At 48.9% G+C, this 139,452-nt stretch overlaps 6 protein-coding genes and 1 non-coding gene across 11 annotated transcripts; 5 read left to right on the top strand and 2 right to left on the bottom strand.

Moving 5' to 3' along the window:
- The first annotated feature begins 49,428 nt into the window (after positions 1 to 49,428).
- DDR1 (discoidin domain receptor tyrosine kinase 1) lies at positions 49,429 to 63,178 on the top strand. Of its 3 annotated transcripts, XM_068994046.1 has the most exons (18): positions 49,429 to 49,529; positions 52,320 to 52,446; positions 52,537 to 52,639; positions 52,857 to 53,085; positions 54,431 to 54,578; positions 54,841 to 54,949; positions 55,445 to 55,631; positions 55,843 to 56,089; positions 56,606 to 56,701; positions 56,824 to 56,975; positions 57,775 to 57,940; positions 58,698 to 58,808; positions 59,843 to 60,087; positions 60,260 to 60,387; positions 60,557 to 60,772; positions 61,221 to 61,455; positions 62,008 to 62,157; positions 62,270 to 63,178. In XM_068994046.1, the coding sequence occupies exons 2-18, from the start codon at positions 52,362 to 52,364 to the stop codon at positions 62,408 to 62,410; spliced, it is 2,748 nt and encodes a 915-aa protein (XP_068850147.1). In that variant the 5' UTR covers positions 49,429 to 49,529; positions 52,320 to 52,361; the 3' UTR covers positions 62,411 to 63,178. The 3 variants fall into 3 exon arrangements, with proteins under 3 accessions (XP_068850147.1, XP_068850148.1, XP_068850149.1); XM_068994047.1 differs by lacking the exon at positions 58,698 to 58,808; XM_068994048.1 differs by lacking the exons at positions 60,557 to 60,772; positions 61,221 to 61,455; positions 62,008 to 62,157; positions 62,270 to 63,178 and having other exon boundaries at positions 59,843 to 59,878; positions 59,953 to 60,087; positions 60,260 to 60,386.
- A 7,467-nt stretch (positions 63,179 to 70,645) lies between these two features.
- On the top strand, positions 70,646 to 78,069 carry GTF2H4 (general transcription factor IIH subunit 4). The gene is made up of 14 exons (XM_068960935.1): positions 70,646 to 70,767; positions 71,371 to 71,513; positions 71,779 to 71,883; positions 72,232 to 72,363; positions 72,625 to 72,721; positions 72,814 to 72,902; positions 73,334 to 73,445; positions 73,591 to 73,659; positions 73,860 to 73,943; positions 74,195 to 74,327; positions 74,519 to 74,649; positions 75,702 to 75,749; positions 75,926 to 76,004; positions 77,804 to 78,069. Exons 2-14 carry the CDS (start codon positions 71,374 to 71,376, stop codon positions 77,974 to 77,976), a joined length of 1,392 nt encoding a protein of 463 aa, XP_068817036.1. The 5' UTR covers positions 70,646 to 70,767; positions 71,371 to 71,373; the 3' UTR covers positions 77,977 to 78,069.
- A 245-nt stretch (positions 78,070 to 78,314) lies between these two features.
- Positions 78,315 to 91,456, top strand: VARS2 (valyl-tRNA synthetase 2, mitochondrial). Of its 3 annotated transcripts, XM_068960933.1 has the most exons (30): positions 78,315 to 78,410; positions 78,877 to 79,113; positions 79,248 to 79,329; positions 79,446 to 79,546; positions 79,816 to 79,937; positions 80,050 to 80,116; positions 80,204 to 80,301; positions 81,180 to 81,261; positions 81,430 to 81,549; positions 82,303 to 82,414; positions 83,177 to 83,265; positions 83,744 to 83,834; positions 84,049 to 84,176; positions 84,294 to 84,397; positions 84,582 to 84,663; positions 84,945 to 85,021; positions 85,128 to 85,203; positions 85,458 to 85,563; positions 85,748 to 85,818; positions 85,949 to 86,074; positions 86,290 to 86,394; positions 86,557 to 86,625; positions 86,739 to 86,817; positions 86,927 to 87,054; positions 87,188 to 87,340; positions 88,639 to 88,845; positions 89,536 to 89,647; positions 89,793 to 89,968; positions 90,139 to 90,267; positions 90,383 to 91,456. In XM_068960933.1, exons 2-30 carry the CDS (start codon positions 78,913 to 78,915, stop codon positions 90,485 to 90,487), a joined length of 3,198 nt encoding a protein of 1,065 aa, XP_068817034.1. In that variant the 5' UTR covers positions 78,315 to 78,410; positions 78,877 to 78,912; the 3' UTR covers positions 90,488 to 91,456. The 3 variants fall into 3 exon arrangements, 2 of the variants coding, with proteins under 2 accessions (XP_068817034.1, XP_068817035.1); XR_011144086.1 differs by lacking the exon at positions 89,793 to 89,968; XM_068960934.1 differs by lacking the exons at positions 89,536 to 89,647; positions 89,793 to 89,968.
- Positions 91,457 to 93,085: 1,629 nt separating this feature from the next.
- LOC138069839 (U6 spliceosomal RNA) lies at positions 93,086 to 93,192 on the bottom strand. The gene has a single exon (XR_011144107.1). It is a non-coding gene; the product is annotated as a U6 spliceosomal RNA (small nuclear RNA).
- A 904-nt stretch (positions 93,193 to 94,096) lies between these two features.
- SFTA2 (surfactant associated 2) lies at positions 94,097 to 94,763 on the bottom strand. The gene is made up of 3 exons (XM_068994042.1): positions 94,634 to 94,763; positions 94,322 to 94,410; positions 94,097 to 94,186 (listed from the first exon to the last, which is right to left on the bottom strand). Exons 1-3 carry the CDS (start codon positions 94,692 to 94,694, stop codon positions 94,097 to 94,099), a joined length of 240 nt encoding a protein of 79 aa, XP_068850143.1. The 5' UTR covers positions 94,695 to 94,763.
- A 9,345-nt stretch (positions 94,764 to 104,108) lies between these two features.
- On the top strand, positions 104,109 to 112,989 carry MUCL3 (mucin like 3). The gene is made up of 3 exons (XM_068994171.1): positions 104,109 to 104,190; positions 111,468 to 112,324; positions 112,843 to 112,989. The coding sequence occupies exons 1-3, from the start codon at positions 104,109 to 104,111 to the stop codon at positions 112,987 to 112,989; spliced, it is 1,086 nt and encodes a 361-aa protein (XP_068850272.1).
- A 10,575-nt stretch (positions 112,990 to 123,564) lies between these two features.
- MUC21 (mucin 21, cell surface associated) lies at positions 123,565 to 134,649 on the top strand. The gene is made up of 3 exons (XM_068994170.1): positions 123,565 to 123,701; positions 133,063 to 134,089; positions 134,461 to 134,649. The coding sequence occupies exons 1-3, from the start codon at positions 123,565 to 123,567 to the stop codon at positions 134,647 to 134,649; spliced, it is 1,353 nt and encodes a 450-aa protein (XP_068850271.1).
- The last annotated feature ends 4,803 nt before the right edge of the window (positions 134,650 to 139,452 follow it).

Here is a 139,452-nt window from a genome sequence, read left to right as displayed (position 1 = left end):
CAGGGCTGCAATAAATAACTTTATGCAAACACTTTTCTATATATTTGTCAGTGATTTTCTGGGATAGTTTCCAAAAGTGGTATAGATGGGCCAAAAAGGAAGCGTGTATAGTTACTGCCAACCAAATTCCCTTTGAGAGAGGTGGTCTCATTTTGCACTCTAACAGTGTACTTGTTCCCTAGAGGTTGGTCAACAAAGTGTGTTGACAAGCTTTTGGATTTTTGCCAATCTGAGAGGTAAAAAATTATGAACTTAGTACAGTTTTGATTTGTATTTTTCTTACTGGAAACAAGGTTGAATATCTTTTTACACAATATGGAGTCCTATTTCCTTTTGTAACTGTTCATGCCTCTTGCAATTGTTGAGTTTGTGGGAGTGGAAAAAAATTTCCTTTCTAGGTTCTTTAGCTGGTCTAATAGTTAACTTGACATAGACAGGTTAATAAGAGAAGAAAAGCCCCATAAAGATATAAGAGCCCCATAAAAATAAGAAACACAAAGGCAGTCATGCGACTGAGGCTTATATGCCATCCTGAGCTAAGGAATGAGATGGGGCCTGCGGCTTGAAGGGTAGATGGTCAATTCACAGGAGGATGGGAAGAGTAGATGTTTGGTGATTAGATGTTTGCCCTGCCAAGCAGGTAAGTCTTTCAGGTGAAAACTATCCCTGGTTTTAGCTCTCTCTCTGGTAGGCAGTTAAGGGGAAGGTAAAAACCTTTTCCTGAGTCTGCTGGGTCTTGATCACCTTCAGGTCAATGGTCCATATGCCACAGTTGCACATTTTGGAGTGGCCTATTTTTCTCCCCTTCAACTGGTTGGTTATTTTCCCTCTATTTTTGGAAGCTCTTTATATTTTAAGGATGTTAGCCCTTCATCTGTGAAATGTTTGTCATTTTACTTTGCTTATGATAATGTTTTCTCTTGCAAAATTTTTTGCTGTGACATTTTTATGTAGCCAAACGTATCAATCTTTTCCCTCAATAGCAGCTGGATTTTTAGTCCTAGTTATGTAAGTATTCTCCACTCCCAAATAATAGAGAAATTCACCCATTTCCCCCTCCACTATCCTGTACTTAAATGGTTTCACCTTAAAAAAAAAATTCTATATGGAATTTATCCTTTCATATGCTATGATAAATGAACCTTGACTTTTTTTCATATATAATCTCAAATTTGATCTTATTAGCTCCCTCCCCCAGTCACCCTTCAGCTTGCCTTTTCCTGGATGTTTTATTCTTTTTGAGATTGCCAAAACTGGACATGGATCAAAATAAACAATCTTTTCAGCTCTCTGCATTTGTTTTCATTTTACTGTCTGTTTTTCTTTCCTGGACTCTGTGATTTCTGCCCAGTGTTTTTCCAGCAATTCAAGGGATTTATGACTTTGGGGCTTCAGGAAGAAAGAGTAGACTAAAGACCTGTTCAGAGAGTGGTTCAAGCTGGAGAGGTTGTGCAGACGCCCAGGAAGGCAGGCTCTGCTTGGAGGTGGGGTAGAAAATGCTTCCGGGGTGGGGTGGGGGTGGAAAGGTGTGAAGCATTCAGTAACTCAGTTTTTGCTGATGATCCATGTTCCTTGTTTCTACCATCTTTGGTCTTTTCTTTTCCATCCCTCCGCTTCCTTACCTACTTTCAGATAGCTCCTTGCTTTTCCCCTACTTTTCTTTGCAACAGCTTCTTATCCCAACCATTCAGCAAGCTCAAGGGTGCCAACTGATGGCCTGCTGCCTGAATGTCTGTAGAAACATTCAATTTGCTAACAGCGTGTTTACAAAAAAACATTGAATGCATTCCCAACATTTAAAAGTGGGAGACTGCACATAAAAATCCAGATTTCTGGATTTTAAAAATTCAGGCTATCTGGCATGAAGGGGCCCACATTCATTGCTGGTAACAATGGAGCTCCCCATCTCAGGTCAGCAGAGTCTACTCGGTGTCCCCTGGCCTCCCTAACACTGAGGGAAAATGTCAGCTGGCATTTACCATTTAGCTTGAGCAGCTGTTTTCCTTCTAGCAGAAAAATTTCAGTCCTTACCCACTTGTTTACTCCCGAGTGGGAAAACAAAGAAACAGCAGGAGTCTTGTTTTTCTCAACCTGGGAATGCTTTGTCATCGTTTGCATTTCCTGCTTTGACCCTGAGGAGGCTGAGCTTGCAGCCTTTGCTGTAACAAAGACTCAGGCCTCCTGCTCGTTTCTCTCCCTCTCTCCCTTTTTCTTTCTCCATTGTACACTCTCCTCCCACCTTTTGTTCATGTGAAGATTAGTATTTAATGCATTGCTATGACATTGAATAACTTCAGGACCACTACTGAAACTGTTCTGATCTTCAGTCTTTAGAAACAGTCTTCAGAAATGGTTTTCAAAACCATTGTGTTTCTGCAATAGTTTCATGGGTGAAAGAAAATGAGAGCAGTCACTTTATCAAGAATCTAGCTGGCATAACACTGTAAATCAATTATACTTCAGTTTAAGAAAACATAAGAATTTATTTGTATCATCAGCTAACAAGCTATTCATATGGGTGAAATCTGAGAAACACCGAGCCAGGCCAAAGAGCCTTCTTTTAGGGTTATTATCAGCTGAGGGATGGCAATCGGAGGGTAGTAGCAGAAACCTGAAAAACAGTGACAAATTAAGGGTTCTATTTTTCTGCATTTAAAATAACTCTTGGGATTCCCCTGGTGGTCCAGTGGTTAAGAAGGCTTGCAACCCAGGGGATTTGGGTTGGAGGCCTAAGAACTAAGATACCACATGCTGCGAAGCAACTAAGCCCCCACACCACAACTAGAGAGCCCCGGCGCCTCACTGAAAGATCCCGCATGAAGCAACGAAGATCCCGCAACTAAGACGTGATGCAGCTAAATAAATATAATAAATATAATAAAAGTTTTAAATAACTTTCAAGGGGAGAACAGGTCTCCTACTAGGGACTTGGCTTCCTCTAGCTTCCTGAGCCACCATCTACAAGGCTGACTCTGTCCTATATTTAGTACCTCATTTCTTAACTTATTTTTCTTTTGACACTTACACATCCTGACTATTTGTTTACAATCTGTCTCCCCCACCAGACTGTAAGTTCACCGGGGGTCCAGACCGATGTCAGTTTTCTTCACTCTGAATCCCCAGCATGGAAAACAGTGAATGTTTGTTGAGTAAATGAATAAATGCTCTCAGCTTGGCTGTTGGAACTCAGATCACCCCCTGAGTCTGTGTTTCTGGAAGGAAGAAGTGGGAGAGTAAAGGGCAAAAAGGGACCAAAGCCTAGAGTGTCAGCTCCAGAAGAACTCTTCTGCAGGTCCATTTCGTGACTTAGACTAACACTCCCTTAGCCAGAAATGTCACACGGTCACTCCTGTTGAATGGCAGGTTGATAAAAAAATTTTTTTTGTTTATAGCACGGGAATATTAATAAGCAAAATAAAAGTAGGCTCTCTAGAAGGAGGAATGGGAGAATGGATCCCCTCTCTGAATGCTAGGAGCTCCAGAGACACGGGACTCTTCACCATGACCCTTGGCCCTAGACGTTCTACTTTATTTACTCTTATGAGTAACATCAGCTTCCTTGAACTTCACCACATGGTGATTCCTTAATTTTGTACTTACTGATTATTTGTTGAGTTTCTAAGATGTAATTACACAAAATTCCAGGAAGTATGAGTAGTAAGAACCCCCTCCCCCAAATCTTTCAGTTCTATTTTTAGGCACCATTGGCTCAGCTGGTAAAGAATCCCCCTGCAATTCCGGAGACCTGGGTTCCATCCCTGGGTTGGGAAGATCCCCTGGAGAAAGGAAAGGCTACCCACTCCAGTATTCTGGCCTGGAGAGTTATAAAGACTGTATAGTCCATGGGGTCATAAAGAGTCAGACCCGACTCAGAGACTTTCACTTTCACTTATTCTTTTTGAAACACTCAGCAGCTTAAGCCTACCCTACAGGTCCCTGACTGGGTATGTGCGTACAAGTGTGCATGTGTGAGTGCACAAACCTGTGTCCACACATCACAAAAAAGAGGAGGGTGTTAGTCTCTCCATTCTCCTTTCCTAGGGTGATGTTGTCAGGAACTGAAAGCTCTTTGCCATGCAGAAGGCAGGCTTGTTCACCCCAACAGGTAACTGGAGGTGTGCAGAGTTGGGGGTCCCAGCCTGTGAGCTCACAAAGGTAATGAGGAGGGCTGAATTCCAGCCTGTGCTCAGCTCTCTTGGTCTCTCACCCTGGCACAGGGCTTGGGCTGCTTGCCCAGAAGGGTCCCTTTTTCTGGTTTATGCAAAATGGCCCTTCATTGCCATGGGTGTATGCTTATCAGCTGCCTGTGCCCAGAGGAAGGGCCCTTTCCTATTAAATCACCAGCGGAAGAGTCTTTAAAATGTACCCGAAGTCTCCCTGTTGGCTGGCTGCAGCTTCCTCTCCTGTACCGAGGTCAGTAGATTTTGCCCCTGCTTGTTCTGAAGGCCAGAGAGATGGGTGAGTTGTCACTGTCCACCGCTTATCCCTTCTCTCCCTTCTTTCTTCCACCGAGTCAGTGTTGGACTACTGGATGTCGCCCCGTGTGCTGCCCCCAGCAAAATGCAGCCGAGCTCACGTGGGATGCCGCCTGTGCTGTGGAGGTCCACCCGAGGTCAAGGAATATCCCAGCCTAACTCACAGCTTGTTTTGAAATCGCCTTGCGGGTGTCTGACCTCAGCCTCCCTCATCTTAATTCTATTTTAGAGAGTGACACCTGCTGATGTTAGCTCCAAACTGGGATGAGCTGTTTCTGGAGCCCCGTGTGCACGGGCCACACCTTCCAACTTGGAGAACCTGTGAATGTAGGAAATAATCGGCTCTCAAAATGCTCAGTGAATAAGGAGAGTACAGAATATTAAGAGTTACGGAACAGACTTTTAAATGACAGATTAGCCTGTGTGTCAAATTAAATCTCAGAGAGAAGTTTTCTGTATAACAAAAATGTGAAGGGGGAGAGTCTGGGTGAGGAGGGCGAAGGAGAGGAGCCCTGCCCACGGTGTACCTGCCTAGATACTCATCAGAGCCCCTTCAGGCACCTCCCTGTCTCTCTAAGGGTCTGTGGAGCATGGTTTACGTGAGTGCAGGGCAGTGGAAAGAACCCAGGCTTGGAGCTGGGAAATGGCATGAGTTCTTGCTTTTCTACTAATTCTTTGAGAGGCCTGGGGCAAGTGAAACAATCTGTCTCTCATGTAGCCTCATGTCACCCACGGCGGCAATGCAGAACAAGTCATGCAGGTGCCTGGAGCTTAAATGGGGAATTACTCCAAAAGATCTCCTTCTCACCTACTCGGAATGTCCTTTTTCAGCAGCTTCCTCCATCTCTTCATTTGCCCATGGATCTTGATATACTCTGGGTTGGGGGGGAGCTGATGGCCTCTTCAAACTCCATTATCCTCCTATCCTTCTGCAATGGGGCCTCAATTTTACCTGGGTGTCAGTATGCTTAAAAACATTTCCTTAAAAAAAAAAAAAAAACCATTTCCTTAGACTCCCTTGCTTCTAGGGGTAGCCACATGGCTACTTGACTAATAAATCATTAGAAGTGTGCTTTCAGGAATTCAGTTGTTTCTCTGATTGACTTTTTTAAAAGGTAGGGAAAAAAATTTAAAAAGTAGATTCAGGTGTGACATACCTTTTGTCCTTTTCTCTTCCTTTCTGCCTGAAATGTGGAGGTGATGCCTGAGAGTGGAGCAGCCACCTTGCACCCACGAGGCAGAAAGATAGACAGAGGGATGTGTAGCAGGAGAATGGATTCTCGGTGACTTAAAAATTATTTACTTTAATTAAAGGCTAATTACTTTATAATATAGTGATTTTTGCCATACATTGACATGAATCAGCCGCGGGTGTACATGTGTCTCCCCGTCCTGAACCCCCTCTCACTCCCCTCCCCACCCCATGCCCCCTGGGTTGTCTCAGTGCACCAGTTCCATGCATCGCACTTGGACTGGTCGCCTATTTCACATATGGTAATATACACGTTTCAGTGCTAGTCTCTAATCATCCCACCCTCGCCTTTTCCCACAAAGGCCAAAAGTCTGTTCTTTACATCTGTGTCTCTTTCGCTGTCTTGCATATAGGGTCATCGTTACCATCTTTCTAAATTCTATATATATGCATTAATATACTGTATTTGCATTTTTCTCTTTTGTTTGTTTTTAATTAATTTATTTGTTTTAATTAGAGGCTAATTACTTTACAATGTTGTGGTGGTTTTTGCCATACATTGACATAAATCAGCCATGAATATTGCTGTTTTTCTTTCTGACGCACTTCACTCTGTATAATAGGCTCCAGTTTAATCCACCTCATTAGAACTGACTCAAATGTGTTCTTTTTTGTAACTGAGTAATATTCCACTGTGTATATGTACCATAAGTTTCTTATCCATTTGTCTGCCGATGGACATCTAGGTTGCTTCCATGTCCCAACTATTGTAAACAGTGCTGCAATGAACACTGGGGTATATGTGTCTCTTAATTCTGGTTTTCTCGGTGTGTATGCCCAGCAATAGGATTACTGGGTCGTATGGCAGTTCTATTTCCTGTTTTTTAAGGAATCTCCACAGTGTTCTCCATAGTGGCTGTACTAGTTTGCTTTCCCACCAACAGTGTAAGAGGGCTTCATTTTCTCCATACCCTCGACAGCATTTATTGTTTGTAGACTTTTTGATGGCAGCCATTCTGACTGGTGTGAGATGGTACCTTATTGTGGTTTTGATTTGCATTTCTCTGATAATGAGTGATTATCTAATAATGAATTTTCATTCCAATCCCAAAAAAAGGCAATGCCAAAGAATGCTCAAACTACCGCCCAATTGCACTCATCTCACACGCTAGCAAAGTAATGCTCAAAATTCTCCAAGCCAGGCTTCAACAGTAGGTGAACCGTGAACTTCCAGATGTTCAAGCTGGATTTAGAAAAGGCAGAGGAACTAGAGATCAAATTGCCAACATCCACTGGATCATCGAAAAAGCAAGAGAATTCCAGAAAAATATCTACTTCTGCTTTATTGACTATGTCAAAGCGTTTGACTGTGTGGATCACAGCAAACTGTGGAAAATTCTGAAAGAGATGAGAATACCAGACCACCTGACCTGCCTCTTGAGAAACCTATATGCAGGTCAGGAAGCAACAGCTAGAACTGGACATGGAACAACAGACTGGTTCCAAATCGGGAAAGGAGTACATCAAGGCTGTATATTGTCACCCTGCTTATTTAACTTATATGCAGAGTACATCATGCAAAATGCTGGGCTGGATGAAGCACAAGCTGGAATCAAGATTGCCAGGAGAAATATCAATAACCTCAGATATGCAGATGACACCACCCTTATGGCAGAAAGTGAAGAACGAAAGAGGCTCTTGATGAACGTAAAAGAGAAGAGTGAAGAGGTTGGTTTGAAACTCAACATTCAGGAAACTAAGATCATGGCATCTGGTCCCATCACTTCATGGCAAATAGATGGGGAAACAATGGAAACAGTGACAGACTTTACTTTTTTGGGCTCCAAAATCACTGTGGATGGTGACTACAGCCACGAAATGAAAAGACAGTTGCTTCTTGGAAGAAAAGTTATGACCAACATAGACAGCATATTAAAAGGCAGAGATATTACTTTGCCAACAAAGGTCCATCTACTTGAAGCCTTGGTTTTCCCATTGTCATGTATGGATGTGAGAGTTGGACTGTAAAGAAAGCTGAGTGCCGAAGAAGCACTGATGCTTTTGAACTGTGGTGCTGTAGAAGACTCTTGAGAGTCCCTTGGACTGCAAGGAGATCCAACCAGTCCATCCTAAAGGAAATCGGTCCTGAATATTCATTGGAAGGACTGATGCTGTAGCTGAAACTCCAATACTTTGGCCACTTGATGTGAAGAACCGACTCATTTGAAAAGACCCTGACACTGGGAAAGACTGAAGGCGGGAGGAGAAGGGGATGACAGAGAATGAGATGGTTGGATGGCATCACTGACTCAGTGGACATGAGTTTGAGTAAGCTCTGGGAGTTGGTGATGGACAGAAAAGCCTGGCGTACTGCAGTCCATGGGGTCGCAAAGAGACATGACTGAGCAACTGAACTGAACTGAACTGATAATGAGTGATGTTGAACATCTTTTCACATATTTGTTAGCCATCTGTATGTCTTCTTTGGAGAAATGTCTGTTTAGTTCTTTGGTCCATGTTTTGATTGGGTCATTTATTTTTCTCTTGGTAACTTCTTTGAGCAGCTGCATCAGCTTTGGACTGTCTGTTCCAGTCTGCTTGAACATTATGTAAGAAAAATAAACTCCTATTTGATTAAGCCAAATATAACTTTAACCAGGATACCCTCTCCCTATGTAGTTTTGTTTGGAGCTAGAGTAAACAGTGTCTGATGTGTTCTTGCCTTTCAGTGATGCTTCCCAGATGCAAAATCCATAAATATATTCAAGAGATGCCCAAGTTACCAACTCCCTCAGGAGCTGCCAAGGCTCCTGGGAAACCAGACTCAGCCTCTGCTTCTCTGTAGGGGGATAGGACATAGCATTAAAAAAAAATTGGCTTCTTTGGGTCTTCCTTGCCACACACTTTCCCTAGTTGTGGTGTAGGGCCTAAGATGCCCCATGGCGTATGCAATTTTTTCAAACCAGGGATTGAACCCATGCTCCCTGCATTGGCAAATGAATTCTTAATCACTGGACCACCAGGGAAGTCCTGGACATAGCATTTTAATGTTCCAGTTTTCTCCTCTATAAACTGAGGAATTGGTAATTACTTAACAGGCATAGTATGTTAAAAGCCCCAACCTTGTTAGCAATTATAACCATCAGTATTCCTCCCTCCTCTGCCGTTTTTTCAGAGTCTTTCCAAAGGGAGTTGGAAACATTTGCTGCCAAGTTCACCTTGGGAGGTCCCCAGGCCCAGATCATTCTTGCCTTCATGAAGTTTCATGTCCTTCATTTAAGATTAGAACTAGGGACTTCCCTGGTGGTCCAGGGGTTAAGAATCCACCTTGCAGTGCAGGGGACATGGGTTTGATCCCTGATTGGGGAACTTATATCCCATATGCCTAGGAGCAACTAATCCCCTGTGCCATAACTACTGAGCCCACGTGCTTTGGAGCTCACTTGCCGCAACTAAGACCCAACACAGCCAGATAGATTAAAAAAAAAGAGAACTAGAGTATTCTCACTGAGTTACACATGGAATAGGTGGGCCTGGGGCGGTACTACGGACAACGTTCTACCAAACCAGGAGAGATGGGGTGATACAGCAATGATCTCTTGCTGTCCTCCTTGGGGAGCTCGATGGAGGCGGAACCACTTACACTCATAAACCCATAACGGTGAGAAAGGGAAGTTCCAAAGAGGTTGGGCTGAGTGGGGACCTATGCAGGGTAATGGCAGTGGTTTTGCCTCTCCTGTTCACCTATTTTAATAACAATATTTTCATAATCGTCCTCCCATGACCTTGCCTCTCTCTATCTCCCCAGGGTATGTCTATCGTCTGTTTTTGGCCTTAGATATGAGACAGCTTGCTTCCCTGGTGGTTCAGTGGTGAAGAATCTGCCTGCCAATGCAGGAGACACTGGTTCAATCCCTGAGTCGGGAAGATCCCCTGGAGAAGGAAATGGCAACCCACTCCAGTATTCTTACTGGGAAAATCCCATGGACAGATAAGCCTAATGGGCTACAGTACATGCGGTTGCAAAACAGTCAGACACAACTTAGTGACTAAACTACAACATGAGACAAGTTGAGACAACTTCCTTACTATTGTTTATCTTGCAATTCTCCGAAGGTGTTCTTCTAATAGCCTTTTGCCATCTGTCACTGTTTTCTACCTATTCCTGGATGTCATCATTTTTTCTTGCTTATTTCTGTTATGTGCTCACTCCCGAAATGTGATCTATCCTTCAAGGTCTGTCTTGGATGCCTTTATGAGGCCACTTGGATAGAGACGCTTCCTTTCTCCGGAACCCCATAGCCCTTAGTTTCCATGGCTTCTGAGATCATCAGCAAACTGGCATGTGCTTGCATTAGACTTATTGCCTGCACCACCCTTCAGATTCCTTAAGGCAGGAATTGTCTTGTACAGAGGCCTGCCCTTGGCACAGTGTACTTGCTTGAGAAGTTTCACTAAATTCAGCCGGAAGTTCCAATTTGGGAAGAAAGGACAGACATACAGCAAGCATGATACACTGAAAGAAAGAAAAGACCATTTCCCACTTTTTCTTGAGAAAGGCCTCTGCCACACAAGTGTGTACATGCTCAGTAGCTCAGTCGTGTCCAACTCTTTGCCACCTCATGGACTATATAGTCTGCCAGGCTCCTGAGTCCATGCGATTCTCCAGGCAAGAATACTGGAGTGGGTTACCATTTCCTATTCCAGGGGATCTTCCTGACCCAGGGATTGAACCCATGTCTTTTGCGCCTCTTGCATTGGCAAGCAGATTCTTTCCACCTGGGAAACCCCTGCCACTCAGATATAGGACAGGAAATAAAAAGCTTGGCTAGAAATCACATGCTCAGAGAACTCTTTTCTTCAGGAGAAACACAAGCTATAAAATAAATCACTACCACCTCTCATTTCCTGTAATAAAGAAATTCTGAATAACTCTTTTCTGGGGACCTGTTGAGTCAGAGGTTCACACCTCATTAGGTAAGTCCTGGGTGTGGTCAGGGAAGAAGTGATGAATTTTTTTTTAGTTTCTACACCCAGCATCAGCTATTTATATATCAGTGATGCAAGTTTCCATATGTAGAATTCTTGATATTGTTCAAAGTAGTTCCATACACATGCCCAAACAGGACTGACCAAGGTTAGCTGTCTAGAAAAGGAATGTGATGGAGCAGGTTCAAAGGATCCCTCAGTCCTTGCACTGGAAAAAAGAGCTTTCTCCAGGGTGGGAACACAGTAGGAAAGGAGAAGCAGGACCTCCCTATTCTGACACTGTTAGCACTGAGATGGGACCAGGGGGAGAGAGACAACAAGCTGGAGAGTAGATTTCAGAGTCACTGGCATGTAAATGGGAATTAAAGAGCTGACAGTAGGCAAGGTCACCCTGGGAGGGTGAGAGGAGGAGGGTGGACTGAGGATGGAGTCCCAACACTCAGACGGTGAGAGGAGGACAAGACCCCTGAGGAGGCCAGGAAGGGACGGCAGAGCTGCTAAGAAGAAGTGAGGGCGGGAGTTATGGAAGTCAAGGGAGTGGAGACTGAGGAGGGAGGGAAAAAGAGAGAGAGAATCAGCCCCAGTGGATGCAGCACAGACTTCCTGCTGTAAGAATCAAGATGTGTCCATTGGATTTGGAGTGGACCAAAGGATGAGATGAGGGGAACCAAAGCGGAGACAGAAGGTGAATTTTCCAGGTGCCGAGAGGAATAAGAAATAAGGAGAGCGCGGCAGACATAGAGGTCACTAACTGTCTGCTCCTACAGTCTCCTTCCTCCAGCAGCCCCGCGTGGTGACTGAGCAGGGCCGAGGCGGAAAGGCCTGGCTGTTTCAGCCTATTTTGGTTTGCTCCGATTGGGAATACCTGCTCCAAGCACTCCACAGAGCTATCTGAGGAAGCATTGCCGGGACCGAAGCTTGGTTTCTCTCCTCCCTCTGCCCTGTTCTGCTTTCACTGGTGTTGTTCCTTAAATGACATCTTGCATCCCAAACTCCACTTTGGCTTCAGTTTCCAGAGAGTCCAACTGCCCACAGAGAGTGATGGAAACAAGGGAAGGTAAAAGAAGAGAGTAAAAGCAAAAATGAAGGTTTCTTTTTTCCCCTTTCTGTTCACTTGTCTTGAGTAGGAAGGATCCAGGGGAGAAGAATTGCATGAAGACACTGGCAAGAGGCAGGAGGGTTGACCGAGCAAGGCCTTGGGGAGAAGAGGGAGGGTGGACTTTAAGGCTAAAAAGTGATTGGCCCAGAATAAGACGGACATGTTGCCCGGTCCCTGAGACTGAGGCTGAGGACATGCTGATGGGTTGATGTTGAGCGTTTGGGAGTTGGTCGAGGCACACACTGCCAATGACTTTAGTTTCATCGCTGGGTGATGACTCTGTACTGGAGAGATGGAAGGAGGAATCCCTGAGGTTAAAGTGGATGAGATGCCTTCCCCCATAGTGAGAGAGGAGCTGGGGGAGGCAAATTTTAGCACAGCCGTAAACAGAGGAAAAACCTTGGGCAAAACTCATTAAACAAGAGAATGGGATCTGGGACAGAGAGGAAAGATCCACTTCATCCCATGAGAATCTGTTTGGCCTGTCCAGATGGATTTTGGGTACTGATTCTGAAGTCCAATGAGTTTTCTATGTCTTAAAACTCTGCTCCATCCACATATTTGCTAAACACACACTTGTGTGTTTATATAACACACAAGACATGACACAAATATTGAACAGGGCAGGACTGTGGTGAGAACCTTCCTGCACCTTAGGTAGTGCTGTGGGCTCAGTCATATCTGACTCTTTGCGACCCCATGGACTGTAGCCTTCTGGGTTCCTTTATCCAAGGAATTTTCCAGGCAAGAATACTGGGGTGGGTTGCCATTTCCTTCTCCAGGGGATCTTTCCGACACAGGGGTTAAACCCACATCTCTTCTGTCTCCTTCATTGGCAGGAAGGTTCTTTACCTTGGGTTACTGTCACTTAATCAGCTCCAGTTTCTCCTAACTGTACAATCACTTATTCCAGAAGGATGCGACGTGAGATGTCATGAGACACCTTATCAAATGCAGACCCTGGTCTATTATACTGCCCTCATTCTATTGGTCTATAATCCTGACGAGAGAATACGACGTGAGGAGAGTCTAGCGTCACCTGCCCTTGCTGAGCCCCTATGAAGCCTTAACAGCCACGTTTGCTTCTCCTAAAGGCTCACAAAATACCTTTTTGTATCTCATTTGAGGATTTTTCCTCAAATGACTCAAAGGTCATTTTCAAGGTCACTGATGAGTAGTTTTTAACATTCACCTTCTTTTCCATCTTAGGAAATCAGAGTTACCTTCTCTGTAACCTCTCTCTGCCTGTCTGTGGTTCCTCAGAGACTGCTGGCAGTGAGTTGGTGACACTCTGAGTTAATTGCTTTTTTTATTTTTTGAGAGCTCTGGAGTGGAATCCATCCAGACAAGCGAGTTTGAACACATTTAGAACAGCTATATTTTCTCTTACGTTCTTTCTTAGGTGTTTGTTTCTGAATCCTGCTTACCACATTTTTCTACCCTCTTCTATTCTAATGCCATTCTTCTAACTGAGAAGCTGGATGCACTAAAAAGATTCTGCTCTTCCTCCATCATCTGGAAACTTGACACATTTGGCCAGCAAAGGGACTAACTCCTAGCATGTCTTTTTTCCTTTTGTTGGAACCAGCTTCCCCTCCTACCAAGAGCAAAATTCCTTATCATTTCCTGCAGTGATCTGGACACCATCAAGTTGAACACCCTGCCATTTAACAGAGTGAATGATAATTCTAACGGGAATATGGGAGGGAAGTAAAAGACAAAAGGGAATTACTCGAAAACGACGCATGCATACTTTTTTTCCAGCAACTGCAAAGGCCGTGCCTTAGCTCACCAACTGTGTGATTTGGCCACCAGAGGGCAAACTGAGTGCATTTTTTTAAAGGAAGGGGGAAGACTGCCACCCCAAACAATCCCAACAAAACACTATGAGATAATCATTGCTGAAAATGCCCACAAGAAATCACATTCCAAGTGTCTGTTCTAAGTTTATATTTTGATATTGTTTCCTCTCCATGAAGACATCTTAACCTTAAAATTTCTAAGATGGGCCTCCTGAATTTTCTTCCCCTCCCGTGTGTGTGTGCATGTGCGTGCGTGTGTGTGTGTGTAGAAAGTCCCCTGAGAGCAAGAATGGGTTGCCTATACTCATCTGACATGTACCTCCGGTTGCTATAAACGCCTCGTTATTGACCCATTGAATCTCCAAGTGGGTGAAGAGATCAATGAGGAATTAGTGCTAATCTTAACATTATTGGACTAAAACATGAATCCCACCTGTGAAGAGAAGTGCTGAGTCCTATGGGAGTCTGAGGATGAGTGCAGTTGATCCCTGAGTGTTAGGCTGGTTGCCTCTGGGTATGACTTGGTGCTTGTGGGGTTTGGAGTCTGAGGTAAGGGGTGCCCGAGTCTGCTGTGGGTCTTTGAGGCTGAGGAGGTGGGAGGAGGAGGGGGCATGAGAGTGGTTATGGCAAGAGGGAACTGAGAAAGTAAAAACATGCAGGGTTTGTTTTGTGTTTCTGTACACTTTTGACCCTGGGGAATTTTAAAGGACTTTTTCTAATATTTATCTTAGATGGATGGAGTCATTAATTTGATACATATCCCAGGCACTATGTAGGGGTTGGGAATAAACAGTAAATGCTGCAGAGTTCCAGGCTTCAGGGAGCTTTTTTTTTTTTTTTTTTTTCAGGTTTGCTGTGCTGAGCAACATGTGGAATCTTAGTTCTCCAACCAGGGATTGAACCCTGGGCCCCAGCAGTAAAAGCACCTAGTCCTAACCACTGGACTGCCAGGGAATTTCCCTTCAAGGAGCTTCCGAAGTTTGTTTTTAGCCCCATAAGGACAACATGGAAATCTCAGGAGAGGTGCTATGACACCCCAGGAAACATCTAGGGTCCAGATGTGTGGATGGAGACACAGCTCCCAGCAAAAGCAGGTTTTCTTGAAAACTGCTAAATGCGAGGAATAAGCCAAAATGGCAAACCTTCAGGAAAATACCCTAAATCACCTCTTATATAAAGGAAAACATTGAGTGTTTGCTGAAGAAAGCAAGAGAAAGCAGCATAACCATGCTGCAAAAATGTAAATTGATCCCTGGTGATTGCTAAGATCTTGATGATCTAATAAAATGGCACATAAGGCAGAGCAAACACACCCTTGTGTTAAAGCCAGAAATTTCATCTACAGTGAAAGATATTACCAAAGACAATTGGAGGAAATCAAGTCTGTTACCGAGTATAAACAAGGTTCTACTGTACAGCACGGGAAGCTATAGTCAACAGCCTATGATAAACCATAACGGAAAAGAATATAGAAAAGAAGGTCTTAATAAACGAGAAGGTCATACTGTGTAGCACAGGGAACTCTATTCAATATCCTGTGATAAACCATAATGGAAATGAATATAAAAAAAAGTCTATATGTGTATAACTGAGTCACTTTGCTATACAACAGATATTGACACAACATTGTAAATCAACTATACTACAATTAAAAAAAAAGATCGTTACTGAGTCCAAGCTCCTATTGTTCACTACTCAACAGGCTAATACATCGCACTTTGCTGTGGGACCATCACCACCATCCTCTCCAGAACTCTTTTCATCTCATATGACAAGCTCTGTACCCGTGAAACAACTTCTCATTCTCCACTTCCTCTAGCCCCTGGCAACCACCATCTTACTTTCTGTCTCTACAAATTTGACTACTTCTTATAAGTGGAATCTTACAGTGTTTGTCTTTTCGTGGCTGGTTTATTTCACTGAAAGTAATATCCTCAAGGTTCATCCATGTTGTAGCATGTGTTAGAACTTCCATTTCTTTCTTCCTTTATTATTTTTAAGTATTTATTTAGGCTGTGACAGGTCTCCCTGCTACCCCCAGGGGCTTTCTCTAGTTGTATCCAGCGGGGTCTACTCTCTAGTTGCAGTGAATGGGCTTCTCATTGTGGTAGCTACTTTTGTTGCCAAGCATGGGCTCTAGAGCACAGGCTCAGTAGTTGTTTTCTTTTAAAGCTGAATAATATTCCATCATATGTGTAGACCATGTTTTGTTTACTTATTTATTCACTGATGGACACTTGGATTGCTTTCACCTTTCACCTTTTAGCTGTTGTGAATAGTGCGGCTATGAACGCGGGTATATAAATATCTCTTTGAAACTCTGCCTTTGGTTATTTTGGGTATATCCCCAGAAGTGGAATTGCTGGATCATATGGTAATTCTGTTTTTAATTTCTTAAGGAACCACTATGTTTTCCACAGCGGCTCCATGATTTTACATTCCTACCAACAGTGCATAAGCGTTTTAATTGGTTCATATCCTCACAAACACTTGTTATTTTCTATTTTGATAGTAGCCATCCTAATGGTGAGGTGGCGTAAAACCTCTTTAAACACAGGTTTTCTGATAATTTTGATCTCCCAAACTGCTAACTTTGCATAAAGTACTAAATTCCCTAATCACAATGTTTTTATCGAAGAATATTTTTAGGAAACGATACCCCCCATGGTTAGAGAAAGGATATTCTATGTCATTTGAACAGTCTTTACCAAATATAAAGGTAAAAATTTGAATTCTATTTTAATTTTCTTTCATTATGAATGAAGTTGAACTTTTCCCTGCAATTGTTAATTAGTTATGATTTCTCTGCTGTGAATTGGGTCTGAATTTCTTACATGGTACAATATAAAGCAGAAATAACTACTGAGTGTTTTCTGTGTGCCAGCTACTGTTCCAAGAATTTCGCATGTAGTAGCGCAGTTAATCCTGACCCACCATGAGGCAGGTGCAATGATTAATCTCATTTTTATGGAGGAGACAGAAGAATGGAGAGATCAGGGAACTTGTCCAAGGTCCTACCCAGGAAGCCTGGATTCAGAGTCTGTGCCCTTAGCTACAGAATGGCCAATATTTTCCCAACCTGCTTTTTTCTATTAACTATAAAATTAAAAAATAATTATCAGCCTATGCCTTTCTTTTGTTACCCCTTTTTTTGAGGGGCCATGCCCTTGCCAGTGAAAGCAGAGTCCTAACCACTGGACTGCCAGGGAATTCCCAGTACATTTCTTTTTCTTTCAGCCAGTCTAGAACATTCTGTCCTTTTCAGATAATAGAAAAAATTTTATATTAAATGTTTATATATGTATTAATATGCATTTTCTTTCCTTTCTTTTTCATTTTTTTGTGGACTATTATGTGAACCATTTTTAAAGTCTTTAATTTGTTACAATGTTGTTTCTGTTTTAAGTTTTGGTTCTTTTTTTGGCCTTGAAGCATGTGAGATCTCAGCTCCCCAACCAAGGTTCGAACTCCCACCCCCTGCACTGGAAGGAAAAGTCTTAACCGCTGGACTGCCGAGGAAGCCCCTGTATGTATTTTCCAAAGACTCTTCTCTCTGAAACCATTTATTGAATTATACTTTTCGTTCCATCGTTTCGTGATGGTACCTTTCTGCTGGTCTTTATCTCCTAATCGCTGTTTGTTTAATAAATGTTATACGTTCAGTCATCTCTTTGAGGATCCTGAAGTCTCCTTCTGGTCATTGTTTTTTTCACTTCATCTGGCGTGACTCTGCCTCTGGAGTATTGATGCTGCTGGTTGCTTTTCTTAGTTTTAGTTTCTGTGTATTGTGGAATTTTAGTTTCCAGGTCATTTCCGGGTTTTCCATCATTCATCTCCGGTTCCTCACTCCTTATCCAGCGACTGAGCAGTTGCCTCCCCAGTGTGAAGTCTTCTACGGCAGCCAGGGCTCCCGCCCTGGCCTGCCCTGCCAACGGCTCAGGTCCAGCCCCACGGCCGAAGGAGGCTGGGTTACAGGCGTGTGCAGCACTGGATGCTCTGTAGGCCACAGTCCCAGGCAATGTCAGTAGCAACTTATTTCAATCTATGTTTTTTTGCAGATGATGGGAAGAGACCAATCACAGCTCCTGAATTTTTGATATGAATTGACTATTCTGGTCCCCTAGCTCAAGTGGGCAATTCAATTCTTTATCATCACTTGACAGGACTTGAATTACCAGCTGCCTTTGACTGTATCCAGACTCCAAAAAGCTACAGCATCAGCCTTGTTCATCTTTTGTGCTTTTATATTCAGTTCTGGGAACACCCATGAGGATAATCTCCCCTGGTTAAAAATGGATTTTTTATTTTATCTTACAGTTTATCCACCATTGCTTTGTGGATTCTATCTATTCTATTGGGTTCTCTCTTCTATCTCACTCATGTGTCTGTTTCATTATGTACAAGCATTCATTGTTGCTTTCTCTCATTTTTTCATTGTAGCTCTCTGCTATGAGTTAAGGAGCCTGTCTCACAAGTTCCTCCAATCATGTCCTAGTCGTTTTCTCCAGTCTGGATCAGGTAGGAAGCTTTACAGCAGTAATCTGACATGAGAGAGGAAGAAATGGTGCTGTCCCCCACCCAATGTGAGGACACATCAGTGGAGCCCTGGGGTTGCTGTTCTGAAATAGCAGGAAGGTTTCTCCTTGGGAGTTCCATGCCAACATGTCACCAAGGGTCTCCAGCCAGGCTAGATCCAGCACCAGGGAGTACAGCAGAGTGAACATTGGTGGCTTGACATGGTTCCTAGATGGACAACCAGAAGTTTAGAATCTGAGGGATTCCTGCAGAAAATAATGGTGCATACAGCAGCCGGGATGTACCTGAGGCATTGTGCACCATGGCCTTAGGACCTCTTGAGTAAATTATCCAACATTCCACACTGGAGGCAGGGCACATCCATGGCCCCAGGTCCCTCCCCCTTTCCTGCTGCACCAGAATATTTCTCATGCCAATAGGCAAGGTGATTGAAACACAGAGCTGCAGGCAAAGTGGTGCCTCTTTTGCAGCATAAACAGAACCAGATCTTCAGCTTGAGGGCCCTCATGGCTATGAATTCAGGGGCAGGGAGCCACAGCCTCTGCCCCACCCAGAGGCCCTGGCTCCCTTTCTGCCACTGTCTCTTGAGATGCCTGTGCAAGTCTGCCCCAGAAACACGTTCTTCCTGGAACTGGGTGTCATCTCAGGACAGAGAATATCAGGAGTCATAACTTGGCCTTGCGGCAAGTGAAGTCGGCTAGTCCGGCCGGAGACTTCAGGTTGTTGGGCTTGGGCTTTGGCCCTGAGCCGGAACTTGCAGCGGGTAGCCTCTGGGAGGGCCACCAGGGGGAGCCCTTTCCCCATCTTAGATGTGCTGGTGTGCGCACACCTGAGTTTCTACATGATGACCGTATTGAATCGTGCCTCCATTTTCCTGATTTATGTAGTCAAGCTCGTCTCCTGCCATGGTTCAGGTTCTAACTTACTTCGATGTAGTTACGTAATGTTGAAATCACACATCACAGTGTGGGCTCGGAGAGAAACAAGAGGGGTTGCATGTGCCGTCACTCCCCAAATGCCGTCCCCAACCGTGCCCCCACAGGTCTACCTCATCCGGCAACCAAGGTCTTGAGATCATCCTGAAGCTATAGTGGCCCCAGCAGCAGGTGGAGAGGGACATCAATGTAAGGAGGGCGCCTAGATTTGCTGCACGGCCCTCCAGCAGGTACCTTTGCTAGGATGGAGAGCCCTGGCTGCCGGCAAATCCTTCCTGCTCTGTTTGGATGCTCTGGAGGCTGCAGGTGGGGCCACGAGTCGTTCAAGGAGGCTCAGGGAAGAATCTGCCTGGGTGAGAAGAGAGTGTGGCTGCATCTGAGGAGGGCAATGGCTGATCCAGCTTCAGGTGTATAGGAGGGTCACTGGGGAGGGAGTTGAAAAGAGGGGCTCCGCAGGGCAAGATGGAGCCAAGGGGACCTTTCCAACATGAACGTCACAATGGGACTCTGGCTCCCTTTAAAGCACCTCACGCTCTCTGGCTGGGTCACAACACTGAAGGGTGGTGCTGTTGGAAGCCATCGAGTAAATCTGAAGGAATTTCAGGGTCTTGGGGGCCTTATTATTCTCTGGTGCAGGCAGAGAAAAGGCCAGGCCCTTCTAGAAAAAGAACCATGTGCAAGATAGTCCTGCCCACGTTGTAGGTAAGAGATGGTAGGAGCGGGGAGAGATTGAGGAGGAGAGAGGAGGCAGAAGGTAGGGCCTGCTGATCCTCTCCGGCTCCTGTGTTTCAAACACTAGTCCCCCTGAGGGAAATGAATGGATTCAGGACAGAAGCCCGGCACTTAGAGACTAAGAGCCACCCCCGACTCCCAAAAGGAAGGGATTCCGTTGGAGTGAGACTGAGGGGATTCTATGAGGCTGTGGACATTGTGGGTCCTAGAGGATGAGGGTCTTTGGGCTGAGCCCTGGGAAAGGGGCAGAGATGGCAGAAAGGTCTGTAACAGCAGGGAGCCCTCGGTCTGGCTTCTTGGAGCCTGCAGTCACTGAGGAGGAAGCAGCATGTGGAGCTGCCCACAGGGCAGAACCTCAGCTGCCTCACAGCAGAGCCCTTGGCCCCAGCTAGAGGCAGGAGAGCTGCTCCCCACACAAAAGCGCCGTGTCCCCCAGGGAGCATGGGAAGGAAAGCTGTAGCAGATTTGTGCAGTGGATACTTCTCAGTGAAGACAACGTTATCATCCTATAGCCCCTTGCGACAAAGCAGTGAATCAGCAGTCAAAACGTCGAATGGAAGAAGCCAGATCCGAAAAGGCACATAGCGTATGATTCCATTTATAAAAAGCTCAAGTCTAGACAAAATTGTAGAGACCAGAAGAACAGTTACCCTCAGGGGAGGGGCGTGACTAAAAGGAGGCCTGAGGGAGGCCCCTGGCACTTGGGGAATGTTCCGTTCCTTAGTGTAGGTGCTGGTGGCATAGACGTGCTCACTCGGTGTGTGAAAGTTCACTGGGATTTGTGTGCCTTTTGATACAGATGTTATATTTGTGAAAACATTTTTTTTTTTTTTAATTTGAGTGCAAGAACATGAGACTCCAGAACGGAGTGAGGAGGTGGGAACACTTTTCTATTATTTCAGTACCCATTGTGCTCCAAGCCCTCCTCCTAGGATCTTTGCTCCCATCTTATCAAGAGGAGGGCAGGCAGGGCAGAATTTAAGTCATGAAGGACTTTTACTCTTCATTTTTGACATCTTCTGTGAATCAATATATATATATATATTTGACCAACTGTTTAATGGCATCCTGAATTGATCTCATGCATTTTTCAGCTCCTGCGAAAACTAAAATTGATAAAATGGGGTTTGTGTTATTGTGAGCCTACAATTTGCTTCCTCCTTCATAAAATACTAGCCGGACCTCCAGTATATGAGCATCAGCATCTGTAAATCCAGCAGCATGACTGGTGGGCTGCTCACATCAAGCAGGCAGACACTGTTGATTAAGCTGGAGGTCTCCTTGATATCATTTCCTGGTCTCCTGGTATCGTCTCCAACACCCCCAGTTTCATTGCAGCAGGCAAGTCTCAACTCACCTGGATTCACATGGAGGAAGAAGACTAATTCTATCCACTGCTTGCGATTAAAGATGGCCACAAATGCTTTTGGCCACTTCTCCCATTGAGAAATGGGGTCTTCTTGAATCTGAGAGGGTTCTGGGACTTTTTGATCAACAGAAGTTGGTGGAGGCGATGCTGAGCCACTTTCCAGACCTAGGCAACTGTTGGGGGCCAGCGTGAGGAACTCCGCCCATGGCAAAGGTCATGAGGAAGGAGGCTTGGCATACACAAAGGCATGATCAAGCCTCAGGAAACCCCCTGTTCCCGAGCATCTACCCCCAAAACCAGAGTACTTTACAGGGAGCTCTCCCCCATAACCATTTCTCTCAGAGAAGGAGTTAACTTGCAGCTCCAGTTAATAAAAATTCCTGGGCGTGATAAGAGTGTTTCAGCTTATGAACACTGAAGGTTCTCTGGCCTGCCTGATCAGGCTCGTCCGGCCGCATGTGATTGTTTACAGCCTCCCAACTGTGAGAGGCATGAGATGCTTTAAAACTTTCTAAATACAGACTCTTTTGAGAAGTTAGAAAATTATTAGTATAGTATAGTGGGTTGATTAGAAATTATATTGGTGAAGGGTTTTTTCTTCATTTGTCGTGCCAATAATTACTGCTAATTCCCTGCCCTGGGTGTGACAAGGATGTCTCAGGTCAAACCTCTCTGCTGACAGACTAGCTTGTGTGACAACCTCTCAACCATAAACAGCACAGAGAGTTTGGAGTATTAGCATAGGGCTTTTTTCATTGATGAGTCAATGATTGCCATCAGGCCTCCATATCCTTAGGCACCTGGGAATATATTAATCAATGTATTTAGAATATAGAAAAGGAAATATAGTAGTTTTTTGATGTTAGCAATACTAGACTTTTTGAGTTAATGAATTTTCTCTTTTGTTATAGATCACTGAACTTTGTTATAAATCACTGTGTCCTTGCTATGCAAAAATGTAACTTAATCACTACCTTAAGACAAAATAGATCTTAAGGGGAACATTGGTGAAGGGTTTACATTTGTTGAGCCAATATTTGCTGCTAAATCTCCATATTCCTGCCCTTATAATGAATATAACTAGCATATAGGAGAAATAAGTATTAACCTTTAAGATTAATCATGTTAAACCTTAGGTTAAGTAAATTCCTTTCTTGATTGTAACTCACTACACCCTCACCCTATAGGAATGCAACTGTATTTGGAGGGTGGCGCCTGATTTAAGAAAAAATTACCCCTGGAAAAATAAGTTTTCTGGTTAACTGACCGGTATCAGAAAGGGCCATAAAAGGTCAGCAGACCTTATGGCCAGAAGATGATGAAACTCATAAGACCTTTGTATAATTTTATATGAAGCACCTGATTGTGACAAGGGTCAGGTCTGCTGACCCCTGCGTGACTCTGTATTCATCCCTATGTATAACAAAAAGGTATATAAACAAACCTGAAAAATAAAGAAATCGGATCAGTTTCTGGAAAGACTGATTCCCCCGTGTCGTTTCTTTCTCGCTTTCCTGGCTGAATACCATCTGAAATGTGGGTACTCACCAAGCCTGCTAATTCTGCCTGGGCTTCTGAGATTGGACTGGGGAGGCCTCAGTGCCTCCTCTCCTTCGGGAGAATGGAAAGACGCCTGTGGCCTACGTAGGTGGTGATTGGTATTCCATGTAAACCAGTTATTCAGCCTCTTTTCTCCACTAATTCTCCTACTACACTATCTGTTTCTAATCTCCCTCTATACCTGTAATTAAATAAGTTTTTTCCAGGACGCCGACTCCGTCCCCACCTTCGAATCACCCTGGATCCACTGGGGCTGGACCCCGGCAGGCAACCTCCATTTCCAGTCTCTTGGAACACTCTCTGGGAGCCCAAACCACCATGCAGGAAGTCCAGACTCCCTGAGGCTGCATGCTGGAGCAGCCATGCCCAGCACTGTGGGCACACCAGAGGAGCCCAGTGGTCCCCCCAAGGAGACAGAAATGAGAGGGAAGCTGTCTTGAACACTTTGGACTTGAACACTCTCTGCCAACTGAGAGAGATCCCAGTCCACATTGATAGGAGTAGAACTGCTGAAATGACAGGTAAAATCATGAGCAAGGCTGTTTTAAGTCACTAGGTTTGGAGCAGTTATGCAAAAATAGGTAACTGAAACATCTAAATTGCTACCTGGACCGGAGCCTCCATGTCCTTGGTTCTGCAAGAATCCATCTCCTTGACTCACTTTGCCAATGCAGCTACTACAGAACTTGCCAAGTCTTCAGTCTATTAGAATTCTTTTTGTTGCCAGGCTTGTGGCAGAATAATTTATTGTGGAATTATGTTTTGTTCTGTTCTTATTGCGCTATTTATGTTTCCCCCACTGAGAAAGTTATGAAGCTTTTGCTCTCAATTCAGAGCTGCTGTTTTGGGTATAGAGAGAGTGGGTGGGTGTTGGCATTTGGATTATGTGCAAACACCTAGGCCGAGAGAGACAGAAGTGGGCTGTGGGTATGTGCTGAGCAGCAGAGGCTGAGAATCTCTGGGATCTGGAAGAGTGATGCCCTCCCCGAAATGAGTAGTGGAGTCCTAGATCCCTGATTGTGCCCAGAGCACATCCAGACTCGACGATAGCTGGGGAATGCTCAGAGAGGAAGAAATGGTTTCTCCCAGGCTGCAGCACATAGACCAGGGTCCCCAGGGGAGACTCTGCAGTCAGTAATATGGACATCTGTAAGGGGCAATGCTGGGCCTGACGCAGGGGGCTCCAGGGTTGACAGCAACCTCTGAAATCAGAGAGAACAGCAGAACCAATGGCTGCTGCTATGGACTGAATGTTTGTGTCATCCGCAGAGTCATGTGTTGAAGCCCTATCCCCAGTGCGATGGTATTGTAATGGGTGGGAAGTAATCAGGTCTAGATGAGGTCATGAGGGTGGAGCCCATATAAAAAGAGGAAGAGACCAGAGCATGCCTCCCCTCAACACCGTGCCATGTGAGGACACAGTGAGAAAGTGGCCATCTGCAAGCCAGGAAGAGAACTCTTACCAGACACTGAAGCTACCAGCACCCGGACTCCCCAGCCTCTAGAACTGTGAGAAAGAGACGCGTGTTGTTTAAGCCACCTTGTCTGTGGTATTTTGCTGCAGCAGCCTGAGCTGCCAGCTACCCTAGTTAGCAAGTCCAGGGACTTGCTCTCAGCTCTTCTGGCACTGCTTAAACCCCTGATGTTTTACAGTCTCCTGAAGGGAGGAGGGAGCCCCACTAATGACTAGGGTTGAATTTCCTTGCAGTCTGGCAGTTTGGGACACAGAGCAGATTCCATTTAATTGAGCAAAAATGAGGAATGTGATATTTCATGCACACTTTGTAACCAAAAATGATAAATGTAACATGCTTCTCAAGCCATCTGGAACATTTCATGGCTTTTTCTTTATTGCATTGAGGGCTCCTCTGGCCATTGAATTCTTGGTATTTTCCTTGGCAGGATTTTCGTGAAACGTCTCCAAGGTTTGGATTTATTTAATTATTTAAATAAAAAGGGCATGGAAACAGAGGAGGGGCTTGCTCAGAAAAGTAAAACCCAAATATTTTTGATACATGTCCTTTGTTTTTCACTTAGTGAACATCTGGTCTCTGGATTCTTTGATTTTAACAAATCGTGCATGGAGTTTTTAAATTTCCAATCTTCTTAAAGAGATTACATTTATGTAGTTTAAAATGAAACACATATCAAAAGGTACATGAGAAATATCACTCCCATTCAGGTCCTTCTCTCTGTTTTCTCTCACTTTGCCCCTGTAAGTAACCATTTTTAATATAATAGTGACTTTTTAATCCTTCCGAAGTTTCTTTGTGCAGATGTACTTTTTTTCTGTCCTTCTTTTTTAAAGTCCTTTCTTTTTTGTCTGTGCTGGGGCTTTGCTGCTGCACAGCCTTTTCTCTAGGGGCTACTCTAGTTGTGGTGTGGGCTTCTCATAGTGGCTTCTCTTGCTGTGGAGCACGGACTCTAGGGTGCGCAGGCTTCCATACTTGTGGCCAATGGGTTCAGCAGTTGTGGCTCACGGGCTCTAGAGCACAGGCTCCGAAGCACGTGGGATCCTCCCGGACCAGGGATCAAACCTGTGTCTCCTATACTGGCAGACAGAATCTTTACCACTGAGCCATCAAGGAAGCCCTGTTTTCTTCTTTCTTACACAAAAAAGCATATTATATATAGTCTGCTCCTTCTTTTTTAAAAATTTAACTACTTCCTCTGGGTATCTTTCCATGTCAGCGCACATAAAATTCTTCCTCTGGTTTTTGGACACTATTCCATTGGTGTCCCCAACCTTGGCTCAAACGGTAAAGAATCTGCCTGCAATGCAGGAGACCCCAGGTTCCATCCCTGGGTTGGGAAGATCCCCTGGAGAAGGGAGTGGCAACCCACTCCAGTACTCTTGCCTGGAGAATCCCACGGACAGAGTAGCCTGGTGGGCTACAGTAGTCCATGAGGTCGAAAAGAGTCGGATACAACTGAAGTGACTTAGCACACACATACGCTGTATAGTAATATAGTTGGCCCTCCATAACTTCAGTTTCTGCATCCGCAGATTCAACCAACTGTGGATCACATGATATGTTTACCCCCAGAGGTTGGTTGAATCTGTGGATGTGGAACTGGCAAATACAGAGAGCTGGCTACGGGACTTAAGCATCATCAGATTTTGGGACCCCTTGTGGGTACTAGAACCAACGCCCTGCAGCTACTGTGGTATGACTCCATTATAAAATAGAGATGAGAGATGCTGACATATTTTGAGAAGTCTATCACAAAAACTTGAGTGTTTAGCAAATGCATTATGAAAAGAAATCAACCAAGGGCAAGTGTCTTATCACAGAAGCATAGGATCCAAGCTTCCAGTTATTGTAGGAATTGAAACTGGATGTAATAAAGGTCCAGCCATTGTAAGGGAACTAGTATTCTAAAAGTTGAGGGAAGCTGAGGACTATGTCAAGATACAGACATGAAAGAGTGTCACAGTTTACTTATTCTTTGCCTTCTCTTAGGGATGGAACAAGATTAAAGATTAACCCAGGAAACATATAATACAGTTGGCTTCCTCCCTTATACAATTCCGCATTTTCATTTTCCGTGTTAACATTCATATGGAATTGATTTTGAGTATAGAGAGAAAATCCTAATCGTTAATGTATTTCATATGGTTAGAAACAAAATACCATTTATGTTATGTAATATAATAAAACTGTCTTTTCCCACTAGTTTGAAATGTATATTTTACCATATACCTGTTGACCTAAAACAAATAAACTGCCAGTTATTTCCCTAGCAAAGGTAAGTTTACTCTGGATCAGCAAAAAATTGCAATTCAGAGCCTGTAACCACAGCAAGCCGAATGCAAGTCCTTGAGCAGGAAGGAGAGGAAAACTCTTTTTAAAAGGTGAAAAGGAAGTTGGGGGGGCTGTAGTAAATAGAGAGTCCACTGGAGAAATTGAGAGTTCAGAGTATAGTGGCATGATATTGGCTGAGTTGTGACAGCCTCTCATTGGCTGAATTCTTGCCAGGAAGAAGAGGAAGTCTTTCTTCCTCCTGTTAAGACACTTGCACTTGGTTGAAATACATTGTCATGGGGTGTGAGAGCTCCCCCTTCTGGCCTCTTGACTATTTTAATTGAGGTTTCCGTTTATCAATTTTTATATATCAAATTCTATTTTTAAAAATTTTAATTAATTAATTTATTTATTGACTGCACTGTCTTCATTGCTGCACAGGCTTACTCTAGTTGCCATGAGTGGGGCCTACTCTCTAGTTGCGTTGTGCAGGCTTTTCACTGTGGTGACTTCTCTTGCTGGGAAGCACAGGCTCTAGGGTGTATAGGTTCAGTAGTTGTGTCTTGCTGGCTCTAGAGCACAGGCTCAGAAATTGCGGCATGTGGACTTAGTTGCCCTGCAGCATATAGGATCTTCCCAGACCAGGGATTGAACCCGTGTCCCCTGCATTGCAAGGTGGATTCTTAACCATTGGGCAACCAGGGAAGTCCCAATATACCAAATTTTTACATACAACTGAGATCTCTTTGTGGGCTTTAGTCAGATCTCTTTGTGGGCTTCATTGGTTAAGCAGTTTTAGTACCAGCAAGACTTGATTTTAACTATCAGGTCTTTCCAGTGTATTTTAACATCTAGTAGGTCTGACACACTTTCATTCCTTCTTTTTTTTTTCCATCAAAATCTCTTGAAAATTTATTACATTAAAAGTCCTCTTACTATTGTAGTTATCTTATATTCAAAGATAACTTGGGGAAAATTGATGTATTTACAATATTGAAGATTCACATTCAAGAACTTGGGGTATTCATATTAATGTTTATGGTCCTTCAAAAATGTTTAATCTTCTTTCTAGGGATGTGAATGGATGCATTTCTCTTGAGTGTTTCTTATGTTTTTCATATATCAATATTGTGAATAAGAGTTTTCTGAATTATATTTTTGAACAGGTTGTTGCTGATAAATAGAAAATCTATTGCTTTTATATATTATTTTGCAATTGTCCACAAATCTGCATTTAGTTTTACAGTTGATGCTCTGATTTTCTAGGAACATAATCAAGGCTGTAAGAATACTTTGATTTTTTTCATTTTTTCCTGTATATCCAGTATACATTCAAGCTCTTTAATTTTATATTATCTTATTGTTTTGGATATGTTTGCCTAGGAAATGTAAATAATAGCTAATGATAGTGGCTATAGTGGGAAATTTACATAATCATAGGAATGTTTCAGTATATATTATCTGGGTTGTTGATTCTTTAGCATGATTTTTTAAAATGTCTTTTTATTCCCAGGTTCTAAGAATTCTTTTTTTGTATATTTATAGTATTAATTGTTCAGTTTTATTAGCTATCACTAATCTTGATGATCCTGTGGTTTATCTCCTTTGGCTTACAGATATGATACATGTGTATACATTTTAAAATATTAAGCTATCTTTGCATTTTTGGTTAAAATATTTTATACTAAAATTTCATTTTCTGGATCGAGACTCTGGAAACCTTAAAATTTCTTCCAGAAATTCTATATATCCAGTCAGCTCCCAGAAAACCTCTTATGACTAACCTCTCAGAAAGAAGATATTTTTCCCCTTTGTCCTTCCTCCAATATCAAAGGAAATCTCCAAATTCTGGGTAGGTCAGGCTACTAATACAAATCAATTCTGATAAAATCCTCATACAATAAACAGCTGTTGCTCGCTGAGTGATTACTCGGTGCTAGGCACTGGATTAAGATAAATATTATTTTATCTAAGACTTAAAATTGCCCTTAGTTTCTCATCAAAAGTATACTGTAGTTGAGATAAGAGGGAAGGCGGCAGGGCACAACATTTAAAAGAATGCCATAGCCACTGAGGCTACAACAAAATCTGGTTAGAACCTGCTAGGACCAAGATGGCAGCAAGATTCAACTTCCAGCAGACCTTGAGCTTCATTACATGCTCATTGTAATACAGGGTTCTTCCCTACCCCAGCCCCCACCCCATGTCCTCAGTCTGCCTTTTGTTAAACTTTAGCCAAAGAATAAGTTTAATCAGAGGAGTAAGAAAGCAAAGCAAAGTAGTCAAACTGGACAAAGCAATAACAGTTTAGTCATTAAGCAAAGTCAAGGAGCTTTAGTTTCTCCTCGAGGACAGGCATCTGCCTGCCGCCTTCCCCCCTCCCTCTCCCCCCATTGCTGGCCTCCAAAATAAAGCAGACTTCCCACCAACCTTGCCCCTCTAGTGTTGTCTTCAGAGAGGCGAGCAGCCTGGCTGAAGCCTGCTTTCAGTAACACAATGACACCCACAGTTGCCATGACAGTTCCGAGGCTGATCATAAAAAGCCGAAAAGTGGGCTTGAGACTTCCTGTCTCTTCCCTTAAAATAGTTGAAATAATCCTTCCACTTGTTAGCCAATGAAATTATCCAGCCCATAAAAACTAACCACTCCATATTTAGAGGCCACGTGTACCTTCTGAGACGGACCACTCTCTATGGACTGTGCATCTCTGCTCTCACTTTTCTATGGCTCTGATCTTGAATTCTTTCTTGCTCGAAGCCAAGGACCCACACTTGATGGCCCATCCCAGGAACTCGCCGGAGACCTGGGACATGGCCATCCTCTTGCGCCCCATATTCCTGCAACCCCTTTATAAAAAAATATTACTAAATCTACTTGCCTATCATTTTGCCTCTCACTGGATTCCTTCTGTGCTGACATAAAGAACCTGAGCTTCATTAAGTCCTGAGACGAGCCATGTTAAAAAAAAAACAAAACAAAAACACTCTGCTTTTAATGATAATTTTCAAACCTATACGAAGATAGTAAGAGCACAATGAGTCTTGTATCCTTCCCAAAGCTTCAACAACTGTCAAAATTTGGTCATACTCACTTAATCTACCCATACTACTTCCCCTCGCCCCAACCCCACCCAGGGATCTTTTAAAACAAATTCCAAATGTCATAGCATTTCATCTATAAATTCTTCAGCATTATGCCCAACTTGTATTGCATCCCTTGAAGCTGACAGCATCATGCCAAACCAAAATTCATTATAAGAGATTCTGTTAAGGTTTGTAACAATGCAATCCAAATTCATAGCGCAATGAACGTCTGTAATTGCACAGTCCATAGAACTGGAGGGACTGTGTACTCTTTGAGGAACCCTACATGAATTTTGTTTCCCTTAACTGAGTTTTTGGTAAGAACTGGAGGGAGGGAGTGATATTCAAGGTTATATATATTCCAGCAAAAGCTTAACGATGCGCCACAACTACCGAGACCTCATGCCACAACTACTGAAGCCCGCATGCTCTAGAGCCCGTGCTCCGCAACAAGAGAAGCCACCACAATGAGAAGCAGGATGTTCTCAGTCCCTGGGAGTTGTTCATGGCATTGTTATACTTTGCCAGGGAAAGGCAAGCCTGACCGCAGCAGTAATTAGACAGTGGGTCCAGTGCTCCCCTAGTGGGCCTGGTGCCCCACTAGCAGTGGCGGCCTTTAAAGTCACTGCCTGGATGTCACTCTGAGGCATTGGGTCCTTGGCTTTACACTACAGCCCTGGCTCAAGTTCCTGGCCATTCTTGCAAATGTTTTAGGTTTCCTCTTTTCGTTCTCTCTTCTTTGGTGTCACTAATCATAGGAATGGGTCTTGCCCACTGTTCCTGATTTGAAGGGGTGAACCAGAACTGCCATCTTTTCATGGGTGGGTCCCTGTCTTTTTTCCTTTTTGGCTGTGCAGCTTGTAGAATCTCAGTTCTCTTGCCAGGGATTGAGCTTGGGCAAATGGCAGTAAAAGCCTGGAATCCTAATCACCAGGCCACCAGGGAACTTTCCAAGGGTTCCCTTTCCCCCTCTCTCTGTCAAGAGGTCTCTAACACCTACACGTGATATTCTCCTTCCATTCCAACATTTGCTGTGAAATTTACTGGCATGCTTCTGGAGCTATCCACAATTCTAAACCTTGTGTAGGTGCCACCCCAAGCACCCTGCCCCTGAGCCCACGGATACTGTTGGTGCAGCACCCATAAGCTTTGTACCAGTCCCCTTCTCTTTCTCCTATGACGCTGCTACTCCTCCAGTGTCTTAGAGGAAAGTTCTAGCCAGCATATTAAATGCTTTTTTCTCTAGACCTGGCATAGTACAATCAGAAATCATCTTTGGTCCGAAAGCTTTGGATTTTTGGTGACTCAAGATAACCATTTACATTGTTACAGCTATACACTAGGTAAGAAAAATCATGGGGCATAAAGGTGGAGACCATCAGCTACACAACAAACTCCTCTCTTCTTGGGGCACACAGACTACATTTCCCAGACACCCTTCCAAACAGGTTTGGTAAATGATCAAGATATCGCCAATGGAGACCAAGTTATCTCCAGTGGAATGTGAACAGAAGTGTACATACCAACCTCCAGGCCTGCTCTGTTAAAAAATCTCCCACCTTCTCCTCCTTTCTCTTCCCCTTTATGGCTGACTGGGAGCTTGACACCCAAGGTGACCTTGGAAGCCGTAAGTTGAAATTGGCAGAGCCACTATCAGTCCAAGCGCCTGACAGACCACAAGGAGGGCAGCTGCTCTTGGAATGCAAACCTTCTCAAGACTGTTATATAAGAAAAAACTTGTATTATATTAACTTCAAGTGCTTTTTTTTTTTTTTTTACTAACATAGCCTAGTCTACTCTAACTAATAGAAGGGAGGATGACAAACTATTTTATTTTCATTTTTCTTTGTCCCTTTAAACCCATTTGGTGGGACTCATTCTACTTCTGCTCCTTGATGGACATTTAAAACAGGTTCCAGGCTTCCTGGTGGTCTGGTGGTTAAGAATCTGCCTGTCAATGCAGGGGACATGATCCCTGGTCCAGGAAGATCCCACAGGCTGTGGAGTAACTAAGCCCATGAGCCACATCTACTGAAGCCTGAGTGCCTAGAGCTGTGCTTTCCATCAAGAGAAGCCACCACAGTGAGAAGCTGGCGCCTTTTAACTAGAGAGTAGCCCCTGCTTGCTGCAACTAGAGAAAGCCTGTGGACAGCAACAAACACCCAGCACAGCCAAAAAACAAAATCTTTAAAAAGAAACAAACAGATTCCACCTATGTAATCAAAGGTCACTTGGTTTAATTTCCCCCAAAAGCCAGTAACTAAATGGTCTGGTTTCATGTAATAGTAAAAACTTCAAACTTTGTTTAAATTCAAGGCTTCTTCCTCTCTTTGAGCCACAGACCAGCTGCTGTCACCTGGAACTGAAGTGTGTGGTGATCTCTCGTTTCCTGTTTCTTGCTTTGTGGCAGAAACTGCTATTGTCCCTTAATGTGCATTCACTTCTTTTTCCTTACTACTAAGACTCCCAAATTTTTGGTGGACTTGTAGCCACCCTGAATAAAGACTACATTTCCCAGCATTCTTTGAAGCTAGGTGTGACCATGTGATTAACTTCTGGGCAAAAGGGTCTGAGTAAAGTGAGTGATGGGAAGAACCCCTGGAGGAGGGCAACCCACTCCAGTATTCTTGCCTGGGGAATCCCCAAGGACAGAGGAGCCTGGCGGGCTACAGTGCATGGGGTCGCAGAGTCAGACACAGCTGAGTGACCAAGCACATAAGCACATAAAGTGCGTGAGGAACTTTTTGGCAATGCTTTGGACTGCGGTGGGGGTGGTGCTCCCCTTCCTCTTTCCCTCTTCCTGCTGGCTGGGTCAAGGACCCTGCAGATGTGGTGATGGGTCATTTCAACCTTTCAGGTGAGAACAGCATTTTAGCGAATGGCAGAACAGGCAGATAGAAGGATCCACTGTCCCCAGCCTGGTAGAATTAACATATGCAGCCCAGGAGTCCTTATGTCAGAAGCGTCGGCAAGTACTTCAACTGTTTCTTTTTAGCAGAAGCTTTTGCCCCCGGCAACTGCACTTGTATACTAACTATCCAGTTCATCCTGGAGGCATGCTTCTGTCTTTCCTGCATCATCTTGCTAGCTTACCTTGGACCCCAACAGGGCTGAGTGGTGAGAGGGAGAAGCTGAAACGGACCAGAAGAGGACTTATTTGGCTAGAACTCCAGTGAGATGGCCTAAGTTTTTAGGCAGAGCTGATCCTTCCTTTCATTAGGCAGTTCTGTGGATTCTCTCGGAGAAAACTTCCCGTTGCTAGGGTTTCTCACTCCCTGATCGTTCAATGTGGGCAAGTGCCCTGCTCAGGCTAGTAAACTATATCTCTTTCTCCAGTCTCTAGGAGTTGGGCAGGACTCCATCAGGCTCACCAAACCCCTCTGGGTAACGCTTTTGGACAGCATCTAACATCATACTGCATCAGGCTTCACATCTGGTCCATAGGAAACGTCATAAATTCAGTGCTGGAATCTGGGAAGGCTGGCAGCTTCTCAGCCCAGCAACCTCCCTTTTCCACCATCAGGGCAGCTAGCCAGCCTGTTTTTTATGATTTTCAGATTCAGCCAGCCACCAGTTCACCCTGTCTTCCACACTGCAGGGAACACACAGTAAACTCTCTGAAGGATACTATGAAGCCCCTTTCCCTGGGCTTGAAGGGAAGAAAAGGCCTGTCTCAGATTTCCTCAAGAGACTAAAGAGCTACCCTCTTTCTTCTCCCACCCATGGTCCCAGCTTTATGGAGACATTCCCGGCTCAGCACTGTAAAGGGGCTCTGGCCCCTTCCCCAAGATTCCCTTCTTATTGAGGAAGAGATTCAAATTTTTTTGTTTTGAAGCTCATTTGTCTTGAATAAGAGCTCATTTGTCTTGAATAAGAGCTCATTTGTCTTGTCTGTTTGCTTTCCAAACACCACCCCCACCCACTTACCTCTTATCTTCCAGGGCATCCTGGAGAAATGAACCTGTCCAGAAGCTCTAGTGAAACTGCATTCTGTTCTTCTGTTTGAACTTCCAGCCCACTTTACCCAAGGTCGCCTGCAGCAGGACTCCGCCACTGCCACTATCCCCAACAGAACAAGGGAATCTCTCACCCTAGTCTGTGGTGCAAGCAGTATTTCAAGGTTGAGCTAAAACATGTAGCCTGAGTTTCCCTGCGTCTCACTAGCCTATGGGTGGGGTGCGTGTTCAGTCACTTAGTCGTGTTTGACTCTTTGCGACCCCACGGACTATAGCCCACCAGGCTCCTCTGTCCATGTGATTGTCCAGGCAAGAATATTGGAGTGGGCTACCATTTCCTCATCCAGGGTATATTCCTGACCCAGGGACTGAACCCATGCCTCCTGCATTGGCAGATGGATTCTTTACCACTGAGCCACCTGGGATATGCAAATAGGGTCATCTGAAGATAATAAGCCAAATTTTAGCTTCTCTTGTCAACCCTTGCAAAGTCCCCTTCTCTAAGTATTTCTGGGGGTCTGAGTGAGGTGTCACAGGTCTCACAAATCTAGTCATCCAGTATAGGTAACTGTCTCCATCTCCCGCTGAGCATCACTCACTGAACTGGAGCTCTTAAGATGCCAAATCTGCAGGAGGTGGGGGTGTCTATCCCTAGAGGGGAGATGCTTTTCCTGTTGTGATCCACTTCATTAGTGCAGTGTCTCTGCAATGCCTGTAGGCTCTGGAATCTTGCAGAGCTTGTAGGACAACAGCTTCCAGGTTGCCCTTCAGCCTTCTTTCTGCCTGGGATGCATCCCTGGAGCAGGGATGCTGTCAAACATCCATTGACTCCAGAAATTTCCTGAATTCCTCGTCCCCGCTAGTCACATGGTGAACAAGATAAATGTGGTCTCTGAAACCAAGGAGCTTTCAGCCTGATGCAAAACTGAAAACCAAACACCCCCCACCCCTCAAAAAAAAGCACTTAAAATGTAACATTCGAGATTTTGTTATTATTGGGTCAAGTTCATTGTACTTGGCTGTTGCTTCTGCTTGGGTGAGTTCTGTGCATGAAGCCTGTCAACCCTCAAGCAAATAGACGCTGACAGCACCTTACCTAAGGCAGCAGCACTCCTCCTCACCGGCTGCCACAGGAATCCCCTGGGGCTCAGCGCTGGAGGTTAACCCTTACTGTGCTGTAAGTATCTGAAACTCTCCACTCCCTGCAGTAAAACTGCTTAAGAGACTGGCCAGGCCACTGTGATAACTTCAAAAATATAAAAGGAGGCCACAAATTTTCTAATCCTGGGGTAAGAGGGGTCAAGTCAGCGTAGACCAGGCACGGGAGGTGTAAGACCTTGAGAGAAGGTAAATGAAGGGGAATTTGTACAGAGAAAGGGGTCAGGTTGAAGAAGGAGGTATGGGAGAAACTGAGGGCAGTCTTGGAAGCCTATTTTCTGCTGGTCTAGGGAACCAGAGAAGGGAGAGAGAAAACCTGGAAATGAACTTATAAACGAAAATTCCAGAATACATGAAAACTCACACTGAGGAAGGCAGCCAGCAACATCAACACTCCAGAGACAGATTCATGCCAGATGAAAAGAGTAGAACAACCAGAAAGAGACTTCAGTATCCTCAAAGAAATGATTGAACATATAATGTTCATTTGAAAAAAAAACCACAGCAACTAGGAAATAAAGACTAGCAGAAAAGTACCATCACAAAACAATGGAAGAAAAAATATAATTCAATAACTATTTGGGGAGAAATGATTATCTGGGAAAATACATACATATGTGAAACATCTAATATACCAAAAATCCAAATATTTTCTATTATCTGAAAAGGAAGAGGATGTTCTAAGCTGGCTAAAAGGTTAAATGGTCCAGTTTTTTTTTAAAAAAAGGAGTATGGTGATAAATTAAGCCACAATTTTGTTTTTATTTTTATAGTTTATGGAAAAACATTGAAAACAAACAAATAACTTAAGAAAATACTGGCCATATTATAAGTAAGGACACAGTCTCTGAAGCCAGACTTCCTGGGTGGGACCTTGGGCAAGTTCATTGACCTCTCTGTGCTTCTGTTTCCTCCATTAAGTAATAATTGCACCTGCCTCATGGTGGGTCAGATTGACTGACCCAGTAACTACTCAGTTACTACATGTGAAGCTCTTAGAACAGAAGCTATCACATAGCATCCAATAGCTGTTTCCATTTTATTTTGTGCCATGTAAGAAATTCAGACACAAACAATTCACAACAGAGAAACCATAACTAACAATTTAGTGAAAAGTTCAACTTCACTGATAATGAAAGAAAATTAAAATAGAATTCAAATTTTACCTTTCTAGTTGATAAAGACTTTAAGATGACAATATAGTATTCCTTCTCTAACAGTGGGGGTTATGCTCCTAAAAATCTCCTTGAATGAAAACACTGTGATTAAAGAATTTAGGATTTTATGCAAAGTTGGGATAGGAGAGATCAAAATCTTTAGTAAACCTATGTCCTGAAAAGGTTTTATGCCACTTCACCATTAGGATGGCTACTTTTAAAACAGAAATAACAAGTGTTGATGAACATATGAAGCAATTAGAACCTTTGTGCACTGTTGGTGGGAATGTAAAATCATGGAGCCGCTGTGGAAAACAGAGTAGTGCTTCCTTAAGAAATTAAAACAGAATTATCGTATGATCCAGCAATTCCACTTCTGGGGACATACCCAAAATAATTGAAAGCAGAGTCTCAGAGAGATATTTACACACCTATATTCATAGCAGTATTATTCACAATAGCCAAAGATGAGAGCAGCCTTAGTCCATCAGTGAATGAATGAATAATCAGAATGTGGTCTGTACATAAAGCAGAATATTATTCAACCTTAAAAGGAAAGGAAGTTCTAACACACATGCTACAACATGGATGAACCTTGAGGATATTATGTTCAGTGAAATAAGCGTCTAAAAAAGACGAATACTTAAGATTCCACTTATAAGAAGTAGTCAAATTTGTAGAGACAGAAAGTAGGATGGTGGGTACTAGGGGAAGAGGGGAATGAGGGGTTGTTTCACGGGTACAGAACCTGTCATGAAAGATGAAAAGAGTTCTGGAGAAAGGTGTGATGATGGTCTACGCAATGTGAACAAACCGAACACTACATTTAAAAATGGTGAAGGTAGTAAATTTCATGTTATGTGTATTTTACCACAGTTAAAATTTTTTAAGATTTTATTATGTTTAGAAAGCATTCTTTATTTTTACTAAAATAAGCTCATAAAAGATTACAAATTTCACCAGAGTAATTGCTGACCAAACAACGATTGTCCATTAACCCTCTCTTACTGGAGGGCAGCCTCCAAAGTCCTCCCTCTCCTGCAGTTTCAATGAGATGTTTGCAAATTAATTCCAGTTTATTACCACTAATAGGCCTACAAAGAAGGATTTTGTTTGCATACAGTTCTTCATCCAAACACTCAGCGCCTTTCTAATTATCAGTAGGAACATGTAATGTATTGCAATCATGTATTGCAGTTATGAAACAGAGAGAGTGTGGTCCAGGCAGAATGCAGTTATCAAGGTCACAGCACTAGAAGAGAGGCTTGTGCACTGCCCTGGGATAGTCTGTGCTCCCAGCCCTGGGATTCCGATTTGCTGGAGGGGTGTGGAAAGAGGGCCCGGCTGGCTCTAAAGGGCACCTGCAGAAAGGGTGGGATCAGGGAAGGAGACCTGGCTTCCACTGGGACCCATCCCTCAACCTGCAGTTCAGCCATAGATGAGAGTTTCCATTTCCTGGGTTTTAATGTCCTCCTTTTGTTATAAAGTGGAAAAGTTGGACTGAAGTCAGGTCCTTATTCCATGACAAGACAACATGGTATATGAGGAAAGAACACGGGCCTTAGGTGTTCTCTATAATCCTCTTCCTCCATCTCCCCTACATAGGTCTTTCCTGCCTGGAAGTCTGTCTCCCATCTGTCCCCACCTGCCTTTGGCGGCTGTCTTTACTCAAGCGTTCAACACGGCTCACTGAGACAGTTTCAATAGCCTCTCAACTATTTTTCCAGACACCAGTCTTGATTTTCTCCAACCCACCCTGGCACTGCCTCTGGCATCTTTCACTGTGGATGAAATTTCCAGCTTTATCACAAGGGTGTGTTTGCTCTGCCTTTATACACCATTTTATCAGATCATCAAGATAGTAGCAATCACCGGGGAGCAATTTACATTTTTGCCACGTGGTTCCCATTGTGTTACTGTCTCCTTTCTTCAGCAAAAACTCAATGGTTTCCTTTGTATAAGAAGGGATCCAGTGGAAGTTTCCCGGTGGTTAGGATTCCGCACTTGTACTGCGGTGGCTGGGTTCAATCCCTGGTTGGGGAATTGAGATCCTGCAAGCTGTGCATCAAGGCAAAAATGAAATGAAAGAAAGAAGAAATAAATGAGTTAGGATGTTATCCTGCAGGTTTCCTATTTTGACTTACTGCTCACAATCAGCAGAGTTTTAAAGGAATTTTGCTTTGGCTGGAGCTGTGTCTCCATACACACATCTGGATGTTAGCTGGTCCCTGGAGCCTCAATGAAACCTCTTCTCCTGGGATTTCAATCTTGTCCTTGGGAGGCTAAAAAACAAACTTAGAAAACCCCTTGAAGGCTGGAGCTTCATCTCATTTACTGTTTATTCCCAACCCCTACACAGTGTTTGGGATATTCATTGAATGAGTGATTCCATCCATCTAAGATAAATATTAGAAAAAGTCCTTGAAGATTCCCCAGGGTCAAAAGTGTACAGAAGCACAAAACCAGCCCTGCCTGTTTTCACTTTCTCAGTTCCCTCTTGCCATAACCGCTCTCATGCCCCCTCCTCCTCCCACCTCCTCAGCCTCAAAGACCCACAGCACACTCGGGCACCCCTTACCTCGGACTCCAAACCCCACAAGCACCAAGTCATACCCGGATGCAACCAGCACGGACAGCCTAACACTCAGGGATCAACTGTATTTGTCCTCAGATTCCCGCACGACTCTCAGGAGTTCTCTTCACAGGTGGGATACACATTTTAGTCCAATAATGTTAAGATTAGCACGAATTTCTCATCGATCTCTTCACCCACTTGGAGATTCAATGACTCAATAGTGAGCAGTTCATAGCAAAGGGAAGTAAATGTCAGATGCAGGTATAGTCAACCCATTTCCAGTTCTTACTCCTGGAGCTTTCTACACAGGGAAGAAAAATCCAGGTCTAAATTAGGATTAGGAGGCCCATTTTAGGAATTTTAAGATGAAGAAAGGGATTTGGAAAAAAAGAAAGAAAGAGATTTGTCTGTATCTCGATGGTGAGAAAACCATAGAATATCATCTGTCACTTAGAACAGAGATAGCCCCAAGGCCTGGGCAGCGGGTGCGAACCCCAGAGACTTGGTACTGTTTGGATCTGGCCTTGAACACCTTCAGAACCATCCTTCCTCGGGGTTTTCTGTGAAGGTGAAGAGTCTCCTCAGCTCCCAAATGACACCTAAAGGAAATGTGTTCTTGCCCCACTTGCCCAGGTGAGGAAAGGACACCCCAGCAAGCATACAGCAAGACCCAGCCCCTTGCCTGTCTTTTATCCTGTCCTGGGCCTTCCCTACTGCTCAGCCCCCTCCAGCTGTGGATCCCAGAGACACCCAGCTGAGGTTCCGGCTCCATTTGAAGGTCATCCAGAGCCGAATACCAGCCCCGGAATTTAGCTTCCTGTCCAGGAAAACCAGCTACGTAAATTGTTTTTTTTTTTTTTTTTTTTTAACAATTAGAATTTCAGATTTTCATTTTCGTTTGCTTACTTTCTAATTGTTCTGTTGCTTGAAATACAGAAACTTTCAGTCCCTCCCTCTGTGAAGTGTCTAAGGATGTGAAAACACACAGTACGGAAACATTAAGAGAAGATACCGCTTAATGGGATCCCATGATTCTTTCATCAAGTGTGAGATTCTTTCACATTTTGAAAGTTTTCACTGTGTCAGCAAGTAGAATATTCTGGAACTGATGTTATAATGTCGATTCAATAAGTTAAAAGGCTGATTCCGTGATGGGGAGGAAAGATCGCTGCAGAAAAGTTTCTTCCTCCACCTCCCACCTCCAAACTCCTCAGACTGGGGTTTTCGGGAAGCCCAAGCCTCACTCCAGGTGGAAGCCTCGCTGAGGCTGGAGGAAGCCTCCAGAAGGTGACTAAGACACTGCCTCTGGCCGCCGATTGTAGGCAGTGGCAAGTGGACAGGCAAAGTTTGAATGCTATTTTCCGGAGCTCTGTGAACTTCAAGCCTCAGCTGATGGTCACGTGGTTGTGTGGTGGAGGCAGACTGTTTATCTGATGAACGGAGGGAGTCAGCCAGCCCAGAGGATGACATAGGCCACTTTGTCTATACCACTACTTGCCCTCCATTCAGGCAGGGCACAGGTCATTATGAAGCCCTTGCCAGTGGGTTCTCTGGAATCTTGGTGATAGGGGCATGAGATGCCCCTTGGACACTGCTTCCCCCACCCATGAATATGTCACAGATGGGAGTGTAGTTTATGACATGATGCTTAAAATTAGACAGTTCGGAGTCTCAGGGTATCACTTTTAGCACCCTCAATGGAACACAGTGGTCTGTTTCAGGAGCATAGTGGCACAATTTAGCACTTGTGTGAGCCTCCTCTGATTAAAACATTACAGGCTCCCTCCCACCCCAACCTCTGATTGACTCCACACACACAGGGTGGTTCTGGGTCCTAGTCAGGCACTGGGGGTCCGCTGTTCGTATTCAGCTTATCCTCTCCCATGGCTGAAGAGTTGTGAAGTTCACGGTGGAAGGTCTCCAACAGGGGAGTTTTTGCTGCCCTTGTGATCCAGAGGGCATGATGAGCTATCCACGCATCTGCCAGTTCTTGTTTCCTGGTATGTGTATAATGTAGAATTAGAAGCACATTAAAAAATAGCCTTATTACTAGCAACTCTGCCTCTAATTTCACTTTGCCTTTATTTTATTCTTTATGCATGCATGCTAAGTCGCTTTAGTCATATCTGACTCTTTTTGACTCTATGGATTGTAGCCTGCCCAGCTTCTCTGTCTTTAGGATTTCCCAGACAAGAATACTGGGGTGGGCTGCCATTTCCTTCTCCAGACCCAGGGATCGAAACTTCATCTCTTATATCGGCAGGCAAGTTCTTTACCAATTGCACCACCTGGGAAGTCCCTTTATTCTTTATAACATTATGCAATGGGGGCTTCTCAGCTGGTGCTAGTGGTCAAGAACCTGTGTGCCAATGCAGGAGACATGAGAGATACGAGTTCGATCCCTGGGTCAGAAAGATCCCCTGGAGGAGGGCATGGCAACCCACTCCAGTATTCTTGCCTGGAGAATCCCATGGACAGAGGAACTTGGTGGTCTACAGCTCATAGGGTCACAAAGAGTCAGACACAACTGAAGCAACTTATCATTATGCAAATCTGATCATGTCCAGACTCAACCCTTAAAAATGCTTTCCAGAACCTACTGGATAAGATCCAAATCTCTAGGTGTGGTGGGCAAGTCCTTTCAAGAAAGCCTGTCCAATCTCATGAACACGTTTTGCAGAGGACAATTTTGGCACTCACAAAACGGCCACCCTAATTTTTTGCTGGCAAACCTTTTAGAAATTTTATTTACTGGTTCAGCGTTGTCCTTTCATATATTCAGAGAAGGTGGTCTCTTCACAGCCGAAAGAGCTATATTACTATGATGGCTGTCCAGCCAAGCCATTCCTCTTGCCACAGGGGATTTAGGTGCAGGGTTCTGGACCCAGTGTGACATGGTGGGTATTCAGTAGGGAGTTGGCTCGGGCACTTCCAGGAAAGATTTTATGCCTCTGGACATTATTATTTTTTAAATTTTAATTGTTATTTTTTTTGGCTGTGCTAGGTCTTTGTTGCTGTAAGCAAGCTTTCTCTAGCTGCAGCAAGCTGGACTACGCTTCATTGAAGTGCATGGGTTTCTCACTGCAGTGCCTTCTCTTGTGGAGCACAGGCTCTAAGGAAGTGGGCTCAGTAGTTGCAACTCGAGGACTTAGTTGCTCCTCAGCATGTGGGATCTGCCCGGACCAGGGATTGAACCTGTGACCCCTGCATTGGCATGTGGATTCTTAACCATTGGACCACCAGGGAAGCCCTCTGGACACTGTTGAGGATGCAGTATCTACCATTGAGGTGGGCAACCAAAGTCTATGATGCTGAGTCTTGACACACTGAGGATGGGACCAGCTGGAAAAAAGCTGGTCCTTGATGATACTATAAAGCCACTATGTTAACTGAGAGCTCTTTTCTCTGGGAAACTTTTTAACTCAGAACCTTTTGTTTCTTTTGTTTTTTTGTTTACCCAGCATCATCTTTTATGATTCACCTTTCCTTCTACTTAAAGCCTGTGGTGGTCTCTCTCACACCTTCATGTTCTCCTGTCAATTCTCAGAAGTCCAGAGGTCCCAGGCTCTAACTTCCCTGCTCTGGATCTTCAGGGGAGGGGAGGGTTTGGATTTTAACAGAGATTCCAAAGCTATAGCTTTCTTTTGGAGACTCCTGAAGGGCCAGGTCAAGTTTAGCCCTGCTCTGAGGGACCTTTTGGGAAGAAATATAATTCTCATGAACTTACGTTATTTTTATTACAATTATGTGCAAATGCAGCTAACTATGAACCCTCATGCTTCAGGACTTAAACAGTCATAAACCCAAAACTAAGCTGCAATAAATACAAACACAAGTAGAAAGATAAATTAAAATAAAAGTAATTTGATGTGATGGGGGCTTCCCTGGTAGCTCAGATGGTAAAGAATCCACGTGCAATGCAAGAGACCCTGGTTCAGTTCCTGGGTTGGGAAGATCCCCTGGAGACGGGAACAGCTACCCACTCCAGTATCTTGCCTGGAGAATTCCATGGGCAGAGGAGCCTGGTGGACTACAGCCTATGGGGTTGCAAAGAGTCAGAAGCGACTGAGCGACTAAGCACAGCATAGAAATATGATGTGATGAACGGTGTTTTTCTGAAATGAAGTTGCTGTTGGCAACATGAACACGTACAGGTACTGCCTAACTGGTTCTTTTGCAGCTGACATGATATTCCACTGTGTGCCCAGCATGACTCAGTTCTCCCCCGACTTGTGTATATTCAAATAACTAAGAAATTTTTTGTCAGTACATGCCCCCTGGACTTCACTTGGTACAAACGCAACCCAGACGATTAAAGAAATGCTAACTTGACCATCAGCAGGTAAACACACAACAGGAATGCAGGTACTAGCACGCAGGGCCCTAGATCAGTTACGTAGTATCCAGAACATGCTTAAACACTTTCCCCAAAATTACCAATGAGACGAAAACATGGGATTTAATAATCTTCACAGACAATTCATGGGATCTGTTTGAGAAACACTATCCTACAGCTGACCTTGACTTCCAGTATGACCTTGAGCAAATTGTTAGCCATTGTTCAATCTCTGCACGCTGTTTGTGCACAAACGAGAATAATTTGGGCCCCAAGAATAGAAACATTCTTGGGAGATGAAGAAAGTTATAGAGAAGTTAATGTCCCAGGGTCTTCAAGGGTGATAAAGGAAGGGGTGAGGGTTTATGACAGATCCCTATAGTTGAACCAATAATGATGGGTGATACACTCCAGTCCAATTTTGACTTTGCTGTCAGAAGCACTTGGGTTTGGGACTTCCCTGATGGTCCAGTGGTTAAGAATCTGCCTGCCAATGCAGGGGACACAGGTTCGATCCCTGGTCCTGGAAGATCCCATATGCCATGGGGCAGCTATATCCATACGCCACAACTACTGAGCCTGCACTCTAGAAGCTACGCTCACAACAAAAGCCACTGCAGTGAGAAGCTGCACGTAGAAACGAAGACCCAGTGCAGCCCAAAATAAATAGATAAAATTATTTAAAAAAAAAAAAAAAAGCACTTGGGTTTGAACTCTAGATCTGCCAGTTGCCATGTATATGTCTGTGGGCAAGTTCCTGACTTCTCTGATCCTGTTTCGGCCCCTGTAAAACGAAGTATCTCAAAATGCCACATCACAGAGCTGCAGTGAGGGCCACGAGAGATGATTCTGGCAGGTGCTGAAGGCAGAGCCTGGCACCTACCTAGCAAGGCTCAGGAATCAGCTCTTATCAGGAAGAGGCCAGGGGTTACTGAGAATGCCACAGGCTTTGGCAAAGGATGATAGTATAGAGAAAGATTCTAAGATTCTGTCTATAAATAACAATATTTCTGCTATGTGACTGTAAGGATATTTCGCCCTAATGAGCCCTGCAAGCTACTCTGAGCTTCGGCTCAGCCTTTGTCTTTTCTCCTCCTTGGCTGCCTCTCCAGAGCTCGGCCCCGCCGGGTTCCGCGCCGGGCTTGAAACTCCTTCCCTCCAGGCTTTCACAATTATTCTAGTGTTGGTCACCTGTGCGGCGAGCGCCCTCCCGTGGTTTTCCTGTTCATTGCTGGGACCGTGGGGTCCACAGAAGACTGAAGTAAGGTGCGGTTTCCAAGGCGGGCAGGACTCCAGCGGCTCCGGCCTTTGCCTAGCTTGGCCGCTCTGGGAGCCACTCGGCACCTCCCTCCTGGCCCCCGCCCCGGGCGCTCTCGGAAGAGAGAGGCGGAGGAATCTAGAAAGCCTGGGTGAGAAGCCGCACCTCACCACAGATCTAAGGCAAGTTACAACCTCTCCGGGCCTGGTTGCCTTTTTACGAAGCGCTCTGCCCCATGCACCTCAGAGGCCCCGAGGGGACTACCAAGTGATCGGTGAAGACGCAGGGAGAGTGCCTAGCATGTGTTTTTCTGTAGGATCTTACCATTTGCGCACGGCATTCCTGGCTGGGGGTCTGGTCGGGAGAGACCCCAAATGGAGGAGGACGAGAGAAAGGTGTTAACTCCTCCCTCCTCCTCTGCAGCCATTACTCCGCGCTGTGTATCCATGTTGCCGGAAACCACATACCTCGCATCCAATCATGCCATGCGGTGTTCCAGCTCAGAAGCCCAACGCCCTGCCTCCTCACCTTCAGAGTAAATCAAACTGCTTCTGAGATTACCCACCTCACTTCTACCCCTGGATTTACACGGGCAGATTCTGTCTTCCAGTCACAGCTGCATTTTCACATAACCCACTTTTACGTCTCTCTGCTACTGCTCCCTCAGCCTCTTTGGCCAGGGATGGCCTGGACTCGTCTCTGCAGATCTTTGCCTGATTTAAAACCCACTTCAAGCTCCAGCTCATCCATGATGTTGTCCTTGATCTTACCTCCTCCAGAACTCAGGAGGACTGGCCTGCCCCTCTCCTGGGTTCCCACAGCCCCTTCCAGCTCTGACTATAGCACGGGTCAGGGTGGCTTCTCTGATTCTGTACATATACAAGCACACACACATATACATATATAAATACATATTTTACACATGTATATACTTGCCTGGCTCCCCTTCTAGACTGTAAATGCTCAGAGGATGCAGAGGGGGTTGTATTCTTCAATGTATCCTTTGCAGTTCTTACTGTCAGAACCCTGCCCTGCACAAACCTTTCATAACTGTAAGATGAATTGGGAGGTGGGACTCAGGGACCCAAGTGACCCATAAGAAAAGACACAGATGGAGATTCTGTTAGTGGGGTTTTGATGGTTGTCTCCATCAGTGGAGCCTGTATGCCATCCCACATTATCATCTCAGCAGACCCCGGGAGCGGGTACTTAATGCCATCTTTCTGATGAGGAGACTGAGAGGCTGTAGGACTCAGCCAGAGGAGCTAGATGGCAGATGGCGGATGGCAGTTTCGATCCTTGCTTCTCAGCAGCAAAGCCTGGCTCTCTCTCCTTCCCTTTTGGTACTTTGCTTCCTCTCACGTGAGACCTGGTCACTGTTCCCTCCTGGCTCCGCTCCTTCCAGGCCTAATCGGGCCCCTTTGGCTTTGGGGAGCATATTTTACAGGTCAAGAATCAGAGTACATGTTGACTGACGTTGATGTTTATACTTCAAAGATGACTGGTCAGAATATCTGAAAGTGGGATTGTTCTTGAAAACTTGAGTGTGCCTATAGGGCCTGGGTGCTTCTTATGCTTTGGTGTAACTGGTGCGAGCCACTCACCGTATAATACTTTGGGGGTAGCCAACTAGGATGCTGGTATTCTTGTTCTCCCCAGAAGGGAAGAGAGAATTCCTGAGGGAAGGAAATGAATTGCTAGGGACCCAGAAGGAGGCCTCGGAAGGACCACTGTTAATCTCTTCTCCCACCTCCTGTCTGTCTGTCCTCCTGGATTCTCCCCCTCAGCAGGACCTAATGCCTGTTGCCTCTCAGCCTCAGGCTGCTGCCGCTGCTTTCTCCCTCGCTGCCTCGCGGCCTCCCTTCGCCTCCCTTTGTCTGGGGTCTTTGTCTGTGGTCCCTGCGGTCCACAGTCCTCGGCCTCCCCTCCCTTTCTCCCTGGCCTGGCTGCTCCCTCCCTCTCTGCGGGGGCTGGGAGGCTCGGCGAGGGGAGCGGGCTGCGTTGCCATGGTCACATCGAAGCCGGCCGCAGCTGGCCCAGGCAGCTGCTCCTGGGGCTCCGGATGGGCGGACAAAGCCAGGCGGCCTTGGCAGCCCCAGAGCCGGAACCCCAAAGCCCTGAGACGGGGGGGACTGCAACCCAGGAGAACCTTGAGCTGGAGGTGAGAGGGAGGAAGCCAGAGCCCAACCCGGAGGGCAGGAGTGGGGACTGCCGCTGGGCCCTCCCCTCTCAGGGAGGGACCGGGCGGTCCAGGCTGGAGGTGTGGTGGGAGGAGGGGAGTGCGGCCGAGCCCACGCGGTGGGGAGGAGGGAAAGGATGGGGAACAGAGTTGGGGCCGAGGTGTGGCAGATGGGCTAGGGCTAGGCTGTTTCCAAGGGGAGTTCTGGGACCCTCGTGCCCTGACACCCGGAGGCAGATTCGCTTCAACCTTTGGAATTGGGGCCCCTGTCCCCCTAGTCTGTCCCATTTCAGCCCCTTACTCTTCTCTTCTCCCAGGTCCCTTCCTTTCAATCCCTATGCTTCGGTCTTCCTCTTCTCCCATCTCTGGGTTCCAGCCGCCTCTTTTCCCCTTGGTGTATCTGCTCCCCTTTGAGGAGGAGATACTCTTTTCTCTGTCCTCCTCTCTGAGCATCTCTCCCACCCTTTCCTGCCTCCACTCCAGTTCTCTCGCTTGCCCAGCCCTTCTCCCCAAACTCCGGTCTTCCCGTCTTCTGCTAAGCGCCCTCTGTCTTCATTCTCCCTTCCTCTCTCCGATCCCCAGTTCCCCTCTACCGCAGCCTAGTTTATCCCCTGCTCTCAGAGTTCTCTCGCCACGGCCTCGTCTCTCTCCATCCCCCAGGCTGCCCACAGCTGAGCTCTGTCCCATCTTCCTCCCTGTGCTGCATCCTCTCTTCCTCCTCCTCTCAGGCCTCAGTTTCCCAAGTGGACTTGGTGGCATCAAGGCCTGTCTCACACTCGGGGCCTTCTCCACCCCCTCACCCTGCCCCCCCAGCCCCCAGAGGATTCTCTCCCCAGCTGCTGACCCAGCCTGCTTGTCCCAGAGGCAGCTGCCTTTCCCAGGAAGGGGACAGCAACTTGTGTGGAGGGCCCATCCTCTCTCTCACTGGTCCTGCTGGGCTTCCCTGTAGTGGCCCGGTGGTCTGCGGGCTGGAGCTGCTCTCTCCTACGTGCCTCGCCTCACATTTTCCCCAGCTGTTCCTCCTCTTTCCTGGGCAGCAGGAGGCCATTGGCTTGAAGGGGAGGGAAGCCCGGAATGGAAGGACATGGAGGGAGGAGGGGTAGAGGGTCCTCTGGGGGCTCAGGAGGACATGGGGGCCTACTGGAGTTGGGAGTGATTCGGGAGATGTGGGCGGGCTCTGGGGACCACCGACCGCTGTGTGGATACACTAGGTGTGTGGATACACTCGGTCCTGGGTACTACTCTGGGGGCCTGGATGGCAGGGACTTCCCTCTCTGGCCCCTGAGAGTCTCGGCTCAGAGCCTTGCATTCCAGCCGGCTCCAGCCCCCTCTCCGCTGTCACTTGACTCCACTGGGCCCCAGTCCTGCATCCCTCCCACTCCTCTAGCTCTGGGCTGGGATGAGGTGGGCATCACCAACTAGGAATGTCTCCTGGAGACAAGAGGGAGCAAGGGTTTCAGGAGTCTATGGTTTCTTTGACTCTCTGCAGTGGACTCCTCGGTCTGGCACCGCCATGCCACCTGGCCAGGGTCAGCGTGCGCCTGGGGTGTGGAATGTCCCACTGGGGTGTGAGGGGCTGTGACTCCTTCCCTGAGGGATCTGGCGGCAGCTCAGCCCGGCTGCCCGCCCGGGGCTTCCCGGGAGCAACAGCCCCGGGAAGGAGGGGCCGAGAGTCCACCCAGGTGAGGTTACTCGGGAAACCTTGGCCCCACCCCCGGCGGGCCCCACCCCCGGCCCGGCCTCTCCGGGCCCAGATTCCCCTGCGGCCGACTCTGGAGGGGGAAGGTACGCCGGGGAACCCTGGGGCTTTGGTGGGAGGGGACAGAGAGGCAATTCTACGGGGCTGTCTGTTAGTGAGTCCCTTAGCAGTTGGGGTTCCCGAAGGTTTGTGGGTTGACCCGGGGTTGGAGTACGTGCCCATGTGTGCCTTCACCTCTCCCAAGGGCCCGTCTCTTCCTGGTAGTGCCCTTGTGTACTTATCCAGGACATCGTGTTTCTTTCTTGGGACTGTTGTCTGGGTCTGCACGTAGGGTGAGTTTCTGTCTACTTGCTGTGAGGTGCAGTGGGGCAGAGATCTGCAGTGGCATGAGGCCCTACCCTACCCTGCAGGTGATTGGCAGGTGTGGGGGGGTGGAGAGAGGTGGTGGGCCCCCGGTAGCCCCTGAGCGGGGTGGAACACCTCCCCGCACAGCTCTTCTGTCCTGCCCACCTCACCCAGCAGCTCTCTGCTCTTTCTCTCACTGGATCTGTTTACTCAGTCTCTTGGCACGCAGCTTCTCGGTACCGCTCCTTTTTGACTGTGTGATTTTCTCTTTGCCTCCCTGTCCTCCTCCTCACCCCCGCTGCTCACCTGTCCAGGCCCGTCCTTGCCAGCGATCAGACCAGGGTCAGAGCTGCCTGGGCCTGAGGGGGCCCTATCCTGAGGAGGACGCTGAGGCTTTGAGCAGGTAGCCAGGGGAAACAGGGCCTCGGAGTCTGGACGCTAGGGTCCTTGAGAGAGACTGGGAAGGGCCTTGCTGACTTGTGGGGAGGAACTGGAAGGTGGAAGTCGAGGAAGGGGTTGGGAGAGGTGGAGCTGGCCCTCAGGCTGGGCTGGGGTGTAGGGGACCGGAGACTCAGAGCGGTCAGAGAGAAGCCGAGGCTGGTGATGTGAAAAGAGTAGGTCTAGGAGGCCAGGTTGGACAGGTGAGCCCCGCTCCCTTCCCCCATTCAAACTCCGGCGCAGCGCCGGGCCTGTGGGAACGCGCTCCTTCCCTGTGCCCTGGGGCTGCTCCCCTTCACCTCCCTCTCTAGGAACTGAGCCCAGAAAAGGGGGCTGGGTGGGTGGAAAGGGGGGGGCCATCCCGTCGTGGGGGCAGGGAGTGTGGGAGGCCCTGAGCGGTCCACAGCTGGCCCTCCTTGCGGCGATCCTCCTTTGTGGGGCTCCAGGGGCTGGGCCGTGGGCGGGTGGAGGGAGGTGGGCGCGCCGAGCTGGTTACCTGGGGGAGGCCGCGGCGCGCGGGGGAATGCGGGTGGGCGTGGCGGGGCGGAGGGGAGCGCGGGGCCGGGAGGGCGGCGCCGGGCGTGGGAGCGGCGGGCGGGGACTGTCCGGCCCGGGCGGGGGAAGGGAGGGCCGCGGCCCGGGCGCGCGGAGAGCCGGCGGAGCGGGGGAGCGGGGAGGGGGAGGCGGCGCCTGGGCTCGAGCCGCCCCAGTCCTGGCTCCTCTCCCCGGAACAGGCCCCCGACAGCTGCTCGCGGGAGCCGCCTCCCGACACCCGAGCCCCGCCGGCGCCTCGCGCTCCCGGCTCTTGGCTCCCTCTGCCTCCCCCTCCCCGCGCCCCGCCGCCGCCGCCGCCGAGGAGGCCCCGCTTCGGGGTTGGACGCCCGGGTCTGCGGCGAAGAGCGATGAGAGGTAGGGAGAGCGGCGGGAGGACCCCGGCGGGGTGGAGGGGCGAGGGCGGCGGCCCGGGACTCCGGGGGCGCGCGGTGGCCCAAGGATGAGGGCATGGCCGGGAAGCAGGACGTTCCCGGGCTGGACTTGGTCGTCCAGCGTTGCTAAGTCAGTCCCTGCCCGCCTCCCCAGCGCTCTGGCTTACTGCCTGAAAATGCGGGCAGGGGGGACACCCCTGACCTCCGAGAAAGTGTGTTCCAGTCTTGAGGAAGGACCCCCTAACTCAGTCTGGAAGGAACTGCACCCCAGGAAAACAGGTGTCCCCACCCCCACCCCCCCATCATCTCCAAGCTTTCTGGAGAAGTGGGCCTGTCCTCCCACTGGGCCAGTCTCTGCGGGCACCTACTCACTGTTAAGCCTGCTCACCCAGCCAGCTCCCAGTTGGGCAGCCTGGCCTCAGCCCAGCAGAGAGAGGGCCTGACACCATAACCTGCCAGCGACAGGCGCTCATTCACGCTGGATGGTCAGTTGGTTCTGCCAGGAGATACTGTCATTGCCCAGTGAGCACCATCCTCAGTGTCCCTCCCCTACTCTGGTCTCCTAAGTGGGGAGGGAAACCAGGGGTTAGCTCTGTGTCTGGCACACTCCCTCCTTTCCAGCCTTCACCCTACAGGTCCCCTGCTGGGTGGACATTCCTTTCCAGCACTTCCACCCCCAGCCAGACTCACTGTTGCTGATGGCACATAGGCGTGCCTGGAATTGAGTGGTACAGTGAAGACAGGTGAAAGCTGAGCCTATGGGAAAGTAGAGAAATGGCTTTTTCTTATTGTCACTCCAGCCACCCAAGTTTCCTTCTGTTCCCCAGTCTCTTGACTTCCTTATGGTCACCTTGAGTATTAGTGGGTAGGCTCCAGTTCTCTTGGGATCCTGTGCCCGAGGACCCAAGTGTGAGTGTCTCACACTGTCCTCTGATCATAGGAACGTGTCCATCATGTCAGGTTCACAGGGGTCGAAGGATGGCTAGTCACTAAGTGGACTTGTAAGATTGCAGAGGTGTGGATGGAGCTGATGTGTGCACAAGTGTCTGTGTTTGCCCTGGGGTTGGGGGGGATGTCTGTGTGTGTAATGGATTTATGAGACTGTCTCTGAAAGTCTATGAGACAGAGTTTTGTGTATGTGTGTGCGTGTACCCTACATCTAACCCCGGTGTTTACATCTGGCTCTATAAGTTTGAGTGACCACGTGTGTATATGTGTGTGTGTGTACAGAGCTCTGTGGGTATTGTCTGCAATGGGGGTTGGGAGAAGAGGGTGATGGGCTTGCAGCAGAGTGTTCCAGCCTTTGGCTTGTAATTGGTTGTGACGGGGTTGGGAAAGGTCTTCTGGGCCTGTCCTTGGTGCTTCTGACCCAGTGGAGAGAAGTGGGGTGACAGGGTGTCAGAGAACAGATTGCCCCAGACGCCTCTGTGCATTTCTCTGCTTGGCTCTGTGCCCTGCGCTTCGAAGCCTGCTCTGTTTACCTCTTGCTTTGTGTTTCTCGCCCTGTCTCCCCCTGCCTTCTTTCCTCTGTCTTTGTATCTATGCCCCAGGCTCCTCTTGCTTGCTCCGTCTGGCTGCGATGACTCATCTGGGGTAGGCATGAAGGTTACTCAGGGGAACAAGGGCCCCGCTGTTCCCTGGGGAGGTGGGGGGTGGAGAGCAGCACCCAGGAACGCCAGGCTGCCTGCCTGGGGCTGCGGCAGTCTGCTCTGGGTGTCGGCTCCCCGACCCCCAAGGGACCAGGTGTGATGCTTCTGGTTCCAGCTCTCCTTTGATAGCTGGGTCCCCCCACAACTCAGTAGCCCCTCAGCTGCTGCTGCAGCGGAGCTGTGGGGTCTCAGCTGCCTCTTACATTCCTGCCCTAGAGCATTGTGGGAGCAGCTGGAGGAGGACAAAGGGATGGGGGAGTGTCCCCCCACTCCTCCTACCTCCTGGGGTGACCTGGCTTCCCTGTCTTTAGAACCGCCCTCATCTCCAAGGCAACTCATCCTTTCCCTCTGCCCTGGGCTCTTCCTTCTGAGGCAGCCCTCTTCAGAAACTGGCAACTGGGGGAATAGGATGTCAAGATCTTAGGAAGGGAAAGCAGAGCAGGTAGAGGGGATAGGAGGCTTGGGGCCTGATGGCAGAGAGGGTAAAGGTCGGAGGGGTGGCGCTAGGAGTCCCAAAGAATTCCACAGCCTGGAGAACTGAGTGCTGACCTCTGCTGGGAAGAAGACAGGTCAAGATAGTTTGGTCTGGCTCTGGGCCTGGGACTGAGGCTGGGGAGGGTAGGTACCTGGGTTCATAAGGAGTTGTAGTTGAAATGGTTTTCAGGGGTGCGGTGGGACAAGCTGCCTGGGGCCCAGTGAGGAAGAGCCAGGATCCTTGAGCTGTAACAGGCACAGGTCACCTGGGGATTGCGTTAAAATGCAGATTCTGATTGTGTGGGTCTGAGAGTCTGCATTTCGCCCAAGCACCCAGATGTTGCTGAAGCTGCTGGGTCAGGGGTCAGCAGGGCTGTGGCGGGCACTGAGATTGGGAGATGCTGGGGTCCCCCACTTGTTTGAGAATTCTGGTCTCCTAAGTGGGGAGGGAAACCAGGGCTTAGCGCTGTGTCTGGCACACGGGGAGCATTCTAAAAATACCGCTGATGCTGTTAAACAGTGACTGTTGTGGTCATCTTGCTGCAGTTATCCCCAGAGCAGCCCATTCTGTGTCTCTCGGGTTGTTGGCCGTGAGCCAGTCTCCCTGATTGCCCTTACACTAACCTCTCCTCCGCTTATGTCTCTTGCAGAGATGCTGCCCCCGCCCCCATAGGCCCAAGGGATCTGGAGCAATGGCACCAGGGGCCCTTTCATTTCTACTGCTGCTGCTCTTGGTGGCAACTGGAGATGCTGACATGAAGGGACATTTTGACCCTGGTGAGGAGACTGGCTGTTGGGTCCCTGATGGATGGGGCTTGGGAGACTGAGTCGGTGGCCTTGACCCTCCATACGCCTGTGTTCACCCAGCCAAGTGCCGCTATGCGCTGGGCATGCAGGACCGGACCATCCCAGATGGTGACATCTCTGCCTCCAGCTCCTGGTCAGACTCCACCGCCGCTCGCCACAGCAGGTACCTGGCACACCTGGGGCTGTCCCAGAGGGAAACCCCTGGGGCTGCTGCTTGTGCTTCCAGCCCTCTGACCAAGTCAAGAGGCTTCTGAGAGGGCCAATGCCAATGGCAAACCACCCTCCCCGCCTAGTTTCAAGTGTCTGGGTGGGGATTAAATACTGGAGACAGAGGCAGACCTAGGGCCAGGCATCCCCTGTGACCTCCTGCCCCCTCCCAGGCTTGAAAGCAGCGACGGAGATGGCGCCTGGTGCCCTGCAGGGCCGGTGTTCCCCAAGGAGGAGGAGTATCTCCAGGTGGACCTGCGGCGGCTGCACCTTGTGGCGCTGGTGGGCACCCAGGGACGGCACGCGGGGGGCCTGGGCAAGGAGTTCTCTCCCAGCTACAGACTGCGTTACTCCCGGGACGGCCACCGCTGGATGGACTGGAGGGACCGCTGGGGCCAGGAGGTGAGGCTGGCGGGGATGGCTCTGGAAGGCTGGGTCCCCTCTGTGCCCCAGCTGTGCACTGTACACTAATGACTCTGCACTGTGTGCCCTCTCTAGCCTGGGCATCTCCCCTGAGCTCCATCAAGTGCTGCAAACCTGACCACTTCCCACCTAGATGTGTAATAGGCTTCTCAAACTTACCATAAACTTCTCAGGCTGAACTTGATCCCCATTCCCACCCCAAACCTGCCCCGCCCCCAGCATTCTCCAACTCAGGAAATGGTACCACTGTAAGCTAAGATGCTATCCCCGATTCCTCTTTTCTTCCCATCTCCTACTTTAAAGCATCAGCAAGGCAGGTTTGTTCTGCCTCCATGATATTTCCTGAAATCTACTCATTTCTTAGCACCTCCATCTCTACTGCCCCAGGCCAGGCCCCACCATCCCCTGCTTAGACGAATGCAGTAGTCTCCAAACAGCTCTCCTTGCTTCTTTCTCTCCTGAAGTCATTTTCACCTGGAGGCTACATCCAGGGTGCCTGAGAAAATGCCAAGCAGATGCCTCATGACTGGCTCCCTCCCTCTGCTGGCTTTCCTCCCCGCCAGCACAAAAGCTGAGCTCCCTCCTGGGTGCAGAAGCTCAGCCCAGGCTGGCACTTGTCCACACCCCTGAGTCCTCTCCCTGTTCATACAGGCCATGCTGGTTTTCTTGCTGTTCCTGGAACACTCTAGGGCTCACCCCACAGTCTCAAGACACCTTCACTTGCCAGTCTCTGTGCCTGGAAAGCTCTCCCTCCCCAGCTGTGCCCAGGCGTTCCTCCCTCCATTCAGTTCTCCCCCAAGATATCACCTCCTCAGAGCCTTTTTCAACTCCCCACTTCCTGCTGCCTCTTGCTTGTGTAGCTGTCTCTCTTCCTGGACTCTCAGTCCTACAGGGGAGGGATGGATGCTCACCACCGGAGGCTGTGCCTGGCTGGTGCAGAGTGAGCGCTCAGCCAGTGGCTGCTGAGTGAACAGAGGGATTGGGGTGAAGGAAGAGGGAAGCCAGAGCAGGGGTCCAGAGCTGCAAGGGCCTGGGTAGAATCCGGGCACCACAGGATGAGCGGAGCCAGGCAGGGAAGGGATGGGAGAGCTGACGCTGGAGGTCAGGACAGACCGTCAGGCTGGGAGGGGTGTCAGAGGGCTCTGCTGCAGCCCCTTGTCTTACTGAAGGCCCGGCTGTACTCCACTGCCCCAGATGCTCGGTCCCACCCTTTGTGGGTCTCTCTGTGGCCACTGTGGGCTGGGCCAGGAAACCGCTGGTGGCTGGGAAGTTAGATCTGATCTGGAGCCTCCTTCTCCCATCTATCCCATGTCCTGGCCCACAGGTGATCTTAGGTAATGAGGATCCTGGGGGAGTGGTGCTGAAGGACCTTGGGCCCCCCATGGTGGCCCGACTGGTTCGCTTCTATCCCCGGGCAGACCGGGTCATGAGCGTGTGTCTGCGGGTGGAGCTCTATGGCTGCCTCTGGAAGGGTGAGTGTTCAGACCCCGAGGATTCATTCCTGTCCTGGGGATGGGGGAGCGGGGATGGGGAAGCGAGGTGTCCAGGATCCTCTCTCCTGTTGGGAAGCTGTCCCTATGAGTGAGGAAGGGACAGGCAAGCATTGCCTCTGCCATGCCAGTGGCCTATGGCAGCGCTTGAGAGAGGGGTCTGAAACCCACCCAGGCCTGACACGGGTGGGGGAGGGAGGCTAGATGTTCTGTGCCCCTAACGCCCCTCCTACCCCCACCCCAGATGGACTCCTGTCTTACACGGCCCCTGTGGGGCAGACGATGTACTTATCTGAGGCCGTGCACCTCAATGACTCCACCTACGATGGATATACCACGCACACTGTTGGCGGGTGAAAGAAGCGGGCCCCGCAGGACACGGAGCCTGGGGTGGGAGGGTGGACGGGGTGGGTGGGGCAGGGGTTTGGTTAGCTGTCTGGGCAGGGAGAGGGCGGAACTGCAGAGAGGGATGGCTTGGGTGGGGCCTCCAGGGACAGGACCAGGATTGAGGGGTAGCAGGGTGACCACTAGCTCATGTGATACTTGGTGCAAATTAGGAAAAGGCGAAGACACTTAGCTCCATTGTAAATTGTCACAGTAAATACACACATCGTGGGCTGAGCGGTGTCCCTTAGAGGCAGAGCCTTCGTGTAGCATGTGACTGCAAGGTGCTCCACCCCGCCCTCCTCCCCGGGTGTGGAGAAGAGAGAGCTGTGTGAGCTTGGGACGGGGTCGGGGGTTGCTGGGCCAGGCTAGCCAGACCACTGGGAGGCAGGGTTGTAGAGCACTCAGACAGGTGACACTTTCTTCTCTTCCAATCTCTTCTTCCTCGGCCCCCTGCTTGCCAGGCTGCAGTACGGAGGGCTGGGCCAACTGGCAGATGGTGTGGTGGGGCTGGATGACTTTAGGAAAAGCCAGGAGCTACGAGTTTGGCCGGGCTACGACTATGTGGGCTGGAGCAACCACAGCTTCCCCAGTGGCTACGTGGAGATGGAGTTTGAGTTTGACCGGCTGAGGGCCTTCCAGGCCATGCAGGTGGGTGCAGCCAGCTCCCAGGGCAGGCTCTGAGACCACGCTGGGTTCCCTGGGGTGCCTGCTTGGGCTCTCCTTGCCTGAGGGCCTTCCAGGCCATGCAGGTGGGTGCAGCCAGCTCCTAGGAAGGGCTCTGAGACCAGGCTGGGTGCTCCGGGGTGCTCGCTCGGGCTCTCCTGGCCTTGACCTTGTGTCCCTCCTCCCTTTCCCCCAGGTCCACTGTAACAACATGCACACGCTGGGAGCCCGCCTGCCCGGTGGGGTGGAGTGTCGCTTCAAGAGGGGCCCGGCCATGGCCTGGGAGGGGGAGCCCGTGCGCCATGCTCTGGGGGGCAGCCTGGGGGATCCCAGAGCCCGGACTGTGTCAGTGCCCCTGGGCGGCCGCATGGGCCGCTTCCTGCAATGCCGCTTCCTCTTTGCGGGGCCCTGGCTACTCTTCAGCGAAATCTCCTTCATTTCCGGTAAGCCCCTGGTCTCTGCCCAGTTCCAGGCCCCTTGGATTGCTAACCTGTAGTGACCCCAAATAGTCATTCTTGGCACCAGCTTCTCCCCACAATCCACCAACTAAAAGGTTAACACCTACCACAGCCACAACCCTCCAGGATCCTATCCTACTCCCTTTCCCAGTGGGCTGCTGCTACACTGAGAATCAGCCCTGCAGCCTGTTTAGTTGTTCAGTCGTGTCTGACTCTTTTGAGACCCCGTGGACTGCAGCCCACCAGCCTCCTCCGTCCATGGGATTTCCCAGGCAAGAATACTGGAGTGGGTTGCCATTCCCTTCTCCAGTGGTTCTTCCTGACCCAGGGATCAAACCCTGGTCTCCTGCATGGCAGGCGGATTCTTTACTGCTGAGGCACCAGGGAAGCCCTGCTCCCGCTTCTAACCAAACAGCAGGTCATTCCTTGGCTCTCGTGCATGTGGGCCTCCCTTTGGTTGCCCCCTTATCTGACTCCCTCTTTTTTCTCCCTTCTCCCCAGATGTTGTGAATGACTCCTCCCTGGCTTTGGGCGGCACCTTCCCACCAGCCCCCTGGTGGCCACCCGGCCCCCCTCCCACAAACTTCAGCAGCTTGGGTGAGCCGCCCTCGGGCCCCCTTAAAGGCGTGTGGGTCCTGTGCCACCAGTCGTCCCTGGGGCCCCCGCAGCATGGGTGGGGGGTTCTCCGGTGGTCCTGACCCTTGTGCTCCCCCCGCCAGAGCTGGAGCCGAGGGGCCAGCAGCCTGTGGCCAAGGCCGAGGGGAGCCCGACCGCCATCCTCATCGGCTGCCTGGTGGCCATCATCCTGCTGCTGCTGCTCATCATTGCCCTCATGCTATGGCGGCTGCACTGGCGCCGGCTTCTCAGCAAGGTGGGCATTGAGGGGATAGGTGGGATGCGGGGGCAGATAGTGGGACTCCCGTGTTAGTTTGGGGTCCAGCAGGGACCACAGAGTGCAGTCGGATGAGAATAATTAGAGGGAGGCTTAGTAAGGAACCCACTTCGAGAGACATGGGCAGGGGGTATGTAAATCAGAAGTAGTGCAGTTCCTAGGGCCTGCTCACCACAGCGCTGCCTCCATCCCTGGGCCTGTGGGTGAGAGGAAGAGGCAGTGACCGGAACCCAGGAGGAATCTAGGAGGAGTGTGGAGAGGGCGCCTGAGACGGGCAACGGACATAGGTGCCAGGAGGCAGCTCACCTGGGTCCATCCCTTGGGGCGAGGCTGGGAGGCTAAACACCCTGACCTCACTTCCTGCCTATTCTCCAAACTCCTGCTGGGGCCCCTCTCTGGCCAACCCAGACCCGGCCCGCTGATGGGGCCCACACATCAACCTCTTGGGGCAGAAGCCCAGTGGGAAAAGGTGGCGAGTGGAGCTAGAGGGGCGACTGAAAGAAGTGGGGCACACCGCCACCCCTGCCCACATCTTCTGGGCGAGAGTCCAGTGGTGGTGATAACGTGTTAAAGTTGATAGTTGTGAACTGGTAGGATTTGGGTTGGAACCCCACTGTGGGACTTAAATGCACCAGAGCCTGTTTCTTGCTGGTGAGATGGAGTAATAGTAGACACGATACAGGCCTGTAGTGAGGACTGAAGGAGGGCACACGGGTAGCGCAATTAACAAACAGCTGAGCAGTGTCTGCGCTTAACGTTTCCTGTTCCCCACGACAAGGCCGAGCGTAGGGTATTAGAAGAGGAGCTGACGGTTCACCTCTCTGTCCCCGGGGATACCATCCTCATCAACAACCGCCCAGGCCCCCGCGAGCCACCCCCTTATCAGGAGCCGCGGCCTCGTGGGAATCCCCCCCACTCTGCTCCCGGTGTCCCCAACAGCTCTGGTAAGACCTGCCTTTCCCCAGTCCCACCTCCATCCTCTGCCTGTCTTCCTAGTGTATCCTTCCTCTCTCCTTTACCGTTCCTTTCTTTTCCTTTCCCAGTTTCAACTCATTTTCTTATTTCTGTGTCCTTGGTCCCAGACCTCTACGTTACTCATGTCCCTACCGTATAATTTCCCTCAGGAATTTCCCACAGTTCCCAGTGCTCTCATCCTGTTACTGTGTCCCCCACACACCCCAGTCTCTTCTCATTGTGTCTTTCTGGCTCCTCTCCTCTCCTCGACTCCCCATGTTCATCCTGTCCATCTATCTGTATTTATATATCCATTCTGTCATTTTTCCATCTGTTTGTCCATCCATCCATATATACTCATGCATCCATTCGTCCATCCATCATCCGTTCATTAACCATTCACCATCTGTTTGTTCTTTTATCATCTATCCATGCACTCACTCTCCATCCATCCACATATATTCATCCATCCATCTACCCATCCACCCATCACCTATCCGTCCATCCATCACCTATCCGTCCATCCATCACCTATCCGTCCAGTTATCCAGCACTCTCCAGATCCTTGTTTTACACCGTCTCTCTCAGTATATTCAGTCTCATCAGCCCTAGTCTTGCCCTGTTCTGTGTCTCCCTGTCTGTCTAGCCTTGAGTCTCATCCCTCCCCCTTGTCTCCCCCCGCCCGCCCTCTGTCTAGCCTTGAGTCTCACCCCTTCCCCGTGTTTCCCCCCCTCCTTCTCCCGACAGCGTTGCTGCTCTCCAATCCAGCCTACCGTCTCCTTCTGGCCACTTACGCCCGCCCCCCTCGAGGCCCGGGCCCCCCCACACCCGCTTGGGCCAAACCCACCAACACCCAGGGTAAGCCCCTCCACCCCTAGGCTCTGCCAGGCTCCTGGTACCTCTACTGGGGCAGGGAAAGTCCTCAGACCTTGCTCTCCCTCCTCTCCCGACTGTGGCCTCTTCTGCTCTCCTGAGCTCCCAAGGAGGAAGCTTTTATGCCCATAGCGCTCTTCTGCTGCTGCTTGCTCCTTTTTAAGGCCGCCCCCTTGAGCTGAGGAGTAGAAAGCTCCCTCGTTCTCAGCTCGGTTCCCTTCCTCCTGTCACACCCATCTCTTGAGCTCCCAGAGCCAGAGAGGAGGATGCGGCGGTGGCTCCAGGCTCTCTGTAACCCCTCCTTCACTCTGCCCTCTCTAGAGCTGCAAGGAGGCCCTCTCCCCGATGTGTCCTCTCTCTGCTCACACCCCCTCCCTTCCGTCTGCTCCTCCTCTCCCCTGTGTTGCCTTCTTGTCGCCCCTTCCCCAGGGCTAAGCGGGGACAGCTCTGCTTCCCCTCCTGTCTCTAGACTCCGTGTTGTGCAGGCTGGGAGGCACTGTTCTCTCCCTCCATGTGCCCCTGTCTCTCCTTGTCTCTGAGCTTGGTGTGTTGGGCCAGGGAGGGTTTGGGAGAGAGGATGAAAGGATGCAAGCAGGGGGTAGCCCAGCAACATGAACGGCAGTGGCCGGCAGTGAGTGGGACAAGGGTTTGGAAAATGGAGAGTCACCAGATGGCTGGGACCATCCTTCTAGTGGTGGGTAGAGGAATTCCATTTTCAGCCAAGACTTTTTCATGGTCCTGGACTGTGCTAGGATCCCTAGAGAACATGAGTTCATGACCTTCTTTGCTTATCCATTTCCACTGCCTTGAAAGCTCTGTAGCAGCTCTTATCCCATGCCAGCGCCTCCTCTGTTTTGAGGCTGCTGGGTGGAATACCAGGAAGTGGAGGGTAGACCCCGTCTCTCACCTACCTGGGAGGCAGGGGATGAGGCCTCTGGGCAGTGGGGGATGTGGAGAACCTTGCCTCTCAGGGGCCGCTTTTGATGCCTCTTTCTGTCTTCTTTCCCTCACCCCTCCAGCCTGCAGTGGGGACTATATGGAGCCTGAGAAGCCAGGTGCCCCGCTTCTGCCCCCACCTCCCCAGAACAGCGTCCCCCATTATGCCGAGGCTGACATTGTCACCCTGCAGGGCGTCACCGGGGGCAACACCTATGCTGTGCCCGCGCTGCCCCCAGGGGCGGCTGGGGATGGGCCCCCCAGAGTGGATTTCCCTCGGTCGAGGCTCCGCTTCAAGGAGAAGCTTGGCGAGGGCCAGTTTGGGGAGGTAAGTAGGATTCCTCTCCAGCTGTCTGCAGTGTCTGCCTCTCTCTGGGGCTGTATGCCACAGCCAGGCCTCCCCTTGGCCAGGAGCCTGTCCTCGGTGGCTGTGTTGTCCCAGTGGGCCCTGTCACCTTGGTGAACCTCGAGGCTCCTAGCAAATCGCCTTCTTCCTCTAGGTGCACCTGTGTGAGGTAGAGAGCCCTCAGGATCTAGTCAGTCTTGACTTCCCCCTCAATGTGCGCAAGGGACACCCTTTGTTGGTAGCGGTCAAGATCCTTCGGCCAGATGCCACCAAGAATGCCAGGTGAGGACCAGGGATGGCGTCTGGAAGGTGAAGAGTGAGAAGTGATCAAGAGGAAACCTGGAACAGTGAGGAGAGTGGCTGGGGGCTAGTGAGCAGGGGTGCAGGGTGCTAGTTTAGAAACTGCAGGGCAGCCCCTCGCTGTCCTGCCACCTTCTCCCTGCTTCTCCAGGAATGACTTCCTGAAGGAGGTGAAGATCATGTCGAGGCTGAAGGACCCAAACATCATCCGGCTGCTGGGCGTGTGTGTGCAGGACGACCCACTTTGCATGATAACCGATTACATGGAGAACGGCGACCTCAACCAGTTCCTCAGTGCCCACCAGCTAGAGGACAAGGCGACGGAGGGGGCCGGGGATGGGGAGGCGGCCCAGGGGCCCACCATCAGGTACACACACAAGGGGGTCTCATCTGCTCCCCTCGCCCCGGCTCAGCGGGAAAGGGGAAGCACAGGGTGGGCAGGCAGGTAAGGTTCCAGGAGGGGGCCTGGGATGAGACACACATGGCCGTGTTCATCTGGAACTTGAGGGGCAGGAAGGCGGGAGATGATGAGTGAGGGTGGTGCAGGTCAGGAACTGCCCTGTGCGCTCTCTCCCCCACTCTCTCTCTGCCCCTGAGTGCAGACTGGGGAGCATAATAAACATGGTGCCTCTTTGGGGTCGGGTGAGCGTAGAGAAAGGTTGAGTGGACCTCCACCTGGACTTTCCATCTCTGCCCCAGGAGGAGGGAGAACCCAATCCTGGGAAGCGGGCTCTCCTTCATCTCCCAGCAATCTGTGAGGTGGGCATGAGTCTAGGGCTGCCCCATGACCCTCTGTTGTCGGCTCCCGTACCCAGCTACCCGATGCTGCTGCACGTGGCAGCCCAGATCGCCTCGGGCATGCGCTATCTGGCCACACTCAACTTTGTGCATCGGGACTTGGCCACGAGGAACTGCCTGGTTGGGGAAAATTTCACCATCAAGATCGCCGACTTTGGCATGAGCCGGAACCTCTACGCTGGGGACTATTACCGTGTGCAGGGCCGAGCGGTGCTGCCTATCCGCTGGATGGCCTGGGAGTGCATCCTCATGGTGAGAGGCCCCTAGAGAGGCGGGCAGGGAGGGGAGGCTGGGGCAGCACTGACTGCCACTCGGAGCTCTGGGAACTCGTTCAGTCCACCTGCCTGCCCTGGACTGCAGTCTTCCTCATCACTAAAGTGAAAGTTTGGGCTAATGTTCTATAAGGTCTCAAGGGACTTGAGGAAGCAAGGAGTTATGGTGTGATGGGAAGCAGTCCAGGAGCCAAGATTGAGTGTGAGAGATGGAGTCAGGGTAGCAGAGAGAAAGGAAGATAAAGAAGCTAGAGACAGACTGGGAATCAGGACCAGAAAATGGAAAGAAAGATGGATAGAAACAGGAAGAGGTGAGGCGAGGACTGGAGCAGCAGAAGGAAGGCAAAGCCAGAGGAGAGGAGTGGGCTTGGTGGGAAAGAGGGCCAGCTAAGGAGGGTGGAGTGTCGGGGGCGGGAGGGAGGGAGTGCAGTGGGCGGTGATGCTGAGTGGACATGGGGTCCCAGTGGGGAGAGCAGGAGGGTCTCTGTTGTCTGATGGCTTTCTCTGCCTCTGTTGGTTTACCACACACCAGGGGAAGTTCACGACCGCCAGTGACGTGTGGGCCTTTGGGGTCACCTTGTGGGAGGTGCTGATGCTCTGCAGGGCCCAGCCCTTTGGACAGCTCACCGATGAGCAAGTCATCGAGAATGCAGGGGAGTTCTTCCGGGACCAGGGCCGGCAGGTGAGAGCAGAGGGGAGGGAAGATGGGTCTGAGGGGCTGGGAGGCCCAGAGCCTATCATCTTAGGGACTAAAGACCATTTGCCTGCCTTTCATCCATGCTGCCACAATGCAGGTGTACCTGTCCCGGCCCCCGGCCTGCCCGCTGAGCCTGTATGAGCTGATGCTCCGGTGCTGGAGCCGGGAGCCTGAGCAGCGACCACCCTTTTCCCAGTTGCATCGGTTCCTGGCAGAAGATGCGGTCAACACAGTGTGACTCACAACACCCAGCTGCCCTCCTCGGGGAGGATTCAGGGGAGGCCAGTGCACTAAACAAGAGGAGCTTACGGCACCCCAACTCCATTCCCCCTCCCGACCTCCCTTCACCTCTTAGAGGCAGTGTGGCCGAAGGTGGGCTGGCCCTGCCAGGGAGCTGATGCCCTCCCTTCCCCGGACACGCTCTCATGCCTCCTTCCTGCTCCTCTCCTAGAAGCCCCTGCCGCCCACCCAGCTGGCCCTGTGGATGGGATCCTCTCTGACCTCCTTGAGCCATCCCTTGGGGGAGGCTGGGAGAAGATATAGGGCAGACACTGGACCTGGCCCACTGGCGCACCTGGGCCCCACTGGACAACACTGGTACCTGGAGAGAAGGCTGCTGCCCCCAGCCTCTCTCTCTCCGTCACACACTGGACCCCACTGGCTGAGAATTTGGGAAGTGAGGAGGACAAGAAAGAGAGAAGGGGGTTCCCTTGTATCTCCTCCTGGAATTGCCCTCAGCTTTGGCCTTTCCCTCCTCCATCCTCTGAAACACTGGACTTGGGGGTGATCCCTACCCCCACCCTTCCGCCTCCCCACCTCCCACCTGCCGTGTTGTAGCTAGAACTTCTCCAAGCCTGTATGTTTCTGTGGAATAAGTATTGGGATTAGGGGGGAAACAGAGAGCAATGGCCTGTGGCCCTGGGGTTGGACATCTCTATCGTAGCTGCCACATTGGTTTTTCTATAATCACTTGGGGTTTGTACATTTTTGGGGGGGAGAGACACAGATTTTTACACTAATATATGGATCTAGCTCAATGCTATTTTAATCCCCTGCACTAGGCAGGTAATAATAAAGGTTGAGTTTTCCACAGCTGTGAGTGGGCTTCTTGGGGTTTCGTCAAAATCTGCCTCCTGCTCCCCCACAACCCATTTCCTTTCTTCCTTCCCCCCTTTTTTCCTTCTTCTCCCTATTCCATTTCCTAACGTGTTTTGCCCAGCAGAGTGTTCTGTTTCTGCGTAAGTCAGACCCTTGCCTGTAGGACCTAAGGTCCCACATGAATACGGAGGTCTGCAGGAGGCTAGAGGGAGGCCTGACCCATGGACCCCTTTGGCAGTCTGGAGAGGTCAACTGATTCTTCCTCAGAATTACGTTTTAAAACGTGTTTAAAAAACATTACATGTATATATACATACATATATGGAATATATATACACATATACAATTATGACTACATGTATATAAAACAGGAAAGCAATTGAAAGTTGACCAAAATGTTAATAAGAGATATAGTAATGTGTGCTGCTTTAAAAAGTACTTAAGACCTAGCAGCAGGTATAATAATTACTGATATTTTCAAAAAAGTAATGAGCATAAATGATACTCTGAGATTTCTACAGCTGTAGTGGGATACGAAAATAGCCATGGTGTCTATCAGTGACAAGTCACAGGTACTGCTAATATACTGGGGCTTTTGCTCAGTCACACTTGGAGGAAATGCTAAGTTTCAGTTCAGTTCAGTTCAGTCGCTCAGTCGTGTCCAACTCTTTGCGACCCCATGAATCGCAGCATGCCAGGCCTCCCTGTCCATCACCATCTCCCGGAGTTTACTCAGACTCACGTCCATCGAGTCCATGATGTTAGAGGATAATAAAAATAGAGGTGTAATTTTTTTCTTGCCGAAATTCTAGGAACCCCTCCCACGTCTTGGATCCCTGGGTCTGGAAGCCACCGGTAGAGAATCCCTGGATTAGACTGATCAAGTGTGCAAATAACCCAACAGGTGTGAACTGTTTGAGAGCCAAACCAAGAGCATAAATGATCTCAGAGGCCTGGAAGAATGAGCCACAGCTACCAGGAAAATGTTTAACAAAGAGTTCAAATTTGGTTGGAATGAAAACAAAAAAATTCACTGCAAATATTGGAAAAGGCAGACCCATCTTGATGGCAGTTCATGTGAGATAAAGATCCTGGGTCTCAGTTGATGACATTCACAAAATGAGTTAACTGGATAATGGAGTGACAATAAAGATAATTTAATCTTAGGTTGTATTAATAGGCCCTTGGGGTTCCAGGTCACAGGTCTCAGTCCTGCTGGAAACTACACAGGTCAGATCACAATGACCCACAATTTAAGATAAGCACTGACAGAACAAAGAACTCCCAAACCTCTGACCTTAAAAGTCTTAAGCTCTAGACCTAGGCAATCACCTTGGATTCATTTGAATTTAAGTCTCAGCAGGTTCAAACCTGCTGCTCATCTGTGTTTTTCTGACAGCTGCACAAGACAGAAACCTGGGCATCATCCTTACATCCCTTGGCCCCTACTCTCATCTCCCAAGTCCTGTCTACCCAGAAGCTCTGTTGCCTTTGCTTCCCCAATTCCCCTTAAAGTCATCATTTCTGTTTCCATCCCTATCAGGGCACATGCTACCTCCATCTTGCCTGGACCACTGAGTAATCTCCCAGGATCTGTTTCTGTTCCTCTCTGGTTTGTTTAAGCCAGTGTGATCTTTAGGCATGCAAATCTAAACCCACTCCTTTATTCCAAACCCTTTAATGGCTTCCCATGGGCCTCAAAATAGAACAAAATCTTTTGGGGCAAGTTTGCTCCCCTACCCCTACTTTGTGCACTACTGGCCTTCTTTCAGTCCCGCCAATGGACACAGTCCTTCCTGCCACATAGAATTTGCAGCTTGCTCTTCCTCCACTTGGAACATAGTTTCCTGGTGTTTTTGCCTTGTTAACTCCAGCTTGTCCTTCAGTAACGTTCCTTGACTTGCCCAACCAGGTCAAATCCCCTCTTGATGCTCTCAGAGCACATGATTCTTCTTTATAGCACTTACTACAGGTATGAATTTACATGTTTTTAGTTATTTTTTAGAAAATAATGACAATGCTACTTACTGAGCACCCTCTATGTGCCAGGCTGCTGTTCAATTGCTCAGTTGTGTCCAACTCTTTGCCACCCTGTGGACTGCAGCACATCAGACTTCCCTGTCCTTCACTATCTCCCAGAGTTTGCTCAAATTCATGTCCACTGAGTAGTGATCCCATCCAACCATCTCATCCTCAGTTGTCCCCTTCTTCTGCCTTCAATCTTTCCCAGCATCAGGGTCTTTTCTGGTAAGTTGGCTCTTCACATCAGGCAGCCAAAGTATTGGAGTTTCAGCTTCAGCATCAGTCCTTCCAATGAATATTCAGGACTAATCTCCTTTAGGATTGACTGGTTTGATATCCTTGCAGTCCAAGGGACTCTCAAGAGTCTTCTCCAACATCACAGTTCAAAAGCATCAATTCTTCGACACTCAGCCTTCTTCATGGTCCAACTCTCATATCCATACATGACTACTGGAAAAACCAGAGCTTTGACTAGATGGACCTTTGTTGGCAAAGCAATGTCTCTGCTTTTCAATATGCTATCTAGGTTGGTCATAGCTTTTCTTGCAAGGAGCAAGCATCTTTTAATTTCATGGCTGTAATCACCATCTGTAGTGATTTTGGAGCCCAAGGAAATAAAGTCTGTCACTGTTTCTGTTGTTTCCCCATCTATGTGCCATGAAATAATGGGACCAGATGTCAGGATCTTCGTTATTTATATGTTGAGTTTTAAGCCAGCTTCTTTACTCTCCTCTTTCACTTTCATCAAGAGGCTCTTTAGTTCCTCTTCACTTTCTGCCATAAGGGTGGTATTATCTGCATATCTGAGGTTATTGGTATTTCTCCCGGCAGTCTTGATTCCAGCTTGTGCTTCATCCAGCCCAGCGTTTCTCATGATGTACTCTGCATATAAGTTAAATAAGCAGGGTGACAATATACAGCCTTGATGTACTCCTTTCCCAATTTGGAACCACTCCATTGTTCCATGTCCAGTTCTAACTGTTGCTTCTTGACCTGCATACAGGTTTCTCAGGAGGCAGGTCAGATGGTCTGGTATTCCCATCTCTTTAAGAATTTTTCCACAATTTGTTGTGATCCACACAAAGGCATTAGCATAGTCAATGAAGCAGAAGTAGATGTTTTTCTGGAGTTTTATATCTTAGTTAATTCAACACAGGAAGTAGTTATTGCCATTTTGCAGAGAAGATAAACCTATGTTAGGTTAGCAATATACCCAGGACAGCACAGCTGGGAAATGGAAAAACTGATGGCGAACAGCCTGACAGCTCCTGGCTCTGTTCCTTCTTTCCAGGACACCTGAAGGGGAGAAGACATGAGCTCTCCATTACCTATCATTGAATGTTTTCATACACAGAGTGGATAGGCCTAGTCAGGGAGCTCTTTCCATAATCGCAGCTCCAAGGAGCCCAGGCTGACTTTCCTCTTGAAGGCCAGTTCTAAGAACTCAGACTGTGCTCAGCCGGATATCAGACCCCTTGCATCCCTTAAAGCAGGGCTCTCCAAGAGAACTCTGTGATCATGGTCTACAACTGCACCATCTAATAGGTAGCTGCTAGCTACGTGCAGCTATTATTTGAAATGCAGCTACTGTGACTGAGAAACTGAATTAAAAATTTTATTTTAGTTAATTTAAATAGCCACAGGTGACTAGCAGCTCTTGTTCTGGACAGCGCGGGCTTAGTTTTCCCTACATTGTAGGGAACCATGATCCAGTCCACCCACCTCCCCTTGCTTGTTCTGATTAAAATGAAGCATATGGCCTATTTCAGTTTTACGCACACATAAATGCTTACTTAAAAGATGGCACTGGACTCGGTGTGCCACTTTGTAATCTCCTTTTCTCCCTGTCATGATAGGTGGTCCACAGTTCAGGCCAGGAGGCAGTGACCTCCTCTGCAAGTGTTGCCTGGCGTTCTATATTTCAAAGACCCACATTTTATCTAACCAGCTCCCAGTGATAAACATCTGGGCTGTCTCCAGTGTTTTCAGGCTACAACACAAACACAGTTTAGTAAACATCTTTGCATGTATATCTCTCTACCCATGTGGAAGTTCAGTATGCTACCTTCCTAATGGGGAGTTGCTAGGTCAAAGGGTAATCATTAAAACCATTGGTACATATCGCCAAATTACCCTTAGAAGGGTATGCCTATGTCAACTTTCCACAAAAGTATTATGAATATGGTCAAGTGCTCATGTATACTGAAGCCAACAGTGAGGTTGTCATTATTACTATCATTGCTAACTGGACATTATTTATTTAAATTACTTTTCCTTAATTAACAGTGAATTCTCTGGTGACTCAGACAGTAAAGAGTCTGCCTGCAATGAGGGAGACCTGAGTTCTATCCCTGAGTTGGGAAGATGCCCTGGAGAAGGAAATGGCAACCCACTCCAGTATCCTTGCCTGGAAAATCCCATGGACGGAGGAGCCTGGGGGGCTACAGTCCATATAGTTGCGAAGAGTCGGACATGACTGGGTGACTTCATTTTCACTTTCAATTAAGAGTGAAGGTGAAAGTTTCTTGGACTTCCCTGGTGACTCAGCTGGTAAAGAATCCCCCTGCAATGCGGGAGACCTGGGTTCGATCCCTGGGTTGGGAAGATCCCCTGGAGAAGGGAAAGGCTACTCACTCCAGTATTCTGGCCTGGAGAATTCCATGGATTGTATAGTCCATGGGGTCACAAAGAATAACTTTTTTTTTTTTAAGATGTATTTATTTTATTTTTAGCTACACTGGGTCTTTGCTACACACACAGGCTTTCTCTAGTTGAGGCAAGTGGAGGCTATTCTTCATTGCGGTGCACAGGCTTCTCATTGCAGTGGCTTCTCTTGTTGCAGAGCACAGGCTCTAGTGTGTGGACTCAGTAGATGTGGAACACGAGATTAGTTGTTCTGTGGCATGCGGAATCTTCCTGGGCCAGGGATCGAACCAGTGTCCCTCGCATTGCAAGGTGTATTCTTAACCCCTGAACCACCAGGGAAGCCCCAAGAATCACTTTTGAGAGTTTCTTCATTTGGTTACAAGGCACTTGTGTTTATTCCATTTACTGTCTGTTATTTTTTAGTATTTCTATTATATTGTTTATTTTTCTTACTGCTTTTGAGTGATAAGTGCTCTTTGTATTTTGGCTATTTTATCCACCATTTCTTCCCAGATTATCAGTTCAGTTCAGTTGCTCAGTCATGTCCGACTCTGCGATCCCATGAACTGCAGCACACCAGGCCTCCCTGTCCATCACCAACTCCCAGAGTCCACCCAAACTCATGTTCATTGACTCGGTGATGCCATCTAACCATCTCATCCTCTGTCGTCCCCTTTTTCTCCTGCCCTCAATCTTTCCCAGCCTCAAGGTCTTTTCAAATGAATCGGCTCTTCGTATCAGATGGCCAAAGAATTGGAGTTTCAGCTTCAACATCAGTCCTTCCAATGATCACCCAGGACTGATCTCCTTTAGGATGGTTGGATCTCCTTGCAGTCCAAGGGACTCTCAAGAGTCTTCTCCAACATCACAGTTCAAAAGCATAATGATGCTATGGCTCTCAGCCTTCTTTATAGGCCAACTCTCACATCCATACATGACTACTGGAAAAACCATAGCCTTGACTAGATGGACCTTTGTTGGCAAAGTAATGTCTCTGCTTTTCAATATGCTGTCTAGGTTGGTCATAACTTTCCTTCCAAGGAGTAAGCGTCTTTTAATTTCATGGGTGCAGTCACCATCTGTGGTGATTTTGGAGTCCCCCAAAATAAAAGATTATAATTTGTCCTTTAACCTTATTTAACGTCTGTCATAAAGTAGCTTTGCCAGTTTTGTGTCACTCTTTGAGGATTTTAAACATTGCTCAAGAAATAGAGCAACAAAACACGCATGGGCTGGCTATAAAGTGTAACAAAGCTTTAGTCTTACCATTTTGATTCCTGGTCACTTGGAAATGTACTTCAAATCCCAGTTTCAGCACTTTCTAGCTATCTGATCACAATCACAAATTTCTTATTCTCAATGAGTTTCCATTTTCTAGTCTGCAAAGTGGGAATAACAAAACGTGAAAGTGAAAGTCGTTCAATGGTGTCCAACTCTTTCTGAAGCCATGGACTATACAGTTCATGGAATTCTCCAGGCCAGAATCCTGGACTTGGTAGCCATTCCCTTCTCCAGGGGATCTTCCCAATAAAACTTGTCTTTCAGGAATTTGGGTGACCGTGTAGCTCTGGCTTTTACTGAAGAAGTTCCCTCACCCTGTAATAGTTTCATAAATCAAATCAGGCCAATCAATTTTTCTTTTAAAAACTGCATTTATTAGGATATTCTAATTAAACAGGAAGCGCTGAAACTCCAATACTTTGGCCACCTGATGCAAAGAACTGACTCACTGGAAAAGACCCTGATACTGGGAAAGATTGAAGGTGGGAGAAGGGGACGACAGAGGATGAGATGGCTGGATGGTATCACCAACTCAATGGACATGAGTTTGAGTAAGCTCCAGGAATTGGTGATGGACAGGGAGGCCTGGCTGCAGTCCATGGGGTCGCAAAGAGTCGGATACGACTGAGCGACTGAACTGAACTGGGGAGGTGAGCGGAAGCATGCAGGACATGAGAACATTTGTAGAGGACTTGGGCTTCCCTGGTGGCTCAGACGGTAAAGAGTCTGCCTGCAGTGCGGGAGACCCAGGTTCCGATCCCTGGGTGGGAAAGATCCCCTAGAGAAGGAAACAACAACCCACGCCAGTGTTCTTGCCTGGAAAAATCCCATGGATGGTGGAGCTTGACAGGCCCCACTCCATGGGGTTGCAAAGAGTCAGACACGACTAAGCGACTTCACTTTAGGTACCGAGGAAGGCGCAGTGGATTGAATTAACACCTAATTTGAGAAAATGCTCTGGAAAGTGCATTATTGCAATTTTACGGGAAGCAACTGAGCTCAAGGAACCCAGTTTCCCGCGTCTCTACACGTAAGCGTCTGACCACCAAGCAGTTTCTGCACCTCCGCCAGGAAGCCCTCGGGGTATTTCTACTCCCAGCGTTCCCACTCCAGTTCAGTCAGTTAGACTCGCCGTTAGCCGAGTGGGTGGAAAGGGAGGCGGAACCAAGCAGCCAGACCTCTGGTGCTGCCGGCTCTCTTAAATACAAGCCAGCCTCTCTCCGCTAGGCTTCCTCGCGGTGCCTTTTGGGAGTTGAAGTCAGACGCGCCTCAGCTTGCTCCCGGGTGAGGAAGGACAAGACTCCAGTTCCCAGCATGCCTTGCTGTGGGCGAGTGCAGCGCCGATTCTTATCCTCCCCACTTCTCCACTCTTTCCCTTCTCTTCCGAATCCTCCAATCTGAACTCCAGTCGGTGAAATTCTTCGTCTCTCTCCCATTTTTTCCCTGTCATTTTCCGCTATCCTTTTCCTCTTCCAGGGAGCCACTGGCTCCTATAAGCGACGGCTTGTGACTCGGAGTGCACGAGAAGGGGATCGACACGGAGTTACGGTAAGGGTGCAAGGCGAGAAAGGATGGCGAAATATGAGAGAGAGAGTTGAGAGAGAGGCGAGGATTGGGAGGAAAGTAGGGGACAAGTTGGGAGATCGTGCGGTGTAGATCAGGGTGAATGGGGTGAGGGAAGAGGAAAGAAGTGGAACTGGATTTGGGAGACATGGAGGGGAAAAATAGTTATTGCCGTGCTCAGCACGAGGTGGGGCCAAGAAGTAGATGGTTTGGAACTTATAGGCTGATCAGACCAAGAGAGGCAGAAGGGAAAAAGGGCTGGGCTCAAACAAGTATCTTTGTCACTGCTTAGGTAAAGATGAGACAATTCATTGAAATATCAAGTGTTTTTGCAAATATGGGACAATTGACAATTTTGTTATCTAGAAATTGAGAGAAGACTGGTGTTTAGGTCAGAAGTGAGGTGAGAAGGCAGGAAAAGAGGAGAGGTTGGTCAGGATTGGGAGAAACAAGAGGAGGTGAGTGACGTGAAAAAGGAAACCATAGGTGAGTTTTCACGGGGGCCAGTGGATCGGGAATCAGAATTAGAAAGGTGAGGGGTGACGCTGGCATGGCTTGTGGGGGTACACTAACACTTGCATCTCTCAGGTGATGGAGAGCACCCCTTCCAGGGGTGGACTGAATCGAGTACACCTACAATGCAGGAATTTGCAGGAATTCCTAGGAGGCCTGAGCCCTGGTATACTGGATCGATTGTATGGGCACCCTGCCACCTGCCTGGCTGTCTTCAGGTGAGGAACCCCCTTCATGGTAGGGTCCATGGTGGGGAAATGTAATGGGGCCTGCAGATTGAAAAAAGTTATTGTGGGTAGAAGCTTAGCCGTGGCGGGCTTGGAGAGTAAAGTGTGTCAGGCCAAGCCAGATGGAGGATGTGGCGGCAGCAAGACAGGTAAAAGCGTGGGGGGTGAATGTGAGATGTTTGAGAGGCCATGGACGGCAAGGATGCAGTTCTAAGACAGTTTCTGATGTTAACATTGTCCCTCTGCCTGCTTATAGGGAGCTCCCATCTTTGGCTAAAAACTGGGTGATGCGGATGCTCTTTCTGGAACAGCCTTTGCCACAAGCTGCTGTAGCCCTGTGGGTGAAGAAGGAATTCAGCAAGTGAGTCTCTCCTGCATTTTTAGCCAGATACAAATTTCTCAACAGCCAGGCTTCCCAAACTGCTGTTCTTGGAACACTTGTAGGAAATATTAATGGGGACACCAACAACTTGTAATTAAACACATTTGGGAAATTCTCATTACTGTATTTTGCCTCTCGGAGAGTTGTGATGTCTATAACAAGGCTCTGGTAGGTGTTACAGTAAAGAAATTTGCCTTAAGACACTGATCTCACTCTGTGAAATGGTGTTCCGAGGATCACCAGTTTAGAAAAGGCAGAAACTGACACCTTTGTGGGTCTCCTTTCTGTTCCCTAGTTATCTCCCTCACCTCTCTGCTTCTGTTCCAGAGCTCAGGAGGAAAGCACGGGGTTGCTGAGCGGCCTCCGTATCTGGCACACCCAGCTGCTCCCTGGTGGTCTCCAGGGCCTCATCCTCAACCCCATCTTCCGCCAAAACCTCCGCATTGCCCTTCTGGGTGGGTATGTCACTTCCGTCTTTTCCTAAATTAGGTAGGGGACATAGTGATTGAATTGCTGGCCGGGGAGCTCCTGAGGGGCCTCTCTGCAACCTTGCAGGCTCCACTTTTGGAAGCTCCTTTGGGAGTAAGTTGGACCAGATGGAGCTACATGGTGTAGGAAATGTCTCCCACTCATGGTCCCTGGGGATAAGGGTCGACTAAGGGCAGAAGCGTGGGTGGGGAACACAGGTAGGGTTCCTTACTGTTGGCCGTCCTGGCATAGGGGCAAGGCCTGGTCTGATGACACAAGTCAGCTGGGACCAGACAAGCATGCCCGGGACGTCCCCTCACTTGACAAGTACGCCGAGGAGCGATGGGAGGTGAGGACTTGGGACTCTGTGGGTGTTTCTGCTTGTGTTCCTGCTTCCCACAGCCTTTAAGGCATCCAACTGTGTTCTCTTCCGTTCCTCAGGTGGTCCTGCACTTCATGGTGGGATCCCCCAGTGCAGCCGTCAGCCAGGACTTGGCTCAGCTCCTCAGCCAGGCTGGGCTCATGAAGAGGTGAGGAAGCCGGAGGTACAACAGCTCTGTTTTGCCATGTCCTTGAGTCCCTGCTAAATTGAGTCCACCTTGGGTCAGGATTGGAGAAGGTTGACTGAAAAAGGCGGGCTGAGGGACTTCTCCGGTGGTCCAGTGGCTAAGATTCCACGTTCCCAATGCAGGGGGCCCAGGTTCAATCCCTGGTCAGGGAACTAGATCCCACATGCCGCAACTAAGAGTTTGCATGTCACACAAAGATACTGCTTGCCTCAACAAAGACGGAAGATCCCGCATGCTACGACTAAGACCCGGCATGGCCAAATAAATATTTTTAAAAGGAGAGTAGAGCAGAGTATGGCAAGAGATAAACAAACAAAAAAAAAACGTGGGCACACAGGTGGGACGGTGGCCTTTCTCTGCACACCTCTGCCATGAGCCCTGTCTGTCACCAGTGCCGAACCTGGAGAGCCACCCTGCATTACCTCTGCCGGCTTCCAGTTCCTGTTGCTGGACACCCCAGCCCAGCTCTGGTACTTTATGTTGCAGTATCTGCAGACAGCCCAGGTGAGCAGGTCAGGGGTGCCCGCCAGCACTCTCTACTCTTGCCCAGACCCACTGAGGGACTGCTGCCCGCAGTCTCTGTTCCCTGATTTTCTCTCATTTCCTCCCTCCCACCTCTTCCCCTTTGTCTCTGCCCATTCCTCCCTAGAGTCGGGGCATGGACCTAGTGGAGATTCTCTCCTTCCTCTTCCAGCTCAGCTTCTCCACTCTGGGCAAGGTAAGCAGGGGGCTTGAGTGGGCAAGATGGGAAGAGAGTAAAGAGATGGGAAGGGGAAATGAGATAATGGGGCAATACAGTGGAGGATAAGAATGAACAAAGAACAGGAAGAGATGGGAAAAGAGGGAGTGAGTGTATGGGATTGGGAAAGGGAGAATGGGATGTGTTTTGGACCCCAGCTGGCCTCTCCTTTTCTCCAGGATTACTCTGTGGAAGGTATGAGTGATTCTCTGTTGAATTTCCTGCAACATCTGCGTGAGTTTGGGCTTGTTTTCCAGAGGAAGGTATGAGCACCCAGACACATGGCCTCTACCAAAGAGACGGGGTGGGATGGTGCCTTGGCCTTTAAAGGAGAGTGGGGTCTTGGGAGGCAGTCACAAGAAGCAGTTGCCAGGACTGAATACTTATCTTCCTTTAGGGAGAGAAGTTGGGAGCTGAGGTCCTGGGCACCGGGAGGAATCTGATGTTTCAGGAGGAAGACGTAGTGCAGTGAGGCCTGAGAGTGGGCCTGTGGCCTTTCCCTTCTCCTTTTCAGAGGAAATCTCGGCGTTACTACCCCACACGCCTGGCCATCAATCTCTCGTCAGGTGTTTCTGGGGCGGGGGGCACCGCGCATCAGCCAGGCTTCATTGTTGTGGAAACCAATTACCGACTGTATGCCTACACGGGTGAGGCTGAACAGAGGGCCCCTGGGAGAGCAGGCTGGTGGGGAGGGGAGGGAGAAGGGGAAGGAGGCAGGAGGGACTGCCAGTTTCTAGTCACGTACACTTGTAACTTGGTGGTTTACAGAGCTCTCTGAGGCTTGGGGGAGCCTAGATGTGGGAAGCCTCCTAATCCGCTCTCCCTGTCTTCTGGTCAGAGTCGGAGCTGCAGATCGCCCTTATTGCCCTTTTCTCTGAGATGCTCTATCGCTTCCCCAACATGGTGGTGGCACAGGTGACCCGGGAGAGCGTGCAGCAGGCCATTGCCAGTGGCATCACAGCCCAGCAGGTATCCCTGCCTGGGGAGGGTGTGGGTGGAAAGAAAGGCTGCACTTGGGCTGTAGGGTACGGGGTGGTCACCTACCAGAAGGCTAGCATAGGGTCTGTTACAGAAGGTGGTGGTGAGTTGTCTACATGTGAACATCAGGTCATGAGAAATCAAGGCTCTCAGTGTGGGGAGAGGTAGACCCTCCTGCAGAAGACACGTAAGGAGAAGCTATAACTCTGGATTTGTGTCTCAGCACCACCACTTCCTAGCTGCACAGGTGGTCTAGTTGTTTCTCTTATCTGAGCCTTAGTTTCCTCATCTGGAAAACAGAAATAATGACAGTTCCCCCTTCAGGGCTTCTGATAGATCTCACTTCAGCTATCAGGGCTTCCATGCTAGCTCAGTTGGTAAAGAATTCACCTGCAATGCAGGAGACCGCAGTGCAATTCCTGGCTTGGGAAGATCCACTGGAGAAGGGATAGGCTACCCACTCCAGTATTCCTGGGCTTCCCTTATGGTTCAGCTGGTAATGAATCCGCCCTCAGTGTGGGAGACCTGGGTTCGATCCCTGAGTTGGAAAGATCCCCTGGAGAAGGGAAAGGCTACCCACTCCAGTATTCTGGCTTAGAGAATTACATGGACTGCATAGTCTATGGGGTCGCAAAGAGTCGGACATGACTGAGCGACTTTCACGAAGGGTTGTTGAACGAAGTCAGTGAAATAGAGGTAAAGCATTTAGTTCAGAGCCTGCCATGCAGTTAGTGCTCAAAAATAATAGTTGCTGTTACTTTAAAGAAAAAAAAAAAAACAACCTATGGAAAGGGCAAATATGCCAAAGAAGGAGCGGCAGACATCACCAACGGGAGCAACATGTAAGGACAACAGCTAATCTGGGATGTGTTGAATTGATAGGCATATGCCTATGAATTTTTAAACAGTCAGTTGATGTTCAGTGACATTAGGAGATAGGTAGCTTTTCTGCTTTCTTATTTGAGAATTCTGTGCCATGAGAACTGCACTTAATTGAGAATTTATTTACTGCCATTGATCCCAATTCTTGTCTGTTTTCCTAGATCATCCATTTCCTAAGGACAAGGGCCCACCCAGTGATGCTTAAACAGGTACAAAAATGAGGCTGGAGGGACAAACAGCTGCAGGAGGCTGAGAGCCCTTGGTACCTGGTGATGAAGTGATGGAAAAGAGAAATGGAAATCCAAATCTGGGGAATGAGTGGAGGGCTGGGGCTGCCTGGAGCAGTACTTCTGAATCTTACAAGGGCCATCCCTTGCCCTTGCAGACACCGGTGCTGCCTCCCACCATCACGGACCAGATTCGGCTCTGGGAGCTGGAAAGGGACAGGCTCCGGTTCACAGAAGGTGTGTGGCTTCTGGTGGGTTTTTTTGGTCATTGGCCAGAAGAAGGACAATTCAGTCTGGGTGAACTGAAAAAGCTGCTCATGCATTTTATTTTTTGTTTACTGCATGGGCTAGTAAACCCATGCATGTTTTATTTCAGGATGAGTTGATGGCAGTAAATAAATTCTCGAATGGGTGTGATTTGGATTCAGCTAGAAGAGGGAAATTGGAAGGGATTCAATTCAGTTCAGTTGCTCAGTCATGTCCGACTCTTTGTGACCCCATGAACTGCAGCACACCAGGCTTCTCTGTCCATCACAAACTCCCATACAGCTAACTAAAACTCATGTCCATCGAATTGGTGATGCCATCCACCCATCTCATCCTCAATGAGTTAGTTCTTCACACCAGGTGGCCAAAGTATTGGAGTTTCAGCTTCAGCATCATTCCTTCCAATGAATATTCAGGACTGATTTCCTTTAAGATTGACTGTTTTGTTCTCCTTGCAGTCCGAGGGACTCAAGAGTTTTCTCCAACACCACAGTTCAAAAGCATCAATTCTTCGGTGCTCAGCCTTCTTTATAGTTCAACTCTAACATCCATACATGACTACTGGAAAAACCATAGCTTTGACTAAATGGACCTTTGTTGGCAAAGTAATGTCTCTGCTTTTTTAATATACTGTCTAGGTTGGTCATAGCTTTTCTTGCAAGGAGCAAGCATCTTTTAATTTCATGGCTGCAGTCACCATCTACAGTGATTTTGGAGCCCCCAAAAATCAAGTCTGTCACTGTTTCCATTGTTTCCCCATCTATTTGCCATGAAGTGATGGGACCAGATGCCATGCTCTTAGTTTCCTGAATGTTGAGTTTCCAACCAACTTTTTCACTCTCCTCTTTCACGTTCATCAAGAGGCTCTTTAGTTCTTTGCTTTCTGCCATAAGGGTGGTGTTATCTGCGTATCTGAGGTTATTGATATTTCTCCCAGCAGTCTTGATTCCAGCTTGTGCTTCATCCAGCCCAGCATTTCTCATGATGTACTCTGATATGTTAAATAAGCAGGGTGACTATATACAGCCTTCACGTACTTCTTTCCCGATCTAGAACCAGTCTCTTGTTCCATATCCAGTTCTAACTGTTGCTTCTTGACCTGCATACAGATATCTTAGGAGGCAGTTCAGGTGGTCTGGTATTCCCATCTCTTTAAGACTTTTCCACAGTGTTTTGTGATCCACACAGTCAATGGCTTTGGCATAGTCAATAAAACAGAAATAGATGTTTTTCTGGAACTCTCTTGCTTTTTCAATGATCCAGTGGATGTTGGCAATTTGATTTCTGGTTCCTCTGCCTTTTCTAAATCCAACTTGAACATTTGGAAGTTCACAGTTCACATATTATTGAAGCTTGGCTTGGAAGAAAGACTTTGAACATTACTTTGCTAGCATGTGAGATGAGTGCAATTGTGCCGTAATCTGAACATTCTTTGGCATTGGAATGAAAACTGACCTTTTCCAGTCCTGTGGCCACTGCTGAGTTTTCCAGATTTGCTGGCATATTGAGTGCAGCACTTTCACAGCATCATCTTTTAGGATTTGAGGGATAATTCATAGGGATGATTTCTCTGGTTTTGGTTAGCACTGGGTTTTCTTACTGTATTATACTGCCTTCCTGAATATGGCTGGGTCATGCTAGTGTTAGGATTTAAATGTGGGTGGCAAGCCGAGACCGCCGGTTCCCTGAGGCTGCCATCGAGGGGGGCTGCCACCTCCCGTTCTCACCTCCTCTCTCTCTCCCTGCTGCTCCTGACTTGCGGACCCCAGGCGTCCTGTATAACCAGTTCCTGTCACAAGTGGACTTTGAGCTGCTGCTGGCCCACGCGCGGGAGCTGGGCGTCCTGGTGTTCGAGAACTCGGCCAAGCGGCTCATGGTGGTGACCCCGGCTGGGCACAGCGACGTCAAGCGCTTCTGGAAGCGGCAGAAGCACAACTCCTGAGAGTGCGGGACTGGACCTGGGCGGGGCGCAACCCGAAAGGCGGGCTGCGTGGAGGCTGGCGCGGCCTCAGAACTCAGGTGTTTTTGTTTTTTTTTTTTTAAATTCACACGTCGGGACTCTTCTAGTTTAATAAAATTGTGAAAGTGAACCACACGACCGCCGCCACCTCCCTGCGAAACTTCCTCTCTTCGCGCCGGCAGCGCTCATCTCCGCGTCTACAGCCATTGGTTCGCGAGAAGGAGGAGGTGTGGCCGAGGCCAGCTAGTGCGCATGCGCCCGGGCGGGGCTCCGCCCCCCCCCCCCCCCCCCCCCCCTCCAGCGCCGCGCGGCTAGCGAGTCACGCTCGGGCCCGGTTCGCTGGTTCCCTAGTACCTGCCGCGGCCCCCCTACGCTCCCCGCCGCGGGGCGCTCTGGGATAGCGGCGGGCTCACCGGGTGAGCGCGCAGCGGGCCGGCGATTGGGGAATGGGAAGTGCTGGAGGGTCAGGACCCGCGCGGTGTGTCGGGTGGGAAGGCGGATCAGCGCGCTGGCTGGGGGCAGTGCAGATGGCCTTTGAGCAGGCGGACAAGTAGTGATCCTGGTGGGACCTCTTGGTGGCTCTGATGTCCATCATCTGCCAGAATCCCTGAGTCCTTTTCCCCTTCTCTGTGTTTACGATCACCCCCACATCGCAGCTGAATAGGTTGAGGGCCTGAGACTTACTCTATCCCGGAAGAGCGCTGATAATTAGAAGACCCTGTCTACTCTAGTTTTCACAGAGGGAGGGTTGTGAGGGATGGGCTAGATACTTTATCAACCAGTGCTGGAGGGAGGCGGGAAGGGGAGGAGCGGGGGGGAAGAGGGTGTGACTTTGGGAGGTGTGACCCTCCCTCACCACCATACCCTCCCAATGTGCTGTAGCTGGAACAGACTTTGGCCCCTTGCCAAGCACTCCCAATGCCTCATTTGCCTCTGACCTCTTTTCGACCACCGCTTTGGGGCTTGAGGCCCTCACGGGGCCTCCGCAGGTCCTGTCCCCTTTCCACCCGGTCAGAGCCAGATGGATCAGCCATCTCCCGGAGGAACCGTGAAGCCAAACAGAAGCGCCTGCGAGAGAAGCAGGCATCGCTGGAGGCTGGGATAGCCCCCAAGAGCAAGGTTAGGAGTCCCAACAGCTGGTCCTTGGTTCTCTGAGAAATCTTGGGAGAGCACTGGAGAAGAGACTGGCTGGATTCTAGATGCCGGGGGTATCATGAAATTGCAGCCCGCATTCTGGTTCCTCCTCTCTGCAGTCACCTGCAGAATCCAGTAAGGCCTGGACCCCTAAGGAGAGAGTGTTGTATGAAATCCCCACGGAACATGGAGAAAAGAAAGGTAACTAGGAAACCTGAAGGCCTTTTCCCTCACAGTTTGGTTGCCTATTCGGTCTGCTGAAATGCAACCTGGGAACAGAAGTCAGAAGTTAGTGGGGCTCTCCTCTACCTCCGTAGATGTCTCCCGACCCCTGCCTCCTGCATACAGCCCCCAGTACGTTGAGGCTGCCTGGTACCCTTGGTGGGTGCGAGAGGGCTTCTTCAAACCAGAATATCAGGTTAGTACCTGGCAGGGAGGAGTGCTAAATGGTCCCCAGGTCCCTAAGATTGGTGGGCTCGAGTCTGGAGCTCAGCCAATCACATTGCAGAGCCTGCCAAAAAGCAGGGAAAGCTTGTCTTCTTCCCCTGGTGTCTCAAAGGTTTTCCTCTTCCCTGTTACTTGCCAGACTTTTTCCTATAGTTCTTTCTGCTTTGGAGACACCAGAGGGTGCTATTCCCCAGGGAACATCCAGTCCTCTCTTGCCCTTTGACTTTTCTTTTCTTCTAGGCCAGGCTGCCCCAGGCCACAGGGGAGACCTTTTCCATGTGTATCCCACCGCCTAATGTCACAGGCTCCCTGCACATTGGGCATGCGCTGACCGTGGCCATACAGGATGCTCTTGTGCGCTGGTGAGAGGGGAGTGGGGCTGCTTGACTTCTTGGAGGAGAAAGAAATTGTGAAGGGATGAGGCTAAATGAACATGTAAGGCCATGGATTCCCATGAGGGTTTTTCTTTCGCAGGCACCGGATGCGTGGGGATCGGGTGCTGTGGGTCCCTGGCTCAGATCATGCAGGGATTGCTACCCAAGTATGTCTTTTGCCACTCGTCCCTTTTCTTGAGTGGGATTTCTTCCCCCACAGTGACCTGATTCTCTGCCCCCTCATCTTACTGTAGGCTGTGGTGGAGAAACAGCTGTGGAAGGAGCGAGGAGTGAGGAGACATGAGCTGAGCCGGGAAGACTTCCTTAGGGAGGTGTGGAAGTGGAAGGAGGAGTGAGTATGGGGGGCAGGGCAGGAGGGACTGGGACAGCAGGTTTGGATCCGGGCTTCCCAGCCCCTGTCTCCTAACATGTAGTCAGGGCTTTTCCCATTCAGCTCTAACGACCTGTGGGAGTGTAAGCTCTGAAGTTCCTTAGCATTTGGTGGGGTCTCCAAGCTTGGTGTGTGTGCATGTGTTGTGTGTTGTATATGTTAAAATGCATATATTTATGTGTAAGTGCATATATTTATATATATACACACACATATATGGGCTCCCCAGGTGGCTCAGTGGTAAAGAATCTGCCTGCCAATGCAGGAGCCACAGGAGACACGGGTTCAGTCCCTGTTTAGGGAATATCCCCTGGAGGAGGAAAGGGCAACCCACTCCAATATTCTTGCCTGGAAATTTCCATGGACAGAGGAGCCCGGTAGGCTGCAGTCCACGGGGTGGCAAAGAGTTGGACATGACTGAGTAACTAAGCATGCATGCGCTTCCCCGTAGATTTATATGCATGTATATATCTATGTTTTCTCTTCCGTTTATCCCATTTTCCTTTGCTTGGATTTCATCATCTCTCCTCACCTGTTCCCACCTTGCATCCTCTTGAAATTACCCTTATTCTTCCAGGTCTGTTATCACATGCTGTCTTCTCTGTAAAGCTTCTTTGTGTTTCCCACAAATCGCCTGCCCCTTCCCTTTTTACTAGAAATGTTATGTTTCTTTCAATATCATGGAAAGCCATATACTGGATCTGTGTGTCTCCATTAGCTTCTTGAGGCTAGATCAGTCTCGAACTCACTCCAGCATCCAGCGCTGCTGGGGCTTCACTGGGCCGGGACATAGTTGATGTCTGGGACACGTTTGCTGACCCAAATCTGTCTGGGTACAGGAAAGGTGGCGAGATCTGTGAGCAGCTCCGAGCGCTGGGGGCCTCCCTGGACTGGGACCGAGAGTGCTTTACCATGGATACCGTGAGTGTTCGGTGCTGTGGTCCCTGTGGGTGTCAGGGAGGTGTTCAGAGTTCTGTGCGAGGAGGCGGGTTGCTGTGTATGTTAGGGGAGCCAGGGGGATGCCTGGGTCCCTGGCGAGGGGGTGGGCTGAGAAGAGGCTGTTGGATGTGGACACTCAGGTCATTCTAGGGCTCCTCAGTGGCCGTGACAGAAGCTTTTGTGCGGCTCTACAAGGCTGGGTTGTTGTACCGGAGCCGGCAGCTGGTCAACTGGTCGTGTGCCTTACGCTCCGCCATCTCGGATATTGAGGTGAGGCAGAGAAGGATAGGTGGGTTTGTGAGAGCTCTGAGCCCGGGGGAGAGCTGGGACTCTGGACCCAGGCTGCCTGGATTCACATCTGAATCTGGCCACCTCCCAGCGATGTGGCTCCTGACAGGCTGTTAGCCTCTGTCAGCCTCAATTTCCTCAGTCTGTAAAATTCAGAGGTGATGGAAATGTCTGCATCACAGGGGTGTTGTGAGAATTCAGCGAGAACTCCTAGGAGGCTGGCATAATACCTCTGTGTGGTTTAAGTACTCAGTGAAGATTTACTTATTTATTTTTTGCTGTGCTGGGTCTTCATTGCTGTGTGTGGGCTTTCTCCAGTTGTGTCAAGTGGGGATTGCTCTCTAGTTGCGGTGCACAGGCTTCCCTTGTTGCAGAGCACAGATTCTAGAGCGAGGGCTTCGTAGGAGTGGTGCGTGGGCTTAGTTGCCCTGCAGCTTGTGGAATCTTCCCACACCAGAAATCAAACCATGTCCCCTGCACTGGCAGGTGAGTTCTTAACCCTTAACCCAGGGAAGGTGGTCCCTTCCCTGGACCACCAGGGAAGTCCAGGGAATATGTTCTTTAACTGTGACTGCACAAGGATTAGGTGAGGGGAAGGAAGTGGCTCCCACGTCCTCTGAGTGGCTTTTTGATGGATGGCAGGGAGGCCGAGGCCGTGGATGAGTGGAGGTGGGAAACCAGCTGTGAGCCTTCCAGAGAGGCTGCTCTCTGACCCTGCCTCTTCCACACCCCCAGGTGGAGAGCCGGCCCCTCCCTGGCCGCACGGAGCTTCAGTTGCCTGGCTGCCCCACCCCGGTGTCTTTCGGCCTCCTCTTTTCCGTTGCCTTCCCTGTGGATGGAGAGCCTGGTGAGGGGTAGTCCTTGGAAGGGTCACCCACTTAACCTCTGCTTCCCCTGTTTTCTTGAGCCCACCTTGGGCTTTTGGAGCCAACCCACTAGCCTGTCTTCTATGTGACTTGGTTGAAGGGGCATAGGGAACCTTGGAAGTATTGCGTCCTGGTGATACTCACCCTGGGTATCCTGGGCCATGTAAGAAAAGTGCAGACAGTCACTGCCCTGAGGGAGCTTAGTGTAATTCCACAGCAGGCTGCTACCCCCAAAAGAGACAGAGGATCAGTTCTGAAGTGTGGTTTGAGCAGTAAGTATTCCCAGGAGTTTGGAGAAGGGAAGATGGATGAGCTGGAATAGTCAGAGGTTTCTTATAGGAGGGACTGGTGCTGCCTCCAAGAAGGCACAGCATTTATGATCAGGGCACCAAGCAAAGATTCTAGTTGTATTTATTACAGAGTCTTCACCGATTTGTGGCCCGGGAAAAGATTCTGTCAGCCCTGAGGGAGTGGGGCCTGTTCCGGGGCCTACTTTTGTCTCCCAAGCGGGCTGTTGAGGAATTCTATAGCACCAGACATCCCCTTAGGCCTCTGGTCATTAGCTTAGCAGAAACCCTAGGGTCCGACAGACGTTGGTCCTAGTTTTCTCCAGTTACTCCTGGGGGCCTGCTCTACCTTGACCATCCCTGCCTCCCACCTTTCCCAGTTCTCCTGACTTTAGCTGTGTCAGAGTACAAGGTGAGGGCGAGGACCGCCTTTAAGTGCTTGAATTTTGTCTTCAGACGCAGAGGTCGTGGTGGGAACCACGAGGCCAGAGACGCTGCCTGGAGACGTGGCCGTGGCGGTCCATCCTGCTGACTCCCGCTACACGGTAGTGCTCAGTGCTCCCTGCGGCCTGGCCTTCCACCCCTGTGCTTTCTTTTCCCTTCCTTTCAGGGTGGCAGCTCCTCCTCCCTGCTCCCTCTTCCTTTTCCTGAATTTCCCTCACCTCAGCTCTCCAGTGGCTCTGACTCAGCTCCCTTCTCTTCCTGATGTTACACTTCAGCTCAGGGGCTGGCAGACAGTGGCCCGTGGGCCAGATCTCCTGTTTCTGTGTGAGCCACCCTCGTTCCCTGTGTTATCTAACTCTGCCATGGCGGTGGAGCGGAGTTGTAGAGACTGAATTTACCTCCTGGCCTGCAAAGGTTAAAATTCTTACACTCTGGCCCCTTAAGAAAATGTTTCCTGAGCCCTGCTGTAGGTCTTTACCTTCTGGTTTTCACCCTCGTATTCCCAGGGTTCTCATGCCCAGCCCAGACTCTTCTACCCGACACACGTGTCTGTCCTTGATCCCTCTCCCTTCCCTTTAGCATCTACATGGGCGACAACTCTGTCATCCCTTGACGGGGCAGCTTCTCCCCCTTATCACAGACTGCACTGTTCAGCCACACCTGGGCACAGGTAAGTGGGGGCAGGGGAGAGACAGGAAGTCAGGGCTTCTGGGGGAGAGGGGAGGGGAGAGAACCAGGAAGAGGCAGAGAGTAGGGGAAGGGTGGTCTCAGTGGATAGTGGAGGATGAGAGGGAGGGATGGGGTAGCGTGGGCAATGGTGACACGTCTGGAAAAGCAAAAGCCAGGGTCAGGGTTCAGTGCTAACGGCAGTTCTGCTCCCCTAGGGGCGGTGAAGGTGACTCCAGCGCACAGCCCTGCCGATGCTGAACTGGGGGCCCGACACGGCTTGAGCCCCCGGAGTGTCATTGCGGAGGATGGGACCATGACCGCTCTTTGTGAGGACTGGCTGCAGGTGGTACCAGCCCAGTGATACCCCGTCCTCTGAGGGCACCCTCTGCCCCATCTCCCCTCCCTCACTCTCTTATTTTTCTAGCAGCCTTTAAGCTTTACTTTTGCTACTTTTCCACAGGGTCTTCACCGATTTGTGGCCCGGGAAAAGATTCTGTCAGCACTGAGGGAGCGGGGCCTGTTCCGGGGCCTCCAGAACCACCCCATGGTGCTGCCCATTTGCAGGTAAGCCCGTTTTCACGCCTTTCCTCTGACCGCCCCCAGAAGTGGATGGGCAAAGCTCAAGAGTGACTGCAGGGTGGGCTGTGCACCCCTCGTGCTAGAATACCAGCCCTCTGTCTGTGTTGTTGGCTGCCGTGTCCTCGGCACTGGGGGCCTGCCGCAAAGTCGGGTCCTGTGTCCCTTTCAGCCGTTCCGGGGACGTGGTAGAATACCTACTGAAGAGCCAGTGGTTTGTCCGCTGCCGGGAGATGGGGGAGCGAGCTGCCAAGGTGAGGCTGCAGTGTGGGGAGGGCCTGGGGCCTGGGCGGGAATGAAGAAACAGGGAGGCTGGGGCCCTCTCTGGCTGTGCCCGTTGAGGGGAGAGCTGTGGGGGTAGAGGCAGGGTGCCCAGAAAGGGCTGACTTGCATCTTCACTCAAGTCCAGACTCTTCTCAGGAGGCTCGGGAAGTCCTTTCTGAGTTTCAGAACCACTTCAGAGACCACTGGTCCCATTCATGGGGATCTGGGGTGCAGGTAGGGAACCACCATATAAAGGTCCTTCCCCCTCCAGGCCGTGGAGTCGGGGGCCCTGGACCTCAGTCCCTCCTTCCACCAGAAGAACTGGCAGCACTGGTTTTCCCACATTGGGTAAGAAGGGGAGCTCTCAGGGGAGGGGGAAGGGGGCCCACTGGTCATGCTAAGAAATCACTCATAGGAAAAAGGAAGAAAAAAATGACTCGTATCCTCTCTGCAGGGACTGGTGTGTCTCCCGGCAGCTGTGGTGGGGCCATCGGATTCCAGCCTACCTGGTTGTAGAGGAACATGCAAAGGTCAGTAGGAGAAAGCGGAAGGGAGGGCTGGGTTTGGCCAGAAGAGCCTCAGCACGAGAGTCAGAGGGCTTCCAGCACTGGTCCCAGCTCCCTGCCCTTGCTGTGCTTCTGATCTATGAACCTCTGTTGTGTGAGCTCAGCTTCTGAGCTTTCTTCATCTCACCACCAGAGGGCGCCAGCCTTTCTCAGCCCACCGGAGACCATGAACACTCAGTGCTGTCTCACACCATGTCCCCTGCTCCTTACTTCTGCAGGGTGATACGGAGGACTTCTGGGTGGTCGGGCGGACAGAGTCTGAAGCCAGAGAAGCAGCTGCTGAATTAACAGGGAGACCAGGGGTGGAGCTGACCCTGGAGAGGGGTGGGTATTCCACCCGAGGCGGGCAGGGGAGGGAGCAGGTACTGAGGTGGGAAAGGTGGGTCAGGGAAGCTGGGAATGGGGCAGAGCCCTGGTCTCTGTGAGTGAGGGTCGGGCTGGAGAGGTGGGCAGCAGTGGGCCGAGGTCCTGACGCTGAGGTTCCAATTGTTTCCGTTCTGTCTTCCAGACCCTGATGTCCTGGACACGTGGTTCTCCTCAGCTCTTTTCCCCTTTTCTGCCCTGGGCTGGCCCCGAGAGGTGAGATGGGTTGAGAGGAAGAGAGTGAAGGTGGGGATGAGGAAATGACCCCCAGGGCCCCTCAGAGAGTCTTATGAAGAGCTGGAGGCCCCACGCTTGGGCCTCTCACTGTTTGTCTCTTTCCTCCTAGACCCCAGACCTGGCTCATTTCTACCCCCTGTCACTTTTGGAAACCGGCAGTGACCTCCTGCTGTTCTGGGTGGGCCGCATGGTCATGTTGGGGACACAGCTCACAGGGCAGCTCCCTTTCAGCAAGGTAAAGACCCTTCGGTGTCCTGCCCTTCTCTGAGACTCCCCAGTCTCCTCTAAGCCTTGTCCTCCATTCTAACCCCTCGTATGGGGTTTTCTGGGTTCCCGGTTCCTTTATCCTGATTCACTTTCCAGCCTAACCTCTAATCCCTGAAGGACAGCCAAGGGCCCTCCAGAGGAAAGTTCTTCAGACCCCACTTCTGACCCCTTCCATGCCTGCAGGTCCTGCTTCACTCCATGGTCCGGGACAGGCAGGGCCGGAAGATGAGCAAGTCCCTGGGGAACGTGCTGGACCCACGGGACATCATCAGTGGGGTGGAGCTGCAGGTCAGGATGGAGGGCTCCAAGAGGGATGGGGTTTTCCAGGTAAAGGAAGGGGAGCTGAAGGGAGGGGCTGGCAGGAGTGCTGGAGCTGGGAGGGCCAGCGGGAGGGACCCTGGTAGGGGCAGAGGCTTCCACTGAGGCCAGTGAATTACTCACCCACCCCAGGTACTGCAGGAGAAGCTGCGGGATGGAAACTTGGACCCCGCAGAGCTGGCGATTGCAGCCTCGGCGCAGGTGAGTCTGACCTGTTTCAGCCTCGAGTTCGTGGCCACCAGTTCCCTGTGCAACCTGCCTTCTGGCCCTGCAGCCTCATAGGCAGCTCCCACCCCTCTTCTTTCTCGTTGCAGAGAAAGGACTTCCCTCATGGGATCCCCGAGTGTGGGACAGATGCTCTGAGATTCACCCTGTGCTCCCACGGGGCCCTGGGTAAGCCTGGATGAGGGCAGCGGGCAGTGGCCTCTGTGTGGTGGGGCGGAGCCAAGGACTCCCGTGCAGCTGCCACCAGTACATGCTCCCTACCTCCACTCCCTCCCAGGAGGCGACTTGCACCTGTCTGTCTCTGAGGTCCTGAGCTTCCGACACTTCTGCAATAAGATCTGGAATGCCCTGCGCTTTATCCTGAATGCTCTTGGGGAGGAATTCATACCCCAACCTGCGGAGGAGGTAAGAGAGAAAGAGGAGATGCTTGGGAGCTGGGTAGTCCGACATCTGAGTGTTGGAGGAGGCGTCTGGAAGGAAAGGATGAGGTTGGGTGGGAATCGAGCTGTCCCAACCTGAAGCCCCCTCTCAACCACAGCTGTCCCCCGCCTCCCGCATGGACGCCTGGATCCTCAGCTGCCTGGCCCGCACGGCCCAGGACTGCGAGCGGGGCTTCCTCACCCGCGAGCTCTCGCTCGTCACCCACGCCCTGCACCACTTCTGGCTGCACAACCTCTGCGATGTCTACTTGGTGAGTGAGGCGGGGGCAGTCCCCCTGCAGCCCTGCTCCCTGTCCCCTGGCAGAGAGCTCTGAACTGGGTTTCGAATTCCTCCCTCAGGATAGGAAGAGAGGTGAGATTGAGAAATCCCAGTTCCCCTCTTCTCTGGGACTGGCCTGGGCACTGTTCCCTGCTTGTCACCCGAGGAGCAGGGAGGAGAAGGGGACACTTCTAGAAAACTGAGTCTGACAACACAGGGTTGGGAGGCTTGTTGTTCACTTGCTAAGTTGTGTCCATCTCTTTGCGATCCTGTGGACTGCAGCACGCCAGGCTACCCTGTCCTTCACTATCTCCCGGAGTGTGCTCAAATTCATGTCCATTGAGTTGCTGCTACTGCTAAGTCACTTCAGTCGTGTCCGACTCTGTGCGACCCCATAGATGGCAGCCCACTAGGCTCCTCTGTCCCTGGGATTCTCCAGGCAAGAATACTGGAGTGGGTTGCCATTGCCTTCTCCAATGCATGAAAGTGAAAAGTGAAAGTGAGGTCGCTCAGTCGTGCCCAACTCTTAGCGACCCCGTGCACTGCAGCCTACCAGGCTCCTCTGTCCATGGGATTTTCCAGGCAAGAGTACTGGAGTGGGTTGCCATTGCCTTCTCTGTGATGCTATCTAACCATCTCATCCTTTGCCTCCCTCTTTGACTGAGCGACTTTCACTTCACTTCTCCTTTTGTCTTCAATCTTTCCCAGCATCAGGGTCTTTTCTAGTGAGTCGGCTCTTCTTATCAGAATGGAGATTGTTTTCAGTTCCTGTAATTGCTGCGTTCGGACCCTAGGCAGGCTGGGAGCCGACAGGGAGCAAGAGTACCGGTCTTTAGACCCAGGGATTCTCTCAAAGGAGGGCTTGTTTACCATGGAGTGTCAGGTCCCACCCCCAGAGTGGCTCAGGCAGGCAGGTTGGGGGGTGGGTGGCGAGTGTTCATTTCTTGTCCCAGGTGATCCTGACACTGTTTGCTGAGGACCCCTGTCCTAGATTTCTGTTTCTCAACTTAAAAAAAAAATTTTCTGTCTCTGCGGTTAAAAAAACCACAAAGCTCAATGCTTTTCATTCTAAATGCAAACATCCCTGACAGTTTTATTCCTCACCCACCCCTGAGTCCCTGCCCTGGATTTCCCCTTGTCGCATGCTCCCTGCTGTGTCTGGGGATGGCTCATGGTCTCAGAGATGCTGGGTGCTCCCGTTTCCCCACAGCATCCCCACTGGCAGGGCGGTGAGTGTGTGAAGGAAGGAGGAGGCCGTGGCTGCCCCCTGACCATTGGCTTCCTCCCTAGGAGGCTGTGAAGCCGGTGCTCTCACACTCTCCTCGGCCCCCGGAGCCACCTCAGGTCCTGTTTTTCTGCGCTGACGTCGGTCTCCGCCTCCTCGCCCCGCTGATGCCTTTCCTGGCTGAAGAGCTCTGGCAGAGGCTGCCCCCCAGGCCTGGTGATCCCTCTGCCCCCAGCATCTGTGTTGCCCCCTACCCGAGTGCCCGCAGCTTGGTGAGTCACACCTATGGAGTCTTGGAGTGGGATTACTGGTAAAGACTCGGGGGGGAAAGTCTTCTAGAAGGGCTTGCCGCTGTGGGGTCATTGACAGTACTGGTCTGTACTTTGCTGTGGAGCCTTGAGGAAGATGGATTGTTCCTGCAGGGCTGGAATAACTCTAAGGTGTCGGGGGCAGTATTAGCAAGTGGTTAAGAGCAGGATGCTGTCACCAGACTGACACTCGCTGTGTGACCGTGTGTCGATTTCCTCCATGTTTAAACCGATGACAGTAATAGTACGCGTCACGGTTGTGATGAGAATTAGATCTTAGTAACAGGATATCCCAAAAATCTTAGTGTAGTTTTAAGCTTTCAAATGCTACAAACACACCCAAAAATCATTTTCAAGTTTAACCAAGTTTATTTTTTTGCTTACTTGGTTTTGTGAGCTTTGAATAATACCTTTTAAATTATAACGTATTTTTGGTTGTTTGTCATCTTCTTTGTCTAAACATTGTCCATGGATCATCTAAGACCCCCTAGTTTTCGCCACTTTCTGTTCCTTGAGGTGGTGAATTGTATGTGTGGTGGAGAGAGCAGGTCGTTGCTCTAAGGAGATGGGGGTGGGCGGGTGGAGGTCAGAGCCGGGAGAGTTGAGACCGAGTCTGGGGGGGCCCGCTTACCGACCCTGGATGCACACCTCCAGGAGCACTGGCACCAGCCTGAGCTGGAGAGGCGCTTCTCCCGGGTTCAGGAGTCCGTCCAGGCGCTCAGGGCTCTGCGCGCCACCTACCAGCTCACCAAGGCCCGGCCCCGAGGTGAGACGGGCCCCAGACTCCTGACTCCCTGCAGATGGGAGTGTCTGATGGGGAAGAGGGTGGAGCTGGGAGGGCACGGCCCAGAGTTAGGATGTGTGGGAGGAAGACCTGGGCCCTCCACCTGACAGCTCCCGTTCCTCCCCAGTGCTGCTGCAGAGCTCAGAGCCAGGTGAGCGGGGCCTCTTTGAGGCCTTCCTGGAGCCGCTGGGCATCCTGGGCCACTGTGGGGCGGTGGGCCTTCTACCCCCTGGTGCAGCAGCCCCCTTGGGCTGGGTCCAGGCCCCCCTCAGTGACAGCAGTCAGGCGTATATGGAGCTGCAGGTGAGCAGAGGAGACTGGAGCAGGCAGGGAGGGGCTGAAAGGATGTCGGGAGGAGGGCAAGGGGTGGGTCTGTAAAAGTGAGAAGAGGCCTGGGAGTGGTGCTGGGTGAGCGGGAGGGAGTGTTGGGTGGACGGCAGAGGTCTGAGCCTTCTTCCTCTGTTCTTCCACAGGGCCTGGTGGACCCCCAGACCCACCTACCTCGGCTGGCTGCCCGAAGACACAAGTTGCAGAAACAGCTTGATGGCCTCCTAGCCCGGCCCCCATCAGAGGGAGAGGCGGAGACTCAGAGGCAGCAGAGGGTGAGGCTGGGGGAGTCACTCAGGGCGCCGGACTCCCTGAGGGAATGGGGCTAGGGGCACGCAGGGCGGGGTGGCTCCCCCGCCTCCATTCTCAGCCGCTTCTCTCCTCGCCCAGCTTTCTTCCCTCCAGTTGGAGTTGTCAAAACTGGACAAGGCGGCCTCTCACCTCCAGCAGCTGATGGATGCGTCTCCAAGCCCTGGGGGCTCACCATCCCCGTGACTTTCCTTCCTCCCAGACCCGCCTTTGAGGCCTCTGGGGACAAACCGGGCAGCGTCGGGGTGTTCTGTGGCTCAGCCCCTTCGTTTTGTCAGGGAGGAAACAGACTGGCTTGGTCAGATGACTGGGTGACCTCGAGACGCTCACGTTTTTGCCCTGGCCTCCCTCCTCCGCAGTCCCACCTGGAAGTTTGGGAAGGAGGACACTCAGATAAACTTAAAATCCCAAACAAGTCTGCTGTGGTCCTTTTATCCTTTCCCTTAGCCCTGACTTTCCCGCCTCTTGGCTGTTCCTGACACTGGTCTGGGAAAAGGAGGGCAGCCTCCTAGTGCTCTGGGCCATGGTGGGAGTGGGTGCTGGGCGGGGCCTCCCTCACTGGAGGAGAGATGCTCCCGAGTAGGGCCGGAGCACAGTGACCCGGGTTCCACTTACTTCCTGCGCTTACTGACAGTGGCCCGACTTCTGCAGGCTCTTCCTCCTCTGCTTTTCACCAAAAGGGATCTTCCCTGCTTCTTGGCCTTATCTCTAGAGATGCTGAGGGGATGGGGGACTTCCCACAGGCCTGGGGAGCTGCAGGCTGTGCTGGGGACCGAGTTCCTCCCGCTTCTGTGTACCTGAGACCTCAGTGCTAGGGACACCGCCCAGCCTCAGACAGGGGTACACAGAAACACACAGATGCCCACCTAGCCACCTTACACACCTTGTCTTATTGGTGGAATTCAGGGGCCTGCCACCCAAGTGACATTCTGTCCAGCAGCTCTGAGAACTACTGTATGTGGTGGGCCTGGCTGGGTCCTCTGTGGTGCCATTTATTCCTCCTGAGAACCTCATGAGGTGGCTGTTTGCTCCATTTTAGAGTTGAAGAGACTTGCTTAGGGAATAAAAGGAATTAGTCCACAGTATTAGCTGGAATTACTGGAGTTCAGCCCAGTAAGTTAGGTGCCAGTTATCTGCCTGCTGTAACTGAGCTTCAGAGATAGTGGTGGCTAATCTATAAAAATATTGAATCACTATGTTGTACATCTGAAACTAATATTATGAATCAGCTATATTTCAATTAAAAAATAAAAAATAAGAGTTATTTTTAAAAAGCAACAAAGATAATGGTGTTTCTTTTGCTAGGCGTAAGCAGTGCAGGACTCCGCAATGGAGAAGTCCGTATCCCTTTTGATCTTACTTTCCTGCCGTCTTGATACACTCTTCCCAAGTCTGGGCCTAAGGAATGCTTCCACCAGTATACCACATCCCACCAGAGGGGAAGGAAGAGGAGAGAGTGAGCACCTTCCTTTTTCTTGAACACTTATTGCATGCTGGGCTCTATTCTGATCCCCTGGATTACCAATGAGAGAAACAAAAATCTGCTCTTTTGTATCTCAATTCAGCCTTCCCTTGTGGCTCAGATGGTAAAGAATCTGCCTGCAATGCAGGAGACCCAGGTTCCATCCCTGAGCTGGGAAGATCCCCTGGAGAAGGGAATAGCAACCCACTCCAGTATTCTTGCCTAGAGAATTCCATGCACAGAGGAGCCCTGGTGAGCTAAAGTCCATGGGTTGCAAAGAGTCTGACATGACTGAGTGACTACACTTTTTTTTTTTTTTCGCTTTGATTCTATCAGAGAGAGTCAGAAAAATACACGTGTAAAATAAATAAAAAATTTAACAATGAAAACAGTTGGTCTGTTCCTCCATCCTTTTGGAGATCCAGACATTCAACCCCTCAACTTGTTTGGGGTCTAGTCACCTGACCCACCTGCCCACTGGTGCAGCCTAGGGGTCAGTCATGAAATATTGGGGTCCTACAGAGCCCCCAGCTACCTCTCCTCCTCCAGGGGTGATAGTCCCAGGACAGTTGTCAAGGAAACGATGGAAATTTTGTTTTCTTATGCTTTCGTATCTTCAGGGATACTCCATTTGGAACTTTTGCCTTTCCCTTGCTCCAAAGGAGTCAGTCTCTAGTTTCATGTGGTGGTGATGCTGTGCAGGGCAGGAGCGGGTTGGTGGGACAGGTACTGTGGAGAGCAGGAAGCAATCATACCAGTAGCCCTTCACGGTCAAGTCTGGGCTGCATGCTTGCATTTCGAGTCAGCCAGTAAGAAGTCAAGAGCATCTTGAGTGTGGAGTAAGATGAGTGCCTGCCTTAAGAACAGCAGGAGGTGGGACTTCCCTGGTGCTCCAGTGGTTGGTTTCCACTGCAAGCGGACCAGGTTCCATCCCTGATCTGGGAACTTGGCTCCTGCATGTCGTGCAGCCAAAAAAAAATAAAGCAGGAGAAGGAAGATCCCTGGGGTACTAAGACTTTTATACTGGGGGCAGGTTTCCACCCTAATAAAAGTTCCTACCACCCACACCCACTTATCTGACAGGTACCATGGCAAGTGTCCTCGGTAGCTTATCCATGGAATCCTTAGGACAATCCAAGGAAGCAGGTACTCCTATTATCCTCATTTTGCTGGTAAAGCAGTAGAGACTGGGATTTCCCTGGTGGTTCAGACTTAACAGACTTTGAGCTTCTTTTTTCTAATGGCTCTTAAAATCTTTTTTTTTTTATTGAAGAATAATTGCTTTACGTAATTTTGTTTTCTGTCAAACCTCAACATGAATTAAAAATAAGGAATGCTTCACGAATTTGCATGTCATCCTTGCACAGGGGCCATGCTAATCTTCTCTGCATCGTTCCAATTTTAGTATATGTGCTGCCGAAGCGAGCACCAGACTTCGAGCTTCTAATCTGAGGCCTGGGTTTGATCCCTGCCCAGAGAACTAGATCCCACATGCCTCAACTAATACTCAGAGCAGGAAAAAAAAATAGAAGTTCTAGGAGAATAAGAAAGTCATCTAGGACATAAGCGTGGGCCTGTGGGATTACATGTTCCCATAGGCACCCGTGCTGTTTCCCCGCCTGTTCTGCCAGGCTGGCCATCCTCTCACAAGCTGAACCCCTCATCTCTCACATCAACGGTCCCCCACCCCACCTGCTACCCTGACTGACCTGTGCAGATCCCTGGGCGTGTTCTGCCCACATCCCTGCCTGAGGTTCCTGAGCCCCCAGCCCCAAAGCTAAAGCAAAGGAAGAGGAAATGAAAATCTTGCTTAAGCCAAGGCATTTGTCTGGTGTCAGACGTCTCCATTGCTAATGGACCTCAAGTGACTTACCCTCTCAAGCCTCGATTTCCTCACCTGTAAAATGGGATAATGAGATCTATTAAGCTACATGGGAGCCTGCTGCAGGTGTTGACATGGGAAAGCCTCTTGCCTGGAACAAAGCAGGAATTCAGTAAAGGTTCCTTTCCTTTATTCCCAGGTGCTCTGAGGAACTCAACTTGAAGTGTGTGTATGTGTGTGTGTCCCCAAGTAGGCCTTTGGCATGGTGTTAGGAGACAGCACATCCACCGGGGAAACCCTCTGCTGCGCAAAGGAGTCAGAGACTTGAGTACCCAGTTCCCTTTCCCTGCCAGCCCCTCCGCGCATGAATCCACAAAGTCAGGTCACTGAATTCAGCATATTTACTGCCACTGAGCGGGGTGAGGGCCTGCTGGAAGACAGGGTCGGGGATGGTGCCTGCTCCCCGGGGACTGGATGCCCCAGCCAAGAAGGGCACAGGCTTCAACTGCTCTCAGACTCTGCAGGTGGCATGATGCTGTGAGGACCCTGCTTGATGCAGGGTGACGTTGGTCCCCAAGGGGAGGTGGAGGAGGAGGCAGAACTGAGGGAGACAAAGGGCCAGAGGAAAAGGTGTAAGATGGCTCTCACTCACACCTGGGGGCGGCCAGCCGCCCAGACCGATGCAGAAACGCACTCCAAGTCCACACAGCCCCCTGTTTCCCTCCCAAAGGACTACCTTCTGGAGCATGTCCAGGAAGCTGGAATCGTAGGAGGAATTTGCCAGAAGGGAGTTCTTTAACTTCAGATGCAAAGTCATTCCCGGCCCTAGGGATCCAGATGCACAGCTGAGGACCCAGCTGCCGGGAACAGGCTCCCTCGGGTGCGGGCGCCCCTCCTGCCCCACCCCAACCCGAGGTCTTTCGTCCCTTCCAGACCTTCTTGCTGCAGTTCAGCCCTGAGCCCTCAGGACCTCAGGACTAGGGCGCCTCCATGTCTCTCTCACCTCCTTCTCGTCTTGGGGACCAGGTGTGTAGCCCTCCAGACTCACCTGCCCCCTGTGAAATGCCGACGAGGGTCAGGAGGAGGACAAGGGGCAGCCCAGCCCGCATTGCGGCTCTACCTCCTTGCTTCTCAGATGCTGGAAGAGATGTCTGAAGGCCCGCTGGCCTCTGCTCACTGGGCCTGCCTTCCTGCTCCCCGCTCAGTCCTGAGCAATGGTGCGTGTGGGGTGATGGGAGGGGGGCTGGGCAACTGGATTTTCCAGTTCTCTCAATAAGGCTCTGAGGACCGGGAGAGGGCCATTCACTGGGCTGTTGGGGAAAGGGAGGGTGGTCCCCTTTCCTCAATCCCGTGTCCCACTTCTCCCCCACGTCTCAAAGCTTGAGAGGGAGTGGGTGCCCCAGGGAGGGAGGTTGGGGAGGCGTCCATTCATGCTGGTGTCTGGGCCCCACCCACGCCTGGGCCTCTCATTGCTCTTTAGGGATTAATTATTAACTGCGATTAATTTCTATCAGCCATGCCACCCAAGGGCTCAGGAATGTGGGCCCGAAAGGGAGGGGTAGATTACACTGCGTTCTCCCCAAACCCGTGTCCTGCTCCCTCAGCCGCAGTGACTTTCTGGGTGAGGGGGAACTTTCATCTTTGAATATTTTGTTTTAGTCTAACATATCCTAGCAACTTGGGTGGAGATGCAGTTTCATCAAATATCCCCACCACGTCCTGCCTTGAGCGCTCACGCAAAAGAAATCCCTTCACCCTCCCAGCCAAAGCCCTTTCCCAAATCGCTCAGAATGGCAAACACAAGGACAGGGTGTAGAGGGAATCTGGAATCTGTCTAGTTTACCTTCTTTCTTTCTTATTTATTTATTTTATTTGGCTGCACCGAGTCTTAGTTGCGGCATATGGGGATCTAGCTCCCTGACTAGGGATCAAACACTCCCCCTGCATTGGGAGTGTGGTCCTAGCCTCTGGACCACCAGGTCCTACCCTCTTTCTTTAAAAAATAGGAAACTAAGGCTCAGAGAGGGTAAATGACTTACTAAGGTCACATAGTAAGTCAGTAGCAGAGAGGTTAGAGATAGACCAGGCTGTCATTATGCCAGACACAGGGATAAGCTCAACAGATTGACAAAGTAGTCGTGTAAACCCTCTAGAATACACAAGGGCACATGCCCTTTTATCATCTTAGTTGCCTCCCTATGCATCTTCTCTCCCTTTCCCCCCAAACCAGTGGGCCCCTGAGCAGACGGATGGAGACAGAGAGGGTACAGGGCAGTCAGGGAGAAAAGCCAAAAGCAGGACCAGTAAGATGGAGAGATGGAGAGAGACACTGTCTATACCATAAATGTATATGGTATACATATACGAGCATCCGAGGGGCTCTCAGACGTGTACTGGACGCAGGAAGCCCAGAGTGGGAGGAATTCATGGACAAAAGGCTCAGCAGACATAGGAAGCAGGAGCAGCGGGGAGGAAGCAGGAACTCAGAGAGGCGCTTTGGGGGATCTGAGTCCTCCTAAGAGGAGAGTGGGAGCCTGCCTCTGTCTTTCCCAGCGGGCGCTCATCTTTCCCTGTCATCATAGCTGAGGCTGCTGTGTGCTGGGCACCTTAGAAACATTATTTCCTTTAATCCTTATTATGGCCCTGTGAAGTAGGTACTGCCTTCTCCCAGTTTTAGGGGTGAAGACTTTGATAGGTCACCCGACTTGCCCGAGAGTGCACAGCTTGAAAGTGGTAGATTCCAGCGCAGTGGGTTCAGAACTGGGTTCTGAACTTGCTCATCCCACTGCCCCTGAACAGATGGTTGTCTTGCCTGGTGCCCCTCTCCTCTCATTACCCCTTCTCTGCCAAAGGAATGGAAAGTTCTGTGGGCTGCAGCCACTGTGAAGGAGGGATGGTTCAGGTGTTCACCCTCCTGCCCTGCCCTGGTCTCTCCTAAGAGTCAGATGAGGTCCCCGGGCTGTGTCAGTCATTCTCCACCCGCTGCATCCCCAGGGGACGCATACACCTCACCTCCCCGTGGTCATATTTCTAGGAGCACAAGGACCTTGGGATAGGAGACCTGGGTCTTTCTGCTTCAGAGAAGGTCTGGAATAGGGACTGACTCTGACCTGGGGGTTAGATCCTGAACCCAGAAAGAGCCTGAGAGCCTGCAAGGAGAATCCTCAGGCTCTTACTCATTCTCCCCCTCGCCCAGTGCTTCCTGGAATCAAGCTGGGACAGGTTAATCCCCCTGGGGACAGCTGGGTGGCCTCTCCCTGGGAATGAAGATCCTGGTGTTGATGGAGGCCCTGGCACACCTGGCTCTCCTGAGCCTCCTAATAGGGCCTTAAAGCCTTTAAAGAGCCAGGGAGACGTTCCTGGAAGCGCATCTCAGCGGGCACCATGGCTGCTGCACTGGTGCTGCTCCTGGGCCTGCAGGCCGTCGCTGGCGACGGTGAGCACGGGGCGTGTAGGGGCCAGATGTGGACGAGATCCAGGGAGAGGGCCAGCTCTTCTAACTCCATCTTCTCATTTTTCTTCTGCCAACAGCTCAGCTGATCCCATTGGAGACAGCTAACTCTGGAGGTCTCCCCACCGTCTCTGCTGGTCTCCCTACCATCGATGCAGGTCTCCCCACTATCTCTGGGGATGTCTCTGCTGGTCTCCCCACTGTTTCTGCTGGTCTCCCCACTGTCTCTGGGGATGTCTCTGCTGGTCTCCCCACTGTCTCTGCAGGTCTCCCCACTGTCTCTGCTGGTCTACCTACTGTCTCTGCTGGTCTCCCCACTGTCTCTGCTGGTCTCCCCACTGTCTCTGGGGATGTCTCTGCTGGTCTCCCCACTGTCTCTGCAGGTCTCCCCACTGTCTCTGCTGGTCTCCCCACTGCCTCTGCTGGTCTCTCCACTGTCTCCTCTGGTCTCCCCTCCATCTCTGGGGATGTCTCTGCTGGTCTCCCCACTGTCTCTGGGGATGTCTCTGCAGGTCTCCCCACTGTCTCTGCTGGTCCCCCCACTGTTTCTGCTGGTCCCCCTACTGTCTCTGGGGATGTCTCTGCTGGTCTACCTACTGTCTCTGCTGGTCTCCCCACTGTCTCTGCTGGTCCCCCCACTGTCTCTGGGGATGTCTCTGCTGGTCTACCTACTGTCTCTGCTGGTCTCCCCACTGTCTCTGCTGGTCTCCCCACTGTCTCTGCAGGTCTCCCCACTGTCTCTGCTGGTCTCCCCACTGTCTCTGCTGGTCTCCCCACTGTCTCTGCAGGCCTACCTACTATCTCTGCAGGTCTCCCCACTGTCTCTGCTGGTCACCCCACTGTCTCTGTGAGTTTCTCTACAGTTTCTTCAACACCTGGGGCTTTGCCCAGTAATCCTCAGACTTTAACTCCGACCATTCCTGGCAGCCCATCAGGAGCAGCATCAGCGTTGCCAGGTGACACTTCTGTTGCTCAGTCCATTTCTGAAGAGCTCTTTGGCTTTGCCTGCAGCTCTGGGTGGGGGCTTCCTGTGCTCAGCCACGAATAAATCGTTAGCTCCCAGAGCCTCACTGAAGCAGTCCTGGCTTTGGTGGCTATACAAAGGCCCCCCTTCTGCTTTTCAACTTATCAACTTTTTCTCTTGTAATTAGTGTTTTTATATCCTGCCTAAGACATTTTTTTGCCTACTTCAAGGTCATGAAAATATTCTCTGATGCGTTCTTCCAGAAACTTTACTTTCAAATTTAGAATCTTTGAATCTAAGAATCTTAGCTTTCAAATTTAAGCCTATGACATATCTCAGATTAATTTCTGTGTATGGAGTGAGGGAGGGGTCAATATCCCTTTTCTCCTCTTACAGATAACCAGTTGCCCTGGAACCATTCATTTCAAAGACTCTCCCTCTCTCCCGACATTGAAATGTAAACTGACCTAGTCTATTTCTGGGCTCTTCTGTCTGTTCTTACTCCAGGGCCACAGTCCTTAGTGTATGCAGCTTTGCAGCCAGTCTTAAGGTCTGGTAGTATAAGCCTTCCACTTCTGTTTTTAAGACTGTCTTAGCTTTTCTCAGTCCTTTTATTTTCATTTACCAAACACTTGCCAGGATTTCAATTGAGAGGGCACTGGATGGAATTTCTGCTTCTGTTCCTGCTCAGATATCCACCTGTTTTCCCCTCTGCCCTTCTAGGATCTGTCTCCCCAACAACAGCCCTTGGAACTGCTTTACCCTTGCCTGGGGCTTCCACACCAGGTGGGGCTGTCTCAGGCGGTTCCGCAGCCACCACAGCTGGAGGAGCCACTGCCTCCTCTGGGCTCAGCATCCCGACCAGTAAGGCGCCCTTGTTTGCACTGGGTCACTGACTGGCAGGCACGCCAGCTCCTGGAGAGGAGTGTGAAAATGTGAAAGTGTTCATCATTCAGTCGTGTCCGACTCTTTGCGACCCCATTGCCTGGGGCCCACCAGGCTCCTCTGTCCATGGAATTCTCCAGGCAAGAATACTGGAGTGGGTTGCCGTTGTAGGGACAGGCTTCAGGCCTGCTTTCTACTGTGTTTTGAGTACACCTAAGAACGTCTCCAGTTCTTCAAAGGGTTTCAGTGCCCCTCAAGCCTCTGGTAACACCAGAAGCTGAATGGCTGTTACCTGATCACTTCCTTGAAAGGTTTTCGAATATATTCCTCGTGGCCCAACCTGTCTTTGCAGGGCAACAAGTATCCCCTCCCAAGATCCTGTCTTCCTCCTCCCTCTGTCTCCTTCCTCCCTCCCACTCAATCCAAGTCTCCCCACCAGGCAGTCTGCAGGCAGGAATCGAGCAAAGGGAAAACAAGAGGACTGGCTCTGGCTCCCCTTAAAGATCAGAGTCAGGGTGGGGTGGTGAGGAGGGCAGAGGGGCAGCCTCTGAATAAGATGAGGGACCTACCGGGGGGCTGTCAGAGTGCAGAGGCATGGCAGATGAGAGAGGCCCAACAACAGCCTGGGATATGGAGGACGGTTCAGAAAGACGGAGAGGCGTGGATGTCAGTGAGGACTTCAGAGACTGACAGCCGCGTCCACGGGTGTTAGGGAAGAAGTGAGTGCGGTTTGGAGTGAAGCCCTTTGAAACCCCCTCCACTGAAATTCTATTCCCAAGATGACAAGACACCGAGCAACATGGTCTCAGAGTCATGTAGACATCAGAGTCACAGAAGGAAAGATGCAAAGTTACAGAGGGCAGTGGGGAGTCGGGGGATTGAGGTCCCACCTGCCTCGGTCACAGCCCCTCTCTGGTCCTCAGGCCCGAAGCCACAAGAGAAGGGCTCTGTCCCAGACTGGGCCATCGTGTTGATCACTCTCTCTTTGGTAGCAGCAATTGTCAGCCTGCTGTATGGTATCAAAAAGGTGAGTGAAGCTGTGGTCCAAATGTGTGGGTCCCTGAGGCAGGTGGGGCTGGCCCTGGTGCCCCAGAAGGACAGGGGCTTCAGGGGAAAATGGCAGCTTACCACGCTTAGGGAGGGATGAGAGGGGAAAGGGACCGCAGTCTGGGTGGCTGAGAGGAAACATCGATTGGGCTGAGATGGGGGGTTGGGGCCACTGAAAGAGAGGCAGGGGAACGCTGCAGGCTGACCAGCCCACGGAGGCACTACATTCAGCTCTAGGCAGTGAAGAGTCAGCTTCATGGAATTACATTATAACTTGGGTTTTGAATCCTGGCTCTGTCATTACAGCTGTGTGACCTTCTGCAAGTTACTCAGCCTCTCTGTGTTCTGTATTACTCAATAAGTAATAACTGACACTTAAATAGCACTTATTCTGTGTCAGGTATTGTACATATTTTAGCTCACAGCAACCCTGTGATACAAGCAATATTATTGTCTCTTATTCTACTGATGAGGTAATTGAGTCCTGGATAAAATGAGAAGGATATTGATAGTATCCATCTCAAAGGGCTGTTGAGGGGTAAAATGAGCTTACGCATGTAAACTGCTTAGGTGCTTGGCTCATAGTAAGTGAAGTGAAGTTGCTCAGATGTGTCCGACTCTTTGCGACCCCCCTGGACTGTAGCCCACCAGGCTCCTCCATCTATGGGATTCTCCAGGCAAGAATACTGGAGTGGGTTGCCATTTCCTTCTCCAGGGAATCTTTTCAACCCAGGGATCAAACTTAGGTCTCCTGCATTGCAGGCAGACGCCTTAACCTCTGAGCCACCAGGAAGCCCTGGCACATAGTAAGTGCTCAGCAAATTAGTCTGGTTCATTATCGTTACTGTTTTTGCAGGAAGAGGAGCTCTGAGAACCTGAGTTGTTGAGGAGGTCGCAGTCCCTGGGGAGAGCTGAGGGCTGGGCAGCTTAGTTAACCCTTCCTATCCATCCCTCATCTCACAGGCCTGCGAGTTCCGGAAGGAGATGAATATGGGGTGCGGTTGTGCCTCTGTGACCCCTTATGGCTGCCACCACGAGGCCACCAGCCAGCGCTACTCCGTCAAGTGAAGGGGGCGTGGCCGGGATCGCCTATGCCCCTCTCCCGATGGCCTTCCTCCTTCCTTCCCTGAGCAGACTCACTCAAGTCACTCAAGACTCTGATGCAGTTTTCTCGTCTGTAGAAGGAAGGACCAGGGCACCATGGTCTCCAGGGGTCTTCCAGCCTTCATGGAATCCCGATCTGGGCAGTGGGAACCTCCTCTCCTCACTCTTTCTTCCTGTTCCCATCCTCTTCCCCAGCTATCAGAGAACTTAGCTGAGGGCACTTGGCTTGGCACCCCTGGGGACCAGGATGGGGGTCCCCCTTTCTATAAGGAGCCCCCTTGGGCTGGCTCCTGACCCTCTTGAGACCTTCAATTCTCTCACCTCAGTACAGGTGGGGAACCCTGCTCTGCGACGCCCCTGCTTAGACCACTCCAGGTGGGTGGTGGACACAACTCTTGCTAAATAAAACAGTAGCGCTCCCCTGGTCTCCCAGCCACTGTGTAATTGTCCAAGTGCTTTGCCATCGGGCAGGCACCGACCAGGTCTGGTCTCTGCCTCTTACCAGATGTGTAACCTTGGGCATTTAAATCACTTCCCTGAACTGAGCTTGTTCATTCTCAAGTTGTAAAATGAGGCTGACACTGCTAACCTCATAGGTTACAACAAGGTAAGGTGCTAACCGCATTTCTCTGCACCTAGAACAGCTCAGACATCAGTAGCTGGTAGGGTTGTTTTGTGACCCTCTCAGCCCTGGTGGTGCAATGGTATAGAATCTCCTGCCAACACAGGAGACGCAAGAGACACGGGTTTGATCCCTGGGTCAGGAATATCCCCTGGAGGAGGAAATGGCAACCCACTCCAATATTCTTACCTGGAGAATCCCATAGACAGAGGAGCCTGGTAGGTTGCAGTCCACAGGGTCGCAAAAGAGTCAGACATGGCTGAGCCATCACGCACACACAACCTATCACAGCTCAGACACAACAACCTCTTCTGACATCAAGAGCCTGCACATAACTCTAAGTTCCTCCACCTCTGATGCAAGCGTCCTCTGGGGGACGTTGTGGCTAAAAGAGAATGGGGAATGTTTACTTACACAGTGAAGGCAGAGAGTCTCAACCTGAGCACCACTGCTGTGAGCTGGAGAGTTCTTTGCTGTGGGGCTGTCCTGTGCCTTGCAGGATGGCCAGGAGCCCCTCTGGCCTCTACCCACTGGATGCCAGGAGCAACATCCTCCAAGGTGGGACAAGGTTGTCTCTGCTGCTGCTGCTGCTGCTAAGTCGCTTCAGTCGTGTTCAACTCTGTGCGACCCCATAGACGGCAGCCCACCAGGCTCCCCATCCCTGGGATTCTCCAGGCAAGAACACTGGAGTGGGTTGCCATTTCCTTCTCCAATAAGGTTGTCTCTAGACATTGCCAAATGTCCCCAGGGGACAAAGTTGCCTCTCCTTGTTGAGAACTATTCTCCCGGAGACTTTTGTCCCTGGAGGAAAGCGTGGGGGTGGGGCCAGATTAGTGGAAAAGGGGATTTTCAGTCCCTCCTGGGTCCAGACAGAGAGGCAGAGGTCTGCCTCAGTCTCCCCACCCTACAGGAAGCATTGCTTGGGAGGCAGGCTACCCAGTTCTGAGCAGTCAGGCTTTGGTCTGATTTCATGGAGCCCAATTACTCGCCTAATTGTGTTAATGAGCAGCTGGCCTCTCCTTTTCCCTTCCAATCCAGCCCTGCCTAGGTCTTAGGGACCAATCCTGCCAAGTACTGAGACGGATTCACCAGTTTGGCCCTCTAGTCCTCCCATGAGCCCCGTGTTCCCAGGGCCCTAGCACCCTGCCCTCCGGGTCCGGCCCTCTCCACCCCCTCTGCCTGCTCCACTAGCCCCTAGAGGTAGGAGCCAGCCCTGGCTTCCACTCCATTCAGCCAAGTCAACACGATTGGCTGCGTCCCATGTGCCAGGCCCTGGCCCTGGTTCTGGGGCTGCAGCAGCAATCATGGCAAAGACCTTGCTGGCTGCTGACTCCCCAGTAGTGGAGACCCACCGTGAACAAATTAAGTGAGCAATAGGGGCAGTGACTTAAGAGCCCCGGACCCACAGCTTCCTCTCTCCTTAGAATCCGAGGGAGCCTGTCCTCCCCCTATGCCAGCCCCAGGCACTGTCTCCTGGGAGCGCAGTGTATGAACTTTGACAACCTCTGAGCTAACGTTTGCTTCAAGCAGGGAATCAGGACGAAGGGGAGAGGGAGACTCCAGGGAGGTCCTAGACATGAGAGGTCTGCATTTCTGTTTAGGGGTGAATGGGGGCTTGTGGGCAGAGACAGCAGCAGGCCTGCCATTGGCTGGGCTGAGGTGAGAGAGGAGGGGGCTAGGGAGTGAAGGCAGGGTCCCTGTCTGCTGAGGATTTCTGCCAAAGACCCTGGCTTCAGTGCCTCTGGGTGGCCTGGACCGGTTGCCAACCCTGCTGAGGGATATGGAAGTCCCTGGGGTTCCATGTCTGCCTTGTCTCCGCCCCCACTGTCCCCACTTGGTGTGTCATCTCTGGACACCTGGAAGCACCTGTCTTTGCAGGAGCCGGCCACTGGAGGGCTTTCCCCCGTCTCTGCTCTTTCACCTCATACTCATGGGCAGCTCCACCCAGGGCAAAAAGAGTGATCATGTGTGAGTAAGGGGTGTGGAGAACTGGGCTGACGTAAAAGAAGTGGAAAGTGGAGGGTGCAGCTGAAGAAGAATCAGAATTTGAATCTCTTCCCAGAACCCAGGCATCCAACTGTCTTCCTTCCCATCCCGCCCCAGCCAGATCTCAGTCTTTCTAGAAGCCACGGTCTGCTCCCCACCAGCCCAGAACCCCAGACGCCACCCACCCAACCCCCCAACCTCTGCTGGGGCTGGGGCAGGAGTCAGTCCCTCCCAGTTGCCTTTCCCTGCCCCCAGATCCCACCCCTTGGGTAGACACCCATGTTCCCTGCTTCATGACGAAGCCACTGTGGTCTCCCATTATCAGGGCACCCCTGCAAGGTGGGGCGGTTCCATTTGTTTAAGATTTCGGCCTGAGGAGCCCCAGCCCCCGTGACGTCAAAGCTGGGCCCATATAAGCTGAGGGGACCCCAGCCTACGGCCTCAAGCAGCCGTCCAGCTCCGACATGGCCCAGCCAGCCCACTGCATCCGTTCCGTCTTTGGCCTCCAGTGCTTCTTCCTTTTCCTTCTCACCTCTCAGGAGGCAGGTAAGATGCCCTCAGAGGCAAGGGGTCACCATCACACAGGGGCATAGAAAACAGAGAGGAGTTGTTTCTTAGCACGCCCTATGGCTGACCATCACAGAAATGAACAGCAAGTGAATATGTGGTGGGAAGATGGGTGGGTTCCAAGCTGCTGCATGCGGTTGTCTAGGGTGTACGCTGCTCAAATTTTCCAGCTGAGGGGCATGCTGGAGATGAAACACAGCCTATGCTCTGCTTCGCTCTGCTAAAACGTGGCCTGCAAGGCTGCAGACACCAAAGAGGGGCTTCTTCCCATCTGGATGCTGGCAGTCCTGGGCGGGCAGCTGTGGGGATCTGATGCTCCCTGACCATCTGCTTTGTCGCAAGGAATTCACAGGTGTTCAAAGTAGTGCACCTCGTTTCATGTCCTCAAATCCCCTGAGGTGATTAGTGATATCCCATTTTATAGTGAGGAAAGTGAGACTCAGAGAGGTAAAATGCTTGTCTAACATCACAGAGGCAAGCAGGAATCCTGCCACGCCACCCCCGCCGCTGTCCTCAGGGCGCATAAAGAGCATTTCTTTCCTTGTTCTGCACCAACCTGCGTTCCAGCCCTGGCTCTGGCCCAGGTACTTAGTCTGGGCTTCTGTAAAATGGGAGGATGCACCTGGCCAACTGGTTACTACACACCAAGTGTCATTCTAGGCATTTCATCTACATTTATTTACTTAATCCTCATGACAATTTGATAAGGTGTGTGGTTTTATCCCCATTTTACAGTTGGGAAACATCCCAAGGCTTTGGGAAGAAAGTGAATATAGAAAAGTTTGACGATGGCCAGTATGGGGAAATAATCTAAAAAAAAAAAAAAAATAGAAGAGTGGAGATATATCTGATTTACTTTGCTGTACGCCTGAAACTAATATATTGTAAATCAATTATATTCCAATACAAATTAAAAAGAAAAGTTTGACAAGCCAAATAGACCTCACCAGGTAAAGTGAAATTGCAAAATTAGTTCACTTAATTAAGAGAGAGTTCTGTGACAGAAACTGGGGAGCAGAGATGTCCAAACATAGGGGCGATTTGGAGGGGCCTGGGCAATTCAGAGGAGGGTCTTTACAAGGTAGATAACTGGCAGAAATAGGTTCAGAGGGATTATCTACGTATTGCATAGAGTCATTCACGGTAATAGCCTTGATGATCCCAAACCAGGGCCCAGAAAGGCCTGAGTACGGACACTCTGGGGCAGGGGAGGCAGCAGCTTTTCCTTCCAACAGTGTTTGACCGAAGGTGGTGTTTCTCCTTCCCTGAGCTCAGGGTCACGTTGAGGCTGGAGGGGCCGGGGGCAGGTGATGGGGCTGATGGTGGACAGTAGGGGCAGGGGCCGAGGAATCTCTGTGTCTCCACCAGGTGTCAGCAGCACCGTGATTGGAGGCCCTTCCCCCCCACCTCAGAGGCACCAGAGCCGCCCTGAGCCACCACCCCGGTCTCACCCACCTTCTCATCCCCTTCCCGTTAGGCTGGCTGTCCGACCTGTCGCTCTCCAGCCCTCCGTCACGCTTCTGCCCAGGGAGAGGATCCTGCAGAGGCAGGAGGGAATGAGTCTCGAATCAGCTCCGCATACATTCACTTATTTTTTTTTCTTGCATTCACTTTTTTTTTAATTTTTATTTTTACTTTATTTTACTTTACAATACTATATTGGTTTTGCCATACATTGACATGAATCCACCACGGGTGTCTTGCATTCACTTTTGAGGGAGATTTACTCTAGGACAGTGGTCCCCAACTTCTTTGGCACCAGGGACCAGTTTCGTGGAAAACAATTTTTCCACAGACCGGATGGTGAGGGGGGATGGTTTGGGGATGATTCAAGCGCATTATATTTATTATGCACTTCATTTCTATTATTATTACATCAGCTCCACCTCAGATCATCAGGCTTTAGATCCCGGAGGTTGGAGACCCCTGCTCTAGGGCACAGGACAGGTGCAGGGCACACTTGAAATCTGAATTCTGGAGCAGGACATGGGCTCTGTGGGTGTGGTCTGGGAGACGGCCACGCTAGAGCTTGGCTGGCTGGGACTGAGGGGATGGTGGGGAAGGAAGGGCCCCTGGGTGCTCGGATCCTGCAGAGTGGACCAAGGGGGTGATGGGTGGGGAGGGCTTGAAGCCGGGGTGAGGTTGGGAGGGAGTCAGGGTGGAAGTAGAGTGTGAGTCAGGGCCAGGACATGACTGTGTCCTGCAGAGACTGAGGCCAGGGTGGGGAGGGAAGAGTGTCAAGAGGAGTGGATGAAGACCTTTAGCCCACAGCTCTGGGGTACGCCCTGTCATTTACCCACAGGACCAATCCACACTCAGACACAGATAACTAGATCCTAGAACCCCAGAGTCTGCATCATGCAACCACAGAACCACAGGAGCAGAATCTAGATGAAATCATCACTGCAGAAAGCACAGATGGGGCTGAGGTCCTGGGGAGAATCTAAAAAAGACATTTTTCCACAGTAAATGTCATTTGATTTAATTTCTATTACATAAATAATATATTCTCACCCTAGAAACTGGAAGATGGGAAAAAATAGAAAAAGAAAATCTCTTCTAATAAACCCCAGTTGCCCAGTCAAATATTTGAGTGTATTTCTCTTTCATCTTTTTACTATGTCTGTGTTTTAGGTCACATGTTGTGCTTAAACCATATAGACACTTAAACAAGCAAGCAAATGGAGTAAGCCATTTTTGAGGGATGGGACATCAAGAAACATCAGAAATACTCTTTTGGGTGAGGCTGTTATGACAGAGACCCCACGGCACAAGTTACTTAGTAGGATGTCCATTTTCTTTTCAAACTAGTGAAAGAAGCAGATATAACAGGCCTTTGGAACTGTACGCACAGTTTTGATATTGTAAGATTTGTTTTCATTCTTTTATCCAGGCTGAGTATCTACCTTCAGTGTCTTGTGCTAAAGTCAGGTTTTCCTCTTTGTTTATACCTCAGTGACCAAAGCAGTTCTCTTCAGATCATTTTTATAGCCAGCGAAATGAATATCTCATGGTGAAAACTTCCTAGGAAAAGAAAGTTGCTACCAATGGTAGATCTGCTGGGCAGACGACAAGGTCATCTCAACCCTGAGGTTTAGTCACTGATTTGCCTCAAGACTCAGGACCATGGGTTACACTGAGCTTCAGCTCCAGATCTTATAATCCACGGTTCCACAGCTATGTGATGCAGATCCGGAATTCTAAAATCCAGTTATCTAGGTCTAGTTATTGACTATGTGGCTCCTGTGGTTAAATGACCGATATCCCCAAACTGGTGAGTGAGAGGTCTTCTTTCAACATCTTTTCATCTCTGGGCTCCATTACTTAACCCAGCAGAAGTTAACCCTTAGTCTCCCAAATTTTGGAGGTCACAATTATGTTGGTTTTTTTTTTTAATCAAAAGCATAATGAAAAGCTATTGGCATGGCTTCTGAAAAGTTTTCGTCAGTCTTAAAAAACTCCCTCATTTATCTATTCAACAAATATTTATGAAGTGCTTCCTATGGCCCAGACATTATTCTAGACTGGAGACATAGTGATGAATAAAACACATAAAAGTCCCTGCCACTGGGGGAAGTAAACTGCACTTACTATACGTTAGAAAGTGATGACTGCTATGTTGATAAAACAGGAAGCAGCTCAGGAACGTGGAGGGGTTCCATTTTGAAGGTGTGGTCAAGGTAGGCACAGAGGTGTAGAAACCAGGGCAGGTAGAAGAGGCATCTGGGGCTGCAGAAGGCTGGAGGGCAAGGCCACAGGCTCGGCTTCCCTTACTACCAAGAGAAAAACAAGAAAGTCTGAGATTGTTTCAAAGACTACTACTTTAAAGAGTCTTCTACACTTCAGAATCTTCAGTGCTCCATACTTCCTATAGTCTTCACACTAAACGAGTAGGTTGACATTGTTATTTACTGTTCAGGACCTGAGCCTTCAGAGCTTTTAAGTGGCCTGAGTGAAGATGCAGAGCTAGTGAGGGGTAGCGCCTGGACTCCATCGTGTCCTCTGATTCCTTAAGGCCAGTGGAATTGGGTGTTCTGAACTGCCCGTCTGCCTATTTCTTCACTCCATGGATATTTAGTCATCCCTTATCACATTTAAAAGCATCTGGGGTGTAGTGAAAAGCCTATCTTTGCCAATTACTCATCCTCTTTGAACTCCCTTTTCTCACCTGTAAAATAATAAGATCATATACTTGCCTCACAAGTTCATGGTGAAGCTTAAATGAACAAGTATGTGAACAGCATCCTTCAGGGGTCCCACCAACATCAGTGTTCTTTCTTCCCCAAGAGACTGGGCTGACTTATGGGCTCTATCACCAACTCAAGTAAACTGCAGGAGTTGGTGATGGACAGGGAGTCCTGGCATGCTGCAGTCCATGGGGTCGCAAAGAGTTGGACATGACTGAGTGACTGAACTGAACTGAACTGAACTGAGTGTGGTCTTCACCAGTAAAAGCCTGGGCCTGGGAGCCCAGAATATGTGTTCCAGTTCTGGCTCAACCTCTTATCTGCTGAGCGTCCTTGGGGAGATTGCTTAACCTCTCTTAACCTTGCTTCCTCATCTGTAAAAAGGAGAGGATAATAAATTCTCAATCTCAAAAGGTTGCTGTGAAAAGTAAATGGGTTAATACATGTCCTACTTCATAAGACCTGCCTGTCTCTCAGTAGGTGTTCCAGAAAGGTTGGCCATTGCCGTGGCCAAGTCACCATTGTGTGCAAATCATCATTTCTCCAAGAAACTCGAGTTTCTTTGCTGTAAAACAGGGACATTGACAGTTTCTGAGATGCCTTGTGGGGAGCTGGGAGATCAATTACCTTAGAAGACAACCCAGGAAGAATGGCTATGAGGCAACTAGCAGAGTGCCTGGCCCCAAGAAGGGCCCCAATAAATGATAGACATGGGTTTCCCTTGTGCCTCAGTGGTAAAGAACCCTCCTGCCAGTGTAGGAACCACAGGAGACATGGGTTCAATCCCTGGGTCAGGAAGATCCCCTGGAAGAGGGCATGGTAACCGACTCCAGTATTCTTGCCTGGAGAATCCCAAGGACAGAGGAGCCTGGCCAGCTACAGTCCATGGGGTTGCAAAGAGCTGGACATGATTGAGTGACTGAGCGTGTACACACACACACACACACACACACACACACACACACACACATGATCAGTACTGCTGCCAAGAAAGTCAGAGGATGACTCCAGTCAGTGAAGCGAGGGCCTGACTGTTCAGCCCTCCTCTCTCCCCCCAACTTCCAATCCCATCAAGGGACTTGGGCTTCCCTCCCACTCTTGACCCCTTCTTGTCTACCTGTGTTTCTTTCAAGGACTGTGTTCCTCAACCCTCAGCCCTCCTAAGCAATCAGCAGGCGGGTGGGTGGATTGTGGTTTCCTGTGATTGGGGGTGCGTCCAGGTTCTGGTCGCCACCTTGAGCTAACAGAGCCTGGAAATCTCGGTTATGTAACGACGCTATCTCTCACTCTTCAGCGCTCTCCTGGCCCATGCTCTCCTGATTAGAGATCAGAGACATCTCCTCTGTCTCCACTGGTGTTCTTCCACAGAGTTAAGGCCCATATCTGGTCACTGATGGGGTTCACACCCTGTCCTTAAACATATTCGGTCCCTGCCAATCCAGCAGCCTCATTCACACCTCCTGGGACCCCCAAGTAAATCTCTTTTTCTTTCAAAAGGGCCACCTTCCTCTGTCTCAGAGGGCTTCAGGTGTGTGAGAGGGGGAGCCAGTGGGGAACCATAAGGGTTGAGTCCTCTCTTCTGCTTCCTGGAATCCAGATCAACCTTCATCACCAAAATGGAAGTTTCCCAACCCCCTCCTCTACCCACCCTCTGTCCTCTTTCTATATTCTCGTGAGTCACTGGTGTCTACTTACTGTAGGAGGTTTTGCTAGGGGTCTTACTTAGTCTCTCACACACTTACATCTGGAATGGAGCTGAACTATTATGGAAAGATGGAGATTCAGACATTTATTCCCTTTCCGCTCAGCTCTGCCGTGGAAAGACAGCTCTATTCCGTAAGTATATAAACTCTAGCGCAACACTTGCAAAGCAAAATACCAGTCAATAATTCCTCTCAGAATCTTACAATGTGATAAACTGGACAGGGGTAGAGGTTGTAAGCTCATTTGCTCAGTTGTGTCCAACTCTACTCAACTCCTGGACTGTGGCCCACCAGGCTTCTCTGTCCATGGAATCTTCCGCCTGGAATACCAGAGTGGGCTGCCATTTCTCCTTCCAGGGGATCTTCCCGACCCCGGGATTGAACCTGTGTCTCTTGCATCTCCTGCACTGGCAGGTGGGTTCTTTACCACTGTGCCACCTGGGAAGTCCGGGTAGAAGTTGACAGTCACAAAAACCACTGGCATGTCACATTGAAGGTAGCAGGAAAGAGTAACTAACAAAGGATTTTTTGAGCACTGAGATGAAGTTGGAGCTTATTTGCTGAGAAAGATCAGGAAAAAGGCCATAAAGCTAGAAAGATTGAAACTGAGGAATGAGGAGCAGAGGTGGAGAGGAGAGAGGCAGCATTCCTGCTGAAAGCACAGCCACACACAGAGGTCCAGAGACTGGAGGTGAGAACAGGAATTAGATAGCAGGGTATTCCAAAGAGACTGGCTGGGGAGACACGTCTGGGATAACAAAGGGAGCCCTACAGATGACATAAGAAGGGAAGCAGGGAAGAGCATGGAAGAAGTTTCTTATTTGCCTCTCTCCCTTCACAGGTGCTGCCGCACTTCAAGAACTCCAGAAAACTGGCAAACCAACATCTGATCATTTGTTCTCTCTGGCTCCAGCCCCTGTTTCCATCACCCCGTCTAATCACACTGCTCTTCATTCAGAGCACAGCTCTCCAGACCCCCTGATATCTACAGAAACCCATAAGCCAAAGCACCAATGCACTACCACGCACCGCTCCAAGCTGGCTCACCAAAGCTCCACAACCCAAGCTGCTCCTCCTGCTGCTGAACAGAACCCCAGCAAACAAGGAAGAGGGCCATTTATCCGGAATGAACGTGCTTCTGAACCTAAGGACACTGCTAATACAGATCAAGGGTCAGATGGGGAAAGACATACAACTCCAGTGCCCAACAGAAAGAGTACCACTTGTCTTAAGCGCACAACAAGCAGATCAACAGCGACAAGCAAACCAGCCAAAGCTGTAACACCAAGTACCACCTCAAACAAGACTACAGAAAAGACAAAACAAAACCCAGGAAACGTGATTGACCACAAGCAATCAACCACAGGGGGCCATGAGAGGACCACAGGAAGCCCAGAAAAGTCCACGGAACACGAAGGAAAGACCACATCAAACCACGAAAGGACCACTGAAACCTTTGTAGGCACAGGACATGGAGGAAAGATCACATCGGGCCATGAGAGGACTACAGGAAACACAGAAACATCCAGAGAACGTGAAGGAAAGACCACAGGGACCCATTATAAGACCACAGGAAGCCCAGAAAAGTCCACGGAACACGAAGGAAAGACCACAGGGGACAATAAGAGGGCCACGGGAGCCTCAGAAAAGTCCACAGGACACGAAGGAAAGACCACAGCAAACCACGAGAGGACCACTGAAACCGTTGTAGGCACAGGACACAGAGAAAAGATCACATCGGGCCATGAGAGGGCCACAGAAATGCCCACAGAACATGAAGGAAAGACCACAGGGACCCATTATAAGACCACAGGCGGTTCAGCAAAATCTACTAGACATCAAGAAAAGACCACATCGGTCACTGAGACCATAAAAGCTCCAATAAAACTCACAGAAAATCCAGCAAAAAACACAGCAGCCACAGAGAACATAAGACCTGCAGTGAAGGTCACAGGAGACGCGTCTATCAGCACTACATCTCCTTGCACCAGTAACACTGAGGCTTCCCGGTGTGTACCCACTGGTTCCTCTACACCCCCCAGGTCGATCGTGTCAGAAGCCCCCGACAACAAGAGCCATCCACAGCAGAACAAAGATGACTCACAAGGAGGTGTCCATGAGGGAGAAACGGAAGGGACTGATTCCTTCCCCGCATGGGCCATAGTGGTTGTGATCCTGTTGAGTGTGATTCTCCTTCTGGTGTTCATCGGCCTGATTGTCCTGGTAAGGGAGAGTAATGCCCAGCGGGGAAGGGGGGCGGGGGTGAGTCCATGGTACAAGGAGTTAAGATGATGTTATGGATCAGAACTGGAGGGAACAATAAGGAAAAAGCGGCATGGTGTGGGAAAAGATAATAGAGGGAGTGTGGTGGTGGAAACCATGGAGAAAAAAATAGATGGATGGGACATGACAAATGGAATTGGGAAGCAAGCAGTGACTGAGAAAAAAAAAGCTGTGAAGCAGGGAAAATGTAGGGGTTGGAGACAGAGTCTGGGGGTGAGAATAGGCGACATTCGGATAAGGAAAATAGGACAGAAGAGGAGACTGGAAATGAAGTAGGGAACTCTATACTGAATCTGGGACTGGAATAAGGATTAGGGTTTGAATGGAATCTTGGGAAAGGAGCAAGTCAAAGGTCCAAGGTCGGGGAGAACAGAATTGAGGACCTGAGTTATGGGTGTGGATAAAGGCAAATGGTATGGCAGATGGTACTCACTCTTCTTTTCTCCTCCCAATCACAGGCCTCCTACTTGGCTCGAACACGCCGTGCACTGATCCAGAACACTGAGAATAATGACTCAGAGAATGCTGGGGGCTCCAATTCCTACCCAGTTTACCTGATGGAGCAACAGACTCTCGGCCCATCCCAGACCCCTGGCCCACGATGACCATTCAGAAGTCGCTCACCCCCAGATTTTCCATGACCTATCCCTTTCCTGGATGAGACCCATATAACAGGGACCCACAACTGTGAGTCCCACAAGTGAGACCCACAGTTCCTATTTCCTGGACTCCATGAAGGGCAAAGTACTGAGAGTTGACACGCTAACACTTCAACTGCTGTGATCTTATTTAAACCAGCCAAGATGCGAGGTGATAAGCAAAAAGGATGTGAGTTTGGGGTATAGAAAAAAAGAATGAATAATACAAGCGAGTGTTCTCTGTAGAAGATGATGATCTGAAAATGAAAAGATGTTTGATGGATGTATGGGGTGGAGATCAATATAGGACTCTGAGTCCTGGGAGGGGCAGCACAGTTGGGGAGCCTTAGAAAGCAATGCTCCAGACCTGACCGAGTCAGGATTATAGGCAGGGGGAGTCAAAAGACAGAGCCTCTGGGTTTCAGGACCAACCTATGTTATTTCCACCTCTCACTTAGCGTTTGTGTGTGGACAGGTTTGTCTCTCAGTTCCCAGGGCCCTTGATTTTTTTTTTTTTAAAATAAAAAAAAAAGGATCTGAGAAGAAAAGAGGATTTCCTTCTCTACCTTCTACATTCTCAGAAAAATTCCAGGAAAGATCATCCCACAGAATGATATCTCCCACCCAGATGGTTTGGCCCTCTTCCTTCTGAATCCCTTAGTTTTTCTAAATGCCTACAGTGGGCATCCTGTTGCTGGGTTGTGGGAGGGCACGCAGGGAGGGATTTTTGTTTGGCCTGCAGTCTCTTCCATGGATCTCCACCCCAGGCCTTCCTTGACAGTGTTCCCCACTCATCATTTATTTTCCTGTCTCTTCCCCTAAAGCCCCAAAGTCTTGGCTTTTTCCTGTAGAAGTCACCTATCTTCTCTACTGCCCCTATCCTCTCTCCTCACACCTTCACCCCAGATTATGATTTTTCTCCTTACAGACATTTCATCTGGGTTTTTCTCTCCAATTTATTAAAGTCCTTTCATCTATTACTGATTGGGCAGAAGGAGAGTCAGCTGATGACAGATAGCTTCTTTCTATCCATTGGTCTTTCTATAATAAAGTGTAAAATAATTATAAAATAAAGCATAATAATTACTGGACTATCACTTGGGGAAAGTCCTGATATGTTCCTGACTTTAGCTGTGACCTTGCAGACAACCTTGAGCAGGAGTGGCTAGAAGTCAGGGATTCTTTGGAGGGTGAGGAAGAGAAGGTCAAATTTCCATTGCTCCTAAAATGGCTTCGAGAAGAGCCAGCCTGAATTCATGCTTGGCTCATTTGCATGGTGACAAAATGAGGAGAAAATGGGTTAGTAAGCAAGTATTTCTAAGTACCTATTATACATTCTGTTGAGGATTACAAAGAAGTATAAAACATTGCTCTCATCTGAGACACCAAAACAGGAAAGTAGGAATTAAGTAATTCAATAAGATAAGACTCCAATGAATTAAGCCCATATTTATGCACATCTGCCACGTCCAGTACTCGTTAAGACAGCAGCCCTGCTCTAAAACCATCTGTGTCCAGACGTAGGTCCCGACAGAACGTTTGCCCGTCATCCATGTAGCCTTGGGTCTCACCCTTGCTAGAACGGGATAAGGCAAGAGTGAGACAGAAAGGCAAGAGAAAGGCTCTCTAGTTTGCCAAAGGCCTTCCAAACGTGACTCCGTCCAGAATCAAGCAGCAGGGTCGTGGGCAGCTTTTTGGCAACCCCCTTTGTGGGAGGCTGGAAGGCCATCACGGACACCACTCCTGGTCTGGATCCTCCTATCACTGGATCATCTGCCAGGATCCAGCTCCGGGCTGGGAGGGCCCTCAGGCCTGAGGAGCTCTCTGCATCTCCTGCTGCAGATCCGTAACATGGGTTCTGAAAAGCAGGCAAGCCAGGTGCAGAGGGAGCCCCATCATACGTGCCTGGAGAGAGCCTGGAGGCAGAGAGAGACGCCTGGTTCCCAGAGAAGGCTGGGGTGCTGTAGGAAAAAAGGAGGAGGCAGCCGGGTTTCCAGACTCTTGGCAGATGGTGACTGATCATGTGACAGCTGCCGGGACAGGTCACTCGCCCTGGGAGGAAAGCAGATACCCCCTAACCCCAGACTCCTAAACACTGAATTTTCCCAGTCGGGACCCTATTCAAAGAACTCAAACAAAATAAAGCAAAACAGCCAACCCGACCAATGGCTCCCCCTCAAGGCACCAAAATGGAGCACTTGGGGTCAAAGGGCGCCTGTTTGGAGGAGTAGGAGAGGTTCTTCAGCTCCACAAAGAAAACGGGGACTATGGGCCCCAGGGCGCGGCCTTGAATGTCTCCCTTCTCACTTGTCTCTCCCAGGATAATGATCACTTGGAAATCTAAGGACAAGTCCTTTAACAAGCTCTAGAGCTGGGCTTGGGTTAGGAAAAATTACTTAAGGAGTGAGTGGCAAGCCAGGGAATCGGCTCCCGGCTCACAGGCTTATCGCTACCCCCATTCCCAGGGCCCCAGTCCCGGGGGAGAGGAAAGCACTGCCCTGGCCGAGGGCGCCCAAGACCCCAAGGGCTGGAGGGGGCTCCGGGTGCAAGAGCAGAGGGGCAGCCTGAGCAGCCGGGGCGCCAGGTTCCCCAGGCGGGGACGCGGCCCTCCGTCCCTGGAGGCCCCACTTGACTTGCGGCTGTGGAACTCGCTCCCTAACAGAGCTCAGCGTCAGCCCGAATCCGGCTCACAGTCTGGTGGAGGGCGACACCAGAGGGCGACAGTCCCCGGCTGCGGACTCACCACCCTCGCTTCCCCCAGCGGAACGCCCTGCCTGGCGGGCTCCGGCCGATAAAGAGGCGGCAGGGGGCTGTTTCAGGCGAGTCCCCTCTCCTGGCCTCAGCCACAGTCTCTGAAAGCCCCACCACCTCCGCGTAGCATCTGTGCCCACGACACGCTTGGTTTTTGGCTGTGCGGGCAAGCTGTGGGATCTTATTTCCCTGACCAGGGATTGAACCCCAGCCTTTTGTGCTGAAAGTACTAGAGTCTTAACCACTGGACCACCGGGAAAGTTCCGGCACCCTCTCTTCTGATCTCTGAATCCACCCAAGCCTCCTCCAAAGTCTCTAAGACTACCGGGCCTCAGCAACAACATGTGTGTCCACCACAGCCTCCACCATCAGGACCACAACATCTGAGAGCACCATGGCCTCCGCCCCCAATCCTGAGAGGAAGACAGCTGCTTACACAGCCTCTGATACGGCAGTTGCTGCTGCTGCTGCTAAGTCACTTCAGTCGTGTCCAACTCTGTGCCACCCCATAGACGGCAGCCCACCAGGCTCCCTCGTCCCTGGGATTCTCCAGGCAAGAACACTGGAGTGGGTTGCCATTTCCTTCTCCAATGCATGAAAGTAAAAAGTGAAAGTGAAGTCGCTCAGTCCTCTCTGACTCTTAGCGACCCCATGGACTGCAGCCTACCAGGGTCCTCTGTCCATGGGATTTTCCAGGCAAGAGTACAGTCTCCACTAAAACCTCTGTGCCCACCACAGCTACCACAGTGCCCACTGAGACCACCACAGCCTCCATGATGGCATCTGCACCCATCACAGTCTCCACCAATGAAACCACCACAGGCTTTGAGACCACCCACCATGGCTTCTACCATAGCCTCAGGAACCCCTGTGGAGTCTGTGCCCACCCAGGCCTCTGAAACCACTGCGGCCATCTCAAAATACTGAGTATTGGTATTGGTCCAGGGGATGCAAAGGACTTAACAAGTCAAATCTTCCTTGTTATTTGTCTTTCCATATAAAGTGCTGGAACACAGCCACACCTATATGTTTACATTTATAGCTGCTTTCCAGCTACTTTGCATAATTGTGACAGAGACTGTGACCAAATGGCTTAAAAATCTACCATCTATCTCTTTACAGGAAGAGTTTGCCAACCTTGTTCTAGTCCAAGACCAAAACTAGTTTTTTTTTCATACTCTGGCACTTGCTGTTAAAAAAAAACCCATCTCTGCACTTGGCCATCAGCACTCATAATGGAACTGATTCTACCCACTTTGTTCTGATACCGTCTGCTATTCCAGTGACTGAGACTGTTCTTCTATCAGCCTAGCCACTACTCATCTAAACACAACATTGCTGCGGACACCCCCTTCTCTACGGCCTCTTCTGTATCATGTCCTCCCCCCTTGTCTGAGTCCCCCCTCCTCTCGCCCAGGTCCCTGGGGTCACCATCTTCTTCATGTGGGTCAGGTTCTTCCATATCTATTTGGAGCACATTCAGCTCGACTTTGTTGATTACCAAGACTGAAGGAGTCTTTTGGGCCTAGAAAAGAAAACAACAGTTTCAAAGGCCCTTGCTGAATCATCTAACTTCGGAGAAAACAAAACAGAACTTTAGGTCCCTCCCTGATGCTCCAGGCCGGTTGCATCTATCTGGGACTTATCACCCCCTGTCCAAAAACCTTCCACCCCCTACACCTGCCCAAAAGACGTATCACTCCCTGCCCAACTACAAATGCCATCTCAACTAAAGTATACCCAAAACACCCTGCCTGATTAACATTTCCCTTATCGCTTACACAAACATCCCTATAAATATGGAGCCTCCCTGATGCTTCTTGGTGCTCAGCCTGGTCATTAGGCCAACTATCGCCCCTCCTTGCCTGAATAAAGGTAACCTACTTCTGTTGAGGTCGTCTTTCCTTTTTCTGCCTCGGCCTGAACTATACCTTACAACGACTGTGTTCAATTATATCACCTCTGCTCCAAGTCGTGACCATTGCCTCATCCATGGGTAAATCTTGTTCTGTCATCTCTCCCTCCAGCACTGTCCTTATACCCAGTGACTAGACCACAAGAGTATCAGACCCTGTTCCTTTTATCCCAGCACACCCTCTTCTCTGTGGGTGGCCACTTCCATAACTGACTAGATCTCCCCCTTCTCCATCAGCCATGGCCACATTTCCTCCAGCTGCTGCCTCCACCATCCGCAGTACCATCCATGCACGGATTCCACCTCCTCTTCTGTAAGACCCTCGTCTCTATTCTGGGGACTGTGGCCTCGGGAGAATCACTTTCTACTGTCTCTCTTCCCATCAGAACACCTCTCCTCAAACCAGCACCACAGTTGTGTTAGAGTCAACCCCTCTGCTCTAAGTACACCTGCCTCTCCATTCATTTTCTCCACTACAAGTGCATCATGTTGGGTAATCTATTCCCCAGGCACTAGGATCCCTGCAACAAAACCCAGATACCCCCATTTCTGTCACTCCAGCTTCTGGAGTGAACTCCACGTCTCCTGCTACCAGCAATACCATCCCTGGGATAGCCCTGATGCCCCATGTACCTCTGGCCTGGGCACATCCATTATTGGAGCATCATTCACCACCACAGTGCCAGGTACTAGGACCACCAGGACAGGATGTCCCACGAGCCAACCACCAGTCCTGGAACCAGCACCATCTCCCATGAAACAATCCCTGTCCGCACGGGCACAAACATAGTGTAAACCACATGCCAATGTTATGCCCAAGTCGCGAAATCTCCCAGTGACCACCAGGGAGCCGATATCCGATGCAAAAGCAAGAGAGTTTTTATTACCAAGCTCGAGCTGGGGCTCCCGCCGATACCAACGCAGCGGCTACAGGGAGGAGCCCTGAGCTCTGGGTTACATTGCTTATATAGGGTATTCTTGCGCGCAAAATTCGAAAAATGGGAGTCTCTGGGTCTGATTGGTCACCCTCTGGTGAGGGGTTAGGTGTTGAGTTTTAACTGGCTCTCATTTCCCGGGCTGGCTGCGGGTCCTGATTGGTTCCCCCCAGGCTTGCCAGGGGTTCTGATTGGTCCCCATTTCCCGGGCTTGATTTGAGTTTCCCGGGCTTGCTGTGGATTGGCCCTTGTGTGCTGGGCTCATTTCGGGGAACTGAAACTTATTTTTTGGGGAAATCGCAACTGAGGCCTTTTCAACTGAGGCCTTTTCTGGTTTTATAGGGCCTGTCATGGAGTTTGTTTTGCCCTCACACCAACACATGTGCTTCAACCAAGTGGATATTTGCAGCCTGAGGCATCACCCTCATTTCTCTGGCTGCAGCCTTGGCTGAGCTGGGCTAACGCAGGGCTGAGTTCTGTCTGGTGAATTCCTGTTCATGGAGATGGGGGGACCCACCTAGAAGATAGATCATGAATGGGAACGGAATAATAGAAATGGGACCAGTAAGACATTCAGAACGAGAAAGCAATGTGTGGCAAGTCACACATATGCTAGCCTCATCAACAGGAGATCAGCGGGAGCAAACTTGTCTCATTAAGGCAGATTTATTGGCTTGTTGCACCAAAAGAGTCTGTACACTAGAGGGACTAAGGAGCTTCTTATCAACTAAGGAAGAGGCACTGTAGTGTCGAGGAAAGCATGGAGTTTGGGTGCAAGTTAAATGAAGCAGTCTTAATAAGCTTAGAACAAAGCAGGACTGTGTGCACAAGGATCCACAGCAACTGGAGACTGTGAGTTTCCATGGAAACTACAAAGTTACAAGAGACCTGGAATGTTATTCAGAAAGTCTCATCTCCCCCAGGGTAGGAGTTCCAGGCTGCTTCTCTATGGCAGAGTAACTTAGATTCTCCAGATAAGAATGGGCTATTTCCTTCTTACTGATAAAATTTCAAATGGCAAATTTGCAATCATCTATGATTTCACAGAACTAAACTTTTCATTGACAAAATCATCGAAAGTGGCTAAGTCACTCAAAGAAGGGGGCTGTTTTGATGCTTCACAACTGCAGCGTGTCCTTGGGAAAAATACTTTCAGTAATCTTTGCATCTGGTTTGATCTACATTGTTATCCCAGCCTGGTGAACTGTAAGACTGTTACCTTCTCTATCAGAGTTTTACTTTCTCACTTGACATAATACAAAGGCCACAAGAGGGAGCAAAACAGAAAATATAAATGATAGATTATATAGCAAGAAGTGGAAAAAAAGAAAGATGAAGTGGGGGCCCAAGAGAGAGGTAAGTACACGGATCTATGTGGTGTGGATAGAGGTGAGGACAAAGGAAAGTTTATCTTTAAAAAAAAAAAATAGCAGGAACTGAAACTAAGTGTTAATTTTAATTCTGGAATTCCTAAAAGACAAAGCAAAAAGACAACTACACTGTAATGCATTCCTTCTGCCAAACTAAAGACACAAGAGATTTCCTGAGAAGCAAATTGCATTTCCAGAAAAGAGCCACTCTCAAAGAAATCAAGAAATTTATCACATGAATCCTGTAATGAGACATAGACTCATAATAGAGTCTGTCTTCCACTGTGATTTTGTAAAGGACCCAAAACACATATAAAAAGGGGCATTTCTTAAATTGATCTTATCTAAAATCCAGCCCACTCAAGTTCTCCATTTCTCATTTCAAGAGCAATATTTAAAATATTTACCAGCAGAATGGCACAGGCCTTGGTTTTGGTGCAGAGCCTGAGAAGAATCCTACTGTGTCAGGGTTATTTCTTTCATCTGATTGTAGCAAGTCCTGGGGTCCTGAGGGAAGGTCTTTGATTGGAGGGACTTTGCTCAGGGGGCTATGTACAGTGTTATTTATCTACTGGTAGAGAAGAATTTTAATATTGTAACAACTGATGCGACCTGACCTTTATGCATAGATCTGGGTGTAAGTCTAGAATGGAGTATGAAGCACTATAAATTCAAAACATCTTCCCTACGCCCTGAATCCCAGTAATTTTAAGGTGATGTCTGGCTGTGATTTTCATTTTGGTGCTCCCAGGTAGATCCTCAAGTGCAGCTGCCATTCATGCTGAACACGCCCATCCAAGAGTGTGACTGTAAAGCTTTAAATAAAATAACACTTAGCAGTAAAAAAAAAAAAAAAAAAAAAAAACCAAAAAAACAAAACCTGGAACTATGCACTAAAAAAAGAATCTTTAGAAAGGGATGAACATTTGGCCCCCAACAGATTTTTCACTGTCATAGGTATCCCCACATGCTAATTCCCAGGATGAGAGTAAGGGGCTCTTTCCCCCTGTTTTTATGATTTTACCCAAGTGAAAAGAAATTCACTTTTGTAGGTGCCTCTTGTGTGTGTGTATGTTAGTCACTCAGTCATGTCTGACCCTTTGTGACCCCCAAGGACTGTAGCTCACCAGGCTCTTCCGTCCAGGGGATTTCCCAGACAAGAATACTGGAGTGGGTTGCCATGCCCTCCTCCAGGGGATCTTCCCGACACAGGCTTCAAATGTGGGTCTCCTGCACTGCAAGGCAGATTCTTTACCATCTGAGCCACCAGGGGTACCTCTAAGTACACATCAGATAAGTTGGACACACTAAGCGAGGATAACAAGAGAATACCCTTAGCAAGGACAGAGCCCCAGAAACACCCGTTCTTGTACAGAGGAGGCTTCTGAGCTTTGAGAGCTGACCTGTTTGGAGGCCTAAAGCCCCCTGCAGTTCTCCGGGGTGGGGGAGGGAGGCGGAGAGGAGTGATAGCCACATGCCAGTGGCAGAAGGCATTTCTACATTCTATTCTCCATCCTAGTTTTAACCCTCTAATATATCTCTCTTGTTTTATTTTTTTTAAATATATTTATACTTTCTCGGGATTTCCCTGGTGTTCCAGTGATTAAGAAGCTACCTTCCAATGCAGGAGATGTGGGTTCGATCCCTGGTCGAGGAACTAAGATCCCACATGCCACAGGGCAACTATTATAAGCCCATGAGCCACAACTATAGAGAAGTCCGTACACCTCAATGAATACCCAGTGCAGACGAAAAATTAAAAAAAAAAAAAATATATATATATATACACTTTCCTTTTTTGGCAGTATGTATTCCTGAAGTAGACTTCAATGTATGTAGGATGAGCCAGAGTAAATACACAATAAATAAATGACAGATCCACACACCAGCCACAAATAGCTGGCATAATTTATAATAAACTTACTTGCATTTCTTATTTCAGATTCTCTGATCTCTCCCAGTGGGGAGAACAAAATGTGGCTTATCAGCCATGAACAATCCTCTAATTTTTTAAGGTAAAGATGTAATAATAATAACTAGTACTTTATTAACTGTGTACTAGGTGCGAGGTCCTGGTCTAAAGTACAAGAAAGCGTTGTTTCTCCTTAATTCTGCTTACCCACCTTCGGGGTGTGTACTCTTATTATTCCATTTTACAGGCTAGACACTGGAGTCAGAGACTGGAGGTGCTTGTTGAAGATCACAGGGCGAGGTGGGACAGAACTGGGGCTCTAACCCAAGCCTGCTTCACAGGAGAGTCTGTGCTCTTAGCCTCAGTGTTTAAAGCTGGTTCTCCAACTTTTAGTTCTTAATGGGCCTTCCTTTATCTTAAAAAATAATTGAAGTGTAACTTACAAGAAGTGCACAGATCTCAAGCGTACACCTTGATTACTTTAAAAATGTGTACGCACCCGAATAACCACCAACCCATTCAAAATAGTGAACATTCCTAGCATCTGAGTAGTTTCTGGTGTCTACTCCCTGTCAATACCTGCCCAACCAACTAAGTATTATTCTGACTTCTAATTTATGAACTCTCATAAGTTTCTTGTTTTTACCTGCCCTCATCAACATGTGACTTTTTTTGGCTGATAAACACAATGAAAGCCTCCCTATTTCTGGGAGACTCGACTCTTGGCTGTGGATTTGCCAAGGTAGAGAGCAATGATCGTAGCATTCACATAGAGAATATGTAAGTGCAGTAATCAGCAAGGCTGTTTTCTCAGAGATGCTGAAAAAAATAAATAAACAAGAGGAAGAGAGACACACACAAAGAATGGATGAAAAGAGAAAATTTGTGATTTTTGGCAATCCAAGTTTTAATGATCTGAAAGAAAAGGATTTAACTTTAATAATATATATATTTTCTCTTTTATAAGAACTTTTAAAATAATTTTGTTTATTTATTTCTGGCTGTGCTGGGTCTTCATTGCTGTGTGGGCTTTGCTCTAGTTGTGGAGATCAGGGGCTACACTCTAGTTGTGGCACAGTGGCAGAAGGCATTTCTACATTCTATTCTATTCTACATTCTTCTCATTTCAGTGGCTTCTCTTGTGAAGCACAGAATCTAGTAAGATGCATGGACTTCAGTAGTTGCGGCTCCCGGGCTCGAGAGCACAGGCTCACCAGTTGTAGGCAGGGGCTTAGACGCACCGCAGAATGTGGGATCTTCTCGGATCAGGGATCGAACCCGTGTCCCTTGCTTTGGCAGGTGGATTCTTTACCGCTGAGCCATCAGGGAAGACCCTAGAAGGACATTTCTATTTCCCTGATAAAAAAGAGTCATTTACAACCTCCATGACCACAGAATTGGCATTGGTCTGGACCTTGACTCAGGATTGGGCTCTGGAATGTTCCATGGCCTAGAAAATGAGTTGGTTCATGGAGGAGCATAGGCTTTAGACACAGGGTAGGCCATGGAGAGTGCCATGAGCTGATGAAGGACAGGGAAGCCTGGCTTGCTGCAGTCCACGAGGTTGCAAAGAGTTGGACACGACTGAGCGATTGAACCACCACCAGGGAGGTGGTTATGGCATGAATCCTGGAGGGAGTCAAAGACATGGAAGGAGCCATGACGAGGGACATAAAGTGGGTCACAGACAAGGCCACCAAGGAGAACAAGAGGAAGGCGGGGTGCGGACACAGACTGGATATGAGGGAGGCTTTGGAAAAGGAAGTATCGCAGAAGAAGGGGGTTACAGAAGAGAGGTGAGTGATTATAAAATGGGTCGAGATGGGCTTCCAGTGGTCTTCAGAGAACTGGCCATGGAGATGGTCATGAGCAAGGTAAAAAAAAAAAAAAAAACAAAAAAACAAGAGCCAGAGAAAAGACAGAGGTCACAGAGGCAGGACAGCCAGAAATACAGAGAGTGTTCTGGAGGAGACCCGCAGCCTCATCATATTTGGACAGGAGCTCAAATTAAGATACTTCCAATGCTTCACCACAGTTCAGAACCTCTTAAGAAGTCACAGTGACCAAACGTGCAACAATTTCTCTTTGCTCTCGTAATGCACAAGTAATCATATGTGCCCTTTTCAGTTTGGAATTGTTTTTTATTTCCTCAGGACACAATGTGACTGGCAGGAAGAAGGATATTATTATTACAGCTTAAAAAAACACAAGAACTCGTATTTCTGGTGGCAAGATGACTTGTTTTTTCATTTATCTGTTTGAGCATTCTTTCTTTCCCCTCCTTTTCCCCTTTGTTACTGAGTGCTTACTATGTACTTAGGATTGTACTAGGTAACTTTAAATGCCCTATCATTTAACAAGTTTGAAATTGTAATCTCAAAACAATCTTTTGAGAACTTCTACTTTTCCGGCAAGGTAGTGGACAGGATGCATTAACCACTCCTCTTAATGAAAGCAACAAACATGCTGGATAAAGTATTGAAAAAAAATCTTTGTAAATATGTCAGTCACCTGGGTAGAAACTATCAATCAGCTGGGTAGATAGTAAGTAATGTTTAGATCAACAACCAAGAGAATGCGGAGACTCAGAGAGGCTGAGGAAAGCTTTGAACCAACCTTCATATTGAAGGCATTTATCATATTTGTGTTTAAACTTACCTTCTCACAGCTTCTTTGTATGTAAGGTACAGGAAACAAAGTCCAGGACCTACATAAGGTGTGGAGTCTAACAGGAGACTCTAAAGAAAGCTGAGACCTAAAAGGGTTAAAGCCTCAATGTTGTGGTTAAATAGAATGAAATTGTATTGCCCACTTTGCATATTGGCGATTGAGACAAATGTTTGTCTCTAAACTTGACATGGAGTGGAACCTCCCCTGAAAATTTGTAATTGCATGACATTCTTCATTTGGGTTTGTAGCTTCAACATACAAACTGGGTAGACAGAAAGCCACCTTTGACCTACTCATATCTTCCAGGTCTCCTTTATTTTGGGGGAGATTCTCACTCCCCACTTTGTCTTTTCCAAATGCTATGACAAGTAAGGAGAAAATCACTGCCACATGCTACAATTAAAATCTCAAAATACACTTAGCAACTATGTATCTATGGTTTTCCTTTGTCCTTTATTATTGCTTTCTTATTATGTACAAAACATTGTTGTTGTTTAGTCGCTAAGTCATATCCAACTCTTTTGCCACCCCATGGACTGTAGCCTGCCCAGCTTCTCTGCCCATGGAATTTCCCTGCAAGAATACCGGAGTGGGTTGCCATTTCTTTCTCCAGGGGATCTTCCTGACCCAGGGATCAAACCCACATCTCCTGCATTGGCAGGCAGATTCTTTACCGCCTGAGCAGTAAAGAGCCACCAGGGAAGCCTCCACTAAACACTGTGCTGTGCCTTTAAATACACCATCATTTATTTCTCAGAACAATCCAATGAAAACTAAATGTCTGAGTCTATAATGGGCTCCCTGCCTTGACTTAAAATACGCTGAAAAACTAAAGATGGTGGACTAAAACTTCTTCTTAGATGTATCAGTGACTTAGCAGGACAATAAGGAATGCTAAAAGGAAAGACTAAAGTTAAAGTAGGAACCCAAGGAGTAAGGGGATTACTCAAGCCAACGTTTGCCCAACCAGTGAATTTAAGCTTCTGGTAGCACAGCCTCAGTCAGACTGACCCAAGTAAGGACTCTCTTGGTAGACCTTCACATAAAACTGAAACCTTCAGGGAGAGTGTATAAACTAACCCACTCTTCCTCTAAGGAAATGTGAGCAAAGTTGCCTCTAAATTCAACGCAGAGGAAGGAAGGATGGGGAAGTATCTTTTGAGAAATAATTTGTACACAATACTTTACATGGTTTGCAGCCCCAAATCATGCAAACTTGGTAATTCAAAAGAGCTCAAGCCTATGATTTAATTTAAAGGAATCTTCAAGTGGGATTGCCTCCTTATGCTCGGCAAAAACATGCAAATTTACTGTGGATGGTCAGAACTCATTTTGGGTTTCAAAGGACTTACACACATAATAATGCAAGAAAAATAAATTTATAGTCATAAATCTCAAAGCACTAATGAGGTACCATGAGTGAAAACCAGCAAGAAACAAAACAAAACCAATAGCAGGATCAGATCCACAAAAAATCAAAGGTATTGTCATAGCTTTATGGTTGTCTACTAATACCCACTCTCCATCTTTGACAATAGAACTCTCAAGATTTAGTTGAGCACATGCCCACCCAGCAAAGGACTATATTTCCCAGACTCTCTTTCAGCTTACTGTAGCTGTGTGACTATTTCCCAGACTCTCTTGCAGCTTACTGTAGCTCTGTGACTATATACTATTATATTAAATAATGGTATAAGCACAAGCTGGGATCAAGATTGCTGGGAGAAATATGAATAACCTCAGATATGAAGATGATACCACCTTTCTGCCAGAAAGTGAAGAGGAACTAAAGAACTCTTGATGAAAGTGAAAGAGGAGAGTGAAGAAGCTGGCTTAAAACTCAATATTCAGAAAACTAAGATCATGGCATCTGGTGCCATCACTTCAAGGCAAATAGATGGGGAAATAACAGAAACAGTGACAGACTTTATTTTCTTGGGCTCCAAAATCACTACAGATGGTGACTGCAGCCATGAAATTAAAAGATGCTCGCTCCTTGGAAGAAAAGCTATGACCAACCTAGACAGTGTATTAAAAAGCAGAGACATTACTTTGCCAACAAAGGTCCATCTAGTCAAAGCTATGGTTTTTCCAGTAGTCATGTATGAATGTGAGAGTTGGACTATAAAGAAAGTTGAGCATCAAAGAACTGATGCTTTTGAACTGTGGTATTGGAGAAGACTCTTGAGAGTCCCTTGGACTGCAAGGAGATCCAACCAGTCCTTCCTAAAGGAAATCAGTCCTGAATATTCATTGGAAGGACTGATGCTGAAGCTGAAGCTCCAATACTTTGGCCACCTGATGCGAAGAAGGGACTCATTTGAAAAGACCCTGATGCTGGGAAAGATTGAAGGCAGGAGAAGAAGGGGCCAACAGAGGATGAAATGGTTGGATGGCATCACTGACTTGACGGATATGAGTTTGAGCAAACTCTTGGAGTTGGTGATGGACAAGAAGCCTGGTGTGCTGCAGTCCATGGGGTCACAAAGAGTCGAACATGACTGAATGACTAAACTGATGTGCTCCTTGGAAGAAAAGCTATGACAAACTTAGACAGTGTATTAAAAAGCAGAGACATTACTTCGCCAACAAAGGTCAACTGTGTGACTATGTTCTTATGGTGTATAAGCAATAATCTCTTGTGAAGTTAAAAAAAAAAACAAGATAAATTTAACGTACTTGATAATGCAAGAGTATGAATTGGGAGACATAATAAGAATGAAAGTGTTCCAAGATCCTTATATTGTTTGAAGGAACATAAAGTTTTCATTCCAATCCCAAAGAAAGGCAATGACAAAGAATGCCCAAACTACTGCACAATTGCACTCATCTCACATGCTAGTAAAGTGATCCTCCAAGACAGGCTTCAGCAATACGTGAACCGTGAACTTCCAGATGTTCAAGCTGGTTTTAGAAAAGGCAGAGGAACCAGAGATCAAATTGCCAACATCCGCTGGATAATCGAAAAAGCATGAGAGTTCCAGAAAAACATCTATTTCTGCTTTATTGATTATACCACAGCCTTTGACTGTGTGGATCACAATAAACTGTGGAAAATTCTGAAAGAGATTGGAATACCAGGCCACCTGACCTGCCTCTTGAGAAACCTATATGCAGGTCAGGAAGCAACACTTAGAACTGGACATGGAACAATAGACTGATTCCAAATTGGGAAAGAAGCACATCAAGGCTGTATATTGTCACCCTGCTTATTTAACTTATATGCAGAGTACATCATGAGAAATGCTGGGTTGGATGAAGCACAAGCTGGAGTCAAGATTGCCAGGAGAAATATCAATAACCTCAGATATGCAGATGACACCACCCTTATGGCAGAAAGTGAAGAGGAGCTAAAAAGCCTCTTGATGAAAGTGAAAGAGGAGAGTGAAAAGCTGGCTTAAGGCTCAACATTCAGAAAACGAAGATCATGGCATCTGGTCTCATCACTTCATGGGAAATAGATGGGGAAACAGTGGAAACAGTGTCAGACTGACTTTATTTTTCAGGGCTCCAAAATCACTGCAGATGGTGATTGCAGCCATGAAATTCAAAGACGCTTACTCCTTGGAAGGAAAGTTATGACCAACCTCAATAGCATATTAAAAAGCAGAGACATTACTTTGCCAACAAAGGTCTGTCTAGTCAAGGCTATGGTTTTTCCAGTGGTCATGTATGGATGTGAGAGTTGGACTGTGAAGAAAGCTGAGCGTGGAAGAATTGATGCTTTTGAACTGTGGTGTTGGAGAAGACTCTTGAGAGTCCCTTGGACTACGAGTAGATCCAACCAGTCCATCCTGATGGAGATCAGTCCGGGGTGTTCATTGGCAGGACTGATGCTGAAGCTGAAACTCCAATTCTTTGGCCACCTGATGGGAAGAGCTGACTCACTGGAAAAGACCCTGATGCTGGGAGGGATTGGGGGCAGGAGGAAAGGGGACGACAGAGGATGAGATGGCTGGATGGCATCACCGACTCAATGGACATGAGTTTGGGTAAACTCCAGGAGTTGGTGACGGACAGGGAGGCCTGGAGTGCTGTGATTCATGGGGTTGCAAAGAGTCGGACATGACTGAGGGACTGAACTGAACTGAACTGAAAGATTTTAATTACATTGAGACTGATAAGTATGTATGTCTTTAAGGAAAACTCTAAAAGGTAAAATCTGGAATTGAATTCAGGACCTCCTCCTCCAAATAATTTAGAGGGAAGAAGTTTTCTTTCTTAGAGTGCTATTGGCTTTCTGGCCACAGGACAGGATTACTGGGGGTCCAGAAGCCCACCTGTCCCTGACTGGCACCTCACACCTCAGCCTCAGAAACCAAGCAGGCTTGCATGCAAGCCTTTTCCAGCACACTCTGTCCCTTCTGGCTCTCAGACTCAATTATTCCAGCCACCTCCTGCTTGCCAGCTTCTTTGTAGCAGGTCTAACATGTCAAGGATGCCTGTTCACCTATAAATAAACTACCTGAGACGTTGCCTGTTCCATGAAGCTTCTCCTCACTGGCAGGGAATGGAGACAGCTGACTTTGATCATGTGGACTGCACTGGAACTCCCATCAACCCCACCCCCTCGCCCTGGCCCCAAGAAGTCTTCCCCATGAACTCCTCAAACCCTCCACTCATTTGCATCACTTCAGTCATGCTCATTTAGCCAACTGTGTGTCCTTTCTCCCGCTGGATCTGCGTCCACACCCAACTCGAAGTTCCTAAGGAACTTGGACCATGTATCTCCCTCTCCCAACAGAGGTGAGGTCTCCTGATGTGGTTCCCATGCTATACCCTCCTGGGAGATGCTTCATTAAGTCTGATGAGAAGCAACATTTGAAGGGTCCCAGGGACGAAAAGCTCCTATGAATTACTCTGAAGACAAACAAGAAGGGAACCTCTATGGTTGAGAATCAAAAGGTGGCCCTTGAGGATGGGGAGGGAAAGATTGGGAGTTTGGGATTAGCAGATAGAAACTATTATACATAGGATAAAGAACAAGGTCTTACTGTATAGCCCAAGAAACTATATTAAATCATAGAGGAAAAGAGTATGAAAAAGAATCTATATATCTGTGTAACTGAATCACTTTACAGCAGAAATTAATACAACATTGTAATCAGCTATACTTCAATAAAATTTTTAAAAGGGAGGGCCTATATCACCCCTTCACCTGCTATGAATATGACAAGTAGTTTGTTCCTGCGTATTCAACACTCTCTCCCACCCTCATCCCCCATGCCTCAGAGACCCCAAAGATAACTACATTGCCCATGGGTCTCTCTTTCCCTGTTCAGTCATTGTGTATTGTTGAATGCCTACTGCATACTCAGCAATGTACCATCTGTCTTCTGCCTGTATCCCAGGAGCCCAGATCCCTAGTTACTACTCTCTTTGAAGTCTCATATTTTTTTGATTCGGAGATGTGGGGTCCTGCCCCCTCAGCTCAGTCTGTTAGAGTTTCTTTCATGCTAAAAGCAAACACACAGCACTTCATGACTAGGAAACAAAGTCGTGAACTGGAACAGGTTTCTGACCCCATTTTTGCCTCAAGGGTGGGTCCCTTCCACTCTGACAATCTTGATCTCCTTATCCAATCCTACTTCCTGCTCAAACCCAGCCCAATGCCCTGCCTAGTGTGATCACATCATTCTCCTTTCTCACCTTCCTCTTGACCCCCAGCCTATTCCTTCCCAGACTCAGTATTGTTTTGTTACTTGCTCATAGTTGTTTGAAAAACAGGTCAATATCCCAACTCCTCCCCAACTTATATGAAGCTATAAAGGCCCCTGCAGCTTATCCATGATAAAGAAAGAGGCAACAACATCGTGTGAAGAAAGCTTAAGTAGCCCAGGCATCTCATCTCCCACCACTCAAGCTCAAGATTCTTTCCAAGAACATATACTTAGGAGACCTAAGCTCTTGGAAGCTCCAGCCTTTATCTCTTCACCTTGAACTCTCCTTTCTCAAGATACTGTTCTTTGTCTTCTAGGTCTTGGCCACATCTGGGATCCAAGCACCTTGTTTACCAGCCACGAAGAGGAAGATCAAGATGAAGAAAAGAAACATTCGCCTTAAGTATTGCTTACTGTTGCATCTCCTACTATTACAACATGGTGAGTGCTTTTCTTTAAAGGTGGGTGATCTGTGAACTTTTGAGAGATTGTGGGAGATGATGATCACCACTAGGAACAGCTCTGGTTTTCCTCCATAGACTGAGGGTCATTTCACTCCAATCACTTCAGTCTAATAAGGTATCACCCAGGAGGCAGTCAAGCACAGTGCTTAGAACTGTGGCCTTGGTGTCTAGTTGTCAATGTTTGAATCATGGCTCCATCTGTTACCTACGCACTTTAGGTTAGTTAGCTGCTCTGTGCCTCAGTTTATGCATCTATAAAATGGCAATAATCCATGAGATATGGCTAGAGGGCCAAATATTAATAACAAGAAAAATTGACTTATTTAAAAATATTCCTCTTCTATATTCTATAGTCTTAATTTTCCTCCTGTCCTTAATCCTGATTCCCAATCAGTGTAAGTCAGCCTCAGACCAAGGAGAAAAGGATTTAAGAGTCGAAACTAACCCCCACTCTGTTCCATACTTCTGACACTCTATTAAACACCCCTTGGGCCATCTTCTATTGTGCAACTAGGAAGCATGACTTCTAAGAGAATCCTTTAATTTTTATTTTGGCTGTGCCACATGACTTGCAGGATCTCAGTTCCCCAAACAGGGAATGAACCTGAGCCATTTGGCAGTGAAAGTGCCGAATCCTAACCGCTAGACACCAGGGAACTCCCTGAGAATTCATCATCTTGTATCAAAATGAGCCCTCATAGAATTTTGATGCACCTATTCTGTTCTTCAAAACTTCTCAGATCAAATCCATTTCCTCTTTTACATATCACCCCTACTCTTGTTTATCTCAGTTTCTTTTTTAAAATTATACCTTATGTGTGTATATGCTTTGGGCTGTGCTGAGTCCTTCTGTGCTGTGAGCGGGCTTTCTCTAGTTACAGCAAGTGAGGGCTACTCTCTGGTTGCTGTGCTCAGGATTCTCACTGTGGTAGCTTCTCTTGTTGTGGCTTGAGGGCTCTGGAGTACACAGGCTTCAGTAGTTGCGGTACATGGACTTAGTCGCCCTGTGGCACCTGGAATCTTTCCAGACCAGGGATCGAACCTGTGCCCCTGCATTGGCAGGCACACTCTCAACCACTGGACCACAAAGAAGTCTTCATCTCAGTTTCTTATTTAGTTTTACTCATGATTCTGATCTTAACTCCAATTTGTACTCCATTGCAGACTTCAGCGGGGAGCAGGGCTTTCCCCAAATAGAGCTAAATTCTAGTCGTATATTATAGCTCAGTACATAAAGCATCTACCTACAATGCAGGAGACCTGGGTTCAATTCCTGGGTTGGAATTTCCCCTGGAGAAGGAAATGGCAACCCACTTCAGTATGCTTGCTGGAGAATCCCATGGACAGAGGAGCCTGGCAGGTTACAGTTCAGGGGATCCCAAGAGTCAGACATGACTTAGCGCTTTCTTTCTTTCTAATCCTATGTTAGTTCAAATAAGCCTGAGGGAAAAATACACCTGTGTGGGGTGAGGTGATAGGCACTCAGGTCCAAGTTAGTAGTAAAATGAACCAGAAATGAGATAAATTTTATGTGGGGAGCCTGAGTATCTTTGTCCTTCAAGGGAGTGAGAGGCAAAAAACAGGCACAAACTTAACTCCACCTGAGCCTTCAGGAAGGTGGAAATGCTTCCCTGTACCTGTAGATTTTGATTTGCAGACCTTAATCCTGGGAGATCTTTTATATTTCAGCTACATATAACTTGTTCTTTTCTGATCTTTGCCTTGTGCTCAGGAGCTCCTGGAACTTAAATACATATATAATCACTCAGATACCTAGTCTTATCTCAGATTCTGATTCATTTAGTCTGGAGTGGTTTGCCTAGAAATCTTTATTTTTAACAAGCTTCCCAGATAATTCTGATATAGATGGTTTCTGAATAACACTCAGAAATATTTTTCAAGAAAGAAGCTATACCAATGTATACATTTAAAAATGTATTAGCCAATGTATACATTTCACCTGGGTTCTACAATTCCTTTATAATACTTTTTATCTGTGTTAAATATTGTACAGCAGTTGATGGAATAAGCTCATTCTCGGTGAAATTAGGTCATGTAACTCTGGTTTTAGAGGTGGATGTGGAGGATGGCTTAGCTTGGTGGTTAAAAATGCAGATTCAATAGCCTGGGTTCAAATTCCTGTTCTACTACTTACTAGCTGTATAAACTTGGGCAAGTGTCAACGTTTATAAGCCTCAATTTTTTCATCTTAGCTGTTGATAATAATAATATCTATTTCATTGGGCTGTAGTGAAACATTAAATAGAATTATCCAGGTAATGAATTTAACCAGGCATTGAGCAGAAAGTATATATGCTCAATATATGTCATCATTTATAATTATCATTAGGCGTAACCTCTAGTACAGCTGTCAACAATGAATCCAGCCCAACTTCCAGTGAACCCACTACAGCCACCACTGGATCCAGTGCAACCTCCAGTGAGACTAGTATAGCCACGAACACTGCACCCAGCACAACCCATGGTAGTCCTACCACAGCCACTAATGCTGGATCCCAAGAGACCTCCAGTGGATCCAGCACAACCTCCAGTACTGAACCCACCGTGACCTCTGAAGGATCCAGCACAACCTCTGACACTGAATCCAGTGTGACCTCTGGAGGGGCCAGCACAACCTCTGACACTGGATCCAATGTGACCTCTGGAGGGGCCAGCACAACCTCTGACACTGGATCCAGCACGACTTCTGGAGGGGCCAGCACAACCTCTGACACTGGATCCAGTGTGACCTCTGGAGGGGCCAGCACAACCTCTGACACTGGATCCAGTGTGACCTCTGGAGGGGCCAGCACAACCTCTGACACTGGATCCAGTGTGACCTCTGGAGGGGCCAGCACAACCTCTGACACTGGATCCAGTGTGACCTCTGGAGGGGCCAGCACAACCTCTGACACTGGATCCAGCGTGACCTCTGGAGGGGCCAGCACAACCTCTGACACTGGATCCAGCATGACCTCTGGAGGGTCCAGCACAACCTCTAGTACTGGATCCAGTGTGACCTCTGGAGGGTCCAGCATGACCTCTAACACTGGATCCAGCATGACCTCTGGAGGGGCCAGCACAACCTCTGATACTAGATCCAGCATGACCTCTGGAGGGTCCAGCACAACCTCTGATACTGGGTCCAGCACAGCCTCCAGTGGGACCAGCACAGCCTCCAAAACTGGATCCAGTGCAACCACGGGAGGCTCTGATACCTCTTTTCCAACTGGAACACAAACAACTCCTGGCAAAAGTAGCACAAGTGCTGGAACTCCAGCGGAGGAAGTGAAGCCCAGTGGGTCCCTGAAGCCGTGGGAAATCTTCCTCATCACTCTGGTCTCAGTTGTAGTGGTCGTGGGATTCTTTGCTGGGCTCTTCTTCTGCGTGGTGAGTGCCTAATACGTAGGAAAGTGCCTGGGGGGAAGGAGTAGCAGGAACATAAGGAAATGAAGTGTGAGTAGTAGGACCATCAAGTTAGGGGTGAGTAGGGAGGAAAGAAAGATTAGGAGAAAGGTTCTAAAGAGAAACAGCAAGTTAGAAACAGAGGAACCAATCAACGTGCAGAGGAAACTATTGACTTGTGGGGAAGGAGGGGGAAAGGAGCGCAAAAGAAGAAATAAAGACTGTAAAGACTGGTGAAAGAACTACCATTTGAGGGAGATGATTTAAAAGGGAAGAAGATTCCAGCAAGAGTCCCTGGTGAAAGCTTGCTGGGGGTGGGGACCCAATTCTGAAAGGATTCTGCCTTCTTTTTCTAGAGAAACTCCCTGTCCCTGAGAAATGTCCTTGACACAGCTGTCTACCGCCCCCATGGCCCCAACCTCGGCCGGGGCCCTGGAGGGAATCACGGAGCCCATCACAGGCCTAGGCGGAGCCCTGCCAGGTCCTGGAACAGACCCATATCCTCAGTAACCATGGAGATGAACGAAAGTCACAGTGGGTTCTGAGAGGCTGCTGAAGCCATGGAGCCACATTCCTCAGAGAGAAAGCCAGCCCGGGGGACCAGAGATCTGAGTGTCCATTCATTCGTCCCCAGGAGCCCCCTCTCATCTTCATTTGGGTCCCTGCAGGCTTGAGGAAGACACTTCCTCTTTCTCTCTTGCTTTTACCAGATGTTCGGAAGAGACTCTGTTGGTCTTTAAGCTAAGAAATAAACACATGAAATTAAATCACAGAGAGAACTTGTGTGTGCACATGAGTGGGTATCTGCCGTGTTGAGTTGAATCTCCTGGTTGTATGAGAGAACCGCATGCTGGAATCCGTTTGGCATTCAGAATCTCCACTGTAAAATTTGGACACCTCATTCATATCTGTCCCCTTTTTCTAATTCTTTTTTCCCCAAGCAGGAACCCTATGTCCCAAGACTCCCAGACTGACAGAACTGAATTGGGAGAGATGAGAAAGGAGGGCAGCTGCCAGGATCCTACAGGCTCATGGGATTAGGCCTGCGGTTCATAGAGATTGCATTATAGCACATGCAGAACCCAGAGCATGAAAGGTAGTGGTTTCCTGTTGGCAGGGCGGTGTCACTCAAAAGTCACAGTATCCAGGCCATTTACATTTGCTCCTGACTTGGGTTACTTGTCAGAGTAAAGGTGCTAGTTGATGCTTTCACTCTGAGAGTGCTGCCTTTGGAAGCAGAGAGAAAGTGCTTCCTGTTTTTATTGAGGGAAAGACTTCCTGACTTTACCAAGAGGCTCATGGCAGGAACACCTGGGGTAAAGCCGAGATTCTCATGAATTCCCCTTCCACAGGGGCTGCACATACCCCTTTCAAGGTCTAGGATAGAAGGCTACCTGATCCGACAGGTCTTGGAAGACAGAGAAGAGCTGTGTTGAAAAAGGCTAGTGGCTCTGAATCCATGAGGCAGTGACAGGGCTTCCACCTGGGACAGAGCCCTCAGGAAAGAACTAGCAGGTTGTGGGTGGGTTCACCCCAACTCACAGCAGTGGGAACTGCTCTGCCTTCCACCACTCACTGGGTTTCTCAAGTGTCAGCAAACCAGACAGCTGATCCTAGTCAACGAGGCCATGATAGGCCATACGCAGGCCCACCGCCACCACCACCACCATCTTACCTAAACGGACCCAGCAACCAGAAGGAGAAGCTGAGTTGACCCCCCTAGAAAGTTGCCTCCCACTGGTGTGAACTGTGGAAAATATAATGTGAAAAATGTGCAAATAAATGAGATTGGGGAATTATTTAAAGGTAGTTTATTTAAATAATTTAAAATTGCAAAACATGCATTTTCACATTTAAATTGTAATAGACAAATTTAAGGAAGTTGGCTGAGAATAAAATTAATTATCTGGAAGATCAAGTGAGAAAAGTAGCTCAATTAGACGCAACAAATCAGAGATGAAAATCACCCAGAAAATAGAAGACACTTGGAGGATTGATTCAGGAGGACTAACACATGAGTAGTAAAGTTCAAAACAGAGAAAAAAGGAAGAGATAGACCAGAGGGAGTAAAAGAACAAGAGGGAAGAAATAATTTAGTCTGCAATTCAAAAGCGCTTATTAATGACTGTAAATATACTAAGCCCCATTCAGTTAATTTTAGTTCAGTCGCTCAGTCATGTCCAACTCTTTGCTAACCCATGGACTGTAGCACACCATGCTTCCATGTCCATCACCAACTCCCAGAGTTTACTCAAACTCATGTCCATTGAGTCGGTGATGCCATCCAACCATCTCATCCTCTGTCATCCCCTTCTCCTCCCACCTTCAATCTTTCCCAGCATCAGGGTCTTTTCAAATGAGTCAGTTCTTTGCATCAGGTGGACAAACTATTGGAGTTTCAGCTTCAGCATCAGTCCTTCCAATGAATGAATATTCAGGACTGATTTCCTTTAGGATGGACTGGTTGGATCTCCTTGCAGTCCAAGGGACTCTCAAGAGTCTTCTCCAACACCACAGTTCAAAAGCATCAGTTTTTCAGCACTCAACTTTCTTAATAGTCCAACTCTCACATTCATACATGACAATGGGAAAAACCATAGCTTTGACTAGATGGACCTTAGGGCTTCCCTGGTGGCTGAGAAGGTAAAGCGTCTGCCTGCAATGCAGGAGACCTGGGTTCGATCCCTGGGTCAGGAAGATCCCCTGGAGAAGGAAATGGCAACCCACTCCAGTGTTCTTACCTGGAAAATCCCATGGACAGAGAAGCCTGGTAGACTACAGTCCATGGGATAGCAAAGAGTGGGACACGACTGAGTGACTTCAAATCAATTCACTTCACTTCACTTCACTTCAGATGGGCCTTTGTTGGCAAAGTAATGTCTCTGCTTTTTAATATGCTGTCTAGATGGTCATAGCTTTTCTTCCAAGGAGTGAGTGTCTTTTAATTTCATGGCTGCAGTCACCATCTGCAGTGATTTTGGAGCCCCAAAAAATAAAGTCTGGCACTGTTTCCAATGTTTTCCCATCTATTTGCCTTGAAGTGATGGCACCAGATGCCATGATCTTAGTTTTCTGAATGTTGAGCTTTAAGACAACTTTTTCACTCTCCTCTTTCACTCTCATCAAGAGGCTCTTTAATTCTTCTTTGCTTTCTGCCATAAGAATGGTGTTATCTGCATATCTGAGGTTATTGATATTTCTCCCAGCAATCTTGATTCCAGCTTGTGCTTCATCCAGCCCAGCATTTCTTATGATGTACTCTGCATGTAAGTTAAATAAGCAGGGTGACAATATACAGTCTTGACGTACTCCTTTCCCAATTTGGAACCAGTCAGTTCCATGTATGGTTCTAACTGTTGCTTCTTGACTTGCATACAGATTTCTCTGGAGGCAGGTCAGGTGGTCTGGTAGTCCCATCTCTTGAAGAATTTTCCACAGTTTGTGGTGATCCACACAGTCAAAGGCTTTGGCGTAGTCAATAAAGCAGAAGTAGATTTTTTTTTGGAACTCTCTTGCTTTTTTGATGATCCAACAGATGTTGGCAATTTGATCTCTGGTCCCTCTGCCTTTTCTAAACCCAGCTTGAACATCTGGAAGTTCACCATTCACATACTGTTGAAGCCTGGCTTGGAGAATTTTGAGCATTACTTTGCTAGTGTGTGAGATGAGTACAATTGTGCAGTAGTTTGAACATTCTTTGTCATTGCCTTTCCTTGGGATTGGAATGAAAACTGACCTCTTCCGGTCCTGGGGCCACCACTGAGTTTTCCAAATTTGCTGTTATATTGAGTGCAGCACTTTAACAGCATCATTTTTAGGAATTGCAATAGTTCAACTGGAACTCCATCACCTGCACTAGCTTTGTTCATAGTGATGATTCCTAAGGCCCACTTGACTTTGTAAACCGTATTAATATATCTATTTTAAACAGATGAACTATATGCAATATAAATTATATCTCAATAAAGCTGTAAAAATGTTATACAGCAGGCATAACTTGTGACTAAAATTTTTGATTTCCAAAGATAAACAGCAATAGGCACTTCAAAATAGAGGGAAATGAAAAGGGAGAGCACCACAGTGAGTAACTCAGCTTGTGGTTAATTCACATAGTTATGCTGTGAACATCTCATTATTGCCAGCAACTGGAGTGTGTACGTAGGGTTAAGAAGCATCATGACTCAGCTTTCATCGTGGGATCCACTTACATGAACGAAACACATTTTAACCTGACGAAACCCCAGCTCACCCAGCAGGTTTGACCCAAGCAGAGGTCTAGGCAGTGGATGGGATTAAGCACTTTTGCACTGCTGGCCTAGCACAATGATCCTTAAATGGAGTCTGTGCATATTCTTGGAGGTATATGAAGGCCTCTAAAGAGTGTTATGCAGGAGTGGGGTATCTTAATGGGTGGGAATCATCGTCCCAATTTTCAGCTTCCATATGGCTTTTTCTGCCTGTGGTCAAAGCATCAGCTAGTTATACTTTTGTAGTTCCCCTTCTACAGCCACCCACCCTTTACCTTCCAGCCCCTATATTATTATGGTGCATTTCCCTGAGGTGCAGAAAATTCCAGGGTGCAGACTTCCCTGGTGGTCCAGTGGTTAAGAATCTGCCTGCCAATGCAGGGGATGCAGGTTTAATTCCTGGCTGGTGAACTAAGGTGCCACATGTCACAGAGCAACTAAGACCAGGTGCCACAAGAAAAGATTCCACACGATGAAGAGTCCATGTGTTGCAAGTAAGACCCGATGGAGCTAAAGAAATAAATATAGTTTTGAAAAGTCTACAAATAATAAATGAAGGAGAAAAGAGAACACTCCTACACTGTTGGTGGGGATGTAAATTGGTACAGCCATAATGGAAAACAGTATGGAGGTCCCTTAAAAAAATGAAAAGAGAGTTACCATATGATCCTGCAGTCCCACTCTTGGGCATGTATCCAGAGAAAACTCTGATTCAAAATGATACATGAACCCCAATGCTCATAGCAGCACTATTTACAACAGCCAAGACATGGAAGAAAAATTCCATAAAAGACATGGAAGATATCCACTGACAGATAAATGGATAAGATGTGGTGTATATATATATACAATGGACTATTGCTCAGCCACAAAAAAAAAATAATGAAATAATGCCATTTGCAGCAACATGGATGGATCTAGAGATTATCATATTCAGTGAAGTTAGTCAGACAGAAAAACACAAATATCATATGATACCACTTATGTGGCTTCCCAGGTAGCTCAGTGGTAAAGAATTTGCCTGCCAATGCTGGAGGCCCAGGCTTGATCCCTGGATTGGGAAGATTCCCTGGTTTGGGGCTTCCCTGGTAGCACGGTCGG

This window comes from Capricornis sumatraensis, chromosome 22 (assembly GCF_032405125.1).
Source record: "Capricornis sumatraensis isolate serow.1 chromosome 22, serow.2, whole genome shotgun sequence".
NCBI lineage: Eukaryota > Metazoa > Chordata > Mammalia > Artiodactyla > Bovidae > Capricornis > Capricornis sumatraensis.
The sequence above is the reverse complement of the archived record's forward strand: the minus strand, read 5'-3'. Positions and strand labels throughout refer to the sequence as shown.

Coding starts and splice junctions, on each gene's coding strand:
- MUC21 (XM_068994170.1), top strand. CDS start 123,565: ATGACGAGGGACATAAAGTGGGTCACAGACAAGGCCACCAAGGAGAAC. Junction 123,702..133,062: donor AAGGGGGTTACAGAAGAGAG/GTGAGTGATTAT, acceptor CGTAACCTCTAG/TACAGCTGTCAACAATGAAT. Junction 134,090..134,460: donor CTGGGCTCTTCTTCTGCGTG/GTGAGTGCCTAA, acceptor TTCTTTTTCTAG/AGAAACTCCCTGTCCCTGAG.
- VARS2 (XM_068960933.1), top strand. CDS start 78,913: ATGCCTCATTTGCCTCTGACCTCTTTTCGACCACCGCTTTGGGGCTTG. Junction 85,022..85,127: donor CACTGGTTTTCCCACATTGG/GTAAGAAGGGGA, acceptor TCCTCTCTGCAG/GGACTGGTGTGTCTCCCGGC. Junction 86,626..86,738: donor CGATTGCAGCCTCGGCGCAG/GTGAGTCTGACC, acceptor TTCTCGTTGCAG/AGAAAGGACTTCCCTCATGG.
- SFTA2 (XM_068994042.1), bottom strand. CDS start 94,694: ATGCGGGCTGGGCTGCCCCTTGTCCTCCTCCTGACCCTCGTCGGCATT. Junction 94,411..94,633: donor CGGCATTTCACAGGGGGCAG/GTGAGTCTGGAG, acceptor CTGGATCCCTAG/GGCCGGGAATGACTTTGCAT. Junction 94,187..94,321: donor TCCTGGACATGCTCCAGAAG/GTAGTCCTTTGG, acceptor TGTCTCCCTCAG/TTCTGCCTCCTCCTCCACCT.
- DDR1 (XM_068994046.1), top strand. CDS start 52,362: ATGGCACCAGGGGCCCTTTCATTTCTACTGCTGCTGCTCTTGGTGGCA. Junction 54,579..54,840: donor CTATGGCTGCCTCTGGAAGG/GTGAGTGTTCAG, acceptor CCCCCACCCCAG/ATGGACTCCTGTCTTACACG. Junction 62,158..62,269: donor TCCGGGACCAGGGCCGGCAG/GTGAGAGCAGAG, acceptor GCCACAATGCAG/GTGTACCTGTCCCGGCCCCC.
- GTF2H4 (XM_068960935.1), top strand. CDS start 71,374: ATGGAGAGCACCCCTTCCAGGGGTGGACTGAATCGAGTACACCTACAA. Junction 72,722..72,813: donor ACGCCGAGGAGCGATGGGAG/GTGAGGACTTGG, acceptor TCCGTTCCTCAG/GTGGTCCTGCACTTCATGGT. Junction 73,944..74,194: donor GGCTTGTTTTCCAGAGGAAG/GTATGAGCACCC, acceptor TCTCCTTTTCAG/AGGAAATCTCGGCGTTACTA.
- MUCL3 (XM_068994171.1), top strand. CDS start 104,109: ATGGCCCAGCCAGCCCACTGCATCCGTTCCGTCTTTGGCCTCCAGTGC. Junction 104,191..111,467: donor TCTCACCTCTCAGGAGGCAG/GTAAGATGCCCT, acceptor AATCAACCACAG/GGGGCCATGAGAGGACCACA. Junction 112,325..112,842: donor TCATCGGCCTGATTGTCCTG/GTAAGGGAGAGT, acceptor TCCCAATCACAG/GCCTCCTACTTGGCTCGAAC.